At 47.4% G+C, this 125,142-nt stretch overlaps 4 protein-coding genes and 1 pseudogene across 11 annotated transcripts; 2 read left to right on the top strand and 3 right to left on the bottom strand.

The window, feature by feature from the left end:
- The first annotated feature begins 9,011 nt into the window (after positions 1 to 9,011).
- Positions 9,012 to 11,258, top strand: LOC118581316 (annotated as a pseudogene).
- A 9,967-nt stretch (positions 11,259 to 21,225) lies between these two features.
- On the bottom strand, positions 21,226 to 39,838 carry Psmd5 (proteasome 26S subunit, non-ATPase 5). The gene is made up of 10 exons (XM_036184780.1): positions 39,619 to 39,838; positions 35,755 to 35,899; positions 34,791 to 34,904; positions 34,328 to 34,456; positions 32,239 to 32,348; positions 31,679 to 31,821; positions 28,650 to 28,841; positions 26,180 to 26,289; positions 24,003 to 24,143; positions 21,226 to 21,901 (listed from the first exon to the last, which is right to left on the bottom strand). Exons 1-10 carry the CDS (start codon positions 39,789 to 39,791, stop codon positions 21,644 to 21,646), a joined length of 1,515 nt encoding a protein of 504 aa, XP_036040673.1. The 5' UTR covers positions 39,792 to 39,838; the 3' UTR covers positions 21,226 to 21,643.
- Positions 39,839 to 44,540: 4,702 nt separating this feature from the next.
- LOC118582457 (protein CutA homolog) lies at positions 44,541 to 59,444 on the top strand. The gene is made up of 6 exons (XM_036185346.1): positions 44,541 to 44,679; positions 51,554 to 51,690; positions 52,565 to 52,624; positions 53,812 to 53,857; positions 54,173 to 54,222; positions 57,872 to 59,444. The coding sequence occupies exons 1-6, from the start codon at positions 44,611 to 44,613 to the stop codon at positions 57,972 to 57,974; spliced, it is 465 nt and encodes a 154-aa protein (XP_036041239.1). The 5' UTR covers positions 44,541 to 44,610; the 3' UTR covers positions 57,975 to 59,444.
- Positions 59,445 to 61,237: 1,793 nt separating this feature from the next.
- Positions 61,238 to 82,240, bottom strand: Phf19 (PHD finger protein 19). 8 transcript variants are annotated; one of them, XM_036185950.1, is made up of 15 exons: positions 81,859 to 82,232; positions 79,517 to 79,708; positions 79,030 to 79,111; positions 73,872 to 73,967; positions 73,367 to 73,467; positions 72,741 to 72,889; positions 70,733 to 70,828; positions 69,997 to 70,065; positions 69,755 to 69,875; positions 67,797 to 67,864; positions 67,167 to 67,328; positions 66,552 to 66,639; positions 65,746 to 65,831; positions 64,665 to 64,760; positions 61,238 to 63,582 (listed from the first exon to the last, which is right to left on the bottom strand). In XM_036185950.1, exons 2-15 carry the CDS (start codon positions 79,700 to 79,702, stop codon positions 63,240 to 63,242), a joined length of 1,743 nt encoding a protein of 580 aa, XP_036041843.1. In that variant the 5' UTR covers positions 79,703 to 79,708; positions 81,859 to 82,232; the 3' UTR covers positions 61,238 to 63,239. The 8 variants fall into 8 exon arrangements, with proteins under 8 accessions (XP_036041843.1, XP_036041844.1, XP_036041849.1 ...); XM_036185951.1 differs by having other exon boundaries at positions 79,517 to 79,705; XM_036185953.1 differs by lacking the exon at positions 61,238 to 63,582 and having other exon boundaries at positions 64,699 to 64,760; positions 67,219 to 67,328; positions 81,859 to 82,239.
- A 21,738-nt stretch (positions 82,241 to 103,978) lies between these two features.
- On the bottom strand, positions 103,979 to 123,542 carry Traf1 (TNF receptor associated factor 1). Its single transcript, XM_036185792.1, has 8 exons — positions 123,471 to 123,542; positions 119,452 to 119,600; positions 117,798 to 117,882; positions 109,740 to 109,805; positions 108,841 to 109,251; positions 107,426 to 107,603; positions 106,179 to 106,327; positions 103,979 to 105,097 (listed from the first exon to the last, which is right to left on the bottom strand). Exons 2-8 carry the CDS (start codon positions 119,589 to 119,591, stop codon positions 104,879 to 104,881), a joined length of 1,248 nt encoding a protein of 415 aa, XP_036041685.1. The 5' UTR covers positions 119,592 to 119,600; positions 123,471 to 123,542; the 3' UTR covers positions 103,979 to 104,878.
- Between the last annotated feature and the right edge of the window lie 1,600 nt (positions 123,543 to 125,142).

Here is a 125,142-nt window from a genome sequence, read left to right as displayed (position 1 = left end):
ATCATTATGAATCCATTGTCCTATGTAACTCAGAGGCTTGTCCTTCGTATCTTTTCAGGGCTATAACTAAACCAAAATGAGTCAGTTCTTTAATGGTGAGTTCTAAAAGTTGTCCCTCTACAGTTCTGCTCTTATGAGCTAACAATATATCATCCACATAATGAATGATATATGCTTGTGGGTAGGTGTCCCTAACCTTGAATAATGCCATATCCACAAATTTCTGACACAGTGAAGGGCTATTTTACATACCCTGAGGCAAAACTTTCCACTGATAACGTCTATAAGGACGTTTATAATTAGTAGAAGGAACACTGAAGGCAAACCACTTACAATCTCGAGGTTGTAATTTTATAGTGAAAAAACAATCCTGTAAATCTATGATAATGAGTGACCATCCTTCTGGAACAGCTACTGGAGACGGGAGGCTGGGTTGCAAGGCCCCCATATCTTCCATGGTAGCATTTATAGCTCTCAAGTCCTGCAACAATCTCCATTTTCCTGATTTTTTCTTTATAACAAATACAGGAGTATTCCATGGACTACTAGATTCTTCTATGTGTCCTTTGTCCAGTTGTTCCTGAACTAAGATCTCTAATGCCTGTAGTTTTTCCTCTGTTAGGGGCCACTGACTAATCCATACAGGCTGCTCATTTTTCCATGTGATTGCATCTGCATAAATGCCATCAGCAGTGGCCCCTCTGAAAAATGTTGGTCATTTTCAGATTCTACTGTTACCAATTTTACTTGAAGAAGATTTAAAACATCTCTTCCCCATAGTGTGAATGGCAGAGAGGGCAGCACATAAGGTTGTACTACTCCCTCCTTACCATCTGTTGTCCATTTTAATTGCCTTGAACTCTGCATGACCCCCAATGCCTTTCCTAAACCCATCAAGAAGGCCTCATTCTATGTAAAGGCCAAGCTGAAGGCCAGTCATTTCCATTGATGCATGTCCTATCTGCACCTGTATCCAACAGACTCCGAAAAGGCTTTTCTTCCAAATGAATGACCTTAAAGGCCGCTCATGCAAATGTTGTATCCAAGCAACTACATCAGTGGAGCCAAATTGGCCCTGCTTCCTTTCTGACTTTAAGATTGGATTAGGCAAATTAACATAAGGAAGAATGAGTACCTGAGCAATCCATTGACCTCTGTGTATCTGTACAGTTTCTTTTAATGGTCTGAGCAATTCCTTAATTGTTGCTTTTGTATCAGCATCTATAACACCAGGGAGAACTTCAAAATGTCTTTGAATATTAATAGAACTCCTTCCCAATACCAGTCCAAATGTTAGAGGAGGCAGGCTCCCCTGCACTCCGGTGTCAGTGGTGGCTATACCATCCCACTTTGATAATATATAATCCTTCAGGCTGCTAAGGTCTAGGCCTGCACTGCCTGGAGTTCCCCTGGGTAAATCATCAACAGTAAAGGGTGCTGCCTGGGGCTTCAAAGTTGATTTATTTCTTACTTCCTCTTTTTCCTTCTTAATGTTCTGGATTTCCCCCTCTTGGTGCTCGGGGCTAAGGGGAAGCCCTGAAGCTAGTTTTTTGTCTCCTCCTTTAATGGAGTCCCATCTTTTGTAAACTTTGACCTACATTCATTTCTCCAATGTTTTCCTTTTTTGCATCGGGGACATACTCCAGGTGGAGGCCTAGAGGCCTTACCCTGTCCTACCTGTGTGCAATTTTTCTGCATGTGGCCAGTCTGACCGCACTTATAACATGTTGGTGAGGAGTCGTCCTTACCCCGACCTCCTCCGAATGTCTTCTTTACATAGGCGCTAAATGTCTGTCCTTTCATAGCTGCAGCGTAGGCCATTCCTTGCACTACGGCTGGTGAGGCATCCACACATGCTTTTATGTAATCCTGTATAGTTCCTGACTTTCTTACTGGGCGAATGAGATCCTGGCATAGGGAGTTCGCATTCTCCCATGCTAATTGCTTCAAGAGCATGGTTGTTCCTTCTGAAGGTGGAAGCATTCTATTAACTGCTTCTTCCAACCTAGAAATGAAGGCCTGATAAGGCTCCTCAGTGCCCTGTCTAATTCCTGACAGAGTGGTTCCTTTGGTTCCAGGGGGAGGAAGTTTTCGCCATGCTTGAACAGCATTAGCAGTAATTGCCTCCAATACATCTCTAGGAATAGTGGTCTGAGATTGAGGAGAGTCGAAAGTTCCTGTTCCTAACATCATTTCCATAGTTGGCTTAGAGCCTTTTTTCTTTATCATTTGAATAATGGTTTCTTTTGATCTTTCCTCATAATCTGTACGCCAGAGACCATAGTCCCTTGGGTTTAAAGTAGCTTTGGCCGTTTGATGCCAATCATATGGTGTTAACCAAAGACTGGCAATCACATCCAGCACTTGAATGGTATAGGGTGCTGTCGGCCCTACAGTTCTGACTGCCTCCTGTAATTCCTTCAAAGTCTTTAAAGGCAAAGGTTCCCACTGTGGTGTTTCTCCCTCAAAGGATTCTGCCACTGGAAAGACAATTGAAAAATCACCAGTCCTTCGTGCCTCATCCATAGCAGCTCGAAACCCAACAGGAGCCAAAGGAGGCCTGCGGCGAGCTGCCGGAACAGGTTTCTTCCCTATACGTGGCTTTACTATAGGGCAAGTAACCACAGAGCGTTGATGATCTCTAAAACCCTCCTTGAGATCAGCCTTTGCCATTTCAGCTGCCGAATCCCAGTCATCTCCTGATTCATCAAACTTGTCTCCACCAGCCGCGGCGACCATTACTTTGTCTTTCTTATTGCTCTTCTCCTGTTTTTCTTTCATTTTCTCTGCGGCGGTGGCAGTGACTGTGCCAAATGAAGGACGCTTATCTAAATCCGAATCATAAAGTGACTCTGTTTCTTGTTCCAACCCCTCAGCATCTGAGGTGCGAGCTAGCAGTTCCCTGATTTGTAACCACAAAGGAGAAGCACAGGCAGGCAAGTCCTTTTCATGGGATTCTTTTACATAGCTATGCATTGCTCTCCCAACCTTTTCCCACTCTGCAATTGTAAGGCTTCCCTCCTCCAGGAACCAAGGGCAAACCTGGTTAATGAACTGTAAAAATTCTAGTAAAATTGCATCTGACACCTTAATTCCCCTATCTGCCAGCATTCGCCTTATGAGTGAGGTGAAGAGCTTCTTATCTTCCTTAGTTGCTTGTTGCCCCATGATGATTACCCGATTACCTGTACTTAACCAGTGATCCTTTATGAGTGAGACTGCAGATCTCTGACAGGAGCCGATCCCTTACTGTGAAAAGAAGAGAGAGGGGAGATAGATTACCTGTCCTTCAGGTCCCTGTTCGGACCGGACCTCAGTTGGACCACCAGACCGAGGGAGAACGGGATTGAAGGTACTCAGGACAGCAGGGAGTCGGCGATGACAGACAGACACAAGATGCTGTGAAACTGTTGCAATTTTACTGAAGTGATTTGTGGTTTATAAACAGTCAAATGAGGAACTGATCATGAGGCAAACAGCAAGGCAGAGGTACACAGTGTCTAAATTTGTTCTGATGATTAAACATAAAAGCCCCAGGATTTTTAGAAACATCATGTCCCCTCCCGTGAGGTATCCTGTGGTGGTCAGGCGCTGTCTAGCAGATCTTTGCCAGAGTATGTCTCACGGGCCAAGTTGTTCCTTTCCCTCAAGTAGATTATTAAACTTAGTTACATAGTCCGTCCCATCTCATAATGTGTGGCTGTATAGATCTTAATATTCTAGATCTTGTCATTCTATCATAAAGGCACCAAGGCTTTCTGTTTCTAGCTAATCGTTCCATAAAAGGCAATGAACTCCATCTGACCCTTTTTCCATCATGATTTACCCATCTCACTCCTTTTGAATCATATTTTCCTGTAAATGAAAGGGGCTCCAGGTAATTCCCATGCCTGGGATGATACCGTGGAGGAGTCCACCATCCGTCCTTAATCAAGTACTGTACAACTTCCCAGTCTCTTTTAGTGGGAATTGCCAGTGCTGCTAACTCTTTTTCCCTGGAATCCTGATGACTCGAGTGGGGATTGTCTATGAGTTGTTGAATGTTTACCTGTAATATTTTTTCACTTTGAGTGGTGGGCTCATTTATCATGAGCTCTGCTTGCTCAATGTCATCTAGTAATTTTTTTTATACTCTTGGGAGATTTTTTTAACTCTTGCTTGAAGGCTTTGGCCAACGGGGGTATTGCAATGTTTCATTATTATCAGGAACATCGAGAGGCTGTTTAGGGCCTGGCAGTGTGCCCAAGGAAGAGATAGTGATAGCACAGAGAAAGAACAGTGCTCCAGTCATTCATTTTGAGGGACAGCGTCTTCTTGGAAGTCCCCCATCAGGAAGCATCACACGAGCTGATTGCCAAGGAACCTCTGGAGGGCTATCCCCGTGGGGCTCGACCCCCTCCTTTCCTGGCGACCACCAGATCAATGGCATTTGTCACACAGGCGACAGCGCCGTGGGTGTGGCACTTGTGGAATATTCCTTTACTGTGAATGGCTTAATAAAAAGCTAAATGGCCAATAGCTAGGCAGGAGGCAAAGCAGGAACTTCTGGACAGAGAGCTCTGGGAAGAAGAAAGGAGGAGTCTCCAGCCAGATGTTGAGAAAGCAGGATGGGCAGTACCGAGTAAAGGCAACCAAGCCATGTAAACAATTCAGATTAAAAGATACGGGTTAATTTAAATTATAAGAGCTAATGGGACAAGCCTAAGCTAAAGCCAAAATCTCATGATTAAGAAGTCTCTGTGGTCATTACTTGGGAGCTGGTGGCCCTGTTGAAAAAGTCCAACTACAAATAGCACCCAATGCGCCTGTAATCCCAGGACTCAGGAGGCAGAGGCAGGCAGATCTCAGCGAGTTCCAGGACAGCCCGGGCTGCACAGAGAAACCCTGTTTCGAATAAAAACCAAAACCAAAACAAAAGAACCAGAACTGTGTCCACACATGCAAACACTATATGCACTATTATTTAAATTCCTACAACTTTATAAGGTAGTTACTGTTATTATTCCTATATTTAGAGACGATTTGGGTACCTTGCCTACAGTTACTGTCACTAGCAGCCATAAGACAAATCAACTTCAGAACATCAACTAACCCCTATGCCTATCTGGGATCATTAGCTATACTCATAGGCACACATACACCTGTATCTTACCTAAGAGCACCAATAAGGCCTCAGCAATGATGAAGATGTTCTCTTGGTTCCCTTGAATAAGGTGGTCACTAGCCTCTTGTTTTGAACACTTGAAATAACCTACCATGTTAATTGACATTTATGTAGCTACATGTGGCTAAACCCGCCACACTAGACAGAATAACTCACTACTCTACAGGCATAGCACACAACCTAGACAACAGAGGCACATATGCAGTTAGTAGTAGACCTCAGTAAAGTTCCAAGTTGCCTGACACCATCTAGAGCTCTTCAAGTGTTGGAAACAGTGGTTTGTGATGGAAGCCAAAATGTTTGACCCTCAAAACCAGCTCCCAAGAGAACAAATTTGGTTTGACAGGTAACAAGGAGCCACTATTGACATCTGCACCAGAGACTGACTGATGACAGTGGTATATGAAATTGAGGAAGGATGAACATACAGGTTTGACAACCTGAATGAAAGGGGAGGTGGGAAGGAAAAGCATGCACCAATATCTATTTGCTGCATTGGTCTCAACCTCCACAGGGCAGATGCTTGATAAATCAAACTGCAAATTTCGAATGGAGCTTCCCTGGAGGTAATAGTGACTGACCCTCTCATAGAAGAAGAAACTTAGCTGTAACTTTTGAGGCCCAAAGAAGATCTGGGAGCAAAATTTGTAACCAGAAAAAAAAAAAAAAAAACAGAAAAAAGAAAATTGCAAAAATATAATTATGCAAAAACACAATATAAGAAACATTTAATTGTTAGATTTAGTACATATAAAAACTCCCTTTAATTTGGATTTTCATGTTAGATTTTCCCACTTGGTAAAAATTTCCAAGAGTAGTTGTTGAGTGAACATACTCAACTTTAAAAATTTGCTTGCTGTGTGTATCTGTGTTTTTGTATGTATATGTGTATCTCTGGGTGTGGCCATAGTTCCTTTTCATTGTTTCTAACTTATTTTTCAAATTAGTATACAAAGTATTGCTTCATTATGGCATTCTCAACAAAATCTGTTTTCTTGATTTTTCTATTTCCCTTTTCTTCGCCTAAGGACTTAGTCTTTTGTTTGTTTGTTTGTTTGTTTGTTTTTGATAAAGGGTTTCTCTGTGTAGCTCTGGCTGTCCTGGGACTAGCTCTGTAGACCAGGCTGGCCTCAAACTCATAGAGCACTGCCTGCCTCTGCTTCCGAAGTGCTGAGATTAAAGGTGTGTGCCTGGCAATTTATTTTATTTATTTTATTTTTATTTATTTGAGACAAGGTTTCTCTGTAACAGCCCTGGCAGTCCTAGACCTAACTGTAGACCAGGCTGGTCTTGAACTCACGGAGATCCACCTGCCTCTGCCTTCTGAGTGCTAGGATTAAAGGCGTGAGCCACCGCTGCTCAACTCAAGACTCATTTTTCTTTCTTTCCTTCCTTCCTTCCTTCCTTCCTTCCTTCCTTCCTTCCTTCCTTCCTTCCGTCCTCCCTCCCTCCCTCCCTCTCTCCCTGCCTCCCTCCTTCCCTCCCTCCCTCCTTCTCTCTCTCTCTTTCTTTTTTTTTTTTTTTTTTTTGGTTTTTCAAGACAGGGTTTCTCCGTGTAGCTTTGGTGCCTGTCCTGGATCTCACTCTGTAGACCAGGCTGGCATCAAACTCAGAAATCCACCTGGCTCTGCCTCCCGAGTGCTTGGATTAAAGGCATGTGCCACCACCACCCAGCTACAGGACTCATTCTTCTTTTTTTAAAACATAAAATCATTATAATTCAAAAGTCCAGTGTTATTTGAAACTGGAAAATATTTTTTCTGTAGAAAATAGTAAAAAAAGATAACATTTCCCAATAAGCCCCTTTAAGCCAAATAATAGCTGAATTATACATATAAATATTGATTAGATTCTGGGATACAGAAGAAACCTATCTTCATCTGTTCAGAGAGCTATATTTTACTTAAGTTGTGTAAGTGAGATTCCTATTTATCTTCCCCTTCACTGTTTGATTTACGGCAGACATTTTTCTATAGGCTAATCCATAATCTAAAAAGATTTTAGCCTCCCCTCCTGAAAGTAGAGCCAGCATATTCTTTCATCAGCTTGATACGGTACAAATTCTTACCCTAATAGTGAAATGTTTCACTAAAGCATGCCCAGTGATTGGGCAAAACCAAAACTTACTATAAGCCACAGTCATCCTAGGGTCCCCCTTGCTAGGTAGCCTCCCTGGATCTGTGGGTTGCAGTCTGATTGTCCTTTGCTTTATATCTAGAATCCACTTATGGGTGAGAACATACCATGTTTGTCCTTCTGGGTCTGGGTCACCTCACTCAGGATGGTATTTTCAAGTTCCATCCATTTGCCTGCAAATTTCATGATGGCAGGACTCTTTTTTTTTTTTTTTTTTTTTCCAGAGCTGAGGACTGAACCCAGGGCCTTGTGCTTGCTAGGCAAGTGCTCTACCACTGAGCTAAATCCCCAACCCCACAGGACTCATTCTTAGTCAACAACAAAATGTCTGTAAATGGCAGATAAGGAGGTCAATATATGGAGGGGGTACAATCTCCCCTGTCACGGGAGAAGAATGGTTGAGGCAAGAATATGAAAATAAGCTCAGTGCTGGGCATGGTAGCCTACTCCTTTAATCAGACGGATCTCTGTGAGTTCAAGGCCAGCCTGGTCTACAGAGTGCGATCCAGGACAGCCAGGGCTACACAGAGAAACCCTGTCTCAAAATCCAAACCAAAACAAAACACAAAAACAAAAAAGAAATAAACTTAATTTTATTTACTGAAATCAGCCTTCAAGTAGAAACAGTATTTAGTATAGCCTTTACACATTTCAAGAAAAGAGCACATACCAAATGCTGAATTTCCTCAGTATAGGTTAAGATGAAATAAATGAAATTTTCTATTTCTTCTTTTTTTTTTTTTTTGTGGAGCTGAGGATCGAACCCAGGGCTCTACCACTGATCTAAATCCCCAACCCCTGTATTTCTTCTTTGTGGGGGTGATTTTGAGACAGTGTTTCATGTAGCTCAGGCCTGGTGGTTTGTATTTCTCTCTTTCCCTCCTTTTTCTTTTCCATTTTGTTTTCTATTCTTTTTTGGTGTTTGGAGACAGGGTTTCTCTGTCACCCTGCTATCCTGGAACCAGCTCTGTAAACCAGGCTGGCTTCCACCTGAAAGATCCTCCTACGTCTGCCCCTCAAGTGCTGGGATTAAAGCCATACACTACCACACCTGGTTTATGGTGGTTTGTATTTCTTTTCTTTTTTTCTTGGTTTTTCTAGACAGGCACCACCACCATCCAACAGTATTTTGTATGATTTAGTAAATATCTTACATAACTTAAACCAGGAATTCAGAATCTTTCTCAATGAGACATACTGACTATATGATGTTTCTTTGGGGGAGAAAAAAAACCATGGGGTCACATGTATTCCTTAATGTTTAGAGCAGTTTTACCATGTGCATGTACTGGGGATTAAGCATTACTCCCGGGAGACACCCACACATTGTTTCTCTCTTTGGGAGTCGATGCAGGTAAACATGATGGGGGAGGGTTCTTGGAACTTCCACTTGTATTTCACCTGGGGCTCAGCCGACCATAAGGATTCTGTCCCATGAGAAACACAGGGTGAAGACATGGAAAGGTTTGCTTTTCTGCCTTTGTTCCACATTCTCACTAGCTGTAACACGATAGGCATGCGCTGTCCTGTCCTACCCAGGCAGCAGGTATTCTGGGACAGAAGCTCAGGGTGATCAGCAAGAAACCTTATCCTTAAAGTTTGAGGCTCAAAGTCCTTTACTGCAATTGCTGACAGGCTGCAGTTATCCTGACATTCTGTTGCTCATATGAACTTAATCATTCCCAAAGCCCTGAAATTGCTCACAGACAACATGAAGGTAAGTTTCTGATCACCTCTGAAGCATTTGATAGCTATTAAAATAAGTTGTTCGGCATGTAAATCATTAGCACTGAGAAAAATGGCAAGTAGTGTAGTTTGTAACTGAAGTTTTGTTTTTCCTACTCAATTGGCATGGCGAAGGCAAAGTAGGGGTCAGAATTCCTCAGTGGTTCCAAGTGAACTTTAGACACTGACAGATTGGAGTTCGAATTCAGAGCCTATCTCAATCTCTTACCCACAGCGTGCTCTTGGGCAAATTATTAAACCTCTCAGGTGCCCGGCTAAATTTGGAGTTAGTCTATCTGAAAGGGGTTTCAGTGGGGCTAAATGTAGTGAGTATAAAGAGCACCCAGCACTGAGTGGTGCACAGCTCAGTACGAGGTAACTCATTGTAACAGTAAGGTTCTAACAGACAGTTTGAATCCTTGAAAGTTCCCTAGCTCTGTTATTCTGCATGCTCCCTTCTGGATGGACACTGTCCCTCCTCCGAGTGGGGTGGAGTAAGCTTGGCACAGGTCCACCTTGGGCTCTGAAGAGAATGCTCTCTGCAGATAATAGGAATCTACCCTCATTGATAGGCATGTCAGATGGGTTATGAGAATCAGTCAAAACAGATTCTAGTTCAGTATTGGAGTAAATTGAAAGTTATTCTAAACCGTAACTGTCTGATAAATAGTCAGGACATCCAAAGCGACCACTTCATGGAAAACTATTCTGGACTTTTGTAATTAGAGAAGAAATTGATTTAAGTGCTTCCATTTGAGAAAGAACTATATGTATGTTCCCTGTAAGTTTTAATCACAATGGTATCACTTGATATGTGTCATCAGTATATCTATGCCTGATTCTTTTTTGTATCTCCAGTGTCTCAAGTAGTATCTTATATATATATATATACACACACACATGAACTTCCACTCAAACAAGGAAGTAAACAGCTAACATTGTGCTCCATAGCCACTTTCTGGAAAACACTGGAGAAGAGAGACACATATTGCTTGTGACCCAGGTGACTGCAATCTAGAAGAGAGGTTATAATAATAAACACTTATATAGAATTGCTGCTGAGTAGTGTGAGAAGGCCCTGCAGGGTTGGTGGGTGGAGTAAACAGGGATGAAAATGAAGGCGCCTAACTCTTTGTCTTACTTAGGTGACATTCTGCAGACTTTGGACTCATCAGTGGTGTTTCATTCTGTTTAATGTCATACTGTTTCATGCCTTGCTCTTTGGAGCTGACTTTGTGGAAGAATATTCTTTACGGTCTTTGCCTCATGTCGATAACAAAATTCTTGAAATTAAGAACAAGGTAAGAAAACTGAACATGGAATCTGTAAGAAGCAATCCTTCCAAGTATTATGTTCTGAGCCAGCCAGAGGCATGTAATGGGAAGAGCATCTTTCTGCTCTCTCTTATCTTCAGTAGTCTAGGGAACAAGACTGGAGCTCGTCAGGAAAACCTGGGGTAGTGTGACCAGTGTCCAAGGATATCCAATTCTCACACTGTTTGCTCTGGGAATGCCAGCTCTGGTAACTACCCAGGAAGAAATAGATACAGAGTCTCGGAAAAATAATGATATCATTGAAGGGATCTTCTTGGACAGCTCTGAAAACCAAACCCTGAAGGTCATCTCAGTGACTCAGTGGCTGTGACCTTCTGTCCTAATGCCCTGTTCATCCTCAAAGTTGATGAAGGAATGTTTGTCAATCCACCAGGCTTGGTAGACTATCTCCTCAGTCTAAAAGAACACTTGGAAGGTATCTATGTAGGAAGGGTTATTCACCAGGCTATACCTAACAGAGACCCCCACAGCCAAGAATTTGTCCCTCTTAGTGAGTACCCAGAAAAATCTTACCCAGACCACTGCGTGGTGAGGCCTTTATAATGTCCCAAGATGTGGCTCAGATGGTGTATGTGGTATTGAATGAAGCACCTATAATGGTACCTGCTGATGTATTTGTAGGGATCTGTGCTAAGTTGGTTGGCCTTATACCCATCCATAGCTCAACGTTTTCTGGGGAAAGACACATTGCGTATAACAGATGTTGCTACAAGTTCATCTTTACATCTTCAGAAGCTACGGATGCTGAAACATCCCTGGCATGGAGAGAAATGAATGATGGGAAAGAGTGTTCACTATTTGAGACTTACTATGGGCTCATTTCCTGCAAACTTCTGACATACCTCGACAGATGTTTTCATGTGAGGACTGTGCAAGGCAGTGTTACGCACTTTGGTTAATAGTATTCACTTGCTTTCCTTTTAAGTCTCTTGTTTTTAAATTGCTGTTGGTCCATTATAGAAAGCAACTTTGGGGTTGGGGATTTAGCTCAGTGGTAGAGTGCTTGCCTAGCAAACGCAAGGCCCTGGGTTTGGTCCTCAGCCCTGGGGGAAAAAGAAAGAAAGCAACTTTATGTCTCTGAGTCATGTAGCAATCTGAATCTTTATTCATACCTAGCAAAACCACAAAATGTTCTTAGTGCTCTGATGTACCCAATCTTGACACCTTGTTTTTGATGTTTTAAGACATTTAGATTAGTATGGTGTGATTCTTTTTAAAATAAAATCTTTCAGAAAAAAAGAGGTAGTGGTGGCACATGCCTTTTATCCCAGCATGAGGAGGCAGAGGCAGGAGGACCTCCATGAGTTTGAGGTTAGCCTATTCTACAGACTGAGTTCCAGACAGGCTCCAAAGCTACACAGAGAAACTCTGTCTTGAGAAAAAAAGGGAGAGAACATTACATTTCATTATAACATATATTGTGTAATAGAGTGTTACATATTTTAAGATTTTTTACATGTGTTTATTTTGTGTGTGTGTGCATGTGTGTGTGTGTGCGTGTGTGTCACAGGGCATTATATGATTATATGGAGGTCAAAGAACAAGAGGAGTCAGTTCTCTCCTTCCAACCTGTGCATTCTAGGAACGGAACTCAAATCATTAGACTTGGCAGTAATTACCCATTGAGCCATCTCACTGGTCCTTACAAGTAATAAATAGGTATACATTCTGGAATGCCTAAATCCATTTATTTAACATATGTTTCCTTACATATTTTTTGTGGTTAAAAACTTTAAAATGTATGCTCCCAGCAGTTTATATGTATATATATTTCTTTCTATCTATCTATCTATCTATCTATCTATCTATCTATCTATCTATCATCTATCTATCATCTATCCATCCATCCATCCATCCATCCATCCATCCATCCATCATTGTGAAGTATAATAGATTTCCTGAACTTACTTCTATCAAACTGACATTGTTTGGTCCTTTGACTAACAGCCCTCTGAATCTAGAAACCATCATTATACTGAGTTTGGCATTTTTACACTGCATATGTGAATGAAAATATGGCTATTTGTCTTTTGTGTTTGGCCTGTTTCACTTACCATGGTGTCCTCTTCCTCCTCCATGTTTGTGTAAATGATAGTCTTTGTTTTTTTTAAGAAAATGTAATTCTTGATTGATTCTTTGGGGATTTCACATCATGCACCCAATCCTGCTCACCTCCCAGTCCCTCATTACCTGCAGCATTCCCCCAAAAGAACCCCCCTCAAAAGTCAACTAAAAAACAAAACAAAAACCACCTGGCTCCTCTGTCTTTCCAACACCTCTTCCTTCCTCCTAGTGGTACTGGGTGCTCTGGTGTGTCACACAGACACCCTTTGTCCACTCAGCCCCACCCACAGAATGTTCATTGCAATGAGTCATTGGTCCAGTTCAAGGGTTCTGGCACACCATCTTCACTGGATCCTCACCGAAATGCCTTTCAGACATCCTGCTGTTGCGCCAAGTCATTGGAGAGTAGGTGGTTATCTTGGGACCAGTCCCTTCACAGCAGGTCATAGATGGCCCTGGTGACAGTACAGGTCACTCAGATGAGTATGGCCTTGGTGGCAGCCCTCAAACACCAACATGGTCTCAAGTGACTGTCTAGACCCCAGACATCCACACAGTCCTTGATGATAATAGGAGACTCAGACATCAAGTTAGACCCTGGCTACAGTAGGGCCATGGGCCCAGTTATGGTCCTAGAGTCCTAGGCAGCAGCCCAGGCCTGGGCAACATCATGGCCCAGTGGTGGCAGTGCAGGCCACCCAGATCATGACCCCTGTGGTGGCACAGCCTTCAGATAACAACATGGCCACAGGTTGCAGCCTAGATCTCCGGCATCCTTGTGGCCTTTGGTGTTACCATGGGCCATGGACATCAACACAGACCCAGACATGGTCATCATCAACAGCCTGGGCTTGAATATCATCATGGCCCCAGGGGTAGTTTTTCCTTAAGGAGAAATTGTATTTCCATGTGACAGCCATCCATATTTCCTTGTTTTAATAGTGTGTGCATGCACACATATACACACCAGGGAACAGTTGGGCAGATCTGTGGTTTTAGAGACCATACTTAGGTCTTTAGGCTTGGCAGCAGATGCCTTCACCCACTGAGCTATCCCACCAGCCCTGATTACATTTTCTTTATCTGTTCATCAACAGATGGACACTTAGGCTGGGTACAGATTCTGACTATTGTGAATAATGCTGCAATGGTTGTAGTAGTGTAAATATCCTGATTTTATGTCCTTTGAGAACATATTCAAAGGGAGACTTCTGGACACACCCTATCCTCACTTTCATTTTTGAGGAACTGCTACATTGTTTTCCATGATGGCTATCCCATGTACATTCATCCCAGAGATGTGAAGGGCCCCTTTCCTCCCCATCCCCATCATTGCTCACCTTTTGCTCTTGTACATTCGCTCATCTAATAAGTAGAAGGCAGTCTCTCACTGTAGAGCTAATTTGCATTTTCCTGATGGTTAGTAATGGTAACTATTTCTTCACTTACCTTGGCCATTTGTGACTTTTGTTTTTGTGGATGTTTTTTTGAGGTGGGGTCATTCTAGGTTGCCCAGGCTGATCTTGAATTCCTGGGCCCAACCACCTCTGCCTCTGAGTAGCTGGGACTACCAGATCACATCACTGTGCCCAGCTCCATTGGCCGTTTGCACATCTTCTCTTGAGAAATATCAAATTTAAGTTTTTTTTTTTCTTTTGCTTAGTTTTGAATTGTTTCTTGCTGGGTAGGTAGTAGTAACACATGTCTTTAAATCCCAGCACTTGGGAGACAGAGGCAGGCAGATCTCTGAGTTTGAGGCCAGACTGGTCTACAGAGTGAGTTCCAGGACAGCCAGGGCTACACAGAGAAACCCTGTATTCAAAACAAAACAAAACAAAACAAAAATCAGTTTCTTGCTATTGAATTCCACATATTTCCCCCATTTTTAATTTTAATTTTTTTTTTTTTTTTTTTTTTTTTTTTGCCAGAGCTGAGGACTGAACCCAGGGTCTTACGCTAGCTAGGCAAGCACTCTACCAGTGAGCTAAATCCCCAACCCCTTTTTCTTATTATTTTGATCATTAATCTCTTACTAGATGATGGGGATACTTTCCCCCAGTCTACAGGTCATTTCATCATGTTGATTCTTTTGCTATACAGCTTTTGACTCTGACATGGTCTCATCTGCATGTCTGTACTTTGTGAGTCATATCAAAGCACCTCTACCCAAATCAGTGCTGTCAGGTTTTCCACTTCATTTTTTTCTGGTAGTTTGACATTTCCAATCTATGTTTAAGGCTTTACTTTGTTGTGCCATCATTTTTGTACGTGCTGTGGGTTAAAAGTCTAGTCTCATTCTTCCACGTGTAGATACTGCTTTTCCGCCACTGTTTACTCAGGATAATGTACTCCAGCATTGTGTTCTTGGCATCTTTCTTGGATACTGATCGTAAACTTTAAAATTTATTTCTGAGCACTCATGTGTCTTTTTATGGCAGTTCCATGTTGTGCTGATCACTGTTGTAGAATATTACTTTAAGGTGTGTTATTTTTGTTTTTGTTGCATTTGTGTAACTCTGTGAAGCTGTTACTGTGCCTGTCTAAAACACCTGATGGTCTAATAAAGAACTGAACGGTCAATAGCAAGGCAGGAGGAAGAACAGGCAGGGCTGGCAGGCAGAGAGAATATACAGAAGGAGAAATCTTAGAGGATAAAAGAAGTAGCCAGAGAAGGAGGAGGCCATTAGGGGCCAGCCACCCAGCCACCCAGCCAGCCAGCCACCCAGCCAGACACAGAGTAAGAGTGAAAGTAAGATTACAGAAGTAAGAAAAGGAAAAAGCCCAGAGGCAAAAGGTAGCTGGGATAAGTTAAAGTTAAGAAAGGCAGGCATGATTTCATAACTGGTTACTACAGCTAGCACAGTGGAGACCCTGGCAGCAAAAGTAGCCACCACAGTTAGTTAATCTTTCATCCTATTGGGCATGACAAATTTAAATCAATAGTTATATACATTTCGATTGGCTTTATACATTTACAGACTCAAGTTCCATTTGCTTTTGGGATACCACCTTACAAGGACTCTAATTTGCAGTTAGGCTCATTAAGGAAGGGAATGGCTCAGTTGCCTTTAGCCTACTGGCTATGGATGTGTTAAGACTTCTGTTGGTCTTTTCTGTGTGGAACACACAGATTGCAAGCCCAGCACCACTTAGAGATCTTTGGCAACAGTTAACTCTGCAGCTCTCACACAATTGAGCCTGTATGATAATGAGTACTCAGAGACAGGTAATGCCTAGGCGGGGGGGGCGCTCACCAACCTAAGGCAGAATGCCTGTGTGGCCTGGACAGGTGTCTCCATGATGGGTAAGGAGACCTGCTGACGTCCCACACAACCTAAGTCAGAAGCTCATTTTTTTGTAAAGGGGGGGGACCTATAGGTCCCTGCCCCCCCCCCTTTTGGGTAATTAATTGTTGCCTTGCTTGCTGACCTTGACCTTAATATCCTACCTATGCTAATTCCCTTCGAGATTCCACCTACCTGAATACTTAAGGGAAGTTCCTTGTCTGTGTATCCTGCATATTGGGCATTAACAGCTTAGATGCAAGATTGTAAAACATCAGAATCAAACTTCTGCCCTCTGGGGTTCTCCCATTGTGCTGTAAGCCTGTATTTAAGACCTCCTCCCTCCTTCAATAAACGGCATTTGGCATTCAAAAAAAAAGAAAAGAAATTATTGAAGACAGCAATGTTCTAAAACAGGAAGTGGTGATGGTGTCATGGGCCTATGAGGATGCTGGACTAAAGTCTATCAAATTGTGCAAACAGGAAAATTGTATACTATGTGAATTATCTGTCAATAAAGATCTTATAAAAAAGGGAAAATAAGAAAATAAATAAATAAATAAGATATTTAGGGTGATATTAAAAAAAAAAAAAGAAAGGCTGGCATGAAATTAGCGAAGCTAAGGCTGGACATTTATAATTAAGAATAAGCCTCCATGTGATTTATTTGGGAGCTGGGTGACAGGCCCCCCAGAAGAGTAAAAACAACCTACTACAGATCACTGTGGGTTTGGAGTGTATTTTGAAGGCAGGTAGTATGATATATCTAGCTTTGTTCTTTTTGCTTGACATTGGTGTGATTAGTTAAAGTCTTTTGTGCATCCACAATTTACAATCTGTTTTGTATTTTGGTGAGAAGTGTCATTGGGATTTTTATACATTTCTTAAATGTTGAGAAATGATTCTCACTTCAAAACACGAGTACCTGAGACTGAGAGGCACAAAAGTGACACAGTTTATTTTATGTCCTTGCCAAGTTGGGTGCCATTCTAGAACAGCTGGCAGGTGGATGGCACATCACTCTTCCTCCCTTTTGGAACAATCAAGAGGGTGCAGTCTTACATGTCATCTGGGCTGTATCATTCCTCTGTAACTTAGTCTTTCTCAACAAGACCCACATGTGAGTTCATCTCTCTGTTTTGCATCCTGCTTCTTTTAAAGCTTATTAGAAGCATGACATTGTGGGCAAGCTTGGGCACTAGTAATTTTCTACTTTGTATGTCTAGCTTAGCAGACTTTGGGGAATAGCTAGACTAGCAGGCATTCGCAGAGGTCTAGCCTTTTCTGTTCATTTGTAGCTGGCTCAAGGCACCTTTGAAAATTATCCACCAGATTTTATTTCTAACTAGACTAAATGCAAATCTACAGATTAAGTAGACCATCTGGATAACTGGATAGCAGTGTGGACATTTATGGGGTTTGCTACATAGCATAGGTTGGTCTTGAAAATGTGATCCTCCTGCCTCAGTCCTTTGAGAACTAGGATAACTGGTGTGCATCACCATATCTCCAGTACCTGGACATTTATATCTTTCACAAAGTTTGTAAAGTTTCCTAACATAGTTTCTTTAAAGTAATTGGTCTCCTTCACTATGGGGCCTCCTATAATTCAAAGAATTGGTCTCATGATACTGTCCTATAATCCCATAAGCTATCTTCAATCTTTCATTTATTGTACTTGGTTCTCCTCTGATCATACATTTTCCCACCAGTCTGACTTTGAATTCAGATTCATTCTTTTTCTGGAAGTCTGTCTCCCAAGAGCTGGAAAATGTCCTGGAATTATGTTAAGCAGTATTTCTAGGCTTTCTCCCCTTGACAATCTGATAATGTGAGAATCTGTTGAGAAATCCTAGAAGACCTTCTTGTCTTTCTCACTTTCTCCTATTTGGGCTTCTGAAATCCCAAAGCCCACCCCCAATGACACACTTCCTCCAATAAGGCCACACCTCCTAATAGTGCCACTCCCTGTGACCAAACATTCAAATATTCAAGCCTATGGGGCCATTCCTACTTAAACCACATTTCACGTCTCTTTTGATATCTGCACATCTAGTAGAATAGTCAGTTCTCCAGTTTTATAAGGTGCCTTTCACAGGGACTCGCCAGCACTTGGATCCTAGGTTGTTCTGGCTCCTGGTGGTTCTAACAGCGCTGCTCCTGTACAGCTTCTTTGGCTCTAGTGAATGCCACCAACAACTATGGACGCCTTAGTGGCCTGGGGCCCATGTTTCTGTGGCAACTCAGTTTTTAGGGCTCTTGGTAATAAGGACTCAGGGGTCAGTTCTGTTCTGAGTTTTTACAGGATTGACTTACCTGAGAGGATCCCTGATAGTGCTGAGTCTGACTACACTGTGTTCCAGGGCTCAGTTTCCCACTGAACAACTGAGGCACCTGTGACATGCAAAATGGTTCACCCTTAGGCATGGGTGCATACAGCTTTCCCATCAAGCCAAGGGCTGTAATTCTAGGGATTTCCCAGCATCAGGCCCAAGGTACAAAGACACCACTGTGAATCTGGTGCTGAGCATCCTGGTCCAGCACTGGCATGGGTCCAGAAGGAATGTGTTCAAGAGACACTGTTGTGTGACAGAACTTTTCCTGGGGAGACACAACACACACATCTACTCACCCCAAATAGGGGCCCACAACAGACCAAAGTACAGACACCATCCAGTGAGTTTTATTGAGGTCACTTACAGAAATATGGGTGAGGGGTTACGTCCAAGAGCAGAAATGACTCACAGTTGCATCACCAAGGACCACCCCAGCTCACAAAACCTAAGAACCTGGAGCATACTCTACACACTGACAGCTCACAGGTTGGAGTGTCCTTTCCAAGTGACTCAGTAGGGCTAAACCTCTTCCAGGAAGCTGGCTGGGTCTGTCTTCTTTGCAGCTTGGCTTGTCTGAGAGGGACTCAGCTTTATTGCTTACTCTGGGAGTGAGGGGCCTAGAGATCTGGTCAGTTTCAGGGAGTCCCTGAAACTATTTTGAGTTGTTTACTTCCCTGCTTAAGGAGCTTCCTTGTAGGAAGGAAGGTTTCAACTTTGGAGTAAACTGTTACACAACAGGTGCAGATTCTAAATAGTGGAACACAGCTGTAATTTGGGTCAATAGGGGTTGTGGCAACTGTTGCATTGGCATAAAGCATGCTGCTTAGTAGTGATGCACATCTTGGGGTGTTGCGACACAGGGGTGGTGCAGGCCTCTGTGACTGGAGATGCAATGGCAGCCATGAACTGGGAATGGTGGGGCACAGCTGTGGTATGGACTCTGGGTGGGAAGCTGTGCAGCATTGACTTCATTCTCCATCTAGGGGGATCCTTGAGCATCTTAGCCTGTAAGGCAAGTACAGAGGCAGGAATGGAAGACACTGTGGCTGTTCCTTCCAGAGGGTGGGGGCGATACAGACCTGCCAAGGATGTTTCCTTGGGAAGGGGTTTTATGAAAGTTCAAGCACCAAGGGTGCTCCTCTGGATTAAAGCTCTAGTGCCCTGGGGACAGGGCAACATATTGGTGCTGGCCTTATGGGAAATAGCTTCATTAGACGTGTCTGTTTCTTGAGGAGCAAGGCCCTATGCAGCTCAGTAACTGGAGTCACTCAGCGATTTCCAAATAGTCAGGGGCAACATGCAGCAGCAGCAGCAGCAGCAGCAGCAGCAGCAGCAGCAGGAGGAGGACAGGAGATGGAGTGCTTCCTACATAGTTACTATTATGGGAAAAAGACCTGTAACAAGGTGTCTGGGAAATGGTCCACCGCCCGGTATGAGCATGGAGCAGCGTGGAAAAGCTTCAGAATACAGCAGCTTCTTACTCCACCATGGTATGTACTCTAGCTTGTTTCCTGAGCTTGGGGCCATGAAACCTTGGAATTAGGATCAGGGACGTGGGCATGTAATGTCTCTCAGCAACAGAGTACAAGGCTGCTCACTGGTGGTGGCTGTTGATGTCTCAGGTGCTGTCAGTGGGAGTGTGGACAACTCCAAGAGGGTCTGTGGACTAGTTTGTAAAGGTGTGAGAGACACAGCAACCCTTCCCCCCAAGAACTTCAACAGCATAGCAGCTGTTTCTGTAGGTACAGTGGAAAAACTGTACGCTTTGACTCCCTCTTTAGGGTTCACTGGCAGAAACAGCTACTGGTTACTCCAGAGGCAGGACATGCATGTATCTGTGCTGTCTTTACACCTGGCCATTTTGTTGGTGTTTTGTCCTTGAGCCTTCTCCACAATGTTTTAGTTTGTAAAAGGTCACATTCACTCACTTACACACACACTTGCTTATTAAATGCAAAATAGTAACTTATAGGTCGTATTAAATGTGAAAAAAAAGCACAACAAAAGCCCAATGAGAAGCAGGTGGTGGTGGCAGCACTCGGGAGGCAGAGCCAGGCAGATCTCTGAGTTCGAGGCCAGTCTGGTCTACAGAGTGAGTTCCAGGATAGCCAGGACCACACATGGAAACCCTGTCTTAAAAAAGAGAAGAAAAAATAAACAAAACCCAGAAGAATGAGTATACAGGCTATACGCAGGAGAGTGTTCCCTCTAAATCCTATGGTTAAATAATTAAGTCAACATCATGACTCAGGATTGCGGTGGGCAGGGGGTATGAAATTTAGTTTTATAGGTAAATAGTTTTGGAGATGATGTCAGTAATCATTGAATGACATCTGCACATATAAAATGTCAATGAAAAGCACACTTACAAAGGCTTTATTTCACCATATGATTGATACACATGTGTATATATTTATTTTACTGCAATCGAAAGTTAAGGGAGTCTGGGCAGTGGTGGCTCCTGCTTTTAATCCCAGCACTTGGGAGGCAGACGCAGAAGGATCTGTGTGAGTTAGAGGCCAGCCTGGTCTACAGAGCAAGTTCCAGGATAGCCGGGCTGTTACACAGAGAAACCCTGTCTCAAAAAAGAAAAAACAACAGAAAAGTTAAGGGAAAACCCCCAACATCAGGAATGTCATTAAAGAAAAATCCGCTTTGAGTATTTAACGCCAGGCAATACCAGGCTGCGTCCTAATGTGTGACGGTGGCAGTAGAGAAAGGGTCAGTGTGAAAAAGGGGAACTCAGACACCAGAGGAGAAATGAGGTCACTGGACCGGGATCCAGTCACTTGAGAATCATGTCACAGGAGGGGATGACTCATCAACCTCACCACAGCCTAAAAGAAACTCTTCCTGGTTCTAAACTGGTCACTGCAAGGCTCATGCAGAAACATCTGGACAACGGATTTTTGTGTGGTGAAGGAGAACCGTCTGGAAGCCAATGAGATGGCATCTCATTTGTACACATTTGTCCTCTCCATCCCAACTCTCATGGATCAGAGAAATTACCCCAAACCCTTCACAATGACGACCCAGTAAAATGACAGTTAAGAGAGCGTTCTGGTTAAGGCTTATCTCCCTCCTTCCCCTGTAACACAGCTTGGTAAAACTGGCTAACAGCAAAAGTACCAATCCCAAACAATTTTTAGTTTTTCATTTTCAAAGGAAAAGAGGCCGAGAAATCTTATTGAAACCATTTATTCCTTGTATACAAATAATACAACTCGATGATTCCAAATGACTTATTTTTCAGGGACTACCCCAGATTCTGAGTCAGATAAGGAAACGTGGTGAAAAGAAGCCAGAATCGTTTTGGCTTCATTTTATTTTGCAATGATGTCACAAGTGTGCCCATGGAAACATTCTGGGAGAGCAAGCTTTGCCCTGGCAGCAGACTTTGGGCCAGAGGACTGAGAAAAGCACTAGTGTCCTCCGCCATCACCGCATTTGAGCAGGAACAGCATTGCTGATGTAAGGCTGCACCAGACTCGCCATGATAGCGCCGCAAGAGGGAAGGCCCTGCTCTCTAAAACACGGACGGCATCATATGTCTTGAGAAATTCTGGTCAAAACTTGGTCTTCTGTCCTAACTGAAAGCAATCAGTCTGCTCCCTCCACTGCTGTGGTGGCAACAGGTTTCACGTAGTACGGACCTTCACTTAGGTAGGTTCTAAGTCTCACATAATTTGAGTTCCCAAAGATCTCTGCTGCCGTCTTGGAAGTGGCCAGTGCTTTTACCAGTTCATATTTGGCGTCCTTTGAAGCTCTGTCATGTTCCACAGATCGGTCCATCACAAACTCTACAAAACCTGGACTGTTAAACATAAGCTTCTGAGCCCAGGGCTGGTTTGCAATAGCCTGAAATTAAAGCAGAAAGAGAATACAATTCACCTAGGCCTTAAGAAGGTAAGTCCATGAAAGGAACAACACAATACTTAACGAAATACACACGGCAGCACAAACCTTAAGTAAATACATTCCTGAGAAAAATATTTTAAATAATTTTATATACTAAAATTTTAAATTCAAATCTTATATTTCATATACAAAGATGTTCATCACACTGTAAAAGCTTTAAATGTCTAATAATGGGTCCAGTTAAGTAAACTAGGGCTCACTGCAATAAAAGCTTATGACTTAATTATTTATAAGGAACACCTAACGGCTTGAGTGAACCTACCACATGAAAGATGCAGGGCACTGGTTCTCACTCTCCCCCACACTGCGACCTTTGACAGTTCCTCATGCTGTGTGACCCCTAACCATAAAATTAGTTTGTTGCTACTACATAACTATAATTTTGCTGCTGTTGTGAATCATAATTAAATATTTCTGAAGATAGAGATTTGCCAAAGAGGTAGACCATAGACTGAGATCCACTGACATAGATCCAATTTCCATACAACACTAAAAATGGTACAAAAATAAAGAGCAAAACCAGAGAAGACAACATTGCTTCAGACAGGGTTTCTTTGTAGCTTTGGAGCCTGTCCTGAAACTCACTCTGTAGACCAGGCTAGCCTTGAACTCCCAGAGATCCACCTGTCTCTGCCTCCTGAGTGCTGGGATTAAAGGTGTGCACCACTGCCCCGCAAGGCCACTCTCAAACTTGTGTACAAGAGAATCCTTTTGGGGAATGTTGACTGTAGCATCATTTGTAACATGTACTTACATCTTCACTTGCAGGAGAATGACACATTGTGACTAGCCAATGGAATGCTGACTTTCTAAGGGCCTCTTTTAAAGCAGACACCGTAACACTGCAGTCTAATTAAGGTATGGTCTGCACTGCATGTGGTAGAACCATCAGCACTGGCCTGTCAACTCTGCACCCTTGACAGTTATACTCAGCAAAGAGGACCCTGAATGGATCCGGAAAGACACAAACACCGAGCACCCTGGAAGCAGTGCACTCCAACTGAGTCAATGCTAAAAATAAGGCAAAACTTTGTGATTTGAAATTTCCTATTTTTCAGTCTTTCTCAAATTTTGAAATAGTGAGTCAGCAACCTACCTATTTTGCAAAAGCTCATCACTATACTTAGTATGTTTCCAGCCTCATTTCTTCCTCAGGCAGGTAGCACCAGCCACCCACCCCGACCAAATCAGGGTCAGAAGAGCAGAACTGAGGTCATGAGACATCGATGCAGATGCTGTTTCCAAGGTGAAGCATCCTAAAGCACTTTTAAGTCTCACTGTTTAGAACTAAACTGGCAGCCTCGTAGAAGACAGGGACACCTGTGTTCCTTAAGACATGCTCTGGAAAGTCTTCCCCTCAGTCCTTCTCAGCATGGCCTAGTGTGTGTCCTGGGTCCTGTGATAAGACCACTAAGGTGATGGCACTTAGCCAGGACAACTGGTACACTGCTAAGTGCTAGGGCTAAGAAGGAAAACATCAATAAACATTTCAACATAAAAATAAAGCATGCACAGGTGTATCCACACCTTAGTTCTAATTTTACAGCCAACTTTACCCATATTTATGGTCTGGCTCCCTCCATAGACTGGAAGTTTCAGAAAAGACTCAAGATCTATCGGTAAGGGAGACTCAATGTTTGCTGAATGAATGTATCACTTTGAGAGCTAGTATCATTTAATTCTGCGGTATACTCAGGCAGTGTGCTGAAGCTACTTCTTGAATAAATAAGCAAAATTAGAGTGTTGAGGTCAGAAAGCACAGCAAAGGTCAGAGATCAGAAACCGGCCAACTAAGTACCAGAAAGGACAGTAGGAATTAAGACTCAGAAAAGAGACAAAGTCGAGGAGGTGGGCTAATCTGTGACTCAGCAGTAGCAGATACTTTTTACTGGCAATCTGCAGACACGTGTCTCCCTCACTGGCCCCTGCAGTGTCTGTCAGGGACAAGAACTGCTGTGTACACAGCGGCTAGCTAGCTCATTCTGAGTGCTCTATGTTGCGCTGGCAGTCACATAAGGACCCGTGAGAAGAGAGTACCTACTGTGAACACTTTCAAGGCAGCACAGTGTAGTTCAGGGAAGGGCTGGTTACTGATGCCACGAAAGAGCTCCAGGGAGTCTCGAGATAAGGAGGAAAACCAGGATTCCGCCATCCTTAGGAAGTCATCAGTCTGCTGCTCAGGCTGTGAGACAGAGAGAGAAATGTGCACAACACACCTTGAGGAAGGCTAGCAGCTACAGCAGAGAGCTAGCAACCCTTGAAAAACTCATCCCCAAATCCAGCCCAGAAAGTTCCCATTTTTGTTGGAGGGGATGAAATAATCTCTGGGCTCTCTTTAGTTCTACTATTCCCCTTTGTATTTAAAATGTTAGTAACCAGCTGTTGAGATGGCTCAGCAGGGAAAAGCACTTGCTGTGTAAGCTTGATGGCCTGAGTTCAATCCCTGGATTTTATGTAAAAGTAGGAAGAAAGAATCGACTTTGCCAAGTTGTCCTCTGACCTTCACACATGTACTACGGCATGTGTGCCCACACATACACACCTCTCCCCCATCCCTTCTTCTCTCATGCATAGTAATAAATAAATAAGATGTGAGGCAGGAGTTATGGGTAAGCTAACCAAAACTAAAGAAGCAGCTAGCCCCGCCCCCCCCCCCCCACGGGAATTTGAATGGTGATGTCCTGCATGAGTAGACAATGCAGTTCCCAGAAGAAATGGGTTATCCTCAGTGACTCTTCACAAGTTAACTGGGAGTTACCTAGGTTAGCTATGCTCACTGCTCTTGGTTGCCCACCATAACTAGCTGCTAACTCTATTCCCGAAGATACCCAGACTTTGCTTCAAGACCTAGAGAAATCGATGACCAGGAAACTTCATCTCAGCTGGCTAGCTTCCATAGTACCAAAAGTGCTATGCAGGTTTCCAGAGAGAAGAGACGTCAGTGTTCTCCCCAGTGCTGGCCCTAAGTGCTACCGTCTGACCTTCGAGGAAAAGCTGTGTCCACGGTGCAGGCTGCAATGGCTGTCAGGAGGATAACTACCCCTGCCCGGATTTGAGACTGCTCCACAAGAAAATTCATGCTCGGAACTGCAAATCTCGTCAAAAGGTCATAGCCAGGGCTGGAGAGATGACTTAGAGGTTAAGAGCACCAGATGCTCTTTCTGAGGACCCTAGTTCAATTCCCAGCACCTATATGCAGGCTCATAATTACTTGTAACTCCAATTCCAGGGGATCTGATGCCTCTCCTGGCCTGAGGGCATTGCACACATGTGGTACACAGACGTGCACAGACAAGAAAACACCCATACACATAATATAAAGTAATGAAATAAAAAACTCGCGGCTGAGGAAGCCCTAGGTCTTAGAGGGAACCTACTATTGCTAGTTTGCTAACTGGTCACGTTTATGCTCAGACCAGTGCTGCCTCCAACCTTGGTCAGAGACTGTTTCTTTTCGAAGCGTGCAGAGGCTACCAGGAAAGTGACTTAATAGCTCAGCCTAAAGAAAGACATCTGTGTCAACCCCGACTTTCTGACGCTCAGGGAACACTGTGGAGGAGAGGGCAGAAAGAACGCAGGAGCTGGAACTGGGGAGAAGCGAAGTGCTGGCTTCTGGACAGAGCATGGTGGTGGCACTCAAACCCAGCTGTGGTTACCTGCACAAGTTTAAGCCAGCCAGGACAACCAAAGAGCTATAGTCAGCTGGCGGCAGCCAGGGGAGGGACAGTCTCTGCAAGTGTGGTTATGACCTCATACCCTTGTGCACAGGGGCAGCACTAACTGCACCCAGTGGTTAGAAAGATGACAGACATGAAGTTGGAGGAGGGTCCTAGAGGACACAGAAGGGACATGTTCAATACAGTCAAAATATATGCACACATGTATGAAACTCTCAAACAATTAATTAAAAATGCCCCTAAAATATTTTCATGTAACTAGTCACATAATGAAGGCTTTCATCTTTTGGTTGTTTTTTGAGACAGGGTTTCTCTATGTAGGAACTCAGTATATAAACCAGGCTATCCTGGAGCTCAAAGATTCTCCTGCCTCTGCCTCCCTCCTGAGTTGCTGGGATTAAAGGTGTGCTCTACCAGGTTACCATCTTAACTAAAGTGATAAGCGTGACACCCATGTGAACTTAAACTGACCAGTGTCAAGCTGACTGACTCATCCTCCCCAAACATGCCCTACCGCCTTCAATAATTCCCATCTACTTACTGACAAGTACAGAAGAGAAGAGACCGCATCCAAACATCTAGTTTTTAGCTCTGTGGAAGCATTCTTTGCTTGATATCCTATTCCCATGAGGAGGCGTTCAAAGCGGGTTCCTGTGAAGCATAATGGTGACACAAACATAAAATCTACCATTTCAGCCATCTTAGACACAGTTAATGCTACTAACCACACTAAGATGCTGTACAACCGCTGGGGGACGTCTTTCTGTAGCCATGAATATGTGTGGCTCCCATTGGATAATAAATAGAGCTGCATGGCCTATGGCAGGGCAGGATAAGGTTAGGTGGCACATTCAAACTGAAGATGAGACAAAGAAGGGTGGAGTTGGGCTGGATGGTTAGAGATGGCTCAGTGGTTAAGAGCCCTGGCTGCTCTTCCAGAGGTCCTGAGTTCAAATCCCAGCAACCACATGGTGGCTCACAACCATCTGTAATGAGATCTGGTGCCCTCTTCTGGCCTGCAAGGACACATGCAGACAGAACACTGTATGTATAAATAAATAAATCTTTTTTTAAGAAAAAGGAGGCTGGAGTCAGAGGAGACTCAAGCCTGCTGCTAAAGGAGCAACAAGATGTCAGCAGACCAGTAACATCATGGCCACGTGGCAACACATAGATTAATAGAAATGGGTTGAGTTAAGTTATAAGAGCTAGCTAGAAGGAAGCTTGAGCCATAGGCCACATAGTTTATAATTAATATAAGCCTCTGAGTAATTACTTTATAAATAGCTGCAGAACCACGGGTAGGAGAGATTCATCTGGACCTCGGAGCAAGGCAGGACCCGAGAAACATCTGCTTAACATTTGGTGCCCAACATGGGGTAAGATTTTCCACCTAAAACCTGAGAAAGCTTTAAAAAGGGGGGAGTCTTTGTCATGGAGGAGATGGGAATGGGGGGGAGGGGCTAGGGGGAAGGCGAAGGCGGGAATGGGAGGGGGAAGGACAGGGGAACCCATGGGTGATATGTAAAATTAAAAAACAAATATCCATATTTAAAAAATGGATTTTTGATATGTGCAACAACAACAACAACAAAAAAGGGTTCTAAGACAGAGCCAAGAGCAGCTTCCTAGTTGTGTCTCTCATGAGGGCTGTGGCACAGAGACGCTGCAGCCTTTGAGCTTAAGCACAGCATGGAAGATTCCCACTGGCATACACAGAGGCACACACTGCACTAAGTGATGGATTTAGCTTTTGCTAAGACAGACAGACCAAAAAAAAGGTTTCTGGGCTACACGCTGCTGTTGGAGGCACAGACTCATTGCTACCCAGAGTTAGCGGTGAGCATGGATCCCAGAGCTGGTGGTAAACGTACCTCCGCCATGTGGGGAAGCTGAGACAGGTGGAGCCAGCAGCCAGGGCTGCACCTTTGAACTAGCCATGAAGCTTAACAATTTAAAATCTCTCCTGGTCAGAGAAGGATTATAGATTCACAATAAGACAGAGTCAGATGGAATAAACCTCTAAATGGTTTACAGTGCATATAAAAGATACATAGGCTTAAGAGAGAGGAGAAAAAGGATAGTCATAAAAATAAAATACATAAAAGTATAATAAACCATATAAAGATTGGGTCTAAGGATATACTGCTTTGGAAGTGAAGTGAAAAAGGCAATTTATACTTCCACACACTGTGATTATCAATCTGAAACACAAAAAGAGGGATGTGTTCAGAGATCATGTGACAGACCCAGAACACACCATTCTACCTGCTACGGAAGGGTGAGCATCGTGAATAGGGCTGGTCAGAGGCCCCAGCCTGCACAAGCTCAGGGTCCCTTAACTCCTGCACTTTCGCTACTGTAGCGGAGGAGGACAGCTCTGTGCAGGACTGAGAAGCGGATAGATACCACAGTGAAGGCACTGAAATACCACATGCAACACTGTAGGGGCTGTGGTGTGCAGGGCATCAATTTTCAACACGCACTTCACAAGTGCGTTAAAATAGTGCTGTTTCCTGTATTGGAATTTGATGTGCAAGTAGATATTCAAGGACATACCACACATGTATCTTTCTTAACATAAACTCTTGACACAAAATTGTCTTTCCTGTCTTTCTGTGCTTGTGACATAGTCAAAACCCGGAAGAAGCTGCTGTTGTACTGTTTTCATAAGTGAGGACAGTGAGGTCTAGAGAAGTGATGTGAATGAAATTCAGCCTCCATCAGTGATAGAGCTGGGACACAACATGAGCTATGCCATAAAAAGCAGTCAAGGCAGGCACCAACAGTAAATACTGTTTGGTCCCCATTGTGTGAAATACAGCATGGAGTAAAAGCCACAGCTTTTCAGTTGTAATCATGAGACTGAGAGATGAGTCCACACAGGGTTAAAGATGGCCACCCATGAAAGTAGTCCTACAGCAGTTATCCCTACGCAGATGGACCTGCACCTTGCATTCTGGCCAGAAATGAAAACACATCTTAAAAAAGCCAAGATTAGTCATACCAACCTGTCTTCTGTAAAACCTGCTTCCCTTCAACACTGGATCCCAGGATTCCAACTGTGTCCACAGCTACACCAATCATGGTGGGGTCCTGACTGTCTGCCATTTCAAACACTTTCTCCAGAAAGACAGGGTAGCGTTCACAGATCTGCTGAGGACTATCCATGACAGCCAGGTTTCCAAAAAACTTTACAAATCCTAAACATATTTATAAAAAATATACTTTAATATGGGACAAGACAGCACAAATTGGGGGCCCATGTTTCCACAGGAATATTAATAAACTGCAGGCCAGAAAGGGAGACTGAAAAGACCCATGAGATGTGTGATTCTGAGAGAATAGAAACCCCAAGATGTCAATGGAGCTTGGGAGGCAGAGAAAGAAGAGTATTTGTGAATTTAAGGCCAGCCTGGTCTATACAGTGAGTTATAGTCAGGGAAGGAGAGGGAGAGACAGAGACAGAGACAGAGAGAGAGAGACAGACAGACAGACAGACAGAGAGGTGATAATGGGGGAGGGGAGGGGGAGGGAGAAAACATGTGCACACCAATGGATACCAACGATAGGAAGGCAAGCTTGAAGACATTATTGGAAGAAACTGTTAAACAGGTGCATTCACTAATAAAATAAAGCACACTGCCTCAAGGGGCACAAACCTCCAGCTACTACAGTGTTCAATAAAGACTGGAATGAAATGGGTGGAGCGAATCCTCTATCATCTCACTTCAGACTGCATGGATCTGATACACACAGTAAAGGCCATTATTCGTATTTTGATTTATGCCTCACTGAACTTTTAAAGAAAACCATCTAACGCTCTAGAGAGCATCCATGTTCCCATAACATCAATCAATAGTGCAATCATCCTTAGGTCAACAGATTCCACTTCATTAAGGGTTCTGATTAGCTTTTTAAACTAACAAAAAACTGTATATCACATCTGGAAATACATCTGCACTGTATAGTAGGCAAATCAACAATATGTATTATCTTATATTTGTGTGTGTGTGTGTGTGTGTGTGTGTGTGGTGAAAACACTTGAAATCTATTAGCAAAATTCAAGGACAGAATGAATACACTGTTAACAGTCTTCACCTTGTACTTGTCTGAACGTTCTGACCAACAGCTATGCAAACATGCCCTAGTTCCCCTGTAATCATCAACCTATTTCTGAGTTCAACTTTTCCTAGATTATACATGTAAAGAAGATCATGTAGCACGTTTCATTCCTCACTGTTCTCCAGTCTCAATCAGTGTGCAAATGACAACTGATTTTTGAGGCTTCGTAGCATTCCATTGTGTACACAGTCCATATTATCTGCGCATCTCTGAGAAGCGTCAAGGGCACTGTTCCCATTGAAAATGCTGCAGTGAGCAAGGGAGCAGACGGCTTCAGCACACTGGTTTCCTTCCTCTGTCTACACACCCGAAAGGGATGCAGAACGAATTCTTTCGTAAAGACCTTCCAGTTCCCACGGCTGCACTAATTTATATTCCCACCAACAATGTCCATGGTTTCCTGTGTTCCATGTCCTCACCTCCCGGCTTTTAGCTTTTTTGATGCAAGTCATTCTAACATGCATGAAGCAATTCTCCTCAGTGGTTTAAATTTGCTTGTCTCTGATAAGCAGCACTGCTGACCATCTTTCCATATACCTACTGGGCAGATCAGATTCTTCTGAGTAATGTTGATTCAGGTCTTTCACTGATTTGTGTTTGTTTAGTTTTTGTTTTTTGAGTCAGGGTTTCTCTGTGTAGCTCTGGCTGTCCTGAACTTGTTCTGTAGACCAGGCTGGCTTCGAGATCCACCTGCCTTTGTCTCCCAAGTGCTGGGATTAAAAGAATGAGCTCCCACTGCCTGGCTCCTTTGCTGATTTTTAACTGGGTTGTTTTCTTGCTACCGACTTGTTTGCGTCCCTCATATTCTGGACACCGACTCTTTCCTAGTTTGCAAATATTCCTCTAATCCCAGACTGCATGTTCCCTCTGGGGAGTGTTTGAGCAGATGCCTTTCGGTTTGATAAAACAGTTACATTTGTTAATTTTCCTTCTATTCTCTGTTCTTTGAGAAGCATATCCCAAACCATCTTGGCCCAGACCAAAGTCCGAGGCTCTCCCACTACCTTTTTTCTCCTCCGCAGCCTGTCTCACGTCTTAGGTCTTACACTGTGCTGAGCTGGCGTGAGATAAGGTCTGACTTCATTCCTCACTTAAATATCCAGGTTTCTTTTAACATCACTTACTGAGAATGTCCTTTCCAGAGCATGTTTTGGGCATGACTGTAAATATTCGCATCTATCCCAAGCCCTCTGTTCTGTCCTATTAGTCTGTGTGTCTTCCAGGAGTAAGATGGTGTTTTCATCACCAAGCACTTTCAGATGCTATCACAATGGGAGTGTCTCCTTGAGCGCTCTGGGCAGTTCGTTGTTAGTGTAGAAGGCTATTGAATTTGTATGCTGTGCTGATCCTACAGCTTCACTGAATCCACTCTTAGGTGTGACAGTTCCTTGGTGGAATCTATGATGCATTCTGCATGTAAGATCATGCCGCCCCCACACCTATAAATAGGAATAATTCACTTCCTCTTGGATTTAGATGCTTTTTGTTTTTTCCCTTCCTGACATGTCTAGGACTTCCCACACTACCCTGAATAGAAGTCCTCACACTATCGCTGCTCCTGCTCTTAAGGGAAAGGTTTTCAACTTCTCACACTTGAGCACACCACCAGCTACAGATTCATCACTCATGGCCTGTGCTGTCTTAAAACATATTTCTTCTTTCATAATAATTGAGTTGTCATACTAAAAGGATGTTGAAGTTCTATCAAATGCATTTTTAGTATCTGCTGGTATGTTTTTGTCCTTACTTTAGTAATCTGGTGCATCCTACTGATCAGGCTGGATTCACTGAATCACTCAACAGTGACCCATGCCCCCTTCACTGTACCCGACAGCTGCAGAAGGCTTGTACAGGAGGCAGTACTAAAGAAGTAACCCCTGTCCTTCGGAAGCCCATGCAACTCGGCTGCTCTCACCTGGCAAATAGAAGCCAGAGAAAGGGTCTGAATCCGCTCCAACAATTATATTAGCTATCTGGTCAATGACCCCTTCCTGAGCAAGGTACTGTCGTCCATGATGGCTATATGCTAGTGATGTTACCATTTCTATACAGGTGGCTCTAAAATCAAAAAAGACAAAAATGGAGAACATTTTAAAATTGCTTTCACACTGGTTAAGTTGTATTTAATTTTCCTCATCACATCTGAAAGGCCCATGTCCTGGCTTCCTTTTCAGAAGAGGACACAAGAAATATTTTCCTAACTTTGGAATCACCTGTTACTGTGGTGTTCAGGACTGAGGTCTGACCCACTGACTGGAGACCCACTACTCTCTGTGACGGTGCTGTAACATAAGCAAGGAGCACACTTGCCCAGGGACAGAGGACCCGGGCACATGGAACAGCTGAAGCGTCTTGCAAGGGTTGGTCACACCTGATAGAGCATCACGGCATAACGAGCGACAAACTGTGCAGTCTCTGACAGCACAGACCACACTCAGTCCCACAGCTGCTTCCTGGCCCTCTGAGTCTACACACCTGACCAGCACGTCCTCACCCGTCAGCTCTCTCAGGAGCTGGCTCACCAATCCACTTGTGGCACAGTAATTTAAAGATTCTGATGACACAGAAGAAATCTCTACAATTAGCTGAAAGAACAGAGAGAAAAAACGGTCAAAACAGCCCCAAATCTGTTAGATCTCATTTTAAGTTAAATGCAGAATTATGTACTATAGATGTAATTGAGTTCTTAACAATTCACGCTGTTTCTAGGAAAACTTCATTGAACATAAAACAAATTACTCTGGTAGAAGATAGTCCACTGCATCTAGGTATATGTGTAATTCTACCAAAAAACCATTAATCAGGGCATAAAAGCTTGCACCATCAACAAACATAATGAGTCATTCAAAACAGGCTCTCGCCCGTGGACGGACAGATGGACGGACGGACGGACGGACACACACACACACACACACACACACACACACACACACACACACCTCTCTCTCTCTCTCTCTCTCTCTCTCTCTCTCTCTCTCTCTCTCTCTCTCTCAGTAGGAGAGCACTTGCCTAATGTATACAAGGCCTGTATCTAAGCACCACAGAACAAAACAAATACAAATGTATCCACGGATCTGTCTTGTCACATCTTCACTTGACCAGCACGGTCTGAAAGCTTAATGAAAGGCAGAGAACACTGAGAGGGTTTAAATAGGGAACTGGTAGAACCAAGAATTTGTTTTCACATCTTTATTTAGTTTTTTATTTTGTGGAGGGGACTATGTATGAGGGGAGGTTGGGGCCAGAAGACAACTTGTGAGAGCTGGTTCATCCTTCTGCCAGGAAGGTTCTGAGGACCAAATTCAGGTCATCAGGCTTGGCAGCAAATGACTTTACTCATCAGGCCATTTCACTGGCCCAAAGATCATTCTTATATATGCTACAAATATCATGCTGTACACCACAAGTACACACAATTTAGTGTACCAACGAAATATAAATCTGGGGAAACAATACTGACTGCACTTAAATGACACTGGCAGGCCTGTCTAGGATGGCGGCAGCCGTCCTAGCAAGGAGGAAGACACAGCTCCAGTGGAACTGATGCGAGTGGACTTGTGACACGGAGAGCAACCTCTGTGAAGGGTGAGCTCAAGGTCCAGGACCCAACAGAGAATAGAGAGATGGACGGACGGAAGGATGGATGGCACAGACCAGGAATTCAGGCGACAGTGAACAAGCAGCTGCATGAAGGTTGCAGTCTTAACGCAGAAGAGGTGTGGGTTACAAGTTCATGTGTGGAGTCTTATCACACACGTGGAAACTGAAATCACGAGACTAAATACGCCTGAGAACAGCATGAACGTGAAGCAGGGGGTGGGACTTTGCAGGCCTCAACAATGAAAAGTTCAGTAAGGAGCCGGAAGCAGAAGAAACAGACAAGGGAAAACTAAAGCTCACAGCCAGTGTCCTCAGGAAGGAGATAAACTCTATGTGGTGAGGGAATTAGATTATACATGGTTTCATTTTAGATAGACCGCTTACTTATGTGTGCGGACTCAGGTCAACTGCTTCCTCAATATTAACAACATACAACATTTACTATATTAATCAATGACACAGGGGCTAAGATAGTTTGCTCACTAAAGTGCTTAGATACAAGCATGAGGACCCACGTTAATAACACATGCAGTGGCATGCAATTATAATTCCACTGCTGGGTAGGCAAAGTTAAGTCCCTGGAGCTCACCAGCTAGGTAGATTAGCTTGATCAGTGGACTCCAGGCCCATGAGACCCCATCTCAAAGAACAAGGTAGACCTGAGGAATGATGCAGTGACCTCTGGCCTCCACATGCACACATCTACACACCAGTGTAAAAACACGAAAGGAACTAATGACAGTGTGTGTGAGGTCTTTTAGCAGGGTTCAACAGAAAAGCGGTGGGCAGGAATCCATTTCTCCCCACTGCCAGTACAGCACTTTTCCAGCGGTGTCTTGTAAGTCGGTTTGTGACTGTCTCACATACCAGGCTGCCACCTCAGTGATAAGTGAGCCATCTTGCCCTCCTTTGTTCATTTACTGCATTGTTTTGAAAGCATTAGAAAGTGTGCCTTTAGTCTTACCTCATACACCCTGTATCGAATGACATCATTTGTTTTCATTACATTTTTCAAATCATCCAGCAAATTACTTTCAAATAAAGCTTCCAGTCCAGCCTGGGTTAGTGATATTCTTGACAGGGATTTGATAGCCTTATACAGAAAGAAAATATCTCTTGTCAGAAAAGTACAGAAAATTTATACCTACTTCCTAAGCCTAAAATTAGTACGTAAAATACCCTATTCCCACAGGCATTCACATCTTACCTGCTGTAATTTCTAACTGGAAACCACTGAGCAGCCAACGTAAGTCTGACAGACGCTGTAGACGTGTCTCAGGGGCTCACTGTTATGTATCAGACATCATTTACACAAGGCTGCAGACTCAATCCTACCTTCATCCTACAGATCACCACTAAACCTTCTCCACAGACCCTAGGATCAGTGTCTTAGACAGCTGGCTGAGAGGTCTAGTGAACTCACTCACCGCTTTGGCAACAGATAAATTCTCTCCACCAATGCAATAAACAATGTGTTTTAACAGTTCAGCATTATTCAGAATCTCAGTAACAGCTTCAGAATTTTCAACAATTCTTCCAATCTAAAAGAAAAACAACGATAAAACAAACAAGCAAAGTGATACTCTTCCCAAAGAGAACATGTGAACGCATGATATTCAAATTTTTCTAGTGTTTAATGATCTTACAAGTAGTTATTACAGCTATTATACAAATCACTACAAATTCACAATGACCCAAATTCAGTAAAGCCAAATGCACACATATAATCACACTTTCAACTGGAAAGGAACAATGAACACTGGGTGTAGACAGGAGACAGGAGAGTCAAAACATTATGACTCCTATTAAGTTAAATTTAGTTGCACAAGCCTTGGATAAATTACTTTCTCTGAGCTTAATTTTTAAATGAAATAATATAAACTGGAAGTACAGTTTTTAATTTCAGGGCAGTAAAAAGACTAACTGAAGAGGAGACAGGCATCTGTTACAGTCTTTGGCACACACATGGGCAATGAATAAACATATCCCAACTGAGTACACACTGTAGAGAAGAAAAGGGAAGGCTGCGGACTGTCCACTGGGAACCAGCTGTGCTGCCCAACATTCATTCCGGCATGGCCCCAGCAGCACTTCACACAAATGCTATGATGGTTTGGCTACCAGGATCAGAGTTACTATCTCAACATTGTTGGCTTAATGAACTTTACACTGAGTTCAGGCTTCTTCAAAACAATATAATGTAGCAAAGTAACCTTTAAACACCCCAAAATAATTTTCTTTAGACTAGGTACTCCTTAAAGAAAAAACAAAGTGTTTGTCTCGTGAACTCAGACAGCAATGGCATGACACTCAGCAGGTCGGAGGACTTCAATGAACAGCTGGCAGCCAGCGACTAGGCTGCTTCTTCCATTTACTACTAAAATTCCATACCTGGGACAGAGTGAGGGTTTTGACAGAATCATCCGGGTGAGTCAGTCCCCTCTGTAGGTCAACCCTGAGGTTCCTGGCCAACTGAACTGGTTCCACAGCTTGGAGCAACCTCTCCAGAATGGATACACACAAAGCAGTCTGTTCCCTAAAGGAGACACCACAGAGCTTGTTCACATCATGTCAGACTGCAAACAGCACCGAACACCTAAAACTTGGCTCCATGACAATTTCTTCCTGAAGAGTTTCTTCCAAGTAGCAGTTTCTAATCACGCATTAGACATTTAGTATGGATCTATTATCTGCAATGCCTGTGTTGGGGCTACAGAGACAGATAGGATCTGTTGTCTAGTCTTGGAAAGCTCATTCTAATAGAAGACTCACACACACACAGATAGACAAATTACAGATAAATAGTATAAGCTAGGTATAGAAGCCATGGGAGACTGAAAATAAGGTTGCAAGGTATGGATAAGGCTTCCAGGGGAAGTAATGCTGAATCAAGTTTTATGAAAAAAAAAAATGGGAATGAATGATTTAGCCAGGTGTTTCAAGCACAGGAAGTATCAGTATACAAGAGAACAGATAAATCAACTACTATATTAAAACTGCAGATGACCCTCATGGAGCATGTCATGACTGGGGTCAGAGCAGGGGAGGGGTAGAGAGATGGGGAATGGGTGAGAAGAACAGAAAGAAACAAAACTAAATATGCACAGAAGCCAGATGCTGAGAGTCTTATGCCATCCTTGAAATGTAGCTTTTTCTGAGAAGCAATGCCAAGTGATGGAGTGGCTTTATGTGGAGAATCAGCACAATGACATTTAGCTTACAGAAGTCTCCTGGGGATTGGGGATGTAACCCCGTGGTAGAACACATGCTCAGCATGTATAAATTCTAGGTCCAATCATGAACGCCAAGGAGACAACAAGAACAAATACATGCAGGAAGAGGAAGAAAGAGAGCCACTCTGTAGCAGGTTAGAGATTGCAGGAGGTGATGAAGGCGTGAACCAGCGAAGCAGGAGCCAAGATGGAGAAGAGGTAAAGCTACTAGGAAGGTAGACCCATCTGAACTTGTTGACTATTCACTGTAGGTACAGATCTTGTTCTAAGAACAGTTCACTTGTCTTTTAATAGGCAACATAAATAAATGAGCTAACATATGTCTGATGCCAGTATAGACTTCAACTGGCCTAACTTTCCTAGACTGCCACAAGAATACAAATCAAAAGCCTTAAAAAAAACACACTTGGGCTGGGGCAGTGATTCTGGGTAAAGCACTTACCAAGTGAGAATAAGGATCTGAGTTGGGAGTCCCAGAACCCACATAACCTGGATGGCTCAGTGAAAAGACTTGCTATGCAAAGCCTGATGACTTTGCTGAATCCACAGAAAAAGTTGGATATAGTACTATGCACCTGACAGAGAAATCAGCAAGATGCTCATGGACCAGCTAGCCTGGAGCAGAGGTTCCCAACCTGTGGGTTGCGACCCCTTGGAAAGACATACCACTGGAAAACAGAGGTATTTACATGACGATTCACAACAGCAGCAAAATTACAGTTTTGTATTAATTTTATGCCTGGGGTCATACACCACGAGGAACTGTATTAAAGGATCACAGCATTAGGAAGGTGAGAACCACTGGTTTGGAGTGGGAGGGCAGTGGCAGAAATGAACAAGGGAGGTCCTGCCTCAACAGTTGGAAGGTAAGAATGGACTCCCTGGAGGTCCACACACATGCATGCATGCACACGCGCACGGGCAGTCTTTTTCTCATGAAAAGAATTTTAAAAAGCAGTGATGGGTTAAACTGTATTGTGTATAAACTGCAGGTCCTATGTGACCCTCAGCTGCAACAAGATAAAGGCAGTATTAGGACCATTCTTGTTAGACTTCTATGGTGTGTATCAGTAATCTTAGGTGTTATTTCTCTCACAAAAAGTGTCAAGATCATAGATTTCCATCAACAGAATCCGAATCTGAATCTGCATAGTCTTTTACGTGGTCTAGCCAAGGTAACAGTAGTGTAATTTGGAGACTGCCGGAAATTATTCAGAGAAGAACCACTCCCACAAATTGCAACTGACAGGAGAGTACATATCCAGCTCTAAACTTGCATGAAATTTGCTTCCTAGACTACCACCACAGCATGTAGCAAACTGTCTTTTCCACCTACTTTACTCTCAAACTCCCCAATTTCAGTGTCTGTTGCCAATCCGCAGTATGATTTTTCAAAGGCTTTTCACTTTCAACATGCAAAGATGGTTAGGAGTGGTATGAGCCCTGAACACACACTGCTCTAGATAGCAAGATCCTATTTCAAAAAACCAAACCAAAACAAGCACCAAAAGCTGGACCAGGCCAGACGCCTCATCTTGTACTCAGCATGTATTTTATGTACTGTGCTTCAGGAGATGCAGGGATGAACAAAATAAATATGGTTCCTGTCTTCAGAGATCTTTTAACCCCCAAAGACAGACAAAGAACTATAACAAAGGAAGCGTGTGCAGAGTCACGAGACCAAGTGAATACCCGTTAAAATGTCTGAGGGACAGTCACTTGCAGCTGGAATAACGGAGAAGACTTTTTAGAGGGATGGCATTTCAGCCGGGCCTTCACAGAGCATGGACCAGAAGAGGATGTTCAGTTGGAAGTACTGGTATGAGTGACGATGGATGACGTTAGGAAGGTGCAAGCCATGCTGGAGGACGTTAATGGTGCTACATGATATGTGGAACAGACTAGCCATGGGAGAAAGTGTCCAAGACTAGACAACTGGAAATATACCAGGAAGAGCCCAAATGCCAAACCATAGAGTCATGATTTCACACTGTAGGCAAGGGTGACCATGGCCAAGCCAACTGACCTGAACATTAACTCTGGGTGCAGGGTATGACAGGTCGGAAAAGGAAAATAACCATTTAAAAAATGATGGTTAAAATCAACTCAATAGGCCTAGCCAGAAGAGGAGCATGAGAGCTTATACTGGAGGTAGGATAAGAGAGGTAAGAAAGCCCTCTGTAAGCATTCAGCGTTGATCAAAGAGCTCACTTTTCAAATTAAAGAGTCACTTAAATTCTGGCTCACATAAAAAAAATCCATTAGATGATGAAACTACTAAATACAAGATGGTTTTAATTTAATACTATAGATGCATTTTAAATCAAAAGTTGCTACCCTAACATTTTAACTGCAGGTTCCATATTAATAGTTTTGACAGGTAATCCTGTGTTATGCAGTTTACTCTTGCCTAACACACAACGGGATCTTAAGCTTTGCAATTTCTTTTTTTTTTTTGAGCTGAGGATCGAACCCAGGGCCTTGCGCTTGCTAGGCAAGCGTTCTACCACTGAGCTAAATCCCCAATCCTGCAATTTCATTTTTTATTCAACATTTTCACATACACAATTCAATTTTGTTGTTTTTTGGGGTTTTTTTTTTGAGACAGGAACTCACAGAGATCCGCCTGGCTCTGCCTCCGGAGTGCTGGGATCAAAGGCGTGCACCACCACCCCCCAGCTTACAATTCAAATAGCTGCGTAACGCAGCTACAATTTACACCCTTAATTTGGGTGTTTCTAGTTTTTTGCTGTCTCAGCACTGCTATGACTACCCCTCTGTATACCGTACACTGTAATACAAGCACACAAGCCTTCTTCATACATCGGAGGCTGAAATTAAAAGGCATGCGATGGATCCCGCCACACTTCCAGCACCAGATCCCTTTTAAAGAGGTGAGCCGTCAATGCCTGGTCAACGCAGGGTTGTGGAGTTTTTGCAATTGGACAACCTTCACTTTCCTCCGAAAAACCACTGCAGCCATGCCTACCCAGCCGTCTCCCCAGCCCCGGCGTTCTCTCACCGACTGTTCCCGTCAAGCAAGGAGAAGAGCGGGCCGAGGCGTAACTCCGCCGCCTGCTCGCGAAGCTCGTGGAGCGGCACAGCGTGCACCACGGACTGCAGCGCACGCAGCTCCTCCAGCGGCGCCTCCAGCCGGGCCACCTCCCTCAGGAGCGCCACAGCCTGCAACGCCATCTTGCTGGCTCCAGTCTGCCCGCCCACCTACCAGGATCTCGGAGCCCTTCTCCGAGTCTCGCGAGATCTGAGGGGGCGTAGCCGCCCACGAATCTGTCAAGTCTCGCGAAGCGAGGTCTTCGGGGATTTGCTCAGAGCGGTGCCCGCCCCTTTGCCGCTGGGACGGCGGGGCCGGGACGACGCGCGGGGAATCACGAGCGTCGTGCATGGTCTCCTCAAAGGCCTCGGCTCCTGAGAACTGGACGTGATGCGGCCCTGTTTTGACATCTGTCAGCCGGCGGGAAGCTTGATTAAGAGACGTTTGGGGCGACTGTACAGAAGGTTTCCGCATCTTCAAGATTCTGTGCGTGATGAATCATCCAAAGGATGGACACCGCATTAGTGCTGGAGTGGAGGAGCAGGCGATAGAGGGCCTGGCCCAGGCTCTGAAGACCGATCGCCTCCAAGCCAGATGCGCATATAGGTAGCTGGTGGAAACCAGTGGTCAAGGGCAATCCATGTAATTTCATGAAAGCAAGAGAAAAAGTTCCAAAATCGCTGCTGTGCGTGAAATACGACATTGTTGGAGGAGGAAGAACTATTAAAAGCTAGTCAACAGCTGTGCGGGCTCATCTTATGTCAACTTGACACACAACATAGAGTTCTCTGAAAGGAGGGAACCTCAATTGAGAAAATGCCTCCATAAGATCCGGTTGTAAGGCATTTTCTTAATTAGTGATTGGTGAGTGAGGGTCCAGCCCATTGTGGTCCTGGGTTCTGTAAGAATGCAGAATGAGCAAGCCATGGGGAACAAGCTAGTAATCAGCACCTCTCCATGGCTTCTGCATCAGCTCCTGCCTCCAGGTTCCTGCCCTGTTTGAGTTCTTATCCTGACTTCCTTCAATAATCAACAGCAATATGAAAGTATAAGCCAAATAAGCCCTTTCTCCCCAACTTGCCCTTTGGTCATGGCATTTTGTTGAAGCAATAGAAACACTCACTGAGATAACTATTTCAAGCAGTGGGAAGGTCTGGTCAGAGTTGTGGACTTCGTTGGGTCCTCAACACCAAGGAGATGAGTCTGTTTTGGAAAGTTCAGCTTCCCGTACTTTTAAGGAAAGAGACAAAAATGCAGAAAGCTTAGGAAAGATTAAGGATGGGATATCCCTCTGTGTGAGTGCATGCCAGGGACTCAGGGGACAAAAACCAAATTCTGTGGCTTTACAAAGACCCTAATCCTACTTGTCTTCTGGAGAAAGATAAACCACCATTTTCCTGTTTTATGCCATGCTCACCCGGAAGTATCAATAACCCTTGCCTTCTTTTTGGATTACTTCATGATTATTGTAGTCTTGAAGCCTAGAAGATAATTGGCAGAGAAAAATCTTGAATTAAAGGTGCTAGTAATTGTGGACGAAAGTCCCAGTCATTCAAACTCGTCCTTTGCTTACTCTAATGTTGGTGTTATGGCTCTTTTCCCCACTCCTCCCAGAGGCTTGTTTTCTGTAGCCCTTGAATCAGTATTTTTGAAGTATCCAGGAATTATACCAAGAAGACATTAGACCACTTTGCTCACTGTATTGACAGAAAAAAACCAAACAACAACAACAACAACAACAAAACCCACCACCACCTCACGTAAGGAACACAGTGGCTGCTGGCTAGTGGTGGTGGTGCACACCTTTAATTCACCACTCAAGAGGCAGAGCCAGGCGGATCTCTGTGAGTTCAAGGCCAGCCTGGTCCACAGAGCGAGTTCCAGGACAGCCAGGATTACAAAGAGAAACTCTGTCTTGAAAACCAAAAAAAAAAAAAAAAAAAAAAAAACCCAAACCAAACCAAACAAAAAAACAAAAACAAACCCCAAACAAAACAAATAAAAAACCCCACAAAAACAACAAATAAATACTGGCCTTACGTTACTTTTAGTGGTTGTAAAAGTGAAAATGACATATAGTCAGCCATTCTTAAAGCTTGGTAGAAACTTGAGGAGTGTGTTGTGAATGGTTTCACATTTCACTGGAGCTGATGAGGTTTAAAAAAATCTGTAGAGTTAATGGGTTAAAACTAATATTAAGAAAGTGAAAATATAGAACCAAGAGCCTATATCTGTAGACAAGAAGACCAGTCCCTACAAGCAGAGATTAAAGATAACGCTAAGGAAACTGAATGCTTTGTATGTCAGGCCTCAACCCTCACTGGCTGCAATTGACATGGATCCTGTGCTTAAAAGATGGCTCAGCGGTAAAGGCACTTGCTGTCAAACTGATCTGTGTTGTAGATAGGGTTTTAAGATGTATTACAGTTGTTTATGCTGTGGAACATTTGTTTAATGATGCAAAGATGTGTTGCATTCTTTTACCTCTGTGAAGCTGTGTTACTGTGCCTGTCTAAAACACCTGATTGGTCTAATAAACAGTCAATAGCAAGGCAGGAGAAAAGATAGATGGGGCTGGCAGGCAGAGAGAATAAATAGATGGAGAAAAAGGAGAAAAAAAGATCAAGAAGGAGTATAAGGAAGACTCCAGGGGTCAGCCACCCAGCCCGGCAGCCACACAGCCACACAGCCACACAGCCGGGCACAGAGTAAGAGTGAAAGTGAGATTACAGAAGTAAGAAAAGGAAAAAGTCCAGAGGCAAAAGGTAGATGGAATAAGTTAAGTTAAGAAAAGCTGACTAGCAACAAGCCAAGCTAAGGCCGGGCATTTATAAGAAAGAGTAACTCTCTGTGTGTATTTATTTGGGAGCTGGTGGTGGGCCCCCCAAAGAGCAAAAGGATAAAGAATAAAAAAACAAGTAGCTACAGATCTGAGTTCCGTTCCTCATGGTGGAAAGGAGTGCTGACCCCCACAGGCTGTCAAATAGATGCCACACCGGGCTATGGAAGACACACCCTACATACATTAAAACATAAATGTAATAAAAGGATTGCAGTGGATTTCCAAATAACCTATAAAGAGGTAGAAGAGAACTTACAAAACAAAGAGACTGGAAACAAATGAAGCAGGTCATGGAGAGGGATGCAGGATCAGAGTCTGAGGGGAAGCCTGACACTGGGCCAGAGTGGAGATTGTCAGAATTTCATAAAGTGGAAAAGTGGGAGAGCTGATGGGAATAAAAGACCTCTAGAAGCAGAGCTTGTAATCCTAGGTGGTGGCATGCAGACTGAGAATTTCTGTCTCAAGATACTGGCAGAGACATACAAGCACAGTTGGACTCTGGGGATCTCACCTGAGGATTGAAGAGAGTAGAGGCACCTGGAAGTTGCTGTTTCCAAATGGTGATTTCTCTGCGTCCATCCATCTCTCAGCATCCTTAGCACCCCTGCCGTCATCCTCAGAGTTCCCAGCCACACACCCCTAACATCTAGTCATTGAACAGGTGCTGAGCAGTAACATCTCAGGGAAATGAACCGAGGTAAATGGTCTTTACCAATGCCCGTTTTCATTAATGTAATAGGTATGAAGGACTATAGCATAGTTCTGATTTACTTTAGTACGCTTATAAAGGTTTTTTTTTAGGGACCTTCAGACTTATTTTTTCTAACTATATATTTTTTACAGATAACTAAGTTTTCAGCTACAAGCAGAAACAGGTAGTTGAAAAGAATAACTGCTTTTGAAATTGTAGCATGGTTACTTGTTTTGTAAATTATTCAATATTAATCTTTTGGTCTTCATATCTATGAAGGGAGTATGAGCCTTTCCTTACCCCCTCATCTCAGGTTAAGTAATTTGGTGAATGTGTAGCTAACAATTGAATCCATTTTAGTTATTTCTTTGCCAGGAAACCAGGGCTTTAACAGTAGATAAACAGGTGGTACAACCACTGGAAGCTGTGAACTGGTCTCATGGACCAGGTTTGGTTAATGTTGTGTTTCTCTGCTCAGTTTGAAACAATTTCTGGTTTGTTTTCCATATTCCTTCATTTTTGTTTGAGAGTTTGTTACATTGTATGAAATACAATAAAATTTACCAGTGTATTTTTTTAAATTGTTGTTTGACTATTTATTGTATGTGTCTGTAGGTGTCACATGAATGTGTGGAGTGCAGAGGTCAAATTACTCTCTTTCCATCATGTGGGTTCTGGGATTGAACTCAGTTCATCAGGTTTGGTGGCAAGCACCATTACCTAATGAACCATCTCTCTTGCTCAGAACTCACCAGTTCACTGGAGAGAGAAGTAGGGAGCAAAGGTTAAGGGACAGGTGAGGAGGGAGGGAGGGAGAGAGGGAGGGAGAGAGGGAGGGAGGGAGGGAGGGACATGTGACAGAGAAGCAATTAGTCTCCTGTGTGCTTCTTTTGTTTGTTTTGTGGGTGGCTTTGGCCTGTTGACAGAAGGGTTTTATCAATCTGTTGCAGCTTTTGTGTGCTGTGGTTTCTGAGGGTTTTGTTTCCTAAGGAAAGTTTGTCTTTTTATCTGTATATCTACGATTTTATTGTTTACTTGAAGAGAAAAAAAAGTAGCATTTTTGCCGGGGTAGTAGTAGCTCTGGAAAGTAAGCTAAAGGAGAGGTAAGGGGTGTGTGTGTGTGTGTGTGTGTGTGTGTGTGTGTGTGTGTGTGTGTGTGTGTGTGTGAAGGTGGGGGGGGAGGCTGTGTGTGTGTGTCTGTGTGTGTGTGTGTCTGTGTGTCTGTGTGAAGGTGGGGGGGGAGGCTTTCCTTCCTGGCTGCCTCCCCCGGCCAGCCTAGCTGGGAGGGGCGGAGCTGGACGTCGTCCTGGAAAAAGGTGTGTGGGGGTGGAGGAGGCTGCAGTTAAGGCCCTCGGGTCCACCTATCAGCCGACACCCTACCTAGGGCTGTAGTCCAGTTACTGCCTGGTGCTAAATCCCCAGCAACGCCATGGACAGGCCGGAATCACGGTGCCCTCCACCAGGCTCCCTCAGGCTATTTGTCCTTGCATGCCTCCTGGTGAGTGCCCCAGTTTTTAACACTGTCCCCCACTGAGCCTCCGCCTGGGCGGAGGGAGAAGAAATGAAGACATTTCTCATAGCTGCTCTTGGGGTTTTGAGCTGTGGGCAGGCTTGTAGAAGAGTTGATATCCTTTGAAGTCCTTAACGTCCTGGAAGCTGTCCAGCGTTTCAGGGTTACCAGAACCCTTTCATGTCTGCCTTGTGGGGGGTCAGGGGGTTGTGCTACCGTGAGGGAAAGAGTGTTTTCTGGCACATTCTCTCCTAAGCCCCTTTGGTAGGGTCTCTGGCTGTTGTCCTTACGGTCATGCTTTCCTGTCGTTTTCTGCAGGCTGTTTCTTGGCTCCGAAACGCCTTAGAAAGTTAATGCAAGATGTGACAACAGAGTAGTTGCAAAGGTAGGGCGGACAGGGCGGGCCCCGTGCTGTGTACTCATTTGGAGTGATCACTCCCCGTCTCAGGGCAGCATTTCCTCATTTTCAAAAACTGCTGTAAATCTCTCTGAGGATTCTTGTTTTGTTTAAGTTCCAGATTTGTGTTGATGTCAAGGTATTTACAGATTCCTCAGAAGTTTAATCCACTGGGTTAGGTGAGGCTTCCTCTGTCTCATCACAGACTTGTGAAGCCCACTAACTTCTTCAAGGCACATAGATACTCCAGGACACCAAGAAAGGTGTGGTGGGGCACGTCTGTAATGCTAACACTCAGGAGGCTGAGGCAGGGGAATCCCTGCAAGTTTGAGGCTTCCCTGGATTACATAATGAGTTTAGGCCATCCAAGGCTACATAGCAAGACTGTCTCAAAAAAAGAAAAAAAGGAAAGGAAAGAAAAGAATAAAAAGGGAAGAATGACTGGTCAAGTAAAAAATAACTGGATGAACACATAAAATATTTCATATAAGTGTAAAATTAGAAAATATGTATAGTAAAAACACAAAAGATATAAAGTATTAAAACTTTATAATGTGAAGATATTTCTTTAAAATTTAAATTTGGGGAGATGCCTTAGTCAGTAAGGAGCTTGCTATGAACATCATGCCGATCTCCAGCAGCTATGTAAAGAAGAACCAGGCACAGCAGCACCTCAGCACTAGGGATGGTGGGGACAGGTAGACCCCTGGAGCTCATTGACTAGTCAGCCAAGCTGAATCAATGAGCTTTAGGTTCAGTGAGAGACCCTGTCTCAAAAACAAAATGGACCCCAGACAAAGAACTGCAGGCAGCTAAAGAATTCTGAGAGCAGGAAAAGTAGTCTTCCCCAGAGAAGAGCCCTGATTATCCATTACCAAGTGGTCAGCCCTGAAATTATCTATCTATCTATCTATCTATCTATCTACTATCATCTATCTTTCACCTATCTATCTATCTACCTACCTACCTACCTATCTAATCTATCTACTATCATCTATATTTCATCTATCTATCTATCATCCATCCATCCATCCATCCTTCCATATGTAGATAGATTGAACAGATTATATATATATTATATATATGCAATAATAACAAAGAAAAGGAGGAGAAAGGGGAGGGGTTGGAGGGAGGAAAGGGAAGAGGGAAGGACAATTGTATCTTAATTTCAAAAGAATCATTTTTTAAAGGTGGAGAGCAACTGAGGGAGACGCCCTCTGGCCTTCACAAGCCCAGTGTATCTGCACATGTACACACACAACACACACTAGTCAGAGCTTTCACATTAAAGTGAGTGAGTGGTATGGCATTGACAGTGGTGCCTACAGCTGCCTTCTGAATAGTGAATGTTTCTGTCAGGGAATATGAGTCTTTCCACCCATCAATTTTACATTCATAGAAGTCATTTCTAACCTGCCATCCATTATTGGGTCCACACTGATCTTTTTGTGCTTATGATACTTAATGTCCACAAATAATTTTCACTGCCTAGAATGCTAAGGTGCTGAAAACAGAGAAATAAATAGGAATGAAGAGTTCCTGTCCAATGGCCGAGGCGACAGCACCTACAGTGTATTTCAGTGTGAGGCAGTTCCAATCCCTCCTGTTAGATGGCAATGGCATCCCCTTCCCTGTCGTGAGTCGAAGCTGTCCCAGACACTGCTAAGTCTCCTGGAGGACAGGAATCACCCTGGCTTGAGTTTGTACCCTGTGCCTCTGGTTACTCTGAGCTGGGGACTGCCTTAGGCAACACTGTGTGGTCTCTTGCCTCTTAGTATTTTGGCTGTGAGCTTATCTCATGCTTCCAGGGCATTCTGTGTGAGTTCGTATTTCAGCCTGGTGTCCTCACCACACCTGCTGGCTGGAATATTCCAGAGCTTTCTTAGCTGTTCCAGCTGAGGAACAGACATGCGCCTCCTTCCTCTCCAGTACTGTCAGCGCCTCGGTTCCTTTCCTGCGGGTCCACCTCCCCTGGATAAGTGTTCCTTTTGTTTACAGTTGTGCTCAAGTCTCAGGGCAGGGAACTCGGGGGTCACAACCTGTGCCCCAGCTGCTATTGATATGTCAATTCAAAGAGTCAAATAGTGAAAAACAGAAAAAAATATTGATCCACACCGGGAAGAGGGTGAAGAGACCCAGTGATCCTACCACGTCCATCCCCATTGGGAAGTGAGATTTAAAGACCAGGGATCTGCACATGTAGGCTGTCCAGGTCCAGGTGACTCGCCGCCACTGAACCATCATCGTCTGGGGGCTGGTCTCCAACAGGATGGTCCAGCAGACTGTCAGCAGTATGTGAAATCCACTTCTGGGAGGCAAATTCCCTCTCTGGTTGGTGTCAAGTACAGCCTTTTTATTCTCCTAGCATGAGCATCCTGAGGACAGAAGAATTCTAGTTTCTTGGGTCCATTGTTTCAACAGTCAGATGGAGGAGGACAGAGGCTCATTAGAAGAAAGCATGAGTCTGGGCTGGGAGGCAGGACGGGCAGCCATTGCTCATGCTGGCTGGCTCATAGCTCGACCCCTAGGCTGCCACTGTCCTTTTAATGATTCTATATTGACACTGGAATGGAAGGTCCTTTCCTCTCAAATGTCTTGTCATTAAGATAATAAGAAGACAGTAACTCGGATGTTTTCTCCCATGGTTGCTGACAAATTGCTCAGGATCTTGATGTGTTCTTTTCTGAGCCAGTAAAATGACTTTCTAAATAGGCTGCTCCCGGCCAGTCTCCATCCCTTGCCTGTTCATTCTTCTACTCTGATTGACCATATTGTCACTGTCCTACTTAAAACCACCAACGTAGCTGTGACTTGAATCCAGACCACACTCCCCAGCCTGACCCCTTTCTTCGTAATTCTAGCTGGCTGGGTTACCTCCTGATCTTCTCCCCAACTACCCTTGAGTTGGCTCAATGCCGTGGTGCCCCCATCAATAACCTGACTTACTATTTCAGATCTGATTCAAGTGGTGTTATGGTTTGAATGTTTGCCATGGGCTCATGTGTTTAAATACTTGGTGCCCAGCTAGTGGTATGGTTTGAAGGGACAGAGAAAGTAGGTCATTGGAGGTGGGCCTTGATGCTTACAATTTGGACTCTCCAGGCCATGCTTCCTGGTATAGCAAAATGTGAATAGCTAGCTCCCACACACTGCCTTCACCATGGTGAACTACTACTTTGTTTGTTTTAAAATGTTCTGATTTTTAAGAGTTTATATATATATATGTGTGTGTGTCCATGTGTCTGTGCAGCTGCACACATATCTGTCTTGAGCGTTTTCCACTGCTGTTCTCTCCTTTACTTATTTGAGGTAGGGTCTGGAACTAATTGTCTGGCTGGACTGCTGTCCAGTGAGCGCCTGGAGTCTCTTGTCTGCCTCCTAGCACTGAGATTACAAGCGTGTGCTGGCATGTCTAGCTTTTCACCTGGGTGCTGGGATCCAAACTCAGGCTTTCATGCTTACACAGTGCGCACATTACCCAGTGAGCCAGCTCCCTAGACTGACTCGATTTCCTTAAACTAAGACCACGTACATTTCGCCTCACTTAATTTGCTTCTTGTCAGGTATCTGGTCAAAACAATGTCAAGAGACGGGGCGTTGGTGGCTCACGCCTTTAATCCCAGCACTCAGGAGGCAGAGCCAGGCAGATCTCTGTGAGTTCGAGGCCAGCCTGGTCTCCAAAGCGAGTTCCAGGACAGGCACAAAGCTACACAGAGAAACCCTGTCTCGAAAAACAAAACAAAACAAAAAAACCAAAAACAATCAAACAACAATGTCAAGAGTAACTAATAAAGAAAATGGGTGCTGAGAATCAGGGCTGTTGGGGTGATAAGCCTGATCCTATCGTTCCTTATGCCTCTGGAACTGGTTTGTGGGAGGAATCTGAAATGATTTGGAGTTGTGGGCTAGAGACCCCCTAGACTGATGTATGTAGAGCCCGTGGATCACTGTGGTGGCAGCTCAGGGGACCAGAGTGACTGCTTCTGAGGTTCCAGAGTGGGACAAGGACTCTACTGGGATTACCTAAGGAGCTCATTTGACCTGAAGTCGGGATGAACCTGCTTGGAGAAAGAAGTTGTACTTGTTAAACAGATGGGCCCTTAGGAGAAAGCAGGACTTAACTGCTGGGGCATTAGGAAAGGTGCGTTACAGGCAAAACCCTGTGGGTGGAAAGCTCCATTTCAAATTCATTTGAAAAGAGAGTGCCTGGCTGGAACAGACTGTTCAGGGTAGTGGTTTTCCAGGCTTAACCTCAAAGGCACACAGAGAACACTGCCTCTGTGGTCTAAGTGGGACAGGCAGCGGTACTTGACTTTACTCACAGGATACTGATATTACAGGCATGTAAAGCGCAAGAGTTACAGGGTCATGGAGGCATGCATCGAGACTACACAAAACTGTGAAACCAGGAAACGCATTGTCAGGGGCTCTTGAGTGGGCTGTGAAGGTGAAGCCTCCATTGCAATGGCAACCACAGGCTATTGGGGATGCCAGAAATATGGGACGTTTCCTGAGGAAAGTTGTAGGCGCTAGCGGGGCTGAGCAGACCACACACACCACTGTGGCAGAGCTGGAGGGGCGGGGCTGACCAAGTCCACTGCGGTACTGAACTCTTCCCTGCAGGATCTGTGTCTGCCCTGCTGGGTTTTGGTTATGCTTTGGCTCATTTTTCCATACTGAGCCCCTATTCTTCCCTTTGGGAAGAGAACCCTCACACTAGGGTACTGTATGCATTTTTTAATTATAGGGGCTCACAGACAGGAGACATTCTTGAGTCTCCTGACTTCGAACTTCTGTAGAACTGAGACTATGAAGACTTTTCAAGATAGATTGAATATGTTTGTATTGGTTGAAATATGAAGGCCACTCCACATAGTTAAAAGGGAGGTTTATCTTGTGGGGTAGCTTACAAGTGAAGGGAGAGGTAACAGGGTCTGGGAAAGGTGAAGCGCAGTCCGGCGGTGTTCTCTGGAGAACTCTGCTCGGTCTACCTCCAGTGTCCAGGATCCAGGAACCAAGAGAGCAGGCCCATCCGGATCTAGGGTCTTCAGGGGTCCTCTCTCGGCTCCGCCTTGTAGGCGTGACAGTTACCGAAGCCTCAATGGAGGTGGCACTTCCAGGTCAAAGCTGGACTGGCTACCCACTGCATATTTGCATTGTGAGGTGGCCATGAACCTATGGAGGCAGATATAGACTATGCTGGGTTGGATACAAAATGTCCTTGGTAGGCTCATATGTTTGAACACATTTTCCAGCTGATTGTGTGGCTTTGGACACTGTGAAACTTTCAGGTAAAGGCTGTTAACTAGAGGAAGTTGGCTGCTGGGAATGGGCCTTATGGTTTAGCGCCTGGCCAGCCTCTGCCTGGTCTCTGCCTCTTGGCAAGATAACTACCCCAGGCCACAGCACTGACTCTTGCCATGCTTCCCCAGCCACACACACCACATGGAAGCCAAGTAACCAATACAGAGAGCATCTTCTCAGCAAAGCCTGCTTGTGCTCCGCCCCAAGGAGAAGCCTAGTGTGTTGCATAATTTTAAAACTGGTGTGTTTGCATTAAGCTATGCACAACACCTCGTACAGATAAATGAATACAAGTGAAATTATTCACTGAAACATTAGGAGAGGTAAATGCTTACCATTCAAAATAATCTTCACAGGATGTTAGCTCTTCTGGGAGTGACAGCTACATTTACCTGCAGCAACAGTTTCGTGTAATGAAAATGGATTTGAAATCATCCAGACGAGTCCAAATTCTGGCTTCAACATTTAAAGCTATGGTTTTGTTCTTTGTCCTATTGATTTGTGATCTTCCATTTTTCCCCCTTAGCTACAAAAGGCAGAGGAAAACATCTAGGCATGAGCACTTTGTGTATGTGTAGGTAAATATGTGTGTATGGGTGCCAGAGGTCAACTTTGGTGTATTGTTCTCTGGGATCCAGTCATCTTGTTATTTATTTATTTAATGTGTATGGGTGTTTTGCTTGTACCACGTATGTGCAAGAAGCCAGAAGTGTGTCAGATCCCCTGGAACTTGGGTTGTGAGCCACCGTGTGGGTGTTGGGAATTGAACCCAAGTCCTCTGAAAGAGCATTCAGTGTTCTCAACCTTGGATTTTTTGGAGGGGGCGTGTGATAGGGTCTGCCATTGGCCTAGAACTTGCTGAGTTTGCTGGCTGTCCCATGAGCTCCAGGGATCTGCCAATCTCTGCATCTTCAGCCCTCAGATTATGGACCACCAAATCCAGGTTTTTTCTATGGCTTGTGGGAATCTAACTTAGGTCCTCAAGCCCACTTGGCAAGCAGTCTACCAACTGAGCTAGCTTCCCAGACCCTGGGCATGAACAATCTAAGCAGTAAAGCAAAATATAGAGCTTAGGAATTGTTTTGTGGATGGGGATGACAAAATGATTCCAGTCTGGTGGAGCCAGGAGTCATTGACCTGCTTTTCTTTTCTACTGTATAGATCCTGACAGCTATTCTGACGTGTCCTATGCTCAGGCTCTGGTTCCACTCCTCCCTCACTAGGAGCTATGTCTCTGGCACTTACTCCATCGTTTTTGTCAACTGTCCCAATGAGCAAATTGCCAGAGATGTTGCCAGGTACAGTACAGGGGCTAAGTGATGCCCCAAAATGCATGGGAAGCTAGCAGGTACTCCGTAAGGGCCACATTGTAGCCTTTCTCTTGCTTTTTGCAACCCTTTATGTCCACTGATTAACTCCATACTTTCTGCTTGGGGTGGGATGAGGAGCCCATTGGATGATCCTGCTCAGAGTGATCCAGTACTGATCTTCCAGAATGATCCCAGGGCTGGTCCTTCACTATGCTGGAGAAGTAAAGTAATTGATGGGGCAGAAAAGGAATATGAGACCCACAGAGACAGGAGGCTTGTTTGAGGCCTTAAAAGAACTGTGAAAGTCTACATGGGGACAATTTCAACCCTCCATGGCTTTGCTGGGTTCAATTAAGCACACTGTGCTGCTAGTGCTACAGTTTTGGGTCTTAGTAGCAGTATATAGTCCTTGTGCCTAAGTGAAGACTGTGGAAGCTCCAATTCCCACATTTTTACTTCATTAATTATTTCATTAATTGCCAAGATCCTCAACTTCATTAACATGAAACTTTCAGGGTTAGGTTTCCAACATAAGAATTCTCAGCTGGGTGGTGGTGGCGCTTGCCTTTAATCCTAGCACTCAGGAGGCAGAGCCAGACAGATCTCTGTGAGTTCCAGGCCAGCCTGGTCTACAGAGCGAGATCCAGGACAGCCACCAAAACTACACAGAGAAAGCTTGTCTTGATAAAAACAAAACAAACAAACAAACAAACAAACAAAAAAGAATTCTCAGGGCATACATAAGGCAGAGCAGGTGAGGGACATTCTAAATGGTTGGTTCCTTAGATGTTCTCAGGAATCCCCATCCCTTCTCTTAAAACCTGGGACATGCTCCAGTGGTCACCCACTCTCTTTGCTCTAGGGCCATACTGGATAAGAAGTTGGCAGCTTCTGTGAACATCTTGCCTAAGACATCTTCACTGTGAGTTTTGCCAAGGCCAGTGGAAGGGAGTTGGGAGTGTTAAGGTTAGGTCCTGTATGATAGAGAGAGCATGGGACAAATGGTGAGCTGTCAGACAATGTTTAAATGACATTTAATGACCATTTCACAAGTGCCTTGCATTCAGAGATTATGTTTATTATAAATTTATGTCACCTAAGGAAAGAAAAAAATGTGGTATATAGAGAAAGGAGGGAAAAGTCATGCTATTTGCTCAACTGCTCACGTCTTGAGCATGGCTCCCTAACTCGGCTTTGCTTTTGATCTCTGAGCCTCAGGCTAGGTCTGTTGAATTAGTCTCTCTGAGGCACAGGCCTAAGTTCCTGAATCTTTAGAATGTTCTCCAGAGGCTTATGAATGTAGCTCAGTGATAGAGTGCTTGCCTAACATGCATAAGGCCTTGGGTTTGCTCTTCAGCATAACATAAAGGGAAGAGATGAGAAGGGATGGAGGGAGGGCTAGTGGAGGGAAGAAGAAAGGGAAGGAAGAAGAAAGGAAGGAAGCCAGGAAGCCAGGAGACCTTGTGTGAAATCTTAAGTTAGGAAGCTGTCTCAAGCACTAACCCTTTAGGAATGCACTGGGAGGTACTAAATGTATTTGTTAGCGTGGCTGGACAAATTGACCTGTGGGGCTTTGACCACTCTAGACTTCTTTTATGGGTGTCTCAGCTAGGGTTTCTATTGCTGCAATGAAATACCATGACCAAAAAGCAAATTGGGGAAGAAAAGGTTTATCTGACTTACACTTCCATATCACTGCAAAGGAAGTCAGGGCAGGAACTCAAGCAGGGCAGGAACCTGGAGGCAGGAGCTGATGCAGAGGCCGTGGAGGGGTGCTGCTTGCTGGCTTGCTTCCCATGGCTTGCTCAGCCTGCTTTCATATAGAACCCAGGACCACCAGCCCAGGGATGGCCCCACCTACAGTGGGCTGGGCCCTTCCACCAACAGTTACTAAGGAAATGCTCTGCAGGCTTGCCTGCAGCCCGATCTCAGGGAGGCATTTTCTCAGATGAGGCTCCTCCTCTCTGATGACTCCAGCTTGTGCCAGCACAATGGGTTTGGGGAAGATTGTAAAGCCTCCTCTTCAGTAATTTACCTCCTTGGGCAGGTTTGACAATTTGCCAGACTCCTCTTGTGACTGTGGCCATTTGATTTTGTTCTCTTCTCTAGGTACTTTTGGAAGGGAGAAATAGAAGAATCCACTGAGATCTTGTTGGTAAGTGAGGTTGGGGCAGAGGAAGTTTTAATAGGACAATAGTGACATCAGGACCATTTTCCAGATTCTAATTAGAAATTAGCAATGAGGCTGGGGTATAGCTCAGTCATGACTTCTTACATTCAATCCCCACAGAGGAAAAAATTAGCACCGATCAACTGATTGAGGCTCTTGCCCCACCTAAGATGTCTGAGGTTCCTTAGCAAGCGAGTGACCTGGTCTGGTGACCTGGGAGGAATGCTAAATTCCAAATGAATGGAGGGTTGAGCTGGGGTTCAGGTCCCAAATTGCTGATTAATTTTACTCCTGTCACAGCTAATAAAGACAAAGACTTCCAAGGTCTCCAGGCTGTCCACCTATATGAGGTAAGGCTTCTCATTCACACCTCAGGGTCGGGCCAGGATGTTCTGGGCACTGAGAGAATGAACCTGGGAAGTGGGAGAGATGGGGGTTAACCACTGCCCCTATAAGACTTGTTCTTTCTTTCAAGTTCTCTGTCCGGACAACAGAGTAGAATGAGATGGTTCACATTGGGGGATTCAAACATTGGTCTCAGAGGCTTTTCATAATTTAAAAATATTATTCAGACTCACAGAAGCATCATGGGTTAATTTCTAGCTTGCTCCCAGTAATGCAGTCCCAAAGCTCACACTTTGAATCTCAGTGGTTCACAGAGAGGTCTCTTTACCTCTGGGATCTCTAAGACTTTGATGAAGTTCACAAAAGTCAACCTTTTCAGTCATAATTGCTAAGGATTTTGAAAACTGTTTTTAGCTTACTTAACAATAAAGCTATTATATATTAATAACACAAATACCATATTTTTACAAAAAGTAGTCATATTTTTCCAAAACCAAGAAGTTAAGGAGAAAATGGCATTACTCACATTTTGCAAATTGTGACTTCATAAGGTAACTGCTAGGGAAGGTTTTGAGTTTACACTGATAAGTTTAAGGATTCAAAATTTAGAATTTTTGTTTGCAAATAATTCTCTCACTGGCAATAAGGGAGTTGTCCCCTTCTACCTCCAGTATTGGAGACGGGATCTTATGTCACTTCAGACCTACTGAATGGAACTACATTCCAATCATCATACCTAGTGATTCTTGTCCACATTACCACTTGAAGCACTGGTCTAACCAGTGGCCTCAGTGCTGGCCATGTGTTAGAACACTTGGAGATACTTTTCAAATGTCCAACATAAGCACTACCTCATGGATTCCAACTTGGTTTGTCTGTGTGGGGATCAAATGTATCATTATCATTATTATTTATTCTTCTGTCATACTTTACATCCCAACCACATTTCCTCTCCTTCCACTTCTCCCAGCCCCCTACCCCCCGCAACTTCCCCTCTCCCCAAGATCCACTTCTCCTCCATTTCCCTTCAAAAAAAAAAAAAAAAAAGCAGGCCTCCCAGGGATATCAACCAAACATGGCATAATAAGTTTCAAGAAGACTAGACACAAACCCTCATATCAAGGCTGGATGAGGCAACCCAGTAGGAGGAAAAAGGGTCCCAAGTGCAGGCAAAAGAGTCAGAGACACCCACTTTCCCAATGTTGGGAATCCCGCAAGAACACCAAGTTATACAACCATAATGTGTATGCAGAGGACCAAGCTCAGACCCACACAGGGTCCAAGTTTGTCGCTTCCGTCTCTGTGAGCCCCTGTGAGCCCTGCTTAGTTGATTCTGTGGGTTTTCTTGTGGTGTCCTCGACCCCTCCGGCCCCACAATCCTTCCTCTCCCTCATTTGTGGGGTTCCCCGAACTCCACCTAATGTTTGGTTGTGGGTCTCTGCATCTGCTCCCATCAGTTGCTGCATGAAGCCTCTCTGATGATGACTGGGCTAGGCACCAATCTATGAATATAGCAGAATATCATTACGAATCATTTCATTGACTTTTTTTTTTTTTTGCCAGTCTTGTTTAGTTCTATCCTGGGTCTCTGGGCTGTCCTGCCTCTGGGTCCTGGCCATCCAGGCAGTGTCTGGTATGGACTCCCTCTCATGGCGTGGGCCTCAGGTTGGACCAGTCATGGGTTGGCCACTCCCACAAGTTCTGCAGCAGCACCATTACTGCAGCACGTCTTGCAGGCAGGGCAGATTGTAGGTGAAGTGTGTTGTTCTTAAGTAGCATCCCAGGTTGTCTGTAATGTGCAGCCTGGGCTACAAGCCCTTGCTCTGCATGATAAAAGTTATTTCCTTCACATCTCAAGGAAACTAGGATTTTTGTGGCCATATAGCTGTAGCTGGGTCTCAATTCTAACTACACAGATGGCCCCTTTGTTACCACATCAGCAGAGGTGAGGGAATGAGGCACCTTGGTTGAACCAAAACTGTAACCTGTGAGGGACAGCTTCTGAGTTAGGAGAGACCTCCAGAGAGTGCTGCTGCTTCTTACATTGAAGTGTTGTAGACTATTATTTGAAGGTGTGTTACTTTTGTTGATGTTGCATTTGTTTAACTCTGTGAAGCTGTGTTACTGTGCCTGTCTAAACACCTGATGGTCTAATGAAGAGCTGAACGGCCAATAGTGAGGCAGGAGAGAGAAATAGGTGGAACTGGCAGGCAGAGAGGATGAATAGGAGAAATCTGAGAGAAAAGAAGTGGCCAGAGAAGGAGGAGGACTCCAGGGGTCAGCCACTCAGCTAGTCACAGGCTAAGAGTAAGATTACAGAAGTGAGAGAACGGGAAAAGCCCAGAGGCAAAAGGTAGATGGGATAAGTTAAGGAAAGCTGGCAAGAAACAAGCCAAGCTAAGGCCTGGCATTCATAATTAAGAATAAGCCTCCATGTGTGATTTATTTGGGAGTTGGGTGGTGGGCTCCCCAAAGGAGAAGTAAACAAACAACAGCGTTGAAGTCTGGCTTCCTCTTAGTGCTTGTATTAGCATATTTTTTTGCCTCATTTGTCTATCTATAAAATGGGTATCAAGCTACCAGGTTGTTGTACATATTAGAATATATGAAGTATACCTATGGAGTGTTTCAATGTTCATCTTACTGCTAAGATGACAGATTCTTTGAATTCTATGTTTGTTTATAAAAAGAAGATTCTGTTCTCAGTGTCCATGAGATAAGATTATTATCAAACTGATAGTCTTCAGGTTCTGAATAAACCAATCCTATTTGCTGTAAATGCTACAGTACTTACATAATACTATGGTTAGTTAAGCATGTTATCTCATGAAAGCTTCCCAATGGCTCTCCGTTGACCAGAAAGTAAGCAAAGAATCATCATGCTTATCTGACACATGAGAGACTGACATGGAGAGAACCGGCATTGTGCACTGAGTGTCTGCTGAATTAAGCAGAGGAAGGTGACTGAGCCAGGCTTGCTGTCAGGGCCCCGTGGGGGAAGGTCAGGGATTGTCTGGCCTTAAGGCTCAAGAAAGGGGATTTTGGTTGATCAGCAGGAACAGTGAGGACTTTGTAGGTAGGAAGGAATTTATGGGCTTTGGAGAAGGGGCAGGATGACACAGCGATGTGTATGGATGGAGGCGAAAAGGGTAGTGAATGTAAGTGTGCACAATGCTGGTCACTAGCTAAGTGCTTTTCACACCCTGTCCCAGCTAGTCCTCAGCAATCCAGCCAGAAAGGTGTTTATATTCCCCTTCCGAGAAATTACATGACTTATCCACAGTCACAGAACTAATAAGGACAGACATAGAATTTGAACCCATAGGTCTAAGACTCGAAAGCAGCAGTTCTTAACCTGTGGATTATAACAGGAGCAAAATTAGAGTTATGAAGTAGCCTCGAAATAACGTTATGGTTGGGGTCACACAACACTGGGAGCTGTATTAGTGGGCTGCAGCACTGGGAACGTGGAGAACCACTGCTCTAAAGGCACTGAGCCAACCCAGCACCTGGTGAATGGGAGACAGGCTCAGGCAGGCTGGACCACGGCATTGAGCAGTGAGCTGGAACAACTTGTAGAGACCTCCAGAGAGCCCGTGGGTTGGATTTTATCATGTCACAGTCACTCATTAGAACTCTATTTTCTTTCTAAAGGTTGGCTCATCCTTTTGAAATCCCAGAGGTCTTCAGTATTCCCATGGACCAAGGAGATGCTCGCTATTTAAGGTGGCTTGAGGAGGGCATGAAGGAGAACTAAGCAGAGAGACTGTTCAGGCTGCTGGCTGGCTGGCGGGTCTTTCTTGACTGTGCTCTGGGGAAGGCAAGCCTCCTTCCACCTCCCTAGGTGACTGAAGGACTGAGAATTTCAAGGCCGGGTGTGAAGGCCAGCCAGGCCTTCAGGAACCAAGTGGAGCCTGTGTCCGCCAGAGGGTGTGAGGGTGAGGACACAGGGACAGAGGGGAGGTGGCAGTGAGGGCGCTGGGCCTACGGTAAGTGCCCTGGTGTAATCGCTCCTCTGCTGCTCGTAGGGACAGAGGGCCTTCCTCACCTAGGTGTGTGTGGGATAAATGTCTTCTAAAACCACTGACATGTGCTCTGTTCAAAATGATGAATCGTAGTGGTAGAGTTTCAGGGGTCAGCAGAATTTTCTTGTTAGAGAGGCTTTTGTTGCTCCTGAACTTGCAGAGGTGAGGCTGGGAAGGGGTTTCTTGAGTCTCTATAGGCTAGGGGAATATTAGGGTTTCAACATGAATGTCTTGACTTAATATAATAGACATGCAAAGACCCTGGAGACCTAGGTTCTCAGCCCTTGGAACCTGCTGGGCCAGGGATTTTCAGATCTGCTGTACAGAGCTTCTAGGGCTGGCAGAGGAACCCCTGAACTTCTGGAGGAATGTAGCCCCCATCCACATCCCAAGTGGAGGTGGCAGAAGTATGTGAATCCCCCATTTTATGCAGTGGAAACTTCATGGAATTCCATACAGGAGACATGCTGAGCTACAGTCTAGCCTCGGTTTCTCATCCCATGCAGAGGGCTCTCTACACCTGTCCCAAGGATCTCTGGTGAAGGGAACAGTGGATGGAGGTGGGGGGAAGGCTGAGCCCAAGGCCATGAAAAGGGAGAGTTGAACCAGGCCCTCTCCATGAATCTCACAAGGTAACTCCATGATGGGGGCACCCATAGGGAGCTGGAGTCAGGATCCAGACAGCTATGGTATCCTGGTTTCTTCTGTGGGGTGAGGTGTTGTTACAGGTCCTAGTTCTGATAGCTGCTGTGTGTCTCCCACCTTGTGCCCCAAGTAGCAGATGTTGAAGGGTCTCTAAGGGCCATCTGTGAGAACCTGATCAGGGCTGAGGCCCTTCCAAAAGGCCAGAGAATCCCACTGGTAGTTTTGAGGGCCGAGGACCGAAGATGGCCTTGGTCTTAAAGCCCAGTTTCTGAGGTATCTACAAGTCTTGAAAACCCCTACTTAAGATGTACTCAGGACCCCAGATGTGTTGCTTCTAGGACAAAGCCAAGTTTCTAGATCTCCCTTCCTTCCTGTTCCAATCACAGTGCACCTCATTGTGCACTGTCCCTGTGTTCATGTGTCCTTCCCACCCGGTGTTACTCTTCTGAAAAGCCTCACTTTCAGGCTGGATCACAAGGTGCTAGAGGTCAGAAGCGTGTCTGAATCTTGCTTCTTGCACAAGGTTTGGGTATTATTTCCTAAGTTGACATTTCAGTTTCAAGGGTTTAAATAAACAAAGCTTTCTCTATAACATGGAGTTTACTTTTAAGTTTTGAAATAGGCAAAATATCTATTTTTCTCTTGAAATTTCTTAAACTTTAAGAGTTTTTTACACATGTGGCCTTCATTAGTTCATTTTCAGTGCTCTGCATGCCATCACAGAAACTTTCCTGGTGACCTATCTGCTACTGAGTATAGGAAATGGGAGTGAGGGTACTTACTGAACTGTTTAGGAAGCTTCCCATCTTGTCCTTGTAAGTTAGACTTATTCGTTATCAGTTTGCTGATGAAATCTGAGGTCAGAGGGCATAAGCCACTTAAGAGGAAAGTGAGGACGTGGACCGGAGTCTGATTCTAAACCTAACCCCCTAATGCTTTTTGTTCAGAGGTGAGTCAGTCCCCAAGAAGGCCACAGATCCAGAGAATCTACTGTAGCCATTGGCAAAGAAGTTACTTGTCTTTAAGACATCTGTCTGTCAGCCTGACACTTGTCCATCCATTGCCTTGTTTCTTCCTTGATATAGTTCTGGAGGGTGTGACCCACACAAAGAAATTTAAGGACCCACCACCATCCTACATTGCCGTCCCCAAACGAGGCTGTTGAAGGCAGGCTGGCCCCAGACTAGTGTCTCCATGTGGGAAGTCCCTTCCAGCAGCTCTCAGGTTTACCAGAGTCTAAAAAAAAAAAAAGAGGAAAAACCTATCTATCTTCTAACAGCTAAATCTTACGAGGACACAGACACCTCTGTGTTGTAAGAATCCCTTCATCTGGATGTGATGGCAGAACCAATAATCCCAGCCCTTGTGAGTTTGAGGCAGAACAACCTTGAGTTCAAGGCTAGCTACTAGGCAGACCCTATCTCAAAAACAAAACAACAACAAACAAGAACCAAACCAAACCACTTTCATCAAGTAGAGAACAAAAGCAGGTACTGTGGCAATGCTGACCTGAAGAAGGAGCCCAGCAGGACAATGAGGAGAGGCCACCAACATCCAATCTCTGGGCCTTGCTCTGGCTGTTGCCATGGCAGCCAGTCTGCTGCTATCAGTGGGTTTTCCCTACATATAATTTTATATACACAGTGTGTGCTTTATACAAACTCTGAGAATGTTGTTCCAAGGAATAATCTTTGGAAGCAAGAGGACCACTGAGGGTGGAATTTAGACACACGGTTATCTTCTGTGCTGTTCAGTTCATACACCCAAATGCTGTGACATTAGAATGCTATCCAAATGATGTGCCCTGGTGCCCTCCAGGCTATAGTTCTTTATTAGGAGTACTAACAAAAAGGCTTAATATGCCCCTTTACTCAACAATTTTCAGGTAAATATGAGGAACAAAATATTTTAAGACTAACATGATTTGGGAATTTCTGAGAATTCTAATTTATTCCTAAATCCTTTCTTTTTCCTTCTCTCTCTCTCTCTCTCTCTCTCTCTCTCTCTCTCTCTCTCTCTCTCTCTCTCATTTTTCAAGACAGGGTATCTCAGTGTAACAGCCCTGGCTGTCCTGGAACTCACTTTGTAGACCTTGTCTCTACCTCCCAAGCGCTGGGATCAAAGGTACGCACCACTGTGCCTGGTTTATTCCTAAATCCTGAGGGTAAATGTTTGCTGTTACTCCAATTCTGCATTCTTGAAGGGCAATAAGGGTGGGAACCCTGCTGAGAGTGTATGTGCAGAGAATTCAGGGGTGGCTGGGTGGCCAGAGGCTCACCATCCCCAGTCTGGCCTCCAGGAAGCCAAGAACAGAACATGCAGGCTTTTCCAAAGACATGCTTACACTATAAACTAGACACAATTATAACTTTAATATAACAAATATTATTAAAAGCAGCAATTCAAAACCAAAATCTTTTCAAAGGTGCACAGGGTTATACTGTCAGTTGGCAGTAATGCAGCCATTATCTTGTGGGAGTGAGATGCTGCTGTGAGGAGTCAGGTGACCTGGTCGGCCTTGTGCTAGCTTTCCCAATGGGACAAGCACCCCATTCCCCCTTCCTGCTCCTCAGGCCCAGCAGGGAAGGGGCAGATGTACAATGGCCAATCTCGCTCTCTGGCTTTTCCAGCAGCTTGGAAAGCAGATGTTGGAGGTTGGCATGCTCACTGAAGCCAACAGGAAGCCACAAATCTGAGCCCAGTTCCCACACTCCTGCTGGCTTGGGAACTGGCTTCACTTGGGGACCTCAGTGGCAGCAGCTGTGAGACTGAGAACTGGGGCCAGTGCCCATCTGCTCATCCTTGCCTGAGACAAGACAGGGAAGCAGAGTGAGAGGGGTGGCTGTGTCCACAGTGGGAGGTGATGTCCCTTTGCAAGGCACTACAGTTGCAAGACTTAAGGCAAGGGCCACCTAACCTTACTTCTGGGACCCCCTGGATGCTCAGAGGCAGGTGTGGCAGGGTCAGACCTGGTCATGGAAATATCAGCCCCTCTGATATAGGTCTGATGTCCCCATACTGTTCATTTCCACCTTCCAGCTGGCAGCCTGCAGAACCCTGCCCAGCTGGAGGCCACAGTAGCGGTTAGTGAGGCTGGTCCCAATCTGGTGCCCCTGCCTCCCAGCCCAAAGGCACTTTTTCCACTTTCCAACCAAGTGAGTCAGTTTCTAATATTTCTGCAGGCAAAATAAGGGCTCCTTGCCCACCTCCTAATTTTGGCTTCCCTCCAGATGGGGATGTTTGTCCCTTCTAAGAATTCTGCTTATACCTCCAATGACAAAGGCTTCCTTTGGAAGGGAACAAATGATTCAGGCCCTTGAAAAATCCCAGCCTGTTCCCAAAGTGATTGTCAGTTCCAGGGCGAGGCAGGTGTTATGTAGGAGAGGGGAGTCTTTTGTGCTTCTCTGTGGGGTCAAGGCTGGTTTACAGGTCAGAAGGGGCAGGAGTTTGGTTTTCACATTTAATTGCAGCATGTATCCCTGGAAGAGGCTAAGGACAGGAGTATCTGGAGCCACGGTGTCTGGAGGGAATGGGGATGTGTGACTGTGGGTGTCTATGCACACAGTGGTGTGGTGTTGGACTGTGTGATGAGTCTGGGATTTAATCCAGCCTGGCTTGGCTCCCATCATTTCCTCTGAGATCTAAGAACACCTCTATGCAGCAAGGCCAGGCTCCACTCCATGCTAACAGTGAAGGAGTATCACTGGACCCTAAGAGCTGACTCTTGTAGTCTCCCCTCTGAGCCCCAATAAGGACCCTGATGCTGGTCCCTTCAGCCGAGAGCCAGCTCATCACTCCCCAGGCTCTGGGTCCCAGGCACTCTACACTTTCTCAGATACCCTCCCTACCTTCCTGGCAGTAGGGGTATTGGTGAGAAAGTGGAAGACCTCAGGACTTCCCTTCTCTCAGTGTGGTCCCAGTGAGAACCCAGTGAAGGCTATCCAGTGAGGGGCAGATGCACACGTGCACATGGAAGATGTCTGACCACACAAGACACCCAAAAGGGGTGAGGTAAAAGATGGTGAATTGGGGACAGTGAAAAATAGATTCAGGCCTCAGGATTATGAAGGGTCACAGCCAGGGTACCTTGGAACCAGAAGAACCAATAAACAGTTTGAGGGGTATGGAGTGTACAGACAATGAGAAAGAGTCAGCGGGCTCTTAGAGACACAGACAATTGGGTCAGTAGCACACAGGCCTTGGCTGGCGGGCAGTAGGCAAGGGCTACAGCCAGGCCCTTATGGCTCTGTCCCGCTGCCCTCCACCACCCCAGCCTGGAGAAAACAGGGAGCCAATGGCTTCTTCTGTCCCTCCTTTGGTTTCTAGGGATCTAGGCAGCCCCTGAGGGGTAATCAGTAAGGGGTAGTCCCTTCCCATTCCAACAGGTACTGAACCTTGCCCTCCGGTGTGACCCTCCTAGCCAACACTTGATACTTCTCCCCACAGGCCAACCTCCCAGCTGCGCCGAAGTAGTTGGTGATAGATGACTTGAGGTGGGACAAGGAGGAGTCATCCTCACTGATGCTTTCCAATGTGTGGCTGTCGATGCCTTCATCCGGCTGCTCGGGGCCCAGAGCTCCCTCTGCACTACTGTCTGAGGGGCAGTGTCTATCCAGCTCAGCTGCCCGACGCTTTGCCCGCAGGGGCATGTATGTCTTGACTGCCAACTTCCTCTTGCGGCTGCCTACTGTCCATCTGTATCAGGAGGGGAAGAGGGATGAGTTGAAACAATCATTGGGTTCCTCAACCTGAGAGTCTACTCTTAGGTACTGTGCTGGACCCTGGGTGGGGATTATCTTGCTGGAACTTTACAGTGGTCCTGTAATAGGGAAACTGAGGCTCCAGAGAAGAAATCAGCTGGGGAGGATAAAGGCCAGGATTCAAACCTGGTTATGTTCAACTTTGAAACGTGTTCTTTGTCTGGAAGGGTGGGCCACTCTTGTATGTTTTGAAGTTCCATAGTCCCTTGTTTAGGCTGTCTGGGACAGGAGCTGAAGGACCTTGTACCACACAGGAAGGGTGTTAGCAAAACAGACACGAAACAAGCTGCACATGAATGGATGCTGAGACGTATCTGCCATGTGAGAAACTAGCGTCTGCACTACTGAGAAACCAAAGAAACAGGGAAACTCAGGGTGTATAGCTCAGTGACAGAGTGTTTCTCTAGTGTGCACGAAGCTCAGGTTTGACCCTTAGAACCTAAACTAAAGTTACAGAGGCATCAGCAGAGAAAGACACCAAGCCAGAGACATGTGAAAGTAGGGAAGGGTTTCCACAAAGTCCCCGCACACCCTGAAAGATGGAGGAGCCCAGCAGTAAAACAGGCTATACCCTTAGCCAGACCCCAGGGTCTTCTGCTTCCCCTTATAGTCTGCCCTTCTACTATGCTTAAAATAAATAAATTTTCCTCTTAGAGACCTTGAAATACAAATCAGACATCCAGGAGCTGAGAACAGGAGCCCTGTGATCTGAGGCCCAGACATACAGTCATGACACACAGAGGCCAAGATGCCCAGAATGAAAAGGACTCTGTTCAAACAGCCCCAGAATTGGATTGCTTGACTAGAGGGATCACATAGCCATTGCAGGCAAAGAATGTCCCAAGCTACCTTCCACCCTGGTGACTTGGAAAAGAGGGTCCAGAGCAGACTCAATCACAGAAGACCAGCACCCCTTCCCGACCTCTCAGAATAAGTCTTTATCTAGCAGTGGGAAGTGGATGGGCTGGGGACTGCTGTCCCTGGCAAAGCTCCACAGTAGGCCTTTAGGAAGCTCACCTGGAGTCATAGGAGAGGCTGGTGGAGGCCGAGCCGGAGGTGCTGGCAGCATCGGTACAGTCCACGTCTGAGAAGAGGATCTGGCCTGAGCCGGCACTGGAAGGGAGAGAAGACAAGCCTGTTGGTGGCCTGGCTCAGCAACGCCTACCTACCTGGCCCCAGGGTCCCTTGGAGCCTCCCCACCTTCTGTGTCTGACAGGAGGCCTCTGTCCAGCGGGGCTACCTTCTTCTTGCTGCCAGGTTCCCCCAGACCTGCCTGGCTTATTCCCACCCATTCAGTCTTCAAAGGTGGTAGTCACAAACAAACAAACAAACAAAAAACAACAAAAAACCTCCCTGACCAACTGCCACTGGTGATGGACACACTGGTGACATGGTCTAGCCTCCTCCCCTGGTGATGGACACACTGGTGACATGGTCTATGAGCCATCTGGCACTTGTGCAAAGTTTCACAGATCCAAAGTACTTGAGGAAACTGAGGTTGGGGTTAAGGAATTTAGCTAACACTGCATAGTCAGAACTGGTAAACATAGACCAGAGTGCTCATCTGTCTCTAAATCCCTGCTTCCTGCTCCACAACCAAAGAACAGTGCAACAAACATGGTCTTCAGTGATTTTGGAAGTTGAGTGGTAAAAGATGAGATTCTTGCCCTTGAATTATCCAATATGGGTGCTCTAAGTGGGCTTCCAACACAGCCCGGGAGGGCCAGTGAGGGCTTCCTGGAGGAAGCAACATCCTGAATTTTTGGAAGGGCAGGGCACAGGATTTGCAGGCAGAGGCCTCAGTATAATCACAGGTGAAGCAGTAAGAGGGCAGCCAGCGCATCTCCAGTCTAAGCTGGGAGGCAGGAGACGGGTAGAAAGGAAGGATGGCAGGCAAGGCAGCCTGGACCACTGCTTTGGAAGGCAGAGGGCACTGTGCTGAAAGTTGTGTACAACAGATTTCCGGGCAGCCTGAATATTGGACCTTTGAACTGGAGTTTCAGAAGGCCTGTGAAGAGTGTCTACACCCTCAGGAAGTGTGCCTCCTTCATGCTGAGGAGTACAGCCCTGCTCTCTTCGGCTCTAGAGTAGCAGGTACCTTTTTAAACTCTGAATTTCGTCCAGGGTGAGGTCAAATATACTGGCCAGGTGGTGGTTGGTACTCCAGGCAGAGGTGAAGTCACTCTGTAGAAATACAGGAGACAAGGTCAGTCATGGGATGACAGATCAAGCGCTCCCCAAGCAGCCTTTTCCCCAGCTGAGGGGTATGTGGGGTGCCTGCTGTTCAGCCAGGGCTGCCGGCCCCTTGGGTAGAACCTGCCACTTCCTCTTGACTCTAATCTGTGACCAGAGAGCCAGGTCACCCTGGTTTGTAGTCCTGACTTCTCTGACCACCTGGATGACTTTCATCTGCCTCTCTGGGTCTCAGTTGCCTGCACTGCAAAATTCAGAGCGGCCTTCCCCAGAAGTCCCGGGAAGCACGGTTGGGACTCAGTGCTGTTGGCCAAGTGCCGGAGTGCTGAGGGCGGTGTTAACACTGTGCCCACAGGAGAGTTTCAGTGAGGATGATCAAAACAAGGCAATGTGCTGAGAAGGTCCCAGGCCAGGCTCAGCCGCTGCCTTGAAGAGCATTGTCTACAAAGCTGCTGCCCTGCCACATCCTGTTTTCCCAGACTGGGTCCAGGATATTACCTACCCCTGCCCCACCCCTGTGGTCTCAGGAGAATTGGGGCAGAGAACAGTGGTCTTAGGGTGCCCGGCCCTTCCTTGTTTCTCTGTTAGTTGGAAGTACAATACTGGTGCATCCCTCGGGTCTGGGGACAGGACATTATTTTCTGCACAGGACCCCCTAATGTATGCTGTCCCTGAACGTGGAACTGGAGAATAAGAAAACCAAAGACTAACACTGGGAATAGCATCTTCCAGCAAAAACTTTGCTCTCTTTCTTCTATAAACTCGCCTTTTCTGCTGCTGGGACTCATGAGGTAACAAGCTGTGGAGACAGAAAAGGGGGAGGACAGCCTGGTCAGAGCGGGAGGGCTGGCAGAGGCGCAGAGGGAAAGGACGCAGGAGTGCCTGGGCAGTGGCCAGTATGGGGTCAGAAGGGTGTGGGCAGGGCAGAGGGAGCCTGGGAGGAGGGCATCCTGGGGGGGGGGCAGTGACTCTGTGGAGAGGCTTTAGAAAGTGGCAAAAGGAAAGCTTCCTCTTGCCCCAGTCCCAAGAGAGGAGGCTGTGCCCAGTCAGGAGAACATGGGCATACCACACACTTCTGTGTCTCTTCTCTGCCGTCCTAATGCAGCAGGGCTGGGTCCCAGGATGAGGCTTCCCTGGAGCTAGGAAGTGAGGGGCCTACGAGCTTCTCACTAGCTCTCCCAGGGTGCCTATAGCTAGACCCTGCTGAGTCTAGGGACCCCACGCTCACAGCGGTGCCGCCACACTGCCAGGGCCCATTGCATAGCCTTCTCCCATCTGCAGGAGAACCCCAGCTGGCTGTAGCCACAGCCCTCCACTAGCACTGACCCAGGCTTGCTCTTTCCTCTCTTACGAAGCAGCTCAGAGGACCCTCTCTCACTTGGCAACAGTCCCCTGTCGGGGAGCAGCTTTCCTGGAGGGGTGGGTGGGACGCGGACGCGCAGGCGGAAGATGCACTTCTTCTTCTTAATCTCCTTGCCACACAGGAACCTGGGGTGGGCAGGAAAGAGGCCCAGGCTATCAGCTGACCCTCCAGAGAGTGGAGTTGGTAACCACCAAGGCCATTAGACTCTCTACTCCCAGAATGCATCCAGTCCCGGCTGGGAATGTGGCCAGTGCCTCCTCCTCCTGCATGTATTCCCGATGATGAAAAAATGAATGAAGTTGGGAAACAAGAGGTAGAGGGAAGGACAGGAACAAAGTGCTGGGTACACGGGATGTGGTGGTGCAGCGCTCGTAAATTCAGCACTTAGGGGCTGAGGCAAGGGGATCAAGAGTTTGAGCCTGGGCCAGAGTGGGACCCTGTCACAAAAACCAACCAACCAACCAACCAACCAATGGGTAGGAGGGAGAGTAAGAAGGGGAAGAGGAGCCAGGTAGGGAGCACAGCTGGAGCAGAGGACACATGATGGGAGGAGCCTTTAGACTGAGACCCCACCTACCAGGGTCAGCACTCACCGGCTTTTGTAACTGTTGAGAGCATTGAGGAGAAGCGGTCCTCGTTCTGTCACAGGGGTCCTGCTGAGCTGAGGGAAGCAGGTCAGCAGGACAGTCAGCTCTCCTCTCCGCAGGGGGCATCTGAGGAGGTACTAGCCTGGCCCCGCCCCCAGCCCCGCCCACCGCTGTCATCTCAGGCTCCAGCGTCCTCCGGGTGAGAACCTCTGACTTACAATCTTTACCTCTCTGAGCTCGTTTTCCCCACTTGTAATATAGAGGAAAACTCTGGCCCCATGCTTCAGGAGCTTTACAGGGCTGTGGCCCAGTGGAGACTGCTTGCCTATTCACGCACAAGGCCCTTGGTTCATCCCTAGCGCTGCTTTAAAAACATCCACACTCTTGACCAGGAATACCACCCTATGGGATCTATGATACAGATAGAGTATGGGACATGAAGGAAATTTCACACATAAAGACGTGCCCAACCAGGGAGGCCATCAGTGCAGCCATTTAAAAGGTTATGAAAACACCAATAATCTGGAACAGCATAACACTATCTGAAAAGAGATGATCTAAAATAGTATATATATACTGTTTTATGTAAACCATAAAAAAGTGGAGGGGCAGGATATACCCACGCTTTATTTCTAGTTATTTCTGAGTAGTGAAAATATGGATCTTCTAAAAGTATACTTCTGTTTTGATGATTTAAACTTTTCTATTAGAAACATGTATTTTTTTAAAAACACCTATTTATTTTTATTTTATGTGTACCGTGTATGTAGTGGCCATGAAGGCCAGAAGACGGCGTTGGACCCCTGGACCTGGAGTTATAGACAGTTGTGAGCTGCCATGCATGGGTGGGAATGGAATCTGGGTCCTTGCAAAGGCAGCGCACATGCTCTTAACTGCTGACTCATTTTTCTAGTCCCATGCATGACTTTTTATAAGCCAGAAAAGTTATTAAAAGAATACTCTAGGGGCTAGAGAGGTGGCTCAGTGGTTAGGAGCAACTGTTCTTGCAGAGGACCTAGGGTTGGATTTCCACCACTAACATGGGAGAAACTCCAGTTGCCGGGGACCCAACGCCTTCTTATGGCACACATGTGGTGCATAGACATGCACATGAGCAAACACTCATTCACATTAAATAAAATCTAAAAAATACTGACTTTATCCTTCAAGGCTTTCTGTGTGTCCTATAGCTTACCAAACACTATCTGCATACCATACATAAGAATTATCTATTTGGGTTTTTAAAAAATTATACTGTGTGTGTGTGTGTGTGTGTGTGTGTGTGTGTGTGTGTGTAGGTGTGTAGCATGTGCGTGCCATGGTATATGTGTGGAGGTCAGAAGACAACTCGAGGCACAGGTCAGTTCTCTCCTTCCATTACGTGGGTCCTGGAGATTGGATTCAGGTCCGCAGACTTGGCAGAGGGCACCCTTACCTACTGAGCCATCTCAATGACCCTTGTTTGTTTTTACAGCCCTGCTTCATCAAAGGAGTTTTGGGTAGTCAGTGGGAGACATCTCATTCTGCAGTAGTAAAGAGGACTCTGAGGGTGTCGATAGGGCATGTCTACATAGCCCCACGGAACCCCAAAGGTTGCTCTCCAGCTCTGACAGTGTCAAAGTCTGTTAGTTATGGGCACTGAGGCCCTTGAAAACACTGCACAACAAGATCAGCAGAAGACAAACATACTGCATTTTCCAGCCTCACCAGGAAATCTGGTGCAGGCCAAATACCTTAGCAGAGAGTCCCACTCTGGCCACACTTGGCACAATGTCTCGGCTCCCTGAAGCTGAGTTAGTGAGGCCCCAACAGACCACTGCCCAAACTGGAGGTCAAAGCCTCTTCCCCAGCACAGGCTCACAGGCTCAGACTGATGGACTGCAGCTCAAGGATGGAAGCTCAAATATCTATATGCTAGTTCTGCACTGCATGGTCCTGTACAGGGATCTCTGGGCCTTACACACCTTGCCAAGCTGCAGGAGCTCCCAGTGGTGATTGACAAAGGACAGAATCTCCTCAAAGTCAAAGTACTTCTTCTTGCTCTGTACTCCCAGGTTATAGAGGGCCAGGTGAACTATGTCCACCCTGGGTGAGAAGGCAAGGGCCAGGTGAGGGGCAGAGCAGAGGGCAGAGGACAGGGGGCAGGGCAGAGGGCAGGGGGCAGAGGGCAAGGGAGGAGTGGTAGGCACAGGTCCCACCCTCTCACCAGCGCAGGGGCAGCCTCTCGATATACTCTGGGCCTTGGTTACACACGGAGCAGAAGAACAGGTAGAACCTGTGGGTAGGCCAGAAGGGGCTGTGACGGGAGAGCACCTAACCCTCAGCCTAGGCCATTCCTCTCACTCCTCCCTGATTTCCCATGGTCAACAGCCACTCAACAACAGCTCTGAGCAGTGGAGGGGATAGGGACCAAGGAATGTATAAATAAATATCACTAAATATCACTGCCCTCATTGGGCTGTAGTGGTCACCACTGTCTCTTCACACACACACACACACACACACACACACACACACACACACACTCACTCACTGTTAGCCACCAGCCAAGATTTTAAAAAGCCTAATATCTGACCTGATTTGGCATATATAATGCCTTCTATCAGCTTAGCCCTTCTAATAGAAGCCATCTATCTCCCTCAGGGCTTCTGTGGCGACTTCTGGTAAGGCTAAGGTAGAGACTACCATCTCTCCTTCCTGAGACAGCTGTACAGACGAGAGCTTAGTGAAGGCAGCTGAAGGTCCCCCACAAATCAGTGGCAACTAGGCATGTAGCATGTTCCTCTATCATCTCCTGGCCCGGCATAGCCAGGGTCCCTTTTATCTTGAGCTGTCTTGGACAAGCATAGGCTATGACAGACCTCCTTTGCATGGAATCTGGCAGCTAATCAGAAAAGGCTGCTGTTGTCACCCCCTGCTCCCCACACCCAGTCAGCACCTACCGGTCTCCAAACACCATAGGCTCACTGAGGCACTGTGTGCAAGCCTCATGGAACCACTGCTTACACCGGTAACACTGCAGCATCCGCAGGTACCACCTGCAGACACAGAAGGGCCAGGTCAGCCACTTCCCCAACACATACTCACCTGCCGCTACAAAGAGGAATGCTGGCCGAAGCCACCGACAGCTGGAAGCCAGCGCTCTGTTACCTTGTTGGCTCTTGCAGGTAAGTAGAGGGAAAAGGCACCACTGGCCGCAGCCTCAACATACAGAGTTAACGCACAGATTCCTTGGTCAGCTTCAGATCTGACTCAGTTTCCAGAGGAGCCTTTTGGAAGTGCATTTATTTTTTAAAACAACTGCCCCATTGAACATTGAGAAGCCCAGACTTACTAATGCCATAGAGGTTTCTGTGTGCTGTTTACCTGCTGTCAATCATTAGGCCTCCCAGCACACTGGGAAGCTCATGGGTAATTAAGGTAACTAAACCCATTTGAGAGATGAAGCCGTTCAAATGGAGGAGTCAGATCCCAGCTGGGCTTTAAGGTAACCTCCAGACAATCAGAGCTGGCTCTCAGACTCAGGGCAGGGGAAGGAGACAGTGAGCTTCTACAGAGGGTAGAGACCCTGCCTCTATTGTAGATGGCCCAAAGGAGCAGGTTCAATTGTCCATGGAGGCTCAAGGGGGCAAGCAAGACCAGACAGCAGGCAAGATTGTCCTCCACGACTCTAGCAAAGACCCCTGCCCTGCCAGAGGTCTCCAGGAAGTCAGGGTACCTGCCTGTTTCCCTAACTGACCTCCACTCCCTTGTAACACTACCACTACCACCAGCAGCATATTAGCAATTCCCAGCTCGTGTGAGCTTTGACGTGGTTACCTCTGCTCACAATCGCACAAGGAAAATCTAGTAAATTGAGAATCAGAGGAGGCACAGCTGGCACAGTGCTGTGACAGGTTATGTGTGGGAGCCCGTTTTCAGGTTCCTTGTGGCTTCACCCAGCAGGTCCACACAGAGAGGATGATTAGGATCACCGGCCTGAGTGCAGGTGTCTGAGATGGTCTGCACTTGGCTGTGCTGGGGGGAGGTCTTTTGCTCCACCCCTTGGTGTCTCTATAAATACCCTGGGGCTTTTATACATTTATACAGGCCCTCTCGAGGCTGTCCTTTACTTTCTAGCTGTTCATCTTCACAATCTAAATCTTTCTATATATTACTTCCTGTTGCTCCCACTCAAGAAAACTCTGGGGGAACTGTGGGGTTGGTAAATGCCCTGCAGTTATGGACAACTCTGTCAGGCCTAGACTCTTAGCTACCTTTAAAAAAAAGCCATTTTTTTCGTTTAAGGTCCTTGTTCCTTTCTCAGGTGGCTCCAAGAAAAGCGCTTTGCCTTCTACTCTCCACCACCGTCTGGACAGGTTCTCACTCAGGTTACTGTCAGGGCCCACCCCTTAAGGCCCCTAGGTGACTCTCCTGGCTCCCCTCGTCCTGGCTTATCGCTGCCATCTGACCCGTCGGACGCGCCCCTCGAAGCCTAGTCCCTACCGACCACTCTGGGTCTCCCTCCCGAAGCCCCACCCCTACAGGGTGACACAACCAACGTTAGAATCTGCTCTCCCTAAAAGGACGTGGATCCGTCCCTCCAGACCCCGCCTCCACGGCCTGACACCTAGGCCCCGCCCCCGCGACTGTCACTCCAGGCCGGTCTCCCTAAGACCTGGCCACTGAGCTGACTCTCTGGGTCCGCCCCTCCAAGATCCACCTCCACGGCCGACACTCAGACCCCGCCCCCTAGCTGCACGACACTCTAGGTCTGGTCTCCACAGCCCGACGCCAAGGCCCCGCCCCGAGGCTGTCACTCCGGCTCCGCCCCTCCAGACGCTCAGGCCCCACCCCCGAGCTGTCACTCCGGCTCCGCCCCCTGAGGTCGGGCTGCCACTCAGGCCCCGCCACGAGGTCAGCCCACCCGCAGCCCGGGTCTCCCGCACGTGCTCCGCCCTGCGGCCTTACTCTCCAGGCCCGCCGCAGTAGCAGTAGCATTGCTGCTGGTTAGTGCGATGGGGCGAGTCCCACTCGAGCTCCTCCGGCTGGTAGGACAGCACCATCTTCACTGCCTGCAGCGTCCTGGCGATGGCGCCTTTCTTCAGCGCGCCGCCTTTCTAGGGGGAAATAGGGCCCAGGTCACCAACCACACGTGTGAGCACACAGCTACCAGGAGAAATGCTGCCAAGGTAGGGGAGACCCAGGCATTGTATGAGCTTCAGAAAAGCAAGGCGTTTTTTCTCACCAATCCTAAACCCATCCTCTGTCTCCCTCAAAGATATTAATAGTCGTGGTAAGTACAACACAGACTATAATTAACCACATTGTGTACATGGAGTTGTCTTTTAATAGCAAATCACCCTTTATTGGGTGCCCATTTTATGTTTGGGGAAATGGGTTTAGAGAGGTTTAAATCTGGTCTAGGACAGAGAGCTAGTAGGTGGCAGAGCATCCTGTGTTTCCAAAGCCCACGTAGTGTCCTTCTGCCTTGAGTACAGGATCAGTGATGGGGCTCTGGGCCTCAGTCTAGGGAGGCTCTTGTCTGCTCAGTTGGGAGACAGGAAGGCAGGGACTGGGGGAAGAAGGGCACTCACCCTCACAGCCAGTGCGAAGATGCAGCGTCGGCAGAACCAAGGAGTGAGGAGGGGCCGGGTGGCACTGCCGGCAATGGGGATGTGGCATTGTTGGTGGTAACCTAGAGCAGAGGAGGGGATGGTGAGTTGCTCACAAGGAAGCAGTGGCTCAAGGCTAGCTGGCCAAGGGCAACGGAGCTAGCTAGCAGAGCTATTGCAAGCTCTAGGGAGCACTGCCTGCCAGCTTCCAGGATACTGGCTGGTGGTACCCACCCAGGAGGCAAGCTGGTACCCAGCGAGGGACTAAAAGACAGTATTGGCCACTTCAAGAGAAACCAAGGACGGGCTTCAGCGCCTGCCTCTCTTCTCCACTCATTTCTTCTGCCTAGGAGGGCCCCAGACTGGATACCCCATTGCTCTTTTTCCCCAAGGCAGGAGGCTCTCTCAGTGACAGAAGGAGAAACTGGTAGGGCCTCGGCAAGAGAGTGGGGAAGGAACCCACAGCCTTCCCTGTTCACCCACTCACCCAGGCCACACTTCCCACAGATGAGGATCTCATTCATGGGCCCTGATGTCTTCCCCAGGCAGATGTCACACTTGGGCTCCTCTCCTGGAACACCAGCTGAAAAAGAAGTTCTGTCAACTCGGGTCCAGCTCACATGACCAAGAAGAAGTCACAGTCAAGACTGGGAGGGGATCTGTACTCAGAACTGGCAGGGGGCTCATAGGCCTACTAGGAAACGTAATTCTGTTGTTTAGCCAAATTGACACAGCATTGAACTGCCTTCTAAATATACATTACACTCGTTGACAACTACTGCTCAGCCTTAACCAGAGAGGTGTCTGTTTCCCGTGAACTGCAGAGAAACAACTGTACAAAATGCTGAGAATAAGTGACCATTGAGGGCTCAGCTCTAAGGGAGACATCTATACCATACCCTCCACAGCTCATGGAACATTTTGGAAGAGGAGCTAGAAAAAAACCAAAAGGTAAGAGCTGGCAGGCAGAAATAAGGGCTGTGAATTGCTATTAAAGCATGGCATGGCCATGCAATCGTGAACTCTTCTCTTTCTTTTCTTTCTTTCTTTTTCTTTTTTTCCTGAGACAGGGTTTCTTTGTGTAGCCCTAGCTATCCTGGAACTCACTATGTAGACCAGGTTGGCCTTGAACTCAGAGATCTACTTGCCTCCCAAGTGCTGGGATCAAAGGTGTGCACCACCACCATCTGGTGCAATCATGATTCTAACAGCTGCAGATGATTATATTGGGTCTGCACATGAATGGGCCCATCAACACCAGATACTTATGGAGGGGGGCACAGGAGCCCTACCCCTCAATCCGAACCATTTCCTATTGATACATTTGGGGGGACAGGGAGTTATTGCCTTCAGTTATTGTACCCACTGAGGACCCCCTGGGTTCCAGTGGGTAGTCCCAATATAATAGTCACAGAGATGACCCTGATTAAAGCAAATGGGTCGCACAACCAATTTGCATCTGGAAAGGGGCAGGTAGAGAGGAAGGAGGAGGTGATGGTGTAGGAGGGAGAGCAGGGAAGGTTGAGGATAGCTACAGGAGGGCACACTGCACATGTGCAAAACTGACAAGGTCTTTACTTAGTTATTAAAGCAATAATAATAAAAACCACAGTGCAGGAACTGAGCTTTGGCTGTACACTGGGCCTCCCAACAGGCCCCCAAAGTTGCCTCTCTGAATCTTCACAGCCTTTCAGAGGTGTCTGTTAACACATGCTCCAAAGATGGGGAAACTGAGGCTCAAGAAGTTAAGGTCTTTGCTTAGCTATCAAGCAGGAGAGTGGGATTCAAACCCACAGCAATCTCACAGTCATCCTTTGCTCTTTGATCACATCTGGTTCCCTCTCCCACCTACTCTAACTTGTTAAACATTTTTTTATGTTAAATGACATTTAAAACACTTATAATGGGATAATAATGTAATGCTCCCATCAATTGTGAACTCACAGAAAATCCTGTTTAAACTATATTCTCACCCACATCTCTACCTGTTATTTCAAATCAAGGCCCAGACACCCATCCTTTTTTCTGTAACTATTTCAGATCAGAGCTCTCTTTATACTGACTGCATAGCCTTTATTTTACCTAAAGTTACTTTTATTTCCAAATGTCTAACAAATTAAAACGTCATTACAATTTTGTGTTTTGAATCAAGACCTGAAGTCCGGATATAGTGAGCGAGTTAGTTTGTTTATTTTAGTTTATTTTGGAGCTGGGGTTTCTGGCCCAGGGCCTGTTTTTGCTGGGCACACTCTACCAGTTAAGTAAACCCTGACCCCTAATAGTTATAGAATGGATTTCCATTACTGGTTCCTTCTCAGTATTTTTTTCATGTTTGTCTTCTCTTGTTAAAAAATAAATATATTTTTATATCTGAAGTATTTGCGTGGTTCTGCTAAATGGATTTTTTTTCCTTTTGAGGGTGCAATGGTGCTAGGTAGAAAACCTAAGACTTCGCACGTTCTAGGCAAAACTAGAGCTACTTCCATCCCCCCCTGCCCACAAATACAACTTTTCAGTATATATACAAGTGTGCAGGTTCATGTGGGCCAGGTACACAGTGCTCAGGGCCACCATCTTGTCTTTTTTTTTTTTTTAGAGGCAGAATTTCTCTGTGTAGCTTTGCACCTTTCCTGGAACTCACTCTGTAGACCAGGCTGGCCTCAAACTCACAGAGATCCATCTGCCTCTGCCTCCCGAGTGCTGGGACTAAAGGCATGCGCCACCACTGCCAGGCTCCATCTTGTCTTTTTTAAGGCAGGATTTTGCTATGTAGCCCTGGATGTCCTGGAATTAGCTTTGTAGACAAGGCTGGCCTTGAACTCACAGAGATCTGCCTCCCTCTGCCTCTTGAGTGCTAACATTAAAGCGTGCACTACCACCACCACTGCTGTCTTGTTTTGTCTTTTTGAGATGAGGTGTCTCACTGAGATCTAGGGTTTGCTGACTAGGCTGACTGGCCAGTGAGCTCCAGGTATCTGCCTGTCTTTACCTCCCCAGAGTTGGGATTACATGTGTGAACCACCATGCCAGCATTCTTTGAAAGATATATTGGTTTTTATGAGTATAGGTTTTGCCTGCATGGATGCGCATGTGGACCTGGTGCCTGTGAAGGTCAGAAGAAGGTGTTGGATCACACAGAACTGCACTTACAGATGTCTGTGAGCCGTCAATGTGGGTCCTCTGAGCCATCACTACAGCCCCCATGCCCACTTTCTTACGTGGGTTCTGGGGATCAAATCTGGGTGCTTGTGCTAGCAAGCTGAGTACTTCCCTGACTGAGCCACCTTCCCACATTCTCCTTAAATATATTTGAACATGATTTATTTCATTTTTTTTTAGTGCAAGAGGTTTATTGGGGGAGGGGGGAGTGAAAGAGTGGAAGGCTGCATGGGAGTGGGGACATGAGAGAGGCAGGCAGACAGATGGACAGACAGACAGAGGCAAGAAACAAGAAAGATCAGAGAAGCAAGAGAGGAAAGAGGAGGCCAAGAGAGGAGCAAGAGACAAGAAGTTTGTAGTGGATAGCCATCCCAGCATTGGCCTGGAAGTTCCAACCCCCACTGAGGCTTTGGTAATGGTCACGCCCACAAGGCAGGGCGGAGGGGGAAGACCAAGGATCGGGAAGAGGTCTCAGACCCTGGACGCTGGAGGTAGACCGAGCAGAGTTCTCCAGAGAACACCGCCGGACTACGCGATACCTTTGCCAGACCCTGCAACCTACCCCTTCATTTGTAAGTTAGCCCACAAAATAAACTTCCCTTTTAACTACGTGGAGTGGCCTTAATAATTTCACCAATAGAAGTTAAATGATTTTTAAATTAATTTCTAGTTATGGGTACACATGTGTCTGTGGGTCTGCACAGGAGGTCAGAGGACATCAGATTCCCTGAGATGGACTTACAGGTGGTCGTGAGCCACCAGATGTGGGTGCTTGGAATCAAACTCAAGTCCGCTGCAAGAGCCGTACATACTCTTAAGTGCTAAGCCATCTCCCCAGACACTTCAATACATTTTGATGTGTTACTGCTGTTTTGTTACTCCAGAAGGCTGCAAGAAATTTTTGTTTTGTTTTTAACGGTTGAGACAAAGTCTTGCTATGTGGCTCAGGCTGGCCTTGAACTGGTGATTCTCCTCAGGATGAAAGTTTTGTAAAGGTAGAAATGGTATTATTATACCTCTGTGCCCTCAAGCTCCTATATGATATATGACAGGTAGTAGTTGTTCAAAATGTATTTGTTGACTAAATGGCCAGGCAAGGACCTTGCCTTGTTCTACATTCAAGGACGGTAGTGCCCACATTGAGTCTCAGCCTTCTGTTGCTTAATAAAGTGATACATCATAACTGTATCAGGCCCAGCCTTGAGCACTCATCTTAGGCAATGCTAAGAGGTCATTGGCCTGTTGGCTGGATATGAGACAAACTTCCTGACTACACACCTGTTGTGTCCTGTTCCTATGCCTGGTACACAGTGGGATGCTTCCCAAGCCTGATGAAGTTGAAATATCTTTCTTCTGCTGCTGGATTTTTATGCTTTTCCTAGAAGTATAACCAGCAGGGGAGGCCCATAGCTTTGGATTCACAGAAAACAGATTTAGGGTGCAAGGGACTAGAGGAAAGAACCAGTCTCCCCTGGCCACAGATTTTTGGAGAAAAAATTTTTTTTAAAAGACCTACAAACTGGCTTAGTCCTGTGGCCCATTTGGCCACCTTCTTGGAATCACCCTTCATAGTAGCAGATTCATAGAAACTGTCCATGTCTATGGGCTGAGCATACTCCATGTACCATCTCATCTAATCTTCCCAACTGTCCTGTGAAGCCTGGACTTCACTGACTCTTCCTTTCAGTTGAAGAAATGGGGCCTCAGAAAAGTGCCATCACTGCTCAAGGCTGTGTAGCCTGTAATAGATAAATCTGGAACATGGTCCAGAGACTGTCTGACCCTAAAACCTGCCACTTCTGTTCTGTTAAGGATAAATGATATTAATAGGTTTCTTCTCTCATGCCAGTTGTCAGAGTTGGTCTTTCCATGATAAAAATACATGGCATTATGACTAGTGATTACTCAAATCTGTCCTGTGTAGCCTGAATGATCCTGATTGGCTATATCTACAAAAGTGTCAGCTATCTGAAGTTGGGGGATGTCCAGCCCAGCTCCCTTCCATCCAGAGAGCAGACCCAGCTCATCCAGGCATGACCATTTCATGCTTTCCTGGATGTGCCTCACCCTCACCTCCTTGCCTCAGGGGTAGAGATTCTGCAACAATTTATTCACATGCAGATAAGGAACACAGTTCATGTCTATAGCTGACCTCTCCTCCTCTGGCCTCTTCCTCCTCCTGATCCTTAGAGACTGAGAGCAGCAGACAACTTTCAGGAAGGACACAAAGTGCAGGCCTGGGACCCAGTGCTGGCCTTCTTAGTTCTAACACATGCCTGAGCCTCTCCTCCATCTGCCCTGCCTCCTTCCTGAAGTATGAGCATTTGGGAAGGGGGCTGATGTCACACAAGCAGAAATCTGATCGTCATCTCTGGTGGGCCCATGATGAGTACCCAAGGCCTGGGCTTCATGGACTACCAGGAATAAATGTGACAGAGAAGAAAAAACAGAAGGCAGAAGAGTGGACCCGGGAGAGGCACACTCACCATGCTGTATGTCCTTCCACAGGACCCAGAATTTGGAATTGTCTTCGAACATCACAAGGCAGCTTTGCTTAGGACTGCTGACCTGAGAGGAGGGGAGGCAGATGAAGCAGCAGCAGGGAAGGCTGGGTCTCACCTTCCTCATTTCCTGTGCCTTGTGCTTCAGAAGACAGGCAGGCCAGGTGAGGGGGACACTGTATTCCCCACCTTGGAGTAGGGCCATCAGGAAGAGACAGCATGACAACTCCATGGGAATGTTTTCATGTTTTTAAGTGCAGAAGAACAGGCTAGAGCGTCACCCGGGTCCTGTCCATTCTGGTGATTTCCTTAAATCCTCTAGAGAACATGATGGACCATGCTGTCCCTGAGGATGGAGCCTGCAAAGCCAGGCTCTGGTTCCTTCCAGTTTCAAATTCTAGGCACGAGGGACAATAAGGGATAGCAGAAAGAGCCTGAGCCTGGGCCCAAGGACCAGAGAAGACTCACTCACCCTCTTGATCTTGCCAAGGTAGTACAGCCCATCTGTCCACCGGCAGAGCACATACTGTCCCTCTGTCAGCTTGGACATCAACTCTTTGAAGTTCTTTTTGGTCTTTGACAGGCTCCCCTTGTTAGGGAGGTGGCTGGTGGCACTATAAGCTTCCCGAGTCCCTGGTTCCAAAGCTTGAGTCTCCATCAGCTTCTGAGGACACCAGGAGAGAAAGAACAAGATTTTATCTTGTTCCCTGCCCCTGAAATCCTGTAAGGTTCTTAAATATATTTATGGACAGCACAGCTCTGGGAGGGTGATATTATTATCCCAATTCTAAGGATAGGTAAACTGAGGAGAGGCAAGGAAAGTGGCTGGTGACCCAGAGGCAGGCCATGACTCATAATGTCAAGCTGGCTCTATACCACACCATGTTCCTCTCCTCAGAGAGTGCATCTCCTCACCATACCTGGAGCAAAGGCTCCACCCATGGATCTGAACCCCACTACCTGTCCTGGGAGGCCTTGTTCTGTGTGCAAACACTCTGGGCTCAGCTCTGAGGAAGCAAACACTTCAAGTCTCCCCTGAATGTGTTCAGAGGAAAGCCCACCCACCTGTGAAAAACCTCGGGGTGGCTTGGGAACGGATGTGACTTAGCCATGTGCCATTTGTAACCCCCTTTCTGTTCTCAACTATTTGATGAGTTCATGGAAACCAGTTCAGGCTTTTGTCCACATGTACACTGGCTCTCGGTAGCTAAGCCATTCCCATACTAGCCTAACATATCTAGCTCTTCCCATCCCATCAAAATGCCGCCTTTGGCTTCTGTTTTCCCATAATGGTGTCACCATGGCCATCAGAAGACTTCTCCAGCCAGTGGGCTGCCACAGAGGCTCCTGGTACAGGGGCCTGAGCTCCCCTGCCGAGCATCCTGCATTCTCCCCCAGCATGCCCTGCTTCCAGTTCTGCCTTCATCTTTCCCATCAATTAATTCATTCACCTTTTCCATGACTGTTTCCTGAGCCTGTTGCTTCCTACTGCCTGGCACCTGGAACGAGGAGTCCCCAGGTCACCCCAGCTTCCCTGCTCCCCCACCTGAATCTCCCAGAGAATGCGTGGCTCCCCAAACCTCCACCAGTGTTCAGCGTTATTGCCTTCTCTCCTGTGTGGGCTCACCTGGCACCACACCCCTCCATACAAACACTCCTAGGATCAAACACAGCTTCCTGACGTTGCAGTGTGTGAGAACGGTAGGGCGGTCCTGCTCTGGTTTCCTCCCTCTGCCTAGGTGCCGGGCACCTGGTGTCCGGCCTGCTGGCAGGAAGACAGCTCTGGGTGTGTTTGCATGTGAGTGCCTCTTCAGAGACTGCAAGGACACAGTCTATGGCAATGTGCCAGTCCGTATGTGAAACTAAATACACGTGGGTATGTGAGGGCCCTGGGGCAATGGAACCAAGTAGGCTGTCTACCTCCTTGCCTTCTCCTTCCTGTCTTTTACTCCAGGGCAGAGGCACAAGCACCAGGTAGGGGCTGTTGTCAGCACTCTTGGCCTCTTCTCTGGCACTTGGCTCTTAGGGAGCTTGCTCCAGCCTGGACCAGGACCGGCCTCGGCAGGTTCACAAACTGACATTTCCTCCCCCGCTGAGCTTTTGGGGGTAGGCCGGGTCGCTGCGCCCCCGAGGCCGGGCTGGGCCCCCGGGTAGCGGCCCCCCCACTCCGACTCCATCCTCCTGGAGCGGGCCCCCGCGGGCTGTGATTGGCTGATTCAAACCCGTCGCCACAGAAATGCTTGTTTGCGGGTTCCCGTCGGCGTCCAGTTCAAATCCGCGGCACTGGGCGCGCGGGGCCGGGCGGGGGCAGGAAGCGCGGATGATTCATGCGCCGAGGCCTCTCCAGGGCGGCCGTTGGCTTTTTAAAAGGGTGTTCGGGGGGAGGACAGCTTGCAGCAGTGTCCCCTCGGCTTCAGGCACTCCTTTCCTCAGTTGCTCTAATTGCCAACTTTCCCCGCTCCCAACCCGTCGCAGCCTGACTTTGGACGTGAGCAAAATCCCAAATGCCCTCTTACCCTCCCCTCCACAGCTTCTAATGGGAAAGAAAAGACGCGCGGCCACAAACGGAGACCTGTCACCCACACCCTGCCTGGGCTGGGGATGTGGCTGGGATTCCCGCTGCCCTGAGGGTACCGCTCGGGCTCCATCTCGCTCCCCATCCCACAAGCGCGCGCAGCTCCGCAGGACTCCACCTCCTGCCCCGGGATCCTAAGACTCAACCTAGTGCCGAGAGGTTTCGAGAAGTGGGGTCGTGTGCAGGGATTGAAGCGTGAAACTCGGAGTCTCCCGGGGCGCCCGCAGCGCGGGACTTACCGCGAGGCAGCGCGTCCGCCGGTCCCACTTGGAGTCTGGCCACCAAGCACATCAGCGGCAGCGGTGCGCTCGGCCCGCGGCTGCCCGGCCGAGTGTCCGCCCGTGGGGCCGGGGTAGGGGTCTCGGCGGGGGCGGGGCGGGGCGGGGGCGCCGCGGGGAGGAGGGGACGCGGGGAGGGAGGGGCCGGTGCGCTCAGGAAGGGGCCCCCCGGGCGCGGGGCGCCATCTTTTTCGCGTTTTCCCGCGAATTATTGACGTCCCCGCTTATGTAATTAGTAGGGGCCGCACCGGCTTCGCCATTGGAGCCCGTGGCCGGCGGGGCCCCGCAGCGCCTCCCGGGGCCGCCCCCGCGCAGCGAGCCGAGCGGGCACACGCGGAAACGCAGCTGCACAGACCCACGGCCGGGCAGGCGTGCGCACACCACACGCACCCAGCTACACCCAGACCCTGGATGACCCGGGTGGGTCGCCCAGCACTTTGATCTTAGAGCACCGACATCCCACTCCACCAGGGCAAGCCTAAGAGAACCAGACACAGGAAACATATACAAGTCACAACACTCAAAACGACACTGTTCCCTCAGCATGTGTTCCCGCGGAACCCACGTGTAAGGCACACAAGTCAGCAATCATAGAGTCCCGACACAGTAACCACAAGACGCTAGCATGCCACCCACACACTGCAGAGATACAATGCAAAAGAGACAGTCACATACACCACGTGCACAAACAGCACTGAGGTAAAGGCTAATTTAGGACAGATCTGGTAGATAGGGCTCCAATCAGATAAAATCTCCCTCCGGGAGAAGACAGTCCCCATCCAGACTCACTCTTGGCGCCAGGGCTGGAGAGAGTGCTGGCTAAACACCCTTTACCCACATTCCTGCCTTCTGTCTGGAGTGCCTGCCTATTGCACCTGCTCTAGCGTGGCGCCTGCAGACACCCCTGCGGAGTGAGTCATTCCTGGAGCCTTCCCTGCTCATCGTCCAGCGGCCCACATTGGCCCTCTGTCCCCCGGCTTGAGATACAGGAGTCCTCTCCACCCTTCCTCATTCCCCTCACCCCTGGGTCTTCCTGCTTACCGGGCTTACCGCCCTCACTCTGGGTCTTTGACCCACAGCAGAACCTAGTTATCTTGAGCAAAAGTCTCCTTTTGCTGAGCCTGGAAAGGAAGTTGGTAGCAGCCCCATCAGACAGGATCTTCCAGTCTAGGAAGGCCAATTGAAAGGCACCCAGACATCTAGTCACCTTCAGCAGAGATAAGACCTGCCTGTCCAGATGCTCTCAAGAGCCTCTAGGCTGGCCTGTGGCACATTTAGGGAGAGCAGAGGAAGCATGTCTCTCCCGGGGACAGGCTGGCTCCACCTTAGCCCTTGGATGTGAGACTCTGAGTGTGTCACTTCAGTTATTGAGGAAGGTTGGGGGCACTGTATGCAACGCCCCTGTCACCCCATGGGCATGGTGTACAGAAGGTGAATAGTGTGCTTTGTCAAGATCTGTAATCACTGCTGTTCCTTTGCATAGGGCTTCGACTGTGGCTTAGGGCACACAGGTGATTAAGAGAAATAGGGCCTGCAGTCTGGTGAGGGAGTCAGTATTGGGGCAACATATTTATGTTAAAAAAGATCTGGGCGTGCAGTTGGAGAATTCTTAATTTGAAGCCTGCCCAGCCTCTGAGCAGAGGGATTGTGGGTGAGCTGTCCCAAGTTTTATATACCACATCCTTATCTATTCAAAGGTGGTGGCAATACTACCCTGCCTCACAGGGCCATTGCCTAGATAAAGGGCAATACAGGAAGGAGCAGGTGCTTTGGTAAGTACAACGTCCTGTGAAATGTGAAATGAGAAGGTGCTGAAATACTACAAGGCAGGACACTGTAATGCCACAGGAAAAGGCGCATGTGATTCATTGTGGTTTAGACGCTGAGTTCCGTGGAGAAACTGGCATTTGGATAGGATGCGGAAATAGGGAGGCACACATTTCAGGAGAGCGGAATTGAATGGACTAGCACAAAAGAAAAAGTAAAAATCCAGGTTAAAAAATGAGCTGTGAGCTGGGGACAGTGGTGCATGCCTTTAATTCCCACACTCAGGAGGCAGAGGCAGACAGAGCTCTGTGAGTTTGAGGCCAGCCTGGTCTACAGAGAGTTCCACAACAGTCAAAACTACATGGTGAGACCCTGTCTCAAAACAACAACAACAAAACAATCAATCAAGCAATTGATAAATGATCAGTGCTTGCCTAGGTAACACATACACTGAAATTGGAATTATACAAGAGAATCTTAGTGTGGCTTCTCTTGTGCAAGGATGACATTACAGATTCATGATCATTCCATGTTTTTCCCCTAAGAATGCTGTTTGTACAATTCTTTTTGTTTGTTTGTTTTTTAAAGAGTTGTTGATGTTGAAATGCCTTCAATAAAACTGATTTAAAATTTAAAACCAGGCAAAAACTATTAATAGATCATTCCCCAAAGAGGAAACCCAAATGGCCAAGACAGCCAAAAATATAAAGAGATGTTCCCCTTCATCGGCCATGTGAGAGATGCAAATGAGAAGGACGATGTCGCATCATCACACAGCCCCAGAGTTAACGTCTGCCTGTTTCAGCGGGGGTGGGATGGGGGTGCAGTTGGGTGCAGTGCAGGGGCCTCTCAGGTTCTGCTCTTGGGGATGTCAATTGCTGAGACTTGGGAGAGCTGATGGGGTGGTAGCAAATGGAGTTGAAGATGCTGGTTCCTTCACTTTAATGGTGCTCAGCTTGTAATAGCAAACTAAAAAACAAACAAAAAATAGAATTATGTCCTGGGAGAAACTAACCTAAGACAATGGACCCTAACACCCATGCATCCATACTAGGGATAAGTGGGCATGGGGGTAGCTATGCAGCATGAGATAGAAAATGTCCATTTGTTCATTTAAACAGTAGAGGCTGCACTGTGCATGGTTTTAGTGATAGTCAGGTAGTGTAGTAGAAGTATTAACCATGCATGGGCAATGAAAGATACCTGACTTGGGGCAGCGGGGACTGGCCTGGGTTAGAAAGAAGCACAGAGAAAGGTTTAATCAGATCTGTAAGATGTCTTTCTTAGGAAAGACCACATATGTGAAAGTCTGAGGATCTGATGGAGCTGTGTGGCTGGGCCATAGTCCTCTCTATTTTTCTCCTTCCTAGCCTGCAGCTCTCCTCCTGTTCCTGTGCTGTTTCCTCTTGGAGGGAAGAGGGAACTACAGAGCCCAGGAAGCTCTTGACTATTAGAAGATTCGCAACCCCCTGCGATAGTAAATGAGGGGGCTGGGAGACATCAGTGGGCTAAGTGTTTGCTTAACAGGCATGAGGACATGGCTTCAAATGCCCAGAACTCACATAAAAGCTGCGCACGGCAGTTTGCTTCCAAAACCCAGTACTCAGAGTGGGTAGGGGCAGATACGGAGGGCTTGCTGAAGGAATTCAGCAGAATCACTGTATGGGGTAGATATTAGAATGAACAGCTGCTCTTTAGAAGTACCTTGACCTTGAAGAATCCTTGTGGAAAACAGTGATTGTTTCCCAAGATCTGCAGAATTGTTTTGCTGATGGGGCATTGTAGCCATCCCATGACTTTGGTCACAAGATACCTCAGGCACACCTGAGGCTCTTGGATTATTAAGTATTGCACACAATGCATAATAAAGGGCTAGAGTCATGGAGGTATGTGATGGTCTCCCTCAGTAAGACATGTAAATTAAAGTTAGGGACCTTGGTACGAGGAAATACTTTTTTGTTTGTTTGTTTTGTTTTCTGAGACAAGGTTTCTCTGTATAGTTTTGGTGCCTGTCCTGGATCTCACTCTGTAGCCCAGGCTGGCCTGTAACTCACAGAGATCTGCCTGGCTCTGCCTCCGGAGTGCTGGGACTAAAGGCGTGCACCACCACTGCCCAGCTGAGGAAATACTTTGTATAACAATCAATAAATATGCCTTTGTTCAGCTGTTCAGGGATCCAGTCCAGTCTGTCAAAGAGGCCGGACCTTCCTGCTGCCACACAGGCCTTAAAATTTCATCTTGAGAGTGCCTTGTTTCTTCAACCAACCCACGCTACATGGTATACCCTGACAAGGGGCTCACTGGCCACCCAGTCTAGCCGAAACAGCAAGCTCCATGTTTGGTGAGAGAACCTGTCTCAAAGAATAAATATTCCTGTCTCTCAGAGAGGAGTTACAAGTAATATGGTTACTGTAAAGATAGGAGGCACACAAGACCCCCAAAAGATAGAGGAAGGACATCTGACTTTGGCCTCAGGCATGTGTACACATGGGCAAACACACCTGCACACATGTATGTACCCACCCTAATGTCTTCTTTCTGGAGAGAGAAGACTTCATGAAGCAGCCTTCAAGGTGGGGGACCCAAGAGTGTGGACTTAGTGAGCTATCACTCATAATGGGACGGGCTTTTTGGTGGTACAGCTGCCTGTGAGTCAGCCACATTGCTACAGTTAGTTACAGTAAACTCATTGGTTCACAGCCTAGGCTAGAATGGAGTCAATTCCTTGGTCTGTCTGTTTGGGGCGAATGGGTGTTCAAGTCTCCTAGGGAAGAGTTACACTCCACGTTTGGGGTCTCTGGTCATTATACAGATGGGCAGAGAAGGCCTGAGAATGTTACAGATGTGGAGGTTTGGGGGGGGGTGGTACCACTAGTTAAGTGTGCAGGGGGATTACAGCCCACAGTTCCTCCATGTTTGGCATTAGTGACTTGTCACAACGTGGTGAGCCAAGCTTAGCAGATACCAGGGAGAGGATGAAGGGTTAGAGCCGCTGAGCAATTTCTACACCACACGCACCTCAGCGGTGCCTCCTCTTCTCTCAGCATCCCCCCCTTTTTTTTATTAGGTTAAGGAAAATGCAGAAATGTGCAAGGAAGAAAATAAAAGCCACCGGTGGTGGTTTCCATTTTATACTTAAATCGCCTTTCCCTGAACGCAGCTCACAAATCATAACTTGCTTGTTTCATGTGCACAGTCACCAACTTATTTTGAGAAAACATCATTTTGTTCCAGGACCATTTATTTGCTCAAGTCCTAAGCAACTTAACATCCATGAAGGTGCTATATGAAGTGAACATGCTTTTCACATATATTTGAATATTATGGTCATTTAGTCTTTGGAAGTAATTATCATGCAGGTGACTAGTTAGATGGACCTGTGTTCTGTGTTTAAGTTTAGGGTCAGTTTGTAATGTTCTAGTCATGGAGGTGTTTTCAAATTACGGTAGAAAACATAGCTGTTAACACTATTTGAAAATGAGTGGGTTGACGGGTCAGATTGTGACCTGTTGAAGTGCCTGTGGCCTTGGTTAGCTGCCAAACCATAAACACTTTTACCTGTGGCTTTTGTGGGTAAATAAGTCACGTTATCTACTCCTGTAGAAGGAGAACCTTTGCCAGAGCACAGAACTGCTGCTACCACATCCCCATGTCACTGTGGAATACAGTCTCTCCATCTGTTAAAAATTAAGTGGTCCTAGATGATTGGTGGAGGCGCACGCCTTTAACACTCAGGAGGCGGAGGCAGGCGGATCTCTAAATTCAAGGCCAGGCTGGTCTACAGAGTGAGTTCCAGGACAGTCAGGGCTACACAGAGAAATCTTGTCTCAAAAAACTAAAACCAAACCAAAACCCCCAAAATTTAAGTGGTCTTTCATATCTACTTTCAACATTCAGCAGTCATTTAGGGAGCTGTGCTGTGGACACACATGCTCTGCTGGGATCCTGGGTGTGCTATGAAGATGAAGAAAGTCCAGGTGATGGCCTCAAGATGTTCCTGGGCCAGAGCTGGGACAGGGAGAAGCAGGGCAGACACATCAACAGGTAATTGCTAGGAGATGGGGTCAGATAAGCAGGCTGGCTTTGAGCACACACAAATGACTTTCAGTATCCCCTCCCTGCAGTGATTGAATCATTTGATCCTGTCTCCTTATGTCTCCTTCAAAGAGGAACCTGGGACACTTACCTAGCCAGGGCATGAGGGTTGCTCAGTGGTTAAAGTTTAGAACAAATATGTGGTTTTCTTTCATTCATCATAAATCATCTCATATAAATACTCGACCTAGTCTAACTCTAAGTTTTTGTATTTGAGAATTATTTTGTCTCCTTGTTTTTTATGGTGTATTGTTCCATTTTGGTCTCTAGGAGATGTTAAATGAGGCAAAGCCAAGCCACCAAGCCCGGTGCCTGGGGCCTTAGCTGGTGGCCTTCTGCCTCAGCGAAAGTTCACTCGCAGCTTAAGGCACCTTTGATACCATGTGATATCCCACCTCCAGCGCTGTCCCACCCCATGCCCACAGAAGCTGGAAGGTGAGCAAGGTGCCAGGAGGGCAGAACTTCCTTACCTGAGGTTGGTGGGATCTCAGCATATAATGTGGCATCTTAAGGTCACACAGATGGAAGTTAGACACAGCTGCTGGGGTCAGGTAGCCAGCTGAGAGGACCTCCGGTGTCAGCACCCAAGCCCTCATTTTCAGGCAGGGAACTGTGTCTATGAGAGGCTTGTTCAAGGACAAGCGGGGAAGACTTGCAGGCTGAGTGGAAAACCAGTGGAGAAGCCAGATCTGTTCCTGGTGTTGTCTCCTCAGCTCTCAGGTGGCCCTGGAGTCTTTCTTTTTTACTTACTTTTATATGTTTTAGTTAAAATATAATTGCATCACTTCTGCCCTTTCCTTTCCTCCCTTCACCTCCTACCAAGTTCCCTCCTCCCTACTCCCCTGCCCCCCCATTCTCCAGTTAATGTCTTCTTCTTCTCCAGTCATTGTTACATGTATATGTAACATATGTGTGTACTTATGCATAAATATAATCTGCTGAGTCTGTTTTTGTCGTTGGTGTGCATATGGTTTCAAGGCTGACCACTTTGTACTGGACAACAAATTAAGAGTTATCCCTGGAAGACCCTGACTTTCCCTCTTTCTTTTTTTAAATTTAAATTTTATTTTATTTTATGTGTACAGGCGTTTTGCTTGCATGTATATCTGTGAACCACTTTTGTGCCTGGTGCCCATGGAGGCAGGAAGGCATCAGATCCTCTGAAACTGGGGTTACAGGTGGTTGTGAGCTGCACCAAGAGTGCTGGGCCTTGAACCTGGGACCTTTGGAAGAGCAGTCATGCTTTTAACTGCTGAGCCACCTCTCTAGCCCCATCTAGAGTCTTTCTATCACTAACATTCATTTTAAAAATTCTGAGATTAGATATTGTGTGACATGAAACACACTTTGGAGGGAAGGTATGGGTGGTCCCTCAGGACCCCTTTCTACTTGGGGAGCCAAGAGACAAATAGCCTTTACACTCTTACAGCAAACTCTGGGGCCTTGTCCCCATCTTTTGTCTGTTCCGTTGCCAATATTTGGGCAGTAATTTTAAGAGGCTTTGTTGGGGCCTTAGCTGGCTTCTTTTAAGATCCAGTTTGGGTCCCTGGTCCCCCCACCTCAGAGGAGAAGAAAGATCTGGGCTAGAGCTTCTTGTGGGGAAGAGTAGTGCTCAGTGTGGGAGCTACCTTGAGGTAGGAACCTTCTAACCAAGAATGCATTTCCATGCAGTGTGTTTCAGATCACTGGGCACCCCAACTGTGAAGCTTCCACAAGCCCCAGGGAAGGCTGTGGCATGTGAAGTTCAGGCTGGTCAGGGACAGGCCAGCAGGGAATGTAAAGGGGCTAGCCTGCAGAGAAGAAGTTATGAGCAGTGGAGAGCTGGGAATAGTGGGCACAGTTTGTATGGAAGTCAAAGCAAAGAGATGCCAAGGCAGGGAGGTAAGAAACAGGAGACAGAACCACAGAGAGACACACCTCTCTGGAGACAGCCTTAGTCTGTGCAGGACACAGGGAAACCACACTGGAGGTGAGGGACTGAAGCCATAAGTAACATGGCTGCCCAACCTCCCAAGCCAATCAAAGCACTGAGTAATACACTTCGGAGTGACCACACTTTGACATGACTGGACATCAGCCCTAGCAGTTCCTATTTTCATGACTGGTTCGGTCAGCTTACAGTCTCCTCTTTCGCCCATCATCACAGGAGACATCATGTGGGCCACCTTCTCTGTGTTGGTTATTGACAGCTTTGGTGTCAACTTGCTCAGGCTGTGGGGCACCACTATGTAATCAAACACCAATCTGGGTGTGGTTGTGAACACCAGTTAGGTTGAAGGAAATGACCCTCCCTAGTTTGTGAGTAGGACCCAGTCAGTCAGTTGAAGGTGTTCAAAGTAAAAATGAGGCTTCCAGAGAAAAATTTTCTCTTAAGACAGCAGCATTCATACCTGCCTGAGTCACAAGCCTGCTACTATGCCCTGCAGATTCCAAGCTCGCTGGCCTGACCTAGCCTTACCAGCGAATCCCACAAGTCTGTCCCTTATAAGTATTACCTATGGATGTGTGTCTGTCTCATATTGGCTGTTTTCCCCAAACCATCTGAAACACACTTGTTTGGAGTCTGTGAGGGTAGAGACTGTTCAGGATCCTCGGAGCTCGTCGCCTGCAGCCGACTGCAGGTGTGGAGCCTTTCCTCCTTGCTGGTTTCACCTTCTGTTCAAAGATCCCATACTTTTCTTCTTCGGTCTACCACAGCCATGAATTTCCTGTAGCCACCTTCTCCACACTCACGACCTTTCAAAGGCTGTAAGGGCCCAGATGGAACGGAAGCACCAGAGGAAGCTTTGGGGAGATCCAGAAGCCAGCCCTGGGCCACAGGTGAGAGACTGCCTGCTCTCTTAGGACATAGGCGGCTCACACCTATTGGGCTTGTGGTATGGTAGTCCTCAGATCATGGTAAAGCTGTGCCAACATTTTCACAGCACCCAGAGGTGTCCAGAGAAGCACAGGAAATGGCAGTCCACCAGCTCCGTAACGGGATGAACTATGACTAGAATGCTATTGATCCATGCAGATTCCTGCTTACAAGCCACCAGGCCGAATGCTTCCAATCTTAGGCAAAGTGGGGTCTTGCTGGAGGATATAAGGGCCTGCAGTGGCAGCAAGAGGGTTCAGGCAATGACCCGGGGAGCTGCAGGAACTCCACCTTAGGAAAGCTCAGTCTGATCCAGGGTCTTCTCCAAGGGTCGGCCTCAGAGAGTGATCTGATGTCATTCTGAGCTGCATCCCACACATGCTGTCTACTCTCCGGGCAGGGAGATGTGGTAGTTCTACTATGCGTTTACTGTGATGCTGGCTGGGAAAGGTGTTAGTTTTCCATTCCTCAAAATGGGGAATTCTCCCTAGAGGAGTTTTAAGGTGGAGCTAGATACTGGGAAGATTCTAAGTGGCAACTAAACCTCTTGAAGCAATAGCCCGACCTAAGCTAATGATGCAGAGCCTAGAATCAGATCCATCTTGACTCAAGACCAAGTTTTACCCTCTATTAGATCAAAACTTTGGTCAAGGTAGCTGTCTTGAAGGACTTGATTCCCACCTCTGAGAAGTGAAAGTACTGAAGAAGTGAATGAAGTTTTGAAGGTGATCTGAAGCATTACGGTAATGAAGGAAGTATTTTTGAGCCTTGAAGGTGGTAGGGATGGGCAGTGATGGCCAAGGCAGCTTCTCATCTTGGTGTTTTGCTCAAGGGATCCAGTCAGCGTTTGCTGAGTAACTTGATAAACCATTGTGGTCCTTGGCTGACTACTGCTTTTGCAAAACAAGCAAACAGGTAACAACAACAACAAAACTAAGAAAGAGGCTGGGGATGTAGCTCTGTCGGTAAAGTGTTGGCTGGCATGTACGAAGCCCCAGGTTTGAGCCTTAGCACCACATAAATTGGGTGCTATTTTAGCTTCCAGTAATTTTAGCTTCCAGGAAGTGAAGATATGAGGATCAGAAGTTCAAGGTCATCTTCCTCTACAAAGCAAGTTTGAGGCCAGTCTGGATTCCATGAGACCCCTGTCTTAAAAATATCAAAACAACGGGCGGTGGTGGCACACGCCTTTAATCCCAGCACTTGGGAGACAGAGCCAGGTGGATCTCTGTGAGTTTGAGGCCAGCCTGGGCTACCAAGTGAGTTCCAGGAAAGGCGCAAAACTACACAGAGAAACCCTGTCTCTCACACACACAAATAATCAAAACAAACAAAAGCCACGCAAGTGAATAAACAAACCAACATCCTTCACCAACCTATCACAATGGGCAGATGCCACCATACCCACCATACCCACAATATTTACTGTGCCCACCATACCCACCATACATACTTATCCACCATACCCACTGTACCCATCATACCCACCATATCCACTGTACTCACAATACCCACCATACTCACTTACCCACCCTATCTACTGTACCCACTGTACCCACTGTGATGCCATGATACCCACCGTATCCACTATACCCAGCTTTTGTGAGCTATAGCCTCATAAATGAGTCCACAATGTTTTCCTTTTAGCAGCCCTTTTGACATTTTCATTTTAGTATGTGAAATCTGGCTACTTGTCGTTGGGAGAGTTTATGGAAAAAGAGCTTCCAGCTGGCTTTGGGGCAGCCCATAAAAATGTCCTGAAAACTTTGCCCAGTTAGAAATGAGAAACTGCTGGCAGCCAAGCCAGTGACGCCACAGACCACGCTGAGGCCCACTGGACTGCACTCGTCAGCAAGGCTCCTCCTTCATTCCTTCCCGGTGCCTGGTCTAAAGGATGGGGCCCAGGAGCTGCGAAAGAGAAACCGCAGCTTTCAGATGGCAGATAAACACATCCTTTACCCAGACGTCTATGATTCAGACTGTTTGAAAGGGTGTGGACAAGGAGGGAAGAGTTTCTGTAGCGTTAACTGAAGAGGCTGACGAGGACCCTTGCTTTCTTCTCCTGTCTCTTCCTTGTCTCGCTTGTTCCTTTCTGGAAGTCCTCTTTGATAACTCTGCCTCATCACAGATTTGTTCAGCCATGTGACTCCTTGGCTTAAAGCCCTCCAGAGGAGCCCTCTTGCTTCAAGGTCCAGGTCAACCGTAGCTGCCTTCAAAGTCACAGCTCTTCCTTCACCTTCCCAGTGCTGGGATTTTAGGTCTGTGCCACTCTGCCCAGCTACAAGGCTTTGTAGAATATAGACCTGCCCCGTCTCTGTGGCTTCTCACTCTCTATCCCACCCTCGACCCAGTCGTGTCCTGACATCTCCACTCAGAGCCTTGGACTACACCCCACCTTGGCTGGGACCCTTTCTTTGTGGCTGGATATTCGCTTCCCAGACAGTCTCAGCCTCTCCTGTGGGGGAGTGGTTAGGATCCCACAGGCAGGGGTTTGCACCCCCGCCTGTGCACCCCTACGGGGTGCCCCACCTCTGTGCATCACGTTTCTCACGACAGGCCTCTTGTACGGGTGATGCCTGGTACAAGGTACAGCAACAGCGCTTTCTGTTGAGCTGGTCAAGGGCGTGAGCTGGGCATGGGGCTGGAGAGTGTGTGTTAAAGAGCTGCTTCTGGTGATTCTCCTGTGCAGCCATGGAGAAGGGCACTGATTGACAACATCTGACAGGGATGACACAGCCATTTACAGGAGCTATGCCCTGGACACCCACTTACCAGGGAGCATCATCTCACAACCTCCGAAGCCCAGTGATGTGTTAAAAGAAAACTCCTCATCCATTTGTCTGGACAAGCGGTGCTATGAGGCTGTCTGATCACAGCCAGCTGGGAGAAGAATGCCTGTGTATCCTCCCCGCTTCAGTCCCAGGACTCCGACCAGGGGCACTGGTTACCTGCTGTTCTGACTCACGAACCATCCTAGGACTGGGGGCAGACTCCAGGTAGCTTGCAGAGGTGGGGAAAGGCTTTAGAGACCAATAGGACATTCACACAACCATGGAGAGATGGAGAATGAGGCTATAAACAATTCTTTGAGAATATAGGCTCCATGTTGTCAAATTTCTCCTTTTAAAAGAGATTGGCAATAATCTGGATATGTGTGTGTATGTGTGAAAAATTTTAACTTTTTTGTTTTGTTTTGTTTATCAGTTTTTGGTTTTTTGAGACAAGCTTTCTCTATATAACAGCCCTGGATGTCCTGGAACTCACTCTGTAGACCAGGCTGGCCTCGAACTCAGAGATTTGCCTGCCTCTGCCTCCCGAGTGCTGAGATTAAAGGTGTATGCAGCCTCCACCCACTGCAAAATTCTAAAGCAAAGCTCAAGCCAATGACAGGCCCCTGAAGAGTGCACTTAGCATTTGATACAAACCTGTGCTCTGAGCTTCTGCAGATTAAACTAGAAAGAGACGCGCCTGCCTTGTGCAGCTCCAGTCTCTGTTCTGAGAGCCCCCTCAGTGGGTCTGCACAGAGCAGGGCTCAGAATACAGCCCCTAGAGATGTGTGCACACATGCCAGCTGAAGGCTGTTTGGGGACATGACTATTCAGGATCAGCAGTGTCTTCTTAGACCCCTGGTCTGAGGGCCTCCGAGAGTTTTCTTTTACCTCAGTAGTTGTGTGTGGGAGTCTGGAGGCACCTGGAACTGTGCTGTGTGGGAACAAGCTTTGTTGGTTAGAAGCTCTGAGGACGATTTGTGACCTCTCCCCAGATAACGTAGGGCCCCAGGCCTGTTCTTGGAGCTCATGTCTCATCCCCGGCTTCTTTTGATCCCTCCATGTCTCCACATGGTCACAGTCGAGCCTGCAAAACTTTAGTCTTTTACCTCTCCACCAAAGACATGAAGTGCTTTCTGGAATAAGGTGTGCTATAAATAAATAAATAAGCCCAGATAAATAGTGGAGCTCCAAAAAAGAAAAGCTGATGAGCAAGTGGCTATGAGAATGAGTCACCCAGGACTTCACACAGAGCAGGTGCTCAGGAAATGGGGGAGGGGTGGGGAGTGGTGAGGTGGGGGATCGGGGAGCCCGGTCTGGGGTGGGGGGAGGGATACCGAGTTGGGGGCCAGGGACCTTGAGTGGAAAGCATAGGCTTACCAATGACAGACAATAGCCCTGTCACTTCCCAGTGGCTGAGCCCTCAGCCACCTGTGTGATATCTCAGCCTCCATTTCCTCAGCTCTACAGTGGAGACAATCCCAGCCCCTGCCTCATCAGAGTTGCTGAGAGGACTGGATGTGATTGTGTAGGTAAAGCACCTGATACAGGACAACCATCTAATAAGAGGCAACTGAGATTACTTTAGTAATGACCACATCCTGGCATGTGAATGTCATTCTGTCATCTAATGATGAGGTTTGTGCCTGAGTGAGGTCCAAAGTGAAGCCCACTTTTCACATAGGTAACAAGAATCTTGGTGAGAAATCCACAGGTACCCATATTCCTCCACTCCTTGCCCCAGCTCTGGGTACAACAATGGCAGCCAGTACCTCTACTAGTGTGGCTGCCCCATTACTCTCCCAGCATGCTTAGGGGCCAAAGGTGCTTCCTGTCTGACCCCTCACTTGCCCTTGGTCACCGTGTTTATCTGTTGGAAGTCTCTGGCAGTTTCCTGCAGGCTTCCCTGGTCCTTCCGTGGCATCATCTTTTTAAATTTTACCTTGTAAAGATTTGTTTTATTTTTAATTACATGTCTGCATGTGCCCGAGACACCCGAGATGTACAGGTGGCCCTGAGCTGCTCGATGTGGGCGCTCAGAACCAAATTTAAGTCTTCTCCAAGAGCAGCACTTACCCTTAACGGCTGATCCACTTCTCCAGCCCCATCTTTTTTATTTTTATGTATGTTGTATGCATGCATATTTGTGTGTTCATGTTTATATATGTAGTTATATGTTGTATGTGCATACATGTAGAGGTCAGAGATAATCCTGGATGCCATTCTCAGGAATGCTGGCAATTTCCTTTGAGACAGGTTCTGTCACTGAACCGGAGTTCCCCAAATAGGCTAGGCTGGTTGGACAGTGAGCCCTGGAAATCCTGCCTCCACTTCCTCAGAGCTGGGGTTACCAGCCCACACTGCTGTGTCCGGAAGTTTTATGTGTGCTCTGAGGATTGAACTCAGGTTATCATGCTTGAAAAGCAAACATTTCCCAGCTGTCCCTGGATCCCTCAAGTATCGTCTTGAACAGTGACGGTTTCCTGGAGGTGTCTTGGGGATGATGGAGTGCAGCCTCTGAGGTAGGACAGCAGTGAACAGTTAGGAAAGTCCAACTCTCTAGTGCTTATTAATATGGGAAGGAAACTCACCAGCCATCCTGATGGACAGCCTGTGGTGTACTCAGGGTCAGACCACATGCCAATCGTCTATAGAGAGGCGTTGGTGTGCAGGACATTCCAGAATATCTGCATCAACCTGGAGCCTGCCACAAACACAAATTCTCCATCCCATGAAACCACTGAGGGACGCTTGGAATAGCCAGGGTAGACTGCCGGATATCTCAGTGGATTTCAGTTTGTGAACATCGACCATTCCTATAGCAGTAGGTTTGTAAATCTGGTGAGGCCATCGTGCACCCTGCCTGGCAGACCGGGGGTGGGGTGGGGTGTTCCTGTTCATTCCTCTCTGTTCTGTGACAGTCCCAACCCCATGACTAGACCCAGTTACAGGGAGAAGGAACACAAAGGGCCCCGGTGTGAAGGTTAACTCCAGGTCCTGAATGTCAGCCTTTGGATGTCCCCACACTCTCCAAGGTCTGAGTAACTTTATTAAAGATTTTGAAAAAAAATATACATTTAAACAATTAAATGTCTGGGTATGAAATTTTTTAAAAAGTTCAGGTTGAAGTCAATATTAAGTCAAAAGTTGGACTCCCACCCCCACAGACACACGGACACAAAATTTTCAATTTTCAAGTTGAACCAATTCCACAGCTTCCAATAACCTTCCTAAGTTCATCTAATTTCCTGAGACAGGTGACTGACTTCATCTATTCTTTGACATAGGAATTAGGAGTCATTTTAAACATAGTTTACATGTTTAAATTCTAAGTCTGAACCTATCCTGGATATCGTCTTGTAATTAAAAGAATAAACCCAGGAGCCACAGACTCCTAGAACAGAGAAGAAATAGGAGAGCTAGAAACCCACCAATCACACTGCAGAATTCCACTCTTCATTCCTCTTCTAGGAGGTTCAGGTTACATCCCTCCAGCAGATCAACAGATCCTGGGGACAGGCTGTCTCCTGGGCCATCTGGCCCCTTGTCTCCAGATCATCTCCCAAGAGGTGGTCTGCCCTAGGGGCAGCTGGGCCCTGGCCTGGCTGGGTGGAAGAAGTCGTTGACCACCAGAGGCTCTTGCTACATGTGCCCCACCCAGAAGCAGGCATTGCAGGAGCCTGGGGGCCAGGTGAATCTGTTTGGAATGTTTTCCTGCTGTAGCGTATAGGAGCACTGGCTGACGGGTCTTGCAACTAAATCCTCCTGCCCCTTAGCCACTGGCCCACCGCTGGCTGCAGAAGGGTGCATGTATTCCACTCACCTGCTGTCACCCCTCTATACACCCTGAGCACTGGCATTGGCCTTGGACAGGGCTCCCAGAAGCATCAGGAGGATACAATGGATGAATTCCAAATAAATGCCCAATAGCAGAAGTCTTAAGGCTTTCCCCTCTTCAGCCAGCACCCTTCACCTCTGCTTCAGTTAACAGCTGAGGGCCTTCCAAGGGCAAGGACTTGTACACTCTTTGTAAAGGCCAGAGTAATCCTATTACCTCGTGGCTCAAGGCTCTGTTCTCCAACTTTGTCCAAGACCAAAGTGGAGTTCAGAGCTGGCAATGGGACTGTTCTAAGGTCGCACAGCAAGGCATATGGTGAGGCCTGAGTCCAGGGAGGACTTTTAACTCAGTGCTCATTCCACAATAATGTAAGGAGGGAGAGAGCCCTCCCAATCCATCTGCTCTGATGTGAATGATTTCCCTTCCTGGAAACCCAGTAGTAACCAAGATGCAGAAAGCTAGGAACTGGCCCCTTAAGGGAACAAGGCAAAAAGACACCAGCATTAAGCTTGCCTCTGTTCCCACCATTCAGGGTTTTAGGGAATGTGATCGCTGCGTGTGTTTATGTAATCACTACATGGCACTTTAATATAATTCTTTGAATGGCTTTTTGGAAGTCTTATTTACTTAGTGTAAAGGAAGACTAGACCTTACTTTGAATTATGATTTATTTTGTACATTTAAAAACAAATTCACATTTAGAAATCATATCATGTGAGGGAAAATAATCTTCTAGATTGAAACATTTGGGTTGATTTACTGCAAAGGACTGACTTGATTGAGGGGTCTGCTGAGGCCAATAGGCACCACCCCCGGGCAGGTAGTGGGCAAGGCCAGCTGCCAGTTCCTGCTCACAAGTTGACTTTCTTCTTCAGGGAAATCTCAGTTTGGTTCCTAGCACCTGCTAACAGATCAACTAGGATAATCCTTTAATTAAACCAACCAATTATAAGCGGCGATTACATCCACAAAACCCCATTCCAGTCACACCTGATAACGGCTGAATAACTGGATATCGCAGCAAAGCCAGGCTGATCCGTCAAATTAACCAGGGCACAGGTGAAACTGTCACCTCCAGAGTCTACTGTGATGTGCAAGAGACAGGGGGCGGCCACCTGGAGACTGGAGGCTGAGGCTTATGGGATGGGCAGTGCTGTGCTGAGGGAGGCCTTGAGCTGGGGCTGGCCTGGGCAGCTGAAGGCACAGCAGCAGCCTGTGTCTGTTTCTCAGCTTCTTTATACAATAACTCAATCCTGTGACATTCCTAAGCAGCCTTGGCTTCAGTCTGCAGGTTATAAAACAGGCAGTATTGTTTTATCCACCACTGGATGTTTACCGAGTGGCTGGGGGTGTAGCTCAGTGATAGAACATGTACTCAGCACCCGTGAGACCCCAGATTCAATCCTCAGCACAAAACAAACACATACTTTTGCTGCACGTGTTCTGTTCTGCACACTGGTGCCTGGGGGGCTCCAGTGAGGTAGCAGCAATGGCTGTAACCACACTGTTTCCTGGCTGGGCCAGGGCTGAGAACTTGGTGTAGATCAGTTCGCCTGACCTCACACCAAGGGGAGCACATCTGTGACCCCATTTGACATAAAAGGATCACTTGTGAGCATAGCTGCCCGCGGGCCAGTGAGATGACTTGGCAAGTAAAAGCATTTGCACACAAGCCTCCTCCATGTTGCCTCCTGGTTCTTGTCTGCTTAGAATACTTCCCTAGGGTTGAGGGTGTGGTGGGCAAACACCTAGTACACCAGGGACCCCGGGTTCAAGCTCCATCACTGTAAACAATCAAAACAAAAAGACTCTCCAAGGCACACAATGCTCACCCCTCTACCCCTGGAGAAGCTTGTGTGAGACCCCAAAGCAGCTGGCATTGGGTGGGCAGACCTACAGCTTCAGCCCTGCCAAGGGCCGTGCTTGCTGGAGGAAGGTCCCAGTTAGCTGGCTTCATTTGAAGATCTAGCTCTGCCGCGTCTGAGCCTGCAGAAATTTCAGTTTCATTATCCAAAAATGTGGACTGTGGTCCTTTCCTTGCTAGGGAGATGGGGAGCTTGCTCCTAGGTCCAGAAAGGCCCCAGAACCATTGAATTGACTTCTTCTAAGATCCCTGTTGGCAGGGAGATGGCAGCTGGGGCTGAATTACACTCAGCAAAGCTCCAGAGCCAGCTGTGCTGAGCCAGTGGGTGAGAGCTAAAAATAACCTTCACTCTTACAGGGACACTGGGCTGGCCCAGAGGCAGATGGGAGGGTGGAGGGAGGAGCAGGGGCGGTGACCCTCCTCACCCACCACCAAGACTCCCCACCTGCAGGGGATGTGTGTGTAGGGGGATCCCCATCCTCAGCTCTGCAGAGCTGGCCACAGGCCACCCGGGGAGGGGAGAGCCTGTTCCTTCCAGCCAAGGCGAAGGAAAGAGTCCTCTAGTATGGTTGGGTGTCACACTCATGTGGATTACGGATGTGTTTCCTAGAAATCTAATCTAACCAGAATGTTGAAATCATTTTAGCATGTCAGCCACATAAGATGTCAATGAGATAAGCGAAATTCCCCCTCACTATAAAGTGTGTGTTGCAGGATTTCAGCACTTCTCATCTGGGTGCAGCCACAATTCAAGGGACGCGTTCATTTCCTGTGGCTGCTGGAACCACAAACCCAGTGGCTTAAAGCCACATTCTCCTCCTGAGGAGATTTACAGGGTCAGGCCCTGGGTAATGGTGTTCCTTGTGTTTCACAGGCTTGGGGCCTCTTTCTCCACATCAAGATGCTTCCACCTAACTGAAGTTTCTACTATCACCTCTTTCTGTCTGTCATTATTTTTACCTTCTCTGCCTTGGGCTCTTCTGATTCTTGTTATCATTTCCTTGGTGATGACCTCCAAGATACTCCATCAAATAAAGATATTTAACTTAACTGCATCTGCAAAACCCATTTTGCCATGTAAGATAACACATTTTCATGTCCATTTCTGAATACATGGAGGGCTTTCTTCAGCCTGCCTTACTGCTTTTCGGCCAGATAGTGACCACCATACAGGGCCAAAGGTAAGAGTATAATCAGACTCCTGCTGAGGCCAAAGCTCAGTCACAGACTAACTGTGGGCCACAGGACAAGTTACTTCATATCCAGACAAGACTATGCTTGTCTTCCCTGAGGAGCTGATAATCTGTGCAGACTAGGGTGCTATCAACAGAAGGTGACATGATTATTGTCTGCAAAGGGAGCTTTTCTGGCTGGCAGGTGTGTGTGTGTGTGTGTGTGTGTGTGTGTGTGTGTGTGTGTGTGGTGTGCGCATACGCATGTGTGCACGCTCTAGGACCTGAGTTCTGGCAATGTGTGGTGGGTGTTCAGTAGACCTCACAGGGCTTAGCGGCCTCATTTTAATAGACAAGAAAGCTAAGGTAGAGTGAAACACGGGCTTGTGATAGGTTGGCACTCAAGGCCGTGGTCTGTCACCATCTACCTGGTTGAAGTGCAGAGCCCAGAGATAGCCAGAGACTGTCCTAACCTACAGCAGAAGAAAACAGCCCAGCACATGCTCTGAGGGCTGTGGCTTGGGTTGCCCTTTCCACCCCCACTACAAGCTCTGTATGCGGCATGAACTCCCGGGACAGTGGGAGCAGGGAGGAGCCTGTGTTTCAAGTAGGTTCCATCTTACTGCTAGACCGGGGACTTCTCCAGAGATGGATCTGTGCTTGCAAGTGAGAGCATGGGAAAACGTTCTCCACACAGAGTGACTCCAGAAGGCTCCTGGCTGTACCAGGAAGGCAGTCCATGGTCAGAAGGCCTAGGCCCACAGTGGCTTGGCCCTTTTGGAGGAGATGCTTTCCTGAGTGGGCCCCTGACTGCCTCCAAGCTCTTTCCTTAAAGCCTCTGCAAGGGGCCCTGTCTGGGAAGATGGTTCAGTTGGTAAAATGCAAGCTGAAGGATCCGAGGTTAGTTCCCGGCAACTACATAAAAAGCCAGGAGTGTTGGTGTTTGCCTGAAATCCTAGCACTGCAGGGAGATCGACAAGTAGATCCTTGCTGCTTGCTAGCCAGCCTTGCTGAATCTGTGAGCTCCAGTCACGTGAGAGACCCTGTCTCAAAAAACAAGGTGATGCCTCCTGAGGAACAACAGTCAGGGTTGACCTCTGGCCTCCACACATGTGCATGAGCAGTCCCCTTCAAGCATCTTCACATACATGTACATTTGTGTATACACACACACACACACACACACACACACACACACACACAGAGGAGAGAGAGAGACAGACAGAGAGACAGACAGATAGACAGACAGACAGAGACAGAGAGACGAGAGAGGAGAGGGAGGGGGCACCTCTGCTAACTCTTCAAGAGTGTATAGTCCATGCCGGATGGTGGTGGCGCATGCCTTTAATCCCAGCACTCAGGAGGTAGAGGCAGGCGGATCTCTGTGAGTTCGAGGCCAGCCTGGGCTAAAGAGTGAGTTCCAGGACAGCCAAGACTGTTACACAGAGAAACCCTGTCTTGAAAAACCAAAAAAGAAAAGAAAAGAAAAAAAAGAAAAGAAAAAGAACAGAGTATAGTCCTTGTTGCTGTGGGGATGGATCCAACTACTCCATTGGCTTGTGGGAGAGGGCCACAGGCAGGGTAGGAAAAGGACTCAGCTGACCTCCTCCCTGCCAATCAGAGAGGGAGGAAAAGCTGCTAACTTGGCTGGGTCTTGCTATTGCTCTTGGGTGGGAACTGGCCAGTTATGTTAGCACTGCACCTCTTGGACTTTCCCAGGAGGAAAACACTTTGAGACAGGTGGGGCTGGAGGAAAGGACCCAACAAAATGCCAGTGGCCCAGGTGACTATCCCGTCTAGCCCCTGCTGTGCTCCATAAATCCCATCTGTGCCACATGCATGCACTCCGCTTAAACACATACATGTGTGTGCATGCATGCCCCAGATGTGGAGGCAAATGAAACCCAGATCCTGGCACAGGGTCAGCGGGGATCCCACCCAAGAAGCCTCCCCCAAAAGGCTGAGCACTGCAAGCAAGAGGCGCCTCTACTGGAGATGGAGCCTGAAGGGCTGGCAGCTGTTCCAGGAGCAGGCCACTTCCCATTAGACTCCCTACCACTCACCTCATCCCCAGAAGGGTACCACACTGAGCAGGAAGCCTCTGACCATGAAGGCAGAGATCTGCCTATGGACTGCTTGCCTTTGAGAAAATTGTCTGACCTCTCTGAGTTTCTTCCATCTATAAAATACTGTTTTCAAAAGATAAGAAAACTTACTAAAATATTCCCAGTAGTGCTCTCTAGTCCCTGGGATCATGGTGACTTTTCTTTCTGCCCAGGGCTATTGATATAGCTTTTCTATGAATGTTTCTCATCTGCCTAGAACGTCCACGTTAAGGGCATGAATCACAGGTGTTCCCATTTCCTATCATTCTCTGCGGGTCACCTGTGGACATGGCAATGTGGCCTATGAGCAAATGTTTTCAGGTCCAACTGCTTGTTTCTTGCGGGGTTGGCATTGTCCTGCAGAGTTGGCCCTCAGGCGCGGTGCCTTCCAAGGGCTGATGAAGACATACCCTTGTAGTGTGCTGGAGGTATGGCTGGAAGGAAACCTGGCAGGCAGAGAGAAAGAGGCACCAAAGATGGAGCCAGCAATGCTAGCGCTGTGCCATGGCTGCTCTGGTTAGCTTCCCCATCTGCAAATGGCACAAGCCTGTGTGCTTCATGGGGGTTTGTGAGGATCCCAGGAAACAGGATTTACCAGCAGCTTGCCTCCCAGACCCCTGAATCATTTAGAAGAGATAAGCACAGGGCTTCTCTGCAAGATAAATGATGTGTTTAAGCCATTGTCTCATCCTGCTAACAGGCTGAGGGCCCTGCAGGTGCACAATAGCTCAGCATTTGGTGTTTTCTGTGTCCTGGCCAGGTGGCTTGTCTATGTTTTGCCTGGTCCAGCCTTTCTGCACCCCCTCCAGTCTTTGGTCACCCAGCCACTGCATCCTATCCCTCCAAGGCTGTTCTCTCCTCCACACCCAGATCTTCTCCATTTTAACATATTTCATGGTAGTTTAAAGCTCACTTCTTCTGCGAAGCCCTCCCTGATTTGTCCAGAGGATTTATGTGTTTCCCATCATGCTACTTCCAGTGATAATGATCTACTATCATGCTGGCTTCTCCCAGAGAACTAGATGATTCAGCAGAGTGGCTTGAATGTCTTGCTATTTCCTCATCAGGGTCTAGGCAGAGATGATAAACACAGCTGCCCATGATGCTTTGCTGGAATCACGGTGCCTCTCACACTGTGTGAGGACAACATCTCTTCCCATCAGAAGTGAGCCATTAAAGGTGTGAGGACATAGCTGAGCAGAGTGCTTGTCCATTGTGCAGGAACCAGGCAGGGGACACACACTGATAATCCCAGCACTTGGGAGCTACAGGCAGGAGAATCAGGAATTCAAAGTCATCTTTGATTATAGAGTAAGTTTGAAACCAGTCTGGGCTACCTGAGGGGGGGAGAGAGAGAGAGACAGAGAGAGACAGAGAGAGACACAGAGACACAGAGACACAGAGACAGAGACAGAGAGAGACAGAGAGAGAGACAGAGAGAGACACACACAGAGAGACACAGAGAGGGACACAGACACACACAGAGACAGAAAGAGAGACAGAGAGAGACACACACACACACACACACAGAGAGACAGACAGACAGACAGACAGACAGACAGACAGAGAGATGGAGAGGGGAGGGAGGGGGGGGGATGGGAAGAGAGGAAAGCAGAAGCAAGGAAGGAAGGAAGGTTCAAGGAAGGAGGAATGTGGTCCCTAGCAGTGTAGCCCTGTAGCCGGGCCCTCTGAGTAGTGGTGAAGGTGCTGTGTGTTGGACACCAGTTCCCAATTTGCATGGCAAGGTCGTTAACTGGCCTGGGTATGCTCCTGTCTGTTGGGAATCTTGGGCTGCTAGGACTAGGAAGCCGGGCTGGGAGGGATATGAGGATCCTGGGTAGTTCTCCAGAACCCTCTGTGGGTGAAGCTTCACCAGGGAAAGGAAACTTGGAATTCAAGGCTTTTGTTGTTTGTTTCATCTGTAAAAACACCAGAGGTCTCCAAACCCAACCCGCAAGCCTTTCCCGGGCAGCTTCTGGATTTATCTGTTAACACAGGAACTCAGCCCAGGATAGGTCAAATTCACACTAGCATCTGACCCTTCTGCCCTGTGGTCCTAGTTCTGAGTCTGAATAGAAAGACTGGACAAGTCTCCAGTTTCCACTGACCTATAGGGACCTTCCTAGTAGGAGTGCTCCTCTGCTTAAGCCCCGCAGCCTTGGCTCAACATCCATGCCTCAGGCCAGTCTTAAGTTGGTCTCAACATTTGGGACCTGCTGGCTTGCTGGCCTGCTGGTGTGTGGGTCTCCTGGTGTGCCTGCCTGCTGGTGTGCTGACCTTCTGGTGTTGTGTAGTCTGTGTGAAGAGAGCACCTTTGCCTTCTCTGCTCCATCTCTGCAGGCACAGCTCCAGTGCTCCTACTCTCTCACAGAAGCCACAGCCAAGCTGCTGTGGCACTCTGGTCATGCCAGCTGCAGCCCATCCTTGTCTTGGACTGTGGGTTCCAGGGCCTGCAGGTCTATCTAGTTAACTCCTCCAGTCTGAGTTGGTTTCCCTCAGGAGACACCCCCCATCCCTAAGCACTGGTGTCCACAATGCATTTGAGGAACATTGTGTCATCTTTCACGTAGGCGTACTTGGGTGACTGCAGCTTGCTGAGGGGCAAGAAGAGTGGGCAGCCACTGGCCACGTTGGTCTCACTCTGCGGTCGCTGGAAGGAGGCCGAGCTCAGGTCAGGCCTGAAGGCATCAATGGCATGTTCACGGTTGTTCTGGTCAAGTAGCATAAAGGTGACCTGCAGGGTGGGGCAGATGGAGGGTCAGGCCTCAGGTCATAGCATTGGTTCTCATGGAAGCCCAGTATGTGGGCTCAGAGAGCTTCACGCCACTGCTTGGGCTGTACCTCTGACCTTGGAGAGGAGGTATCGTGTTCCACATGGAGAGGAGGCAGAGGTGAGACGTCACATCTGCACTAGGGAGAGGCCCATGGGGTGGAAGGAACATCTGGTACTGTGGCAGCTTCAGGGTTTGTCCTTCCACTGTCCCACCCAATGGGAATTGTGTGTGTTTGGGGAGCGCGTGTGTGTGCAAACCAAAGGTCACCATCAGGTGTCTTCCTCAATTGCTCTCCATCTTACTACTGCTACTACTACTATTATTATTTTATTCAGACTTGGAGATCACTGGTTAAGCTACAGCCGGCTGGATGGCAAGCCGGGGCTTCTCACAGCTCCTCCTTCCCAGTTTTGGGATGGCAGGTACCCACACCTGGTTTTTGGTGTGGGTTCTGGGGAACTGGATTCACCATTTAAGTCATGTCCCTAGGCCACAGCAGTGGGGATTCTGATGCTATAGTTAAACTGGCTGCTGAGACTAGGGTGCACCGGACAAGAATGCAGGTCACAGGCACCTACATGGTGATGTGTCAGCTTCTGCTAGGACCTCCTGCTGCCAGGCAGAGAAGCAAGAGCAGCCTGGGGCAGGACTTCTGTCCAAGCCTTGGGACACCCACTGAGCTTCTGGTGTACCCAGAGCAGATTATGTACCGCCCTGAGAAGTGGATCCACCTAACACAAGCTCTGCCCTGGCACAAGCCACTGAGCGTACCCCAGGAAGCACACCGCTTCTCATCACCTGCTGAAGCTGCTCTTAAACTCGATTCCTGGGGAGGACTTAAAAATCCCAGTGCTTGGCTCTTCTGTTCCAGGAACAGGCGCTCCCACTCAGAGCGGTGGGAGCCTTGGCCACTGGACCTGCACTCAGCTTCATTTTATAAAAGGAAATTGATTTGCCCTGGCCTCAGGTTCACAGCTAAAGCCAGCACTAGGACCCAGGTGTCCATGCCCTCCCCAGACCCGTCTTCTCCTGGGCCCATACCTTGTTCCGGAATGGCCAGGGCAGTAGAGCATCATACTCTCCTCTCATGATCACGATGAACAGGGACAGGTGGGTCTTCTTGCCTGAACCATCTCCATTCAGGTACAACCGCAGACATAACTTGTAGCCGTACTTGGCAGTGTAGAAAGCTGAAAGATGAAGCCAGGGTCAGCACAGGGCAGCGGCCAGTGCTGGGCTTTCCAGATGAGGAGATGGGGTGCAGTGCAGTTTGGGGCCTAGCTCTCTTCTCTAGGAGAGTGTTGAGCAAGGGCTCTTGGAGGTTGCATTGCCCAGGGATTGGCACCTGGCCTTCTGAACACAGAGAAGGCACCACACTCAATGGTTCTGACTTAGCAGTGGGGTTGATCTGGCATGTGTGGTTTTAACACTTCCCTGGGGTGCCATGCTGCTTGCCCCACAGTTACACATGAGATCTACCATTTTAACCAACCCTCAACTAACTAGCCTAGGAAGGGGAGGTAGCTGGGCATCGTTTTATGTGCTGGGGCAGAATTAGGGTTAAGGCCTAGGCTTCCCAGGTCTTGGCATTGATTTTCTCTGGTGTGAGAAGGGTACTTTTTGGTTCTGCTATCAACCCCAAGAAGCAAGTCATCCCCGGTGACCCAGTATGCAGGCTTGTATGGCTCTCTCCCTAATGGTACATCCTTGGGCAGAGCTCTGCAGCCAACTCTAAGCAGCCCCTCTGGCCTATAAAATGAGGCTGTGAGGACAATCACTTGGCAAGCCTCTCAGATATCACCTCCAGGAATGGCCTGGCTCTGGCAGATGGTGTGGCTTAAACAGATCCAGAGCTGCATGTAAATATTAAATGTATGGCAACTATATGTACACACACACACACACACACACACACACACACACACACACACACGGGCATTTTGTTACCAGTTAGCGAATAACAACAGCTACCAAGTCGCCACTCTGTTCTTAGCAGGAGACCCAGAAACAAGGAAGAACCGCCCGATTCAGCGATGCCCACAGTCTTCCCCACTGTCTGCACCACTGTCACTGTCGGGAGGCTCCTAGCCCCTTCTCATCACAGCCTCTTTGCAGCCTGTGGTTCCAGGGAGGAGAGGGCTGGTACACTGGCAAGAGCCGTGGTTCAGAGCACAGCCCGTGTCTCCCTCAGGAGCCCCAGCCTGACACAGCATGGCTGGTCCTGCTTCACGTCTCCCAGCCCTCTGGGGCCTGTCCCCCTACTGGTCTCTGTGCCCATGAGCAGTTACCTGGAGAGAAGAGGCTGACAGTCCTGCCACACACTGACTCATGGCACCTCCTGGTGACATTGGTGATCTTCCACAGGAAGGTGCCATCGAAGGAGGCCTCCTCCATGAGTCGCAGGCTCTGCTCAAGTTTGCCCAGGACCTGATCTTTCTGGGCCAGGGTCTGCTGCAACTCCACCACCTGCAGGGAAGGCTGGTCAGCCAGAGGCACCATCACCCAGCTTGGGGGACTGGTGGGGATAGTGGGGCATGGGGCTACGTCACCACAGAGGCTTTCCTGACTGAGCTTCCAGGGCCTGAGCCTATCTCAGGCTTGGGGTTCCTTTCTCTTCTTGCTCCCCTGCCTAGCCATTCACTCATCAGGAGCCCAGCTCACACATCCCTTCCTGTAAAGCCTCCAGTCTCTGTCCTGGCTGGCTAGTCTTCCTCACTGTGTTTCACAGCTCTTCCAGTGACTTTCTCCTCCTGTCCAGGGTGTCTCTTCATGGTGGGCTCCTTTCCTGTCTGTGTCCACACATTGTGTGGTGCCCAGCTGCAGGAGTGGAGCCAGAAGTCTGACAGTGAGATGGGAACCCTCATTGCCCTCAGGGAACCTACTTTACAACTGGGCAAGGGTGTAAATGGTATAAACCCAGCATCTTCCTGACCATTTGAGCCCAGTGCCTGTCCCTGCTAGTAAGTTTCCCCAAAGAAATCCGAAAGAATAAAGTTGAGTTGTGAGAGAGAAGGTGAATGTCACAGACCTAATTGGCAGGGTGTGGTAGGGATGGAACTAAAGGCATGCCCAGCTAAGTGGGAGACAGTGAAATAATGTTGCTGTTTTCAAAAAGTGACAGGAGCCTGGTGACTGGCTACATTAGGAAAAGCATAATCTCTGGAATAGAGGGGGTGGACTGAGAGTCTGGGACTACACTCTGCATGTGGACTCCTATAGAGACTGAAGCTGAACATATGAGGAAATCACGGCCCACCATGCTCTCAAGAGCAGACGAGGACATTGAAGGAAATAGTCTGTTGGGATGAGCATTGACTGTCTGCTCTGGAGAGCAGCTGTAGGTATGAGAAAGTGGGTTGCTCTGTGGGCCCTGAAGGCCACAGCCAGGAACAATATATGGAAAACCCAGCTTTATGAAAGGAGGAACTTTGTAACAGTGAAACTGCCCAGCACTGGAATGAGTGGAGGGAGCCGGTGGAGGAAGAGTTCCGGGCCACTTCTAAACAGAAGACCTGCAGCACTGGATTGCATAGCACTGGCTTTCCCCCAAGCTGATACAGGGTCTTCCTAGTAGATCCTGGGACACAGGGGAGATCTGGGCTAGGATGGAGGCAACTGCTCTGAGCAGGATGAATGACTGGAAGGCTGGATGGCACAGGGGCTCCCTGAGCTGACGCCTAGAGCACATGCCCATCCCACTCACCCTCTGCTCCAAGCTCAGGATGTGTTCTCGGTCCAACTGGCTCTGGTGGATGGAGGCGGCCAGTGCCAGGTGGGAAGCCTCCACCTCCTTGTTGAGGACAGCGACGATGTTCTCAAACACTCGCAGCTTCTCCTCCAGCTGAGCCAACTGCTTCTCTTTCAGGAGGTGCCACAGGGCCTGTTCATCCTGGCTCTCACAGCAAGGTGCCCGGTAGCAGTCTACCTCCAGGTCCCCAGTCACTTCCACAGCTGCCCGGAGCTGCAGCTCTGACAGGTTCCGCTCCAGTGTCATGGGCGTGGAGCCAAGGTTGGAGCCTGGCGAGGACTTCCAGTCCTTTAGGACCCCCAGAAGCAGGTGCAGATGGGAGGCCTGAGAAGTGGCCTCGTGCTCCTGCATGGATTGTGGGCTCCCCTGACAAGAGAGTGAGAGTCACTAGTGAACAGTGAAGTGGAAGGAGACCCTGGGGACCAGTAAGGAGACGTGGCGTCAAAGGCCACCAAGCAGAGCCAGATCCATTATCTCAGCAAAGGGGAAGTGGCTGTCTGTATGGGGAAGGGCGGGGGTGGAGCTATGTGCAGGAAGACAGTCCTTAGATACCCCCACACACCTAATGCATCCCAGTCTCTAGAGTGACCACCCTGTTCTGCCCTTGAGCATAATGATGATTCAGGACCATGGAGAGGGGTGTGGGGACATGCACTTGAGTGATGCTACAACAAGGTTTAGGTGAGGCATTCAGAAGAACTTCCCGTAGTGCAATAACTTAATAGTTAGATTTATTGCCTGGTAACTCCTTAGTATGGGAAATACCAGAGGAGTAGCTTGGTGTTTGGGAGGATTTGGAGAGGTAGAGACATCTGGGCTGAGACTGTGGACAGATTTGACATGCTGTCACTTACCTTGAAGGAACAGCCAACACTTGCAAAGGGACACATGACTCCAGTCTCAGCCACCTCAGGATGAACCTGGAAATGATAACTGTGTCACTGGATGCTGGGAGGCATCTCCGGGGTTCCCCCAAGGGCTGACTGAAAGAAACAGGAGCCAACAAGGCCGGAACTGGCCAGGCACATGACTCGGCCTGCTCTGTTCCTTCTGCCTGACTGACCTGTCCCACCTTTGGAGGCTCAACCCTTCTGTAATTACAGAAAGAGGACCAGAGCCCTGCTGTCATTTGGAACAGCAAAGTCTGTCCTGTCAGTACCAAGTCCACACAGCCCTGGAGCCAGCCCTCATTCTTCAGCTTCAGATGTTGAAGAGACACTTCACAAAAGAGCTGCATGGGGGAGGAATGTGCATGTGGCCAAAATCAGAGCACTGCTCCCCGTGTTTCAGGACAGCTGGGAGAGACAAGGCCATCCTAGCAAAGACCTGGGCCATAAAGGCAAAATAGTATAGACACCTCGGAAGTCTTACAGAAGTAATTTATTTAATTATTATTATTATAATTATTTTTAATACAGGCTCTAACTATGTAGGCCTGGTTTGCCTGGAACTTGCTATGTAGAACACTCTAGCCGCAAACTCACAGAAATCTTGCCACTGTCTCCCAAGTGCAGGGATTAAAGGCAAGCACCATCACACCCAGCCAGCTGTGAACTTCTGATCCTCCTGCCTCCATGTTCTGAGTGCTGATATAAGCATGTGTCACAAATCATGGTTTATGAGATACAGGGGACTGAACCCAGGGCCTTGTGTGCCACATAAGCATTCTACCACTGGGTTACATTCCCAGTACTATGGAAGTATTTTGCAAAAGCCAAGCCCTACTTACTTAATTCACTTGCTTATAACTTATAATTGACCTACAGATGACCCACATATTCCACCCCAGGAATTTATTCAACAGAAACAGAAACTCATGTCTACACAGAGATGTGTGTGAATACATACAGCAGCTTAATTTGCAACAACCCTAACCTGGAAACCATCTAAGGATAGCCAGAATGTGAATGGATCCCAAAGACTGTCTTCTCCCTACAGAACCTACTCAGCCATCAAATGAGATTAATACTAAGATCTGCTATAACATGGAGAGACCTTGAAGCCATTAAACAAAGAAGTCAGATGTTAAAATGAACTGTCTCCCAAGTGCTGGGACTAGAGTCATGTACCATCACACCCAACCAGCCATGTCCAGAGTGCTGAATATAAGCATGTGTCACAAATCTTGGTCTATGAGATACAGGGGACTGAACTCAGGGCCTTGTGTGTACACACATCTTTGTGTAGACATGAATTTCTGTTTCTGTTGAATCAATTCCTAGAAGTGGAATATGTGGCTCGTCTGTAGGTCAATTATAAGTTGTAAACAAGTGATTTAAGTTAGGCTTTTCTTAAAATACTTCATAGGGTTGGGAATGTAGCCCAGTTGGTGGTATGTACTCCAGGACATCCTTCATGAAGAAAGTTTACGGGAGGCAACATGGCCCCGACAGGCAGTAGATATGCTGTGTTTGCAGGGAATGACCAGCTCGTTGTGGGACAGAAGCATTTGCCATCTCGGCAGTGAGGATTACCTGATTTTGTACATTAGCCAGGACTTTATCAAACTGTGCACGTAAAATGACATTTTTCTACATGTAAAATGATAGCTCGTTTTTATGAGAACTTTTTTTTTTTTTTTTTGAGACAGGGTTTCTCAGTGTAGTTTTGGTGCCTGTCCTGGATCTTGCTCTGTAGACCAGGCTGGCCTTGAACTCACAGAGATCTGCCTGGCTCTGCCTCCTGAGTGCTGGGATTAAAGGTGTGTGCCACCACCGCCCAGTGAACATTTTTTTTTTAAACCAGAATAATCAAAGGAGATGGGGTTGAAAGGAGGGGGGCAGGAGGGCTTCAGGGCTGAACGGATACAAAGCCACAGAGTCCATTTTTCTCAAAGCTGATTCATATGGTTAATTTGGGATGCAGAGCCCAGCCTACAAAAGATTCACCCACCTGCTACACTGCCCTCTGCTACAAGGGACAGGTTGCTCCCAATCAAGAATAGGAAACAAATCCAGGCAGTGGTGGCACACGCCTTTAATACAGCACTTGGGAGGCAGAGCATGTGGAACTCTGTGAGTTTGAGGTCAGCCTGGTCTACAGAGTGAGTTCCAGGAAAGGCTCCAAAGCTACACAGAGAAACCCTGTCTCGGAAAAACAAACAAACATACAAACAACAGAGAGAGAATAATAAACAGATGTTTGATGGGGACAGGCAAAGGGTGGCCCTGGCAGGGAGTCACACTGGCTTTGGGAATCTGCCTCAGTATAGCCTCTCCAATAGGTCACTATTGATGACATGTGGCCCAGGAACATTAGATGTCAGGTATTTTGGACTTAGGACCCTCTAAGGCCCTATGATTCCATGTTCATGGTTTCCATCCTTTGTGGCTTGAAGTTGACAGTCCCCAGAGGAATAAGGAGAAGAAAGTGGGACAGTTAACACAGAATTTGGGCATTGCCACACAGTGGGATGTATCTGTGGATAAGCAGGGCTTGTGGGCAGAACAGCCTGCTGTGGGCTACATGGATGTCTGGCTTGTCCTAATGATGAGGCAGGCGCAGGAGTTTGCTGTGACTAGCCTTGAATGCTGAAAGATGGGCAGCAGTAACTCAAGAGGTCTTCTGAGGCCCTAGGGCCAGCCAGCTGCCAGCTTTGGTGACTCATCACTCACTCTTTACCACATACTGGGAGATGGGCTCTGAGGCATCCTGTGTATATACACTGTTGCTGTCACTTTGGGTGCCATGGCACTGGGAGAGTTACTTAGTTCTCCAGGTTTGGTTTCCCCATTTGCAAAATGAATAATACTAACCCATCTGATAGCTATTACAAGAACATGAGGTAACACACGTAAGTGCTCATATTGTTACCTCTCATAGCTGTGACAACACTCAATGGTTTAACACAATATAAACTTAGAATCTATCACAAGGTTGCTGGCAGCAGCATGTTCCCCGGAAGCTGCCTGCAGCCCCTGGCTTGTAGGTCCTCTCTCCATTGTCAAAGTCAACATCCCCTTGCTGTCTCCTGTGGATGCTTGTCTCCTCGAAAGGACCTTGCGGTTACACTGTGCTCACCCAGGTGGTATAGAGTCCTCTCTCTACCTCACCTTCATGCCTACAGAGTCTTTTCAGCTTGGTCATTCATGGCTGCTCCTGCCAGGTCCATAAGTCATGCACAAAGCATTTGGGGGCTGGTTTTCCACTTGCAGTTGAAATGGAGACAATGCCACCCATCTAGGAGCACGAAGTTGGAGTTTGGCTTTGCCATATGATTTAGGTTCAGGTATTAGCATCTCTTTTGCCTTGGGCCTTCATATATCACTTATTAATAAATCAAGGGTACCAACAGGATGCTGCTGGAGTGCTACGATTATAGATGCAAACTGTCACATTTAGGAGTGTAAGGGTGGGGAGTCACACTGGTTAGCACACTTCAGAGAGCACATGTCACACTCAGGAGTGTAAGGGTGGGGAGTCACACTGGTTAGCACACTTCAGAGAGCACATGTCACATTCAGGAGTGTAAGGGTGGGGAGTCACACTGGTTAGCACACTTCAGAGAGCACATGTCACATTTAGGAGTATGAAGATGGGGAGTCACACTGGTTATCACACTTCAGAGAGCACATGTCACATTCAGGAGTGTAAGGGTGGGGAGTCACACTGGTTAGCACACTTCAGAGAGCACATGTGACATTTAGGAGTGAATGAGTGGAGAGTCACACTGGTTAGCACACTTCAGAGAGCACATGTCACATTTAGGAGTGTAAGGGTGGGGAGTCACACTGGTTAGCACACTTCAGAGAGCACAGACACACACAGAGACTGGGAAGAGAGGCAGGAGGGACATGGCTAGTGTTTTCCCATGTCCCAGGACCCTGGGAACAGAAGACTGACTGGCCTTCCTTGAAAGAAGCCTGCTTGAGCTCAGTAAGAATAAGGAAAGAAGTCGGAACCCGCCGCATGTGGAGGGTTGCTTTACAGTTCTGCAGTTCTCTGTTCGAAAAGACACAACCCAGTGGCAGAGCCTGCTACATGTACACACAGGGAGTTAGACCAGGCTTCTTAGACTCCTGCCATTTGGGCTTCTAGAAAAGGCCATGGCATTACCATGAGCTACAGACCAATCTTTCTGACTGGACCTCAGAGGAAAGAATATGTGAGAGAAGCAGTTTCCTTCCCGGGTCTTAGCAAACAGAATCAAATGTTATTTCCTAGTTCCTAGTTTGTTTTGCTTGTGTGCGTGTGTGTGTGCGTGCGTGCGTGCGTGCGTGTGTGTGTGTGTGTGTGTGTGTGCGCGTGTGTGTGTGCGTGTGTGTGCGTGTGTGCGTGTGTGCGTGTGTGTGTGTGTGCGTGTGTGTGTGTGTGTGTGCACATGTATGCTTGCACCCAGGTGCACATGGAGAGCAGAAGAGGACATCAGTACCCTGCACTTCACTCTCCACCTTGAGATCCAGTCCCTTGAGACAAGGTCTCTGAACAACAAGCTCCAACAGTCCCTCCTGTCCTCACCCTCCCATCGCTGGTGTTACAAGTGTGGATGGCCAAGCCCAGCCCCACCCCCTTTAACAGGCAGGCTGATGATTTGAACATGGGTCCTCATGCTTACACAGCAGGAACTCTGATCTCCCCAGCCCTTCCCCAGCCCCAGTTCCTGCTTTGTCTCCTTCCCTACTGTTGATTGTCCAGGGAGGTCATTCCAGGCAAGAATGGCCTCTCTATGCCGTCATTGACCTCCTAACATTTGCTTGCTATAATTGTAACTAGCTGATGCTTCTGGGCCCTACATAAGGAGATAGTGATTATTAAGGCAAGCCATAATCAGAAGTAAGAACTCCAGGTCTGCCAGGAGTGTCTTCAAACCAAGGACAGGACAGACTGATAGCAGCTGGCATGGGGAGGGTTTGTGAGATGGGCATCTTGGGCTGAATTCAGCTGCTCTCCAGCCTGGCCTCCCTGCCCAGCTTCTGTCTCCTAGGTACCTCAGACATGCAGACAAAAGTTGGGAGTTACCACATGCAAAGGCCTGGCTCAGTATTAGTCATTTTCCTTACGTTAAAAGTCCCCTAAAGTTCCCATTAGGGCAGGATCAGAGGAGTAACTACTGTGTGTAACTACACTGTGGCCCATGTAGGCAGTGCTCTTAACCACTGAGCCAGCTCTTCAGCCCCTTACTTTGTCTTAAGGCAGTAAATTTCAATCTGTGCTCTTGCTGAGCCCTGGAAGTCCCTCAAGTCTCTTAGAAGCTAGGACTAGAGAAACAAAAGGGTTAATATTGTTTGATGTTGGGTCATAGGTGCCACAGAAGAGAAAGAAGTTCACTAAGATGCCAAACCTTCACTTTCTGAAGGAGAAGAGGAGTTCTCCTCTTCTTTTTAGAAAAGACTAACACCCAGCTGGCTCACTCCAGTTACTCTACTCAAACAAGGTTCACTGGGGCTGGGAAAGGCTCCAACTACTAAAGTCATCTTGCTCTTGCTGCCCATGAGAGCAGACAACCCACACGAATTTCTGTCCCTTTTGATTATGGCAAGCCATAATCATAAGTAAGAACTCCAGGTCTGCCAGGAGTGTCTTCAAACCAAGGTCGGCACAGCTGCAAGCTCTCAGGTAGCACCAAGTGCAGACTCTCCAGAGAAACACTTCTCCAAAGTTTAAACAGCCTCGAAACAGTTTCTCAGACTCTACTGATCAATCCATACATAGCAAAGGCTTTGCTACAACACTTCTCTCAGAGCCAGACACAGGGCCTTACTATACATTTCACTTAAAGCCGGCCATAAAGGCTCCAGGCTATCTAAGAGGATTTGGCTCCAGGCACCCAAACCTTCCACTTGAATTGAGCTTTATCTTGATAAAGATGGAAACAAACAAACAAACAAACAAACAAAAAACAACAACAAAACCTAAAGATGCTAGACATTAAAGTATATCTGGCCCATGTTACCTAACAGTTATATAAGTGGTGTGTTTTAATTTTGCCAAGAGAAAGAACAAACCACTCATTGGAAAGCACAGAGCTCATTCCCTGTGCTGTACATGTAAGGCCCATGGGAAGGTGTCTGTGTCTGCTCCTGTGCAGAAACTGGTCTAGAGACAGCCAGACAGGGAGGCTCAGCAGTTCTTCCACGGAGATGAACTTGATCCTTATTATTATTATTCTCTAAGGGCCCATTGGAGGGGGAGGCTGCTAAAAAATGGGAGGGAAGTCCTTCAATTAGCTCTGGGCAGGGCAGGAAGTCCCTGCACTCTCTGAATGACAGGGACTGGTGCAAAGGAGTGGGGACTGGTATGGAGCCTCTTCTGCATCTGGGCCAATGGGAGGGAGGTAGGGGTGCCCTGGCAGCTGTTGCTCTGTGACTCAGATGTCATAGATCCTGGGAAGAACCTTCTAGAACCAACTTTGCGGCTTCATTTTACCACTGGAGAAACAGGGTCTGGAAACAGGTTTGCCTCCAGCCATGCACCACGGGACATAAACCCATGCCTGCACAACAAGGTCTGGATCCACGGGTACTGTTCACTGCTGGAGGGAGCTTTGGTCGAAAGCAGCTTCATTTGTCTCACCGTGGGGAAGGAGAGGATGACCAAGCAGAGATCCTGGCCACCGAGGGGCTCTGGCATTTAAAGTGCTAGAGTGTCTTCCTCATGTGTCATCCAAGAGGTCAGGTTTTACGCAGTGACCCCTACATGGCTGGGCTTCTGGACCCACACAAATTTTGTTTGGAATCTTAATTGTGAGATTAACATAAAGATCGCTATCCTGGTCCTGTCTTTGGTAAGAGGTTTACCTCAAATTCTGTCCACCTTCATGTCCCTTCACAAAGCCCTAGAGGAAGGGTACTCACAGGGAAGACGGGCTCTCTCAATGGAGATAATTTAGCTCATAGCACTGAATACACTCCTATACCTTTTTTCATTTCTTCCTGAGTTAGTGGGATCTGAAAACCTCTGGGCTACACAGGTACCTTACGAACGTCCTTTCAGCCTGGTGGAGAGGGAAGGGCCAGATTTCAAGGCTGTTGCATAAACCTGTCTCTCTGGCCCCTTCCAAAGGTCTAAGGTATCTCTTACCCCCAGACACACTGAAGAGGTGAGCTGAATATAGTCTCTCTCTTTGTCAGGAACTGGCTGAATTTCTCAAGTAAGGGGCTGGAGAGTATATTTTGGGGCTTTGAAATTTCTGTTGTAAGTGTTCAATTCTGCCACTGTAGGGAGAAAACAGCTACAGAAAATACGAGGGTGGCTAGATACCAGCAGAACTTTATTTATGGACATAGAGTTGGCATGTTATAGAGTCCTTATGAATTCCTGAATACAATTTCTCCCATCAATTAAAGACATATAAACCATTTCTATCCTGTGGGCTATATATAAAACCAGGGGGTGGGCTGGATTAGGTCCAGGAGCCAGTGGACCCCTGGTCTAGAAGGTGCTTCCAGTTCTAAATAGATCAGAGCCTGCCAGGTGGCTTAGGGCAGCGTGCTCCTGTCACTGTGAGCACCTGTCTCCGCCTTGCTCGGAAAGTGAATTCACTGTAGGCTCAAGACAAAGGACTAACACATCTGCACCTGTCAGGGGCCACATGGGCCACTACCCACTGAACAAGTCTCTCTGCCTCCCTCCCTCCTCCCTCCCTTCCTCCCTCCCTCCCTCCTTCCTGCTCTCTGTAGAAGCCAAAGGACAACCTCAGGAGTGGTTTCTCAGGTGCCTGCCATCCACCATTTTCCCCCTTTCTTTTGGAGACAGGTCTCTGGGTAGCTGGGAACTTACTATGTAGGCTAGGCTAGCTGGCCAGTGAGCCCAGGGATCCATGTGTCTCCTCCCCAGCACTGGTATTGCATATATCATCACACACAACTTTTATTACATGGGTTCCAGTGACCAAACTCAGGGCCTCACAGACTGAGCTGTCTCATCAGCCCCCAGAGGTGGCCAGATGGTCTTCCCTGTTTATGCTAACGTACCTTCTCCTGAGTCAGAGGGCTTCCTGGGCTCACAGGCTTCAAGCTGTCTGCTCTGCATTTAGGACAGATCCGATCTTCACCATCTCTGGGGAAACATGCACAAGATTCTCACATAAAGCACCACACCTTGCTGGCACCCGCTATCGTCACTTGCCACCGTCCTGACAGACTTCAAAGCCCAGACCCTGCCTCTTGCAGTAATTCCACCATCCAGGGGCCCCACTGTCAAAGCTTCGAAGCTCTGGCTGTCCACTGTTTTCCTGAAGCCCCACCTGTTGTGACCGGATGGTGGCTTTCCACACCCATGTAGTGTGATGATGGATGTCTCACTGTAGAAATACCCATCCAGCACCTGGTTACAGGGTCTCTCCTTGAAGAATTATCCTACTCACTGACTTGCAAAAATTCTGAATCCCTATACTTCCAATCTCAAAGATTTAGGCAAGGGGTTATGGGTATGGGACTCCATTTGTTCTTCTCAATGCCATGTGTGTGGTTTTGGCCTCTTACTTTTTGGCCACGGCAGGTGACCATGGCCTATTAGGACAAGAAGAGGACTCAGGGTCTATCTACCTGGAATGGGTGTCAGATTAGGACCAGAGTGCGGTGTAGGACACCTGTGTCCGGAGTTCTAACAGTGAGTGCTGCTGATTCAGCCCATTTCTAGGTGAGGAAAACCAGGCCTCAGAGAATGGGGCCTTGGATGGGCCACGGGAGGGCAGAGGCACCTCCGGCTGCCATCCGGCACTTTCCAGTCAGCTTCTGCTCTGCCAGGGTTTCCTGGGGGCGGAGGGAAAAAGATGAACTCAGAGCATCAGCTGGCAGGAAGCCCAGTCAGTTGGGACCTCCGCCCCCACCTGGCCTTCCCACAGCTACAGCCTCCTGCAGCTTCTCCCCTTAGTCACCGAATTTGACCTTTTCATTTGACTGATTCGGTTTCCCCACATTCTTAAGCTGTGAGGTCCCAAGGAAAGGTCAAGCTTGTGGCCCAAGGCCCTTTAGGAGTACCTTCACCAGGAAACCCCAGGAGGCAAGCCTTCAGCTGGGGGGCAGGGTTTGCAGTTCTTGTCTGTACAATAGGGTAGTAATTGTACTGACTTCCGCAGGCAGGCTGACCTGAGGACGCAGGGATGGAACACTTGGCCCACAGCAGGTGCACAGCACTGCTCAAGGCTAATGCTGTAACATCTCAGTTATTTACACTTTAGGCATAAATATATACCCTATTGCATCTTTGCCCCCATTAACTGGGTTTAATAAAACAAAATAGTGTTTTATCACAGTTTGGTATTTGCCGAAGGGGCCTACATTCATTGTTGTGAGAAGTTTGGGGAATATTATTGATGGAACCTTGTCGCAATTTTGTGAGGCAGAAGGAAACTCCACAGGTAAGAAGTCAGGGCTCATAGACACCTGAGAGTTCAAGCCAGGCAGCTTAAAGGTCTACCTCAATAATGATGGATGCACAGACAGCTTTCTGTGGCTAATGAGCCATCCGCCCCCAGCCCGGGGCGGTATTCAGGAGAAAGGACTGTGGAAATAGAGGCCCAGAGAGGTGAAGCTGCCTGCTAAGGTCGGCAGTTCTCCTAAGTCCCCTCCCAACAGCAATCCTCCGTGCACTTCTTCACACCGGCCCTTGGCTCTGGCTCCTCACCTCAGCTTCTCAGAGAGACAGGCCGCGCAGTAGAGAGCCCTGGGCTCTGATCGGTCCTGGCAGGCAGCAGGGGGGCAAACAAATGGAAACTCATTTTCATCAGGGGCTGGGCGGGGGCCGCTGGCTGAGCTGGAGGCCATCTTGAGGGTCTGTCAAGTAGAACAGAGGGCCAGCCTTGAGGAGCCTGTGAAGAGAGGTGGGTTCTAGCCTGGGCCACACTTTCTGTGACTTTATCTTCTCCTCTCTGGCTGTGGGTTACAACGTCACAGCTGAGTCACAGCAGGGATGGAGTAGGAATTACCCTTTGTGGTTAGAAAAATCCCCTGGACAGAAACTGAAAACTTTTAGGAGTGTCCAGACATTTTTCAAAGTGAGAAAGAGCAAGAAACAGTCATAGGAAGAGAGCAACGCTCTCCAGAGTCACGGTTCCCCTGCCTGAGAACCACAAGCTGCTGCCGGCTTCCTCTATCTCCTTCCCAGGGCACTTTGGTAGAGAGACCATGGTTGGCCACTTGTCTTGCCCTTGCCCTGGACCTCTGAGCCATGTAGAATTCTCTGGAACAGTGGGGTTCAGCTTTCTGATGGAAACCCCAAGAGTCCTGAAATCAGGTCCAAAATTCGAGTTCTGAGTCCTCCAGGGTGTTTGGGTGGTCTTTAAATGCCACTTTCTCACATTGTCACTCGGTTACCCCATATTGAGAAAAAGGATTTCGACAGTGGTCTCTAGGGCTTGTGACTGAGGACCCTATGACTAAGACAACCAAAGGTATTAGGAAGTCCTCTAATGGCCCCGCCCTGCCTGTGGCATTGTGCATCACTCACGGTGGCTACAAGTGAACAGGGCCCCCTCCCTTGAAGTTCAAGGCTTTGGCAGAGACTCTGCAGAGCCCTCTTCCTAAGCCCCACTCAGGAAGTCATAGGTGGCTATGTATCTGGTCAGGAGCCACCACTTCCCTGTCGAGAAGGAAGTCCAGGTTCATGTGGATTTGCTCTCAGTCACCCAGCGGACTGTAGATCCATGTGTGCATGAAGGGTGAATATGGAAAACACAACTCTGGCCAGCCATTGTGTGCTGGGCAGTCTTTTTCCTCTAGTCCTTACAATTCTTTCTGTAGCCATGTACAGCTGTATGAAGCAAGGTGCGAGGCTCAGAGACACACAGCCTGAGGTTGAGCATTGGCATCGGAACCATGTCTGTTCTACCCTGAATGAGGTAAGAACAGGAAGCATGGTGAAGCCTCAGAGTCTGGGATGTTGGTCAGAGCATCCAGCTTGTCTCAGACTGTCAAATGACAAAGATGGCCTCCATATACCTTTCTACCCAACTGTACTTCATTAGGGTTTGTAGATGTACATGCTGCTTTCAAACTACAGGCTCTGAGTTCAGGCAGGTCTGAAGGGTTTCTGGATCTACCACATACATGGTCTTTTAATATTTATTTATTTATGGACAGAGTCTCACTTTAAAATTCACTCTGTAGACCAGGCTGGCTTCAAACTCACAGAGATCTGCCTGCCTCTCCCTTCCAAGCGCTGGGAGTAAAGGTGTGTGCCACCATGTGCCAACATGCACCGCTATGCCCAACTTGCCACACCCAACTCACCACACAGTCTTAAATGTGTCTATGCCTCAGTTCTGTATCTGTGAAATGGGGGGTAAAAGCATGTATTTTACCCAATTGCCGAGACAACCAAATGAGAAGGCAGGTGTTCTAGTTTCATTTTTCTTGCTATGATAAACACTCTGGCATCAAGCAACATGAAAGAAATTTATTTGGCTTACAATTCCAGGTTAAAGTCCATCATTGGGGAGAAGTCAAGGCAAGACTCTAAACAGTCAGTCAACTCACATCCACAGTCAGGGACAGAGGATAAAACAAATGTATGGATGCTTGTTCCTTCACTGTGATCAGCTCAACTCTCCACTCACACAGCCCAGAACCCCCTGTTTAGGGAATGGCACCACCCACAAGGGGCTGGGTGTTCCTGTATCAATTAACTTAATTATGACAATCTCCCACTGCATGCCCGCTGGCCAATCCAGTGTAGACAATCTCTGATTGAGACTTCCTCGGTCATGTCAAGTTGAAAGTTATAGCTAAACATCAAGTAGGTGAAAATGTGGCAGGGGTTGTGGCCCAAGTGACATGCTCCAAAAGCTTTGGTGCTTTACTTGGCGATGACCATGCCCTTCTTGTTCCTCACTACAAGGAAAGGGTTTTTAAATGGCAAATTACACATACACAGTGGTTTTGCATCTCTCAACTTCCTTGAGCCTCCCAGATGGGCAGAGACTCTGTGTTCAGTGGTTTTCTACCTTCCCTTTAATACAGTTCCTCATGTTGTGGTGACCCCAACCATAAATTATTTTTGTTGCTACTTGATAACTGTAATTTTGCTACTGTTATGAATTGTACTGTAGATATTTGAGATGCAGGATGTCTGGTACTCAACCCTCGCAGGGGTCATGGCTCATAGGTTGAAAACTACTGCTCTAGATAAACTCAACTGTCCACCCTCCCCAGGATGGTGCCAGAACATCCAGTGGCCATTGGCAAAACATTCCATTGTCAACTGAGCCCTGCCCAGCCTGCCAATGACCTTGGACTTACTTTCCCGCTCTCAGAAAGGCATCCCTTAACTGCTCAGCCCGAGCAACAACCCCCTGCACCCCCACATGTCCCCTTCTTCTCCTGTTGGGATACAAGGGAGGCATCCAATCTTGTTGCTCCATCTAGCTTCTGGGTACCTTTCTCTTGTCCTATCCCCCCACCCCTTCACGGAGTCCCCATCTACCAGCCCCTTCCCACCAGCATCAAAACTCCCCTAAAAGTCTGTGAGTAAGATGACAGGCACAGCTGTTTAGTGCTGTGTGTTAGGTGGTTTTTTTTTCTTCTTCTTCTTTGTCCTGGGTTCAAAACCAAGTTCTCGCTTACTGAGCCACATCTCCAGCCTTCTTTTAAGTACTTTTACAAACATCTCATCAACATTTCCCTCCAATCTTTGGAGGCCCCCTACTTTATAGCAGAGGGACCCAAAGTACAGGTAAGTTGAGTGCCTTTCTCAAGACCTCACAGCTAGTGGGCCAAGAAGGACTGAGTACAGACCTGCTCTTTTTGAGACAGGGTTTCTCTGTGTAGCTTTGGAGCCTTCCCTGGAACTCACTCTGTAGCCCAGGCTGGCCTGGAACTCACAGAGATCCGCCTGCCTCTGCCTCCCCAGTGCTGGGATTAAAGGCGTGCGCCACCTCCCGGCTTCAGACCTGCTCTTTAAAATGAGCATGGTCCTTATCCCCAAATTCCTCTTCCATATCTATTCTCTCTTCACTCCACAGTGAAAAGTTTAAAGAGGATTGTCCACACAGCTGCTGACATTTCAGGGAACCTACTCAACCCTGTTACAGGTTTGCTCACTGTCAAATGCTCTGGCCTGCTCTCGTTTCTGTCCTATCGGAAGCAACCAGAGGGCTCTCTCTGGCTCTCCTTTCTTGCCAGCACCTTCCATCTCTCATTCAGACAACCTTCCAAGTTGATACTTGTACCACGATGGTTCTTCATGGGTCTCTTGCACCTCTTTCCAACCTCCACCTCCTTTGGTCCCATCTCCACTGCTCCCAGTAAGGGGAATCTCTATGCTCTGAGTAGCGGTGTGCCAGCCTCTTTCTGGTCTTTGGGCACACACCTGGGCCACACCCACTTCCCCCGGAACATCTCGGTGACAGTGCCCAGATTGGGATCCCATGGCACACCTACCGCTCACAGTCAGGCATGCTGTCGGGCCTCCAGCCTGTGGCCCCCTGCCCTCCCGACTCCCTTTCCTTCCGCAGGTGACACCTGCCATGTCCATGTCAGGCTTCGATCAGAGCTGAGGGCAGAGCTGCAGTGACAGTTTTGGGACCATGGCACCGCTTGGTGGGGGGCTGGGGGAAGCGAAAGGGGCCTAGGACCTTGGTGGGTTCTGCAGTGCGAACCCGCGCCCGACGCTTGCGCTTGGGGATCTGCGGGTGCTGGGCAACCAACCTGCAAGCCGCTGCCTTCTCTCACTCGGAGGGCGGGAGCGTCCTTGGTGTCAAGCGGACAGAAGCCCAGGGAAGCAGGTCCTGGGCGATTGGGTGGAGCTGGTTCCTGAGGCCGGCCGAGGGCGGGGCGAGCGCTCCTCCCACAAGGAAAATGAGACCCAGATTGCATCTGTTGGGGTTGCGGTGCTAGCTGACTACTGTAGTGACTGCACCTATGAGGTACTCAGTACAATGCAGGTACACACATGCAGCGTTGAGCTCCAGTCTGAGATCCCGCCAGGGCACGAGAGGAAAAGCAGCAAGTCTGAACCTTAACCACAGTGGGTTCTTGCTAAGAGCCCAGCACCCTGCAGGCTCGGCCGAGCTCTGTGGATAGAGCAGACAGCAGTGAGATGGTGCAACTGTGCTCTCGGCACTGTGTGCTAACAAAACTGGGTGCAGCAGGGAAGTGGTTGTGCTTATAAAGCTAAATGCCTACATCATTTCACACACACATACTCACAGCATTTTACCCACACATACATATATACACAACACACACACACACACACACACACACACACACACACACACGCACACACACACACACACACACACGCACACACATGCACACAAGCACACGACTTCCCTAGTGCTGATATTACTAGCACGAGTCACCTTGCTGGGTTTTGTTCTGGACATTTGTCTAGCCCCCACCCATGGCAGGCCCACTCTGGCTTCAGGTTTCTAGCAGTCAGGTGATGCTGCAGGACTGGGCTGGGCATCTGGCTGGCCTTTGGAATAAAGACTCTTGAGGTTTAATTTGGAAAGGGGAACATTTGCCTGAAGACAAGTATTGTGTCTCAGGACCCCCTGTCCCCCAAACACAACCTCCATGATGTATGTAAGCATGGTCAGAGGCGGCCTCTGAGGGCTCTCCATTCTTCTTTTATATTATCTATCTATCTGTCTATCTATCTGTCTATCTATCTGTCTATCTATCTGTCTATCTATCTATCTATCTATCTATCTATCTATCTATCTATCTATCTATTGACAGGGTCTTGCTATACAGTTCAGGCTGGTTTAGAATTGGTGACCCTCCTGCTTCTGTTTCTTAAGTGCTGGGATCACGGGCCTAGCTTTGGCCTTTCAACTCTAATAGTAAAGGATTCTACGAGCTCCCTGTGTCCCTGGTATTAAAAGTCACCAATTCTCAAGTGCATTTGGTGAAGTGACATTTCTCAAGGCCCTGGGGCCCGTAAGAGCCACTCTTTAGCCCCACCTCTCTCCCACCCCCTCTTCCTCTCTGCCCTCAGGGTAAAGAGAAAAAAACGCAGGCCGTTCGTGTGCCACATCCTGTTTTCAGATTAATGAGTTCATATGCTGGAAATTTACCAAGGGGAATAGCTTAATTTTGGAAAGTACCAAAAACTCATCTGTAGTCACCCGGCTTAATTTTGGGGGCTCTTGAAATAGAGGGGGCATCCCCGGAGGATCACTAAGTACAGCCAGGGAACAGAAATTGAAAGCCAAACCTGGAGATACCTCTGCTTCAGAAAGAAAATAAACCTTTTGAAGACCACCCACCTCTGTGCAGGGCACTTGCTTTATTTTTCTAAGAAATTTCAAAAGAGAAATCATCTCCCTGGCCAAGGCCTCAGATGTGGTGGTCTATGGCTGGGGCTGTGATG

This window comes from Onychomys torridus, chromosome 4 (assembly GCF_903995425.1).
Source record: "Onychomys torridus chromosome 4, mOncTor1.1, whole genome shotgun sequence".
Classification (NCBI taxonomy): Eukaryota; Metazoa; Chordata; class Mammalia; order Rodentia; family Cricetidae; genus Onychomys; species Onychomys torridus.
This window is presented reverse-complemented; position numbering and strand designations above follow the sequence as displayed.

Excerpts from the sequence above, each read along its gene's own strand:
- Psmd5 (XM_036184780.1), bottom strand. The coding sequence starts at position 39,791 with ATGGCGTTGCAGGCTGTGGCGCTCCTGAGGGAGGTGGCCCGGCTGGAG. Across the intron at positions 34,905-35,754 it reads AAACCCTCACTCTGTCCCAG|ATTGGAAGAATTGTTGAAAA; the intron begins GTATGGAATTTT and ends TTTTTCTTTTAG. Across the intron at positions 32,349-34,327 it reads TTCGATACAGGGTGTATGAG|CTAATTGTAGAGATTTCTTC; the intron begins GTAAGACTAAAG and ends CTGTTCTTTCAG.
- LOC118582457 (XM_036185346.1), top strand. The coding sequence starts at position 44,611 with ATGGACAGGCCGGAATCACGGTGCCCTCCACCAGGCTCCCTCAGGCTA. Across the intron at positions 51,691-52,564 it reads ATTGCCAGAGATGTTGCCAG|GGCCATACTGGATAAGAAGT; the intron begins GTACAGTACAGG and ends TCTTTGCTCTAG. Across the intron at positions 52,625-53,811 it reads TTGCCTAAGACATCTTCACT|GTACTTTTGGAAGGGAGAAA; the intron begins GTGAGTTTTGCC and ends TCTCTTCTCTAG.
- Phf19 (XM_036185950.1), bottom strand. The coding sequence starts at position 79,702 with ATGGAGACTCAAGCTTTGGAACCAGGGACTCGGGAAGCTTATAGTGCC. Across the intron at positions 73,468-73,871 it reads CTGTGGGAAGTGTGGCCTGG|GTTACCACCAACAATGCCAC; the intron begins GTGAGTGGGTGA and ends CCTCTGCTCTAG. Across the intron at positions 69,876-69,996 it reads GAGAGGCTGCCCCTGCGCTG|GGTGGACATAGTTCACCTGG; the intron begins GTGAGAGGGTGG and ends CTTCTCACCCAG.
- Traf1 (XM_036185792.1), bottom strand. The coding sequence starts at position 119,591 with ATGGCCTCCAGCTCAGCCAGCGGCCCCCGCCCAGCCCCTGATGAAAAT. Across the intron at positions 109,806-117,797 it reads GCCCTCTGACTCAGGAGAAG|GTTCATCCTGAGGTGGCTGA; the intron begins GTACGTTAGCAT and ends TATCATTTCCAG. Across the intron at positions 109,252-109,739 it reads GTGTTGGCTGTTCCTTCAAG|GGGAGCCCACAATCCATGCA; the intron begins GTAAGTGACAGC and ends CTCTCTTGTCAG.